The 126,154-nt window shown below is 37.3% G+C and overlaps 8 protein-coding genes, 1 long non-coding RNA gene and 2 pseudogenes across 10 annotated transcripts; 5 read left to right on the top strand and 6 right to left on the bottom strand.

Moving 5' to 3' along the window:
- Positions 1-5,983: 5,983 nt before the first annotated feature.
- On the bottom strand, positions 5,984-6,790 carry LOC142164873 (uncharacterized). Its single transcript, XM_075223601.1, has one exon. It carries the CDS (start codon positions 6,788-6,790, stop codon positions 5,984-5,986), a length of 807 nt encoding a protein of 268 aa, XP_075079702.1.
- A 2,231-nt stretch (positions 6,791-9,021) lies between these two features.
- On the top strand, positions 9,022-41,251 carry LOC107782847 (taxadiene 5-alpha hydroxylase-like; annotated as a pseudogene).
- A 567-nt stretch (positions 41,252-41,818) lies between these two features.
- On the top strand, positions 41,819-44,097 carry LOC107761988 (taxadiene 5-alpha hydroxylase-like; annotated as a pseudogene).
- A 3,498-nt stretch (positions 44,098-47,595) lies between these two features.
- On the top strand, positions 47,596-49,658 carry LOC107761990 (uncharacterized). The gene is made up of 3 exons (XM_016580291.2): positions 47,596-47,891; positions 48,366-49,062; positions 49,145-49,658. Exons 1-3 carry the CDS (start codon positions 47,735-47,737, stop codon positions 49,473-49,475), a joined length of 1,185 nt encoding a protein of 394 aa, XP_016435777.2. The 5' UTR covers positions 47,596-47,734; the 3' UTR covers positions 49,476-49,658.
- Positions 49,659-51,043: 1,385 nt separating this feature from the next.
- Positions 51,044-53,222, bottom strand: LOC107761992 (uncharacterized). The gene is made up of 2 exons (XM_016580292.2): positions 53,010-53,222; positions 51,044-52,404 (listed from the first exon to the last, which is right to left on the bottom strand). Exons 1-2 carry the CDS (start codon positions 53,017-53,019, stop codon positions 51,356-51,358), a joined length of 1,059 nt encoding a protein of 352 aa, XP_016435778.1. The 5' UTR covers positions 53,020-53,222; the 3' UTR covers positions 51,044-51,355.
- Positions 53,223-64,500: 11,278 nt separating this feature from the next.
- LOC107819818 (zinc finger BED domain-containing protein RICESLEEPER 1-like) lies at positions 64,501-69,086 on the bottom strand. Its single transcript, XM_075217638.1, has 3 exons — positions 68,938-69,086; positions 64,888-66,865; positions 64,501-64,805 (listed from the first exon to the last, which is right to left on the bottom strand). The coding sequence occupies exons 2-3, from the start codon at positions 66,842-66,844 to the stop codon at positions 64,750-64,752; spliced, it is 2,013 nt and encodes a 670-aa protein (XP_075073739.1). The 5' UTR covers positions 66,845-66,865; positions 68,938-69,086; the 3' UTR covers positions 64,501-64,749.
- A 4,921-nt stretch (positions 69,087-74,007) lies between these two features.
- LOC107799240 (HVA22-like protein f) lies at positions 74,008-76,997 on the top strand. Its single transcript, XM_016622330.2, has 5 exons — positions 74,008-74,142; positions 74,671-74,697; positions 74,793-74,915; positions 75,815-76,061; positions 76,744-76,997. Exons 1-5 carry the CDS (start codon positions 74,096-74,098, stop codon positions 76,768-76,770), a joined length of 471 nt encoding a protein of 156 aa, XP_016477816.1. The 5' UTR covers positions 74,008-74,095; the 3' UTR covers positions 76,771-76,997.
- A 1,253-nt stretch (positions 76,998-78,250) lies between these two features.
- On the top strand, positions 78,251-79,839 carry LOC107799241 (uncharacterized). The gene has a single exon (XM_016622331.2). The coding sequence runs from the start codon at positions 78,286-78,288 to the stop codon at positions 79,750-79,752; it is 1,467 nt and encodes a 488-aa protein (XP_016477817.2). The 5' UTR covers positions 78,251-78,285; the 3' UTR covers positions 79,753-79,839.
- A 7,893-nt stretch (positions 79,840-87,732) lies between these two features.
- On the bottom strand, positions 87,733-89,944 carry LOC107799242 (uncharacterized). The gene is made up of 3 exons (XR_001651090.2): positions 88,998-89,944; positions 88,767-88,909; positions 87,733-88,158 (listed from the first exon to the last, which is right to left on the bottom strand). It is a non-coding gene; the product is annotated as an uncharacterized LOC107799242 (long non-coding RNA).
- Positions 89,945-93,028: 3,084 nt separating this feature from the next.
- Positions 93,029-98,843, bottom strand: LOC107799243 (glutamyl-tRNA(Gln) amidotransferase subunit A, chloroplastic/mitochondrial). Its single transcript, XM_016622333.2, has 10 exons — positions 98,203-98,843; positions 96,853-97,164; positions 96,249-96,428; positions 96,055-96,149; positions 95,470-95,545; positions 95,254-95,331; positions 94,742-94,835; positions 94,540-94,589; positions 94,293-94,406; positions 93,029-93,586 (listed from the first exon to the last, which is right to left on the bottom strand). The coding sequence occupies exons 1-10, from the start codon at positions 98,734-98,736 to the stop codon at positions 93,494-93,496; spliced, it is 1,626 nt and encodes a 541-aa protein (XP_016477819.2). The 5' UTR covers positions 98,737-98,843; the 3' UTR covers positions 93,029-93,493.
- Positions 98,844-99,912: 1,069 nt separating this feature from the next.
- Positions 99,913-108,334, bottom strand: LOC107799245 (uncharacterized). 2 transcript variants are annotated; one of them, XM_016622334.2, is made up of 11 exons: positions 107,874-108,334; positions 106,688-106,729; positions 106,422-106,566; positions 105,517-105,746; positions 105,173-105,230; positions 104,153-104,230; positions 103,939-104,027; positions 102,594-102,675; positions 101,722-101,910; positions 101,463-101,611; positions 99,913-100,238 (listed from the first exon to the last, which is right to left on the bottom strand). In XM_016622334.2, exons 1-10 carry the CDS (start codon positions 107,996-107,998, stop codon positions 101,465-101,467), a joined length of 1,185 nt encoding a protein of 394 aa, XP_016477820.1. In that variant the 5' UTR covers positions 107,999-108,334; the 3' UTR covers positions 99,913-100,238; positions 101,463-101,464. The 2 variants fall into 2 exon arrangements, with proteins under 2 accessions (XP_016477820.1, XP_016477821.1); XM_016622335.2 differs by having other exon boundaries at positions 100,117-100,254; positions 107,874-108,297.
- Between the last annotated feature and the right edge of the window lie 17,820 nt (positions 108,335-126,154).

The raw sequence follows: 126,154 nt of genomic DNA, 5'->3' as shown, positions 1-126,154 counted from the left end.
CATGGGGCTGTCACACCTCCTTTTTCCCCGAGGCAGATAGGAAAGAAAGGAGTTTTTCCAATTTAAGTGACATTATGCGAAAAAGGATTAATTTATTTTGATTTAAAAAGTCGCCACTTGGAATAAATATTTACGGTGTCCCAAGTCACCATTTATTTAAAAATCCCAATTCAAGGAATTGACTCTGATTAAGTCTGCGAAACCCCGGAGAAGGTGTGAGGTACTCCCGAGTTTCATGGTTCTAGCACGGTCGCTTTACTAATTACACATGGCTTAACTAATTCTGGATATTTCATGTTCTAGAGATATTTATGCACTTTTCCCTTAAACCGCTTTTAGTTGCTTGATTATTTGTAACTATAGAATTATCTCGAAACGAATCACGCGTACGTATATTCGTTTTGTTTGGTATGTTAGGAATCATGTCACGTGTACGTGTACACAATTAATAACACTTTATTATTATTAAGATTGTTTCGCCCAAAGTTGCGCGAACGCATACGTTGGTTTTAATTTTGGAACTCGTAATTATGTCACGTGAACGTATACATAATTACGATGATTCAATTAATTAAGAGCGCCCCTAAACCATTTTAGTACATTCATGATTCATTTCTTTCCTAAGTTTGAGATTATTGTGAAGGTCATGGATTATGGCTAAGCACTTGTGAAACAGAACGTCAATTAGTTACGAAAAAAATGAACGAGCTTTTAGCCTCGTTGAAATGCTGGCAATGCAAAGAAGAAAGAAAATAAAGCTCAATCAAATGCTATTCTAAAACACGTTGATTCCAAATCTTTACTTAAGCTTAAATCAATTGCTAATTGTGATCATAATGGGGGTGCAAATGTAAGCAACTTACACAGTATCTGATTTTCATGAATATCTCAATCTTAATCCTCAAAGACAACTCTTAGAAAAGTGTTTTAAATCAATTCCATTTTTAACTTTAATGATTCAAAGCTCCACTTAATTAAAATGTACCAATCAAGTGAATTGATCCAAATATTCAAACCTAATACCAAATGGCTGTTAAAATTTATTAAATTACTGTACCTACACATTTAATTTATTGTAGACTAGTTGTCTAATTCATTATTTGACTACCATGAAAATTAAACTAAAAAAAACTACTATTAAAGTATTCACTAAGTTAAAACCAGAAACTTTTGTTAACAAGCAGTTTCGAAGAGAGTGAAATTGAATTTATTAATATATTATTGTGACTATATCTAAACCTCAAAAATGACTAGAGCCAAGAAAGATTTACAGATAAACATGTGTAAAGTTTAATATTAAATATTCCTTACACTTGAAAGGGAACTAACAATTAAAACAGGGATGTCAGCTAATGAATTGAGGGAAATTTCCAGACTTTAAGAAAATATAGATCTCATATATCATGTTTAAACTACATAGAGGAGATTGACTATTACCTTTTGTAAGATTTCACAATAAAGAGAATATTTACAATCTACTGATTTCCAAAGCTAGCAATGCTAACTTTTCCAGAAGCTTGAATTCAAAACCGCGAACGAAATCTCGATCTGCATCTTTACCCTCTCTTTTTTTTTTTTTTTTTTTTGTTTTTTCCCCAGTTGCCTTCCTTTTGATTTGTGAAGTGTATTATATAGCTGTGTATGTGTGTTTTGTGTAAGATCGTGTGTGTGTGTGTGATCGTGAGAAATGGGGGAGTGGGGAAATGGGAACATGAGGCTTATCAGGAAGTTAGGTTAGTTGTGATAAAGTACTCATTTTTTATTGTTTGGTTTTCGTTAGTTTTTAGCCTTTTTCTTCCTTCTTTTTTTTCTAATTTTTTTTAAATTTTTCCTAACCTTTTTACAAATAGATATATTTGATGATGATCAATTATATATATTAATTAGATTATTACTTCTTCACAAGTTTATATATATATATATATATATATATATATATATATATATATATATAAATTTTCTTCTATTTAAACATAGGAACAAATCTTATATTCTAACAATGTGAATATTTTTTGTAGTTTTTAATTTTTTTAAATAAAACCTATTAAGAGTAAGATAAAAATTTAAAATATAAAGATTTGACCTAAAATAAATATTTACACTAAATAGTATAGAATTCAGGTGTGGTCAAAAATTAGTTGTTCACACTGGTGCCCAAGGTACTTGTAACCTATCAATTTTCCCCTTTTTGATGACGACAAACTTAGAATTGATATTCCCCATGAGAACAAGATCTACATATTGTTCCCCCCTACGAATCAACCATATTCCCCATGAAACCGAACCGAAGGAGCCAATCACAGCTGGTTCCTCAAGACTGTTTGGCAAATCATCAAAACTCAAAGTTTCATAACTTATCAATATAGGTGTTGCTCCAACTACTAGTTAACGGCTAGTAATGGCTAGTTTGAATCTATTAATTGTAAAATAACTTACGAAATAATAAGTAGATGTAAATAATATTTCAAAGAGTAAAGTTTTCCCAAACCAAGATGGACATTACCTTTTGAGATATCACTAATTTTTCAACACAGTACATTTTTATATCTACAATATAACTAACTTCTACTGACTGTACTAACTAACTAACTCTAGTCAACACTCCCCCTCAAGCTAATGGTTTATACACATTCTTCACTCCTAACTGATTCAGTAGTTGATCATGTTGATAATTTCCCAAACTCTTTGTAAGCAGATCTGCTAGCTGGTCTTTAGTATGCACATACTGTGTCTTCAGCAATCCTTCACAAATTTTTTCTCTAACAAAATGACAATCAATGTCAATATGTTTAGTTATTTCATGGAAGATAGGGTTAGCTGCTATTTGTATAGCAGCCTTGCTTTCACATATCAAACTTATAGGCTGTTGAATCTTCACTCCAAGTTCCTTGAATAGCCCTATTAACCAAGTAACCTCTGCTGCACATGAAGCCATACTCCTGAACTCTACCTCAACTGAATTTCTGGACACATTCATTTACTTCTTTGACTTCCATGACACCAGTGCATTTCCAAACGTAACCAAGTATCCAGTTACTGATCTTCTCGACTCTATACAAGATCCTCAATCAGAATCATAATAGACAGTTAGCTTGTCTGCACTTTCTGCAGGCATAAGCAGCCCCAGGCCTGGTGCTTGTTTGATGTATATGACTGCTCTGAGGGTAGCTTCCATATGTAACACCTTGGGACAGTGCACATATTGACTCAGGTCCTGCACTGCAAAAGCAATGTCTGGTCTGGTCATGGTGAGATATAGCAGCCTTCCAACAAGTCTCTGATAACAGCTAGGATCTTTGAGCTTTTGATCACCTTCTTGATTTGTACTCTGAATGCACTTGTCATACTCTACAGATGTGAGTTTTTGATTCAACTCCAATGGTGTACCAGAGGGCTTTGCTCCACCTAAACCTGTTTTAGAAATCAATTCAAGTGCATACTTTCTTTGGCACATAAGAATTCCCTCCTTTAATCTGGCACACTCAATTCCAAGGAAAATTTTTAACTCCCCTAAGTCCTTCATCTTGAACTTCTTCTGCAGATCTGTTCTGGTGTCATACAATGACTTGTCATTGTTCCCTATGATCAACAAATCATCCACATACACAAGGATAATAACTGTGTCACCATTGGCCTCTCTGATAAATAATAAATAGTCATAATGACTCTGCTTGAACCCCATCTGCAACAGAACCTTTGTCAGCTTCATATTCCACTGTCTTGGTGCTTGTTTAAGCCCATATAATGACTTGTGAAGTTTGCAAACCTTCTTAGTCTCCCATGTCTTCAACCAGGTCATCATTTAGAAATGTATTATGAACATCCATCTGATAAATCATCTAGTGCTGAGATGCAGCAAAGGCCATAATTGATCTAACTGTGACCATTTTAGCCACAGGAAAGAAGGTTTCACTGTAGTCTAAACCTTCCTTTTGACTGTAACCCTTGGCAACTAGTTTGACCTTGTATCTTTCAACCTCTCCTGAGGCCTTATACTTGATTTTGAATATCCATATGCAACCAATAGGAGTTTTGCCAGGAGGTAAATCAACTATACTCTAGGTTTCATTCTCCTCTAATGTTGCTCTCCAACCTCATAGCCTCTACCCATTGAGGATCTGTAACTACCTCAACAAATGATTGAGGCTCAGAACCAGCTGAATAGGTAGCCAATACTCTACTATAGGAGGAAATGATATGGGAATAACTTACATAAGCAGAGATAGGATAGGGACACTGTGCAACATGTGATTGCACCACATAGTCTTGCATCCAAATGGGAGGTTTACTGGTCTTGGAGGATTTTCTAACTTGAGTAGGAGTAGCATTGGGTGGGGCAATCACTGTACTAGGTACTGCAGCATCAGGACCACCCTCAAGAGAAGTATCAGGTGAAAGAACCTCTGGTGCTACAATATCTGTGACACTATCTTAAGGATTAGGAGATGAGTCCCCCTCAAACGTAGTGTTGAACTCAGATGAAAGAGGAGTAGCTTCAAGTGAGAAATCTGCAGCTGGAAGCCTGGGATCTGAAATAGTTGAGGATAGTAGATCCAGTATAGGAAAAGTAGTACTACCTGAAGAGGACACATGCTTGAAAGGAAAAATAGTCTCCTGAAACACAACACTTCTGTTAACAAATAAGGACTTAACATTCAAGTCATACAAGACATAACCCTTTTGGGATGAGGATTAACCAAGGAATATTGCAGGGGCAGCTCTTGGTGAGAACTTTTCAACAATGCTGGGACATGCTGCATAATACAGACAACCAAACACTTTAAAGTGTTGCAGAGAGGGAGAATGTAAGTAGAGCATCTCAAATGGTGATTTGTACCCAAGGGTTCTAGAGGGCAGTCTGTTTATGAGGTAGACTGCTGTGGTAACACATTCACCCCAAAACCTGAGAGGTATAGTTGCTTGAAATCTAAGAGACCTGGCCATGTCTAAAATTGTTCTGTGTTTTCTCTCAACAATTCCATTTTGTTGAGGTGTGTAAACACATCAACTCTGATAAAATATACCAAGATTAGACAACAATAGTTTAAACTCATTACTAAAGAACTCACTACCATTATCAATTCTTAAGACTTTTATGGAAGTTGAAAACATATTCTTTATTTGAGTTAGAAAGTCTCTTAGTACAACTATGACTTCTGACTTGAAGTTGAGCAAGAAAATCCAAGTGTACCTGGTATAGTCATCAACTACTGTAACAAAGTACTTCTTACCATTATGTGAGAGAACTCTATATGGTCCCCATATATCACAATGCACTAAGTCAAATGCAGCCTTAGACACTGAGGTACTTGGAGGAAAAGGTAGTTTGGACTATTTAGCAACTGGACACACATGACAATATTGAGTTCCTTTCCTTAGGGTACTAAGAGCATCTAACTTCCTTATTACATCAATAGGAGCATGCCCTAGTTTCCTATACCATACTTCTATAGAATCAGTTAAGCTAGCTGAGTGAGCATACTTATTGATTGATGTTGTTGTAGAATCCTGTGAAAGTCCTACTTGAAGTATGTACAAGCCATGCTCCTCCTTACCAATCCCCTTCACCTGACCACTGTAGAGATCTTGGAAAATACAAAAGTCAGGGAAGAATACAACCATACATTGAAGTTCTTTGGTGAGTTGAGATACTGAGAGCAGGTTGTATTTAAATTTTGGAATGTAGAACACATTTGAAATATTGTTATTTCTAAGTACTGAGGAGGTTCCTTTATGTGATACATAGACTACATTTTCAGTAGATAATTGGACTTTACACTTTCTCTGAACTGGGGATGGACTGACAAGAAGTAAGAGCATCAAGTTGAGAAGTCATATGATTTGAGGCTCATGTGTCTATATTCCAATTTTGCTTGAGAAAATTGGACATTAGAGTGATTAGAGTATCTGCAGCAGCTAACTTGCTGGATGATTCTGGACCCTCTTCATTCCCTTTGGCTAGCATCTAAAGTATCTGTTGATACTACTCCTTGGTGAAGAAAGGAGTAGCAGGACTATTATTAGGAATAGGCTGGGAAAATTGAGGCATGTAAGCATTCTGAACCTGCTGTATTCCTGGCTGAGTTCCATAAGCACCTTGTTGGTTCCCAGTTTCAGTAGCACTTGGAAACATCAAACCACTCACATTATTTGCATACACTCCAGTGTTCTGTTCTTTCTTCTTTCTCTTGAAGTTTGAGGGATAGCCATGAAGTTTGTAGCAATTCTCCTTTGTGTGCCACTTATAATGACAGTAGTTACACTGCACTTGGTTCTTTCTGAACTTGAAATTTTCACCTGCACTTGTTGAGTTTTTATTACTATAGAACATTGCTCCTTCTATGCCTTCAGTAGGTTGACTGATCTGAGTGAAGTTAGCCAGACTCCTTTGTCTTTCTTGATCAATCAATAGTGAGTTAGCTTTTTTAATACTAGGGATTGAATACATCATCATAACTTGACTCCTTGACTGTGAGCAGGACTCATTTAATCCCATCAGAAATTGCAGTAGCCTGTGATACTCAAAATGTTGGGCATATTTCTTTGATTCAGGACAAGGACAACCAGGACAAGGCATTATTGCATCAAACTCATCCCAAAGGTCTCTCAGCTTGGAGAAGTAGTTAGCAACAAACATTGTGCCTTGAGTGAGGTTATGAATTTCTCTACTGAGATACAGAATCCTAGATCCATTCACTTTGTCAAATCTCTCCTTTAAGTCTTCCCAAACCTTATGAGCATTAGAGACATATACTACACTACTAAGTAACCCTGGCTTTACTGCATTCATCATCTATGAGAGAACTACATCATTCACTTTGTTCCACTGATCATGAAGTTCAGACTCAAACTTAGACTTAGGGAATCGGCCATCTACAAAGCCTAAATTACTCTTCCCTAATAAACCAATCCTCATAGATCTACTCCATATTGCGTAGTTATCTGAACCAGTAAGTTGAAGAGAGATCAGAATGCTACCTGGAGTGTCTGTTGGTTGAAGGAAGAGTAGATAATTGTGATCAATTGACGGAAATACAGTTGTGCCAACTGCACCTGCTGCATTGTTGACATTATGAGTAGTTGTTTCTTCTCCAATCGCCATTTTTCAGAAGCTTCTTCAAGGGTAAACCCTAGGTTTTCAGCTACACGCTACAATTGAACCATTTCCCACAGAATTGTGAAATTGAGGTAGCGAGAGTAAGAACCATCTTGAGAGACATCTTCGATTCACTCCAGTGGCTCTGATACCATGTTAGCTGCCATGGATCTAGAGATCAAGCTTGAAGAAGAAGACATGCAAATAAACCCACACTTGAGAGAAACATATCTCTTTTCTTAGAAGAAGAAAGACAAAATGATACTAGCGTATCTTTTACAGAGTGTACAATACATTTTTATATCTACAGTATAACTAACTTCTACTTACTGTACTAACTAACTAACTAACTAACTGTAGTTACATAATTAACTTATCAGCTTGGTTAACTAACTCTAGTCAACATATGTAGGGTAAGGCTGTATACTATAGACCTTGTGGTCCGACTCCTCCCCTGACCCCACATAGTGGGAGCTTAGTGCACTGGGCTACCCTTTATATGAATATAATAAAATCACACTCATTCTGAATCCACTAAATATTAACTCGACTAACATTTTCCACTTTTTTTTCCTCCAAATTAAATTTGGAAAAATATAATCATGAAGGATCATAGATCTACATGATAACGGTTTAGAGCGCGTTTGGACATTAAAAAAATTCATTTTTTTCGAATAAATTCACATTCTTTCGAAATCAGTGTTTGGCCATAAAATTTTCAATTTTCACTTGAAGATAAATTTTGAAATTTTTCAAAAATTTGAAAAACTCCAAAAAGTTGTTTTTCAAAATTTTCAATCAGATTACTCACAAAACTTCAAAAACAACCCAAAATTATATTAATGTCCAAACACAACTCTAATTTTCAAATACTATTTTCATTTGAATTTTTTTCACTTTTTTTTGAAATTTTATAATTCTTATGTCCAAAAGCTCATTTAAGGAATGAACGTTAGGTGATTTTTTCCATCTTTTTGGATTTCGGGGGCTAGATTAATGATCTCATATCTTTGTTGATGGAAGGTAGTAAATATCAAATAAATTAGTCGAGGTGTATGCAAGATGGTCTATAATCGTATTATTATGTATTAACAAAGGAATTCTATGAATGGATTTGACAAGCTAAATGTAGTTATATAATTGGTTGACTTTTTCTGGGGCGGCAAAGTGACTTTGACTTTAAGTGATTTTTGTTGTTCTAATTAAGCTATTCCCCCATGCAAAGCATATAAATAAGCTTTAGCTCTTCATCTAATTAACACACTGAAATCTGCAAAAATCATATATTTTTCCCTATAATCTCTATTTTTTCAATGGCTATTGAAATAAACTTTCCTCTTTCTTTGTCCATAGTCTTTTTCATACTAGCCTTTTTTCTTCTATTGAGACATTACAAAATTGGCCACCAAACAACAAACGACAACAACAATCACCCAGTATAATCTCACAAGTGGGGTCTGAGGAGGGTAGAATGTACGCATTCTTATCCCTACCCTAGGTAAAGAGACTATTTACGATAGAACCTTGGCTAAAGAAGATCAAAGAAGCCCAGATAGCAAGTAATAGTAAGACAAATAATTAGAAAACTAAATCGAAGATAGCAACAAAGAATATGAAGGAGGTACCGGTAACAAGTAGTAATAGCAAGACAACATATTTAGAAAACTAAATCCAAGGCAGCAAACGAGAATATGAACGAAGTACTGCTAGCAAACTACAGAATTATCGATGACAAGTAATAATGGTGGCCACAAGTTCAACAACAAGAAAAATAAGCTTCCACCAGGAGAAATGGGACTTCTCTGGATTGGAGAAACTCTACAATTCTACAAATCACAAAAAAAGAACGAAGTATATGAAGAATTTATTCAACCCTGAGTCAAAAATATGGAAAAATCTTCAAAACAAGAATGATGAGATCAAATATGGTTGTTGTCAATGGAGCTGAAGCTAATAAGTTCTTATTGTATAATGAATTCCAGTTGTTTATAAGTTCATGGCCTATCTTTACAGTGCAACTTGTGGGCAAAAATTCCATAATGGAAAAGCAAGGAAATACACATAAATTCTTTCGTGGGATTATACCCTCAAGTCTTGGGTTTTTAAGCCTAGAAACTAGTAAAACTAGCAGGGGCTAGCGAGTTTTTGGACTGGTCAGTGAAAAATAGCCAGCGTTTCCAAAGTTACTGAAAAATAGCCATTATTTTGCTGCAACACGGAAAGTTCCAACATAAAATACTGGAGATCGGCGCACCTGTGTATGAACTTCCAGCATAGTATGCTAGAACTCCATCACGCAAAAAGTCCCCCATAATATATACTGAAGATTGGAGCACCTGTGTATGAACTTTCAGGTATTTGGCATTCAATGTTGTGTTTGAGTGTTTGATTGGAATTGATGTCTAAAAAGGACTAATTGACACATTTGAGAGAGTCTTGGGAGGTGTTGTTTCACCACCATTTAAGTTTCCAGGGTCAAAATATTCAAGAGCAATAAGTGCAAGATTGGAAATACAGAAAATAATTCTTGAAATTGTGAGAAAAAAGAAAAGAGAAATAGAAGAACAAGGAAAAGAAGGAAAGTTAGAAGAGACATTACTTTCTAAATTAGTGACAGCAATTATTCATGGGTGAGATAAGTGAAGAAGAGGTTGTTGATAATGTTGTTTTGCTAGTATTTGCAGCACATGATACGACGTCGTTTGTCGTTGCCATCCCAGCTGCTACGCGCTTCTCCTTCAAGGTACGTAACGTTAGAGAAAGCATACTTTTAATTACTTAATTATATTAATAAATACGTGGAAATACTTTTGCTTCTTGGTTGAATCGTGTGACAATCTTATCTGATAAGTTATATCTGATAAGTACGTAACTAGATTCCCTTAGATTTTTGTTCTGATGTCATGTTGAATCGTGTGACAATCTTATTTGATAAGTTAAGTTGTTAGCGAGAGCATACTTTTAATTACTTAATTATGTTGTATGTTTTAGAACATGTCGAAATCACGAACAAGAAAAGACCAGGTGAAATCTTGTCATTGGAAGACACCAAGAAGATGAAATATACAAGGCAAGTTGTTTAGGAAAGCATGAGGTTGTTCCCTCCAATCTTTGGTTCATTCAGAAAAGCAATTGTTGACATTGAATATGAAGGATTTACAATTCCAAAAGGGTGGAAAGTAAGAATTAAGGATATTATTTAACTAACAATACACTAACATTATAAGATATTTTTATACTATAAGCGTTTAGAAGGAGAGTCTTAGAGCAACGGTAAAGTTGTCTTCATATGACCAATAGGTCAAGGTAGTGGTGGATCCACGATTTATAGGTCGTAGGTGGTTCAATTATTTTAGTGTAAATTCTAAATGGTAAAACATAATCATAGTGGGTGCTCATGGTTAATTATCAACTTTTTAGATATTATCTATGAATATATTGCATAATTTCGCCAAATCCTTCCAAAGGTAGATCCGCCACTGCATCACGAGTTCGAGTCGTGGAATCAGCCACTAACGCTCGCATCAAAGTAGTCTGCCTACATCACACCCCTTGGAGGTACCAGTGGCGTACGCAGAATTTTTATAAGCGGTGTCACTATTTAACAGAGTGAACAATTGAATAAATTATTGTAATATAATATATCATATTATAAAAAGACAACTTAAATTATATTAACGAAACACAATTCAAGCACGTAACTACAATTCTCCTCAACGAGTTTTCATGTTTTGAAATGTATTCATAATAGCCTCATTAGAAATATTACTAAATAATTCTTTTTCTATATAAGGCACCAAACAACCACTCAAAAGCTCATCATCCATTCGATTACGCAAGTCAGTCTTAATCAACTTCATTGCTGAGAAAGCTCTTTCAACCGTAGCCGTAGCAACTGGCAAAAGTAAAGCAAATTTTACTAGCCGAAACACAAGAGGATAAGTCTCATGCTTCTTTGTCTCTACTAGTTTCTTAGAAAGATCACCAAGCCCCTTAAGATCGAAAAACCTTTTGTCATGATCTCTGACATCAACAATGTAATTCTCAAGCTGAAAATGAAGGTCAACTATAGAATATTTATCAAAATCATCAGGATATAGCTTCACTAATCTCAATATCTTATCAATGTCAAAAACTTGAAAAACGTTAACTGGGTTCAAGTAAGCAACTCCAAGAAGCAATTCAGTTGTCACCTCATCAAAGCGGTTATTGAGTTCTTGAAATTGCCAATCAATAATTTTACATAATACTACAGCATGGTAGTGATGAAAAAAATTGCACTCTGCAACTCTACGACGTGATATTCCAAGGATAACATAAGGTTCATCAAAGTTAGGTATCAATATGTCGTATTTGATACAAAACTTAGATACCTCATCAATAAGTGAAGCCCAACCTTTCTCTCTTAGAAGTTGCAATCGATCTTTTGCCACTCTAACAAGTATCATAGCATTTGCAATATCTTGCTCCTTCTTTTGAAAGGCAACATTAAGCTCATTTGTGATTGCTAAAATAGTGCACATAAAATGCAACATGAAGATAATCTCAAATGTTAAATGTAAGCACGTGATTTTTGCTTCACGGACAATCACTCCAAAAAGAAATCAAAAATAATGGCAAATGGCCTCGCTGTACAATTTTTCGATTTTTACGTGACACGTGTTGGTAGTCATTTGTGGTTCTGCCCATTTTTCGTTTAATCTTATCAAACAAAATACAAAATATGTATGTCATTAAACCATAATTCGGTCATTAAAAGAAAATTCAAAAAATATATATATGCATCTTTTATTCTAGGTTGGGATTTAACCTACTTAAATATTTCCATATGTGTGTGATAATTATGTTAAAGTGTTACAATATTGGTTGTTTTAATTTCATTTTTTTTAGTTATTTATTTTTATTTTTATTTTAGTTCATTTAGTTTAAAACTAGAAAACAAAAGAAAGAGTGCTGAAAATCGTTTTGGGCCAAAAAAAATTAAACAAAAAATAGGCCAAGTCCAGGACACCGATCCAGCCCAAACACAGGCTGCCCGGACACGGTCCAAACGGCGTCGTTTCTGTCCCGTCTAAGTTGGGCCATTGATCTCAAACGAATCAACGGCCATGATCACATCCCCTAGACCCGTTAATCTGGTCCGACCCATTTCCTTACCCGGTCCAACCCACCACACGCCTAAACGACGTCGTCCTTCCTAAGAGAATAGATCCTGGCCATAGATCTCACTTGATCCAACGGCCAAGATCTATACCCTCAATGCATATATAAACTTAACCCTTTTACCCCGCCCCCTATCCAAACACCCACCCCCCGTTCCTTCGTCTCTCTCAGAAGGGACCAACCCTAACACCCAAACCCTAGCCGCCACCCCACCCCTTCGACTGAAAGCCGGCGGCAGCGATGCCGTTGGCCGTGAGTCTAACACCCCTGAACCACCATGACCCCCCCTCTCCAAATCCATACTCAGGTTACCTCGAATCTTCCCCGAACGTCTCGAATCTTCATTCGAAGATCCGATACCAAACCTAGATCTACACCAAACCACCCCATATTCACCCTGGTCACTCCTCTAACGTCCCTCAGGCCTTAACTAGCTTTGGTTCCGGTCAAATGCAAGCATAACTTGTCAAATCCCAAATCTGAGTCCCAGAACCCTAAAAAAACCAAAGCTGTTTTCGTTTGAGGTAAGTTTCCGTTGTAATCGTCCTTTCTTGCTTTTTGTTTAGGAGTTATGCACATGTTTATGGTTTTGTTTAGTTTGTTTTTGATTATTCTCTGTCCATCTTCAAAGCCTATTTGTTTGGTCGATTTCTTTTCTTGAATGTTAGTTGAGTGTTATAAGATGTTTAGTCGCTTCGATTGATATTGTCGGTTAGTTAAGTTTCATAAACTGCATAATTGAATGTCCCGAGTTTTGAAATAAATTGGTACCCTGTTTAGTCTATGTTGTTAGTTATTTAATTGTTACGTATGATAGTTCGTATAGTCGACCTGAGTAACGTCGTCAAGTAATTAAGTTTGTAAAGTTCCATTGTTGTCCGGAAAAGGCCTAAAACACTCAGTTTGTTTCTGTTTTAAGTTTAGTTGATTAGCGATTAATTAGTATATGTTATAACTCGCGAAGTCGACTCGTCACATGTTTAACGTTAGTTTCACAGTATTAAATAACAAACGACCTAACTGGCTGATTTAGGTTAGTTTCACATCCAGTTACTGGCTGATTTTTGTGAAGGTTTGTTTGGACTGATTATAGTTTGGTTTGTTAGCTGTGGGAGGGGGGATTCGAACTGGAAAATCTGACTGAGTGTTCAGGATTGAAAGAAGTTGTCAAGTGTCAATTAAAATACTATTAATGGGGAACAAAACACAAGGGCATGGGAATTAAATAAATACTTAACTAAGCTCATAACCCTTGATTAGAGTAATGAGACAGAGCATGGGGGGCTGATTAAGGATTCCAAGAAAATGCCTTTAGGCATGGGAAGCTAAGGGGTATGGTCAGACCGTAATTGGTAGAATCCAGGCAGCTTAGCTGCACTGGGTTGTTGGCTTATAAATAAGCTGTTTCAGAACTTAAAATGGGGGGGGGGGGACTTTTGGGTCTTCAGAAAAAAGAAGAAAACAGAAAGAAATTTTCATAACACTTTAACTAAACACTATCCAAAACTGCACAAGGAACTAAGTTGGTTAAGCTGTTCTGGCCAAGTCAGTTATTCTAACTGGGGTTGTTACTGTTCCATTAGGAGAAATCTGTTTGTCTTCGGCTGTGATTGTTACTATACTGAGCTTCTGTGTGTTGCGGATTGAGTTTTGGTCTCACTGATTGTCGAAGCTGTGTTGGTTATTTGCTGAGCTTTGGTGGTTATTGAATTTCTGTTGCTATTGCGTAGAACACTCTGGTTCCTTTCTCGGCTGTTTTTTTTTTCTACTATCTTGTTTCTGGGATTATTTGTTTGTTGCTCGACCACTTGTGAACTTCATCCTTGTGGCTGGTTGTTTGTTGCTGGGTTGTTGTTGTTTATCTGCTGCTGCTGTGTTTGCTGTGTACTACTCAACTGATCTTTTCCTTCTTCTTTTGTCTTCCCAACCAGGTACACAATTAATACTATCAATGTAACTTGAAAGTTGAGCATGAATACAAAAGAGAAGATCTGCAGATGTTTTTTTATATACATGGACTGTTATATTGAATATCATGTAATGTATAATAGTTTACATTTTCGTTTAGATACTGGAAGTAGCCTGCATGCCTAGTAAATATCAATGTAAGGTAATTGAATGTTAGTTTGTATATATGGGCTGGTAGTTAAAAGTATTCACAAGGCAGTAGGTTACATATTAAACTTTAGTCAATTTTGTTCAAGCATGTCATTGAATGCCTGTCATGCACAAAGCTATCCATTGTTAGCTAAGTTCATTTCCTTTTGATAAGCTGCTTTGTTATAATTGATAAACCACACTTTTAGAACAAAGAATGCAAGTTTACGGTCTCAACCTCATAAAGGTCGAGCCCAAGTTGAAACGGACCAAGCAGTGCCTGGTCGGAAACCCAGTGGCCCAAGCCTGGCCCATCCCGCACAAACTGGGTTTGGGCCCACGAGATTCGTTCGCTTGTCCGTGGGGCGCGGCCTTGTTTTTGATTTTTTTTAAGCATTCTGAATTCTGCTATAAACGACCTGCAAACATATAATTAACTAGGACTCTCTATGCTTTCAATTAGTAGAGACAAGCGCGACAAGAAACGTAGTTGCTATAGGATATCCTGTTAAAACAAAGACGAGATGAGCCTCGACAAATAAAAACGCACAAGCTGCGGGGCCCTCGTTAAGAGTATATTATCGAAGCATTCAGTTTCCAGGACGGGTCGTTTAGCAAATCTCACGGCCCTACCCAAAATAATAATGCGCTAGTTGCTTTAGGCGCGAATTTAATAATATTATCTCCTTAAGCTCGGGTGCACATTTATGTGACCCAAATCCAAGTCTCAACGAAATCGAAATGTGTCTCTAATCACGGGTACATTGATTGTGACGTGGTCTGAGATGCATTTCCATGACGTTGTAAATCCTTTTAATAATGAATGAGACGAGCCTCGACAAACAAAAAATGTAGAAGCTGCGGGGCCCTCTAAATGTATACATATATTAAAAACACTTAAAATTCGGGACATGCCGTTTAGCAAATTTTACGATTTTTCCCAAAATAACAATACGTTAGTTGCTTTAGGCACGCCTTTAATAATTTAATTTTCTTAAACTCGGGTGCACATTTATGTGACCCAAATCCAAATCTCAACATACTTGAAATACGCCAACAACCACGGGTGCATTGATGTGACGTGGTTCGAGATGTGTTTCCACGATGTTGCAATTCTTGATAAAAATGACAGTAAATGATAAAAGCGGTTAAAAGTTAAATTTTGCACATAAGTTCATATTTGTATAAAATCAGATAATCAAGCCGAATATAACAGTTGAGCGACCGTGCTAGAACCAGGGAACTCGGGAATGCCTAACACTTTCTCCCGGGTTAACAGAATTCCTTATCCGGATTTCTGGTATGCAGATTGTAATATGGAGTCATTCTTTTCCTCGATTCAGGATTAAAATTGGTGACTTGGGACACCCTAAATCTCCCAAGTGGTGACTCTGAAATAAATAAGCAAATCTCGTTTCGATTGTCCTTTAATTGGAAAAACTCCCTTGTACCCTCTCGGGTACGGAAAAAGGAGGTGTGACAGCTCTGGCGACTCCACTGGGGATTTGGACCCAGAACCACTGGTTCAGGGTTAAGAATTCGAGTTTAGAATAATTGTTATTATTTGGCTTTATTTATTATCTGATTTTATTACGTGTTTTAACTCAATGTGCTAAATGATGCTTTTACCGCTTTGATATTATTTGAACTGTATATAAACTGTGCCGAAACCCTTCTCTTCTTACCTCCGGGGAGAAGCTCGCTGGCTGAGACTCCCTATTCTGTTAGTGTCATTCCTTGAAATAAGAAAGAGGCCGGACAAGTTACAAAGCCGGACGACCCCGCGGGTCCCCGGTACGTAGCCCCCTCCTCGATTCGAGTTGTCCGCTCGGGTACACTGTCTAGAACACTGACCCAGGTTTTTGAACATAGAATAACGTGATTTCATGTCGGATCCCTAGTAGGAACGTTTATTTGCATCATGTTGCATTTGACTTAGGGGGCTCAACACAGGGGTTGGGCCCGTCTAGGAATAGCAACCTGGAACAAAAAAAAGACCATCATGTGGCATTTTATTTGTTATCGCATTAATTTGCTTCAAATTTGCATATTGACCGGCGGGTGGTAACGAGAATTTTGAAAAAATAAATAAGGAAAAAATAATAAGGAAAAAAAGAAAATGAAAAAAAAGAATTTCGAAATTTCTCGCTTAAAAGGCAGTGTCCAAATATTTTTGAAAACCCATGATAAATTTCTAACCCGAACTACGTCAGTTTGATTCCCACCGGATGTGGGATACGTAGGCAACCCTTATCGGGTCCAACTCCCCGATTTTGTTTACCAAAAATTATATATATATATACATGTATCTATATGTATATATGTATATATATATGCCCATGTATGTATATACATATGTTATTTCTTTCACCTTAATAAATCACCTTAATAAAATGTGCAGAATGAGCACAAGTAGGAGTTCATCTGAGGCCATTATAAACAAAGTTCCTCTGAGCTTACGCACATGGTGGAACGACTTGGGAGGATCACGGCAAGATACGGTCAAAGTATACTTGGGAAACTTGGTTGGATTACTGGACATCGAGCCGCGAGGAGACATTATTAGGGCTCTAATTTCATTTTGGGACCCGGCACACAATGTGTTTCACCTCTCACACTTCGAGCTCACCCCAACACTGGAGGAATTGGCAGGGTATATTGGACGACCTAATGTCCCTATGAAAGAACAGTACCTCATTGCACCAAGGACCGTAACTATACACAAGTTCCTGGATATCGTAAAGATCCGCAGAACGGTACATAATCCGGAGTTATCAAAAGGGTTTTGTAGTTTGGCATTTCTGTACGACAGATACGGTCACCTGGGAGGGTTCAACAATCCCGAGAGTAAGATCTGCAGTGGGGAGAGCCGGTTAGAATGGGAAAACATAGATGTATTGCTTTTATGATAGCTTTTTTGGGGTTTTTGGTGTTCCCTAGAAAAGATGGAAAAATTAACATACAAATCGCCGGGGTAGTCAATACTCTGATCAGACAAGAAAAAAGCACTTTGGCACCAATGATAAATGCAGAAATTTTCCGCGCACTCACTATCTGCAAGGCCGGAGGAAGTTTCTTTGAGGGATGCAATGTACTACTGCAAATGTGGGTGATATATCATCTATGCCGCTGCCCTCAAATTCTGAAATATGGGTCGTCGCAAAAAACTTGTATAGAGGAGTTCCCCGCCAGGATCAACGGGTTCAGATTGCCGGAAGGGGTCGCCGAATGGGTCACGCTACTGCGCTCTGTTTCAGCAAACCAGATAGAGTGGGCATTCGAGTGGCTACCCCTAGATGAGGTTATACACATGTCAGCCACCGAATCTTATTTGTTGTTGATGGGTCTCCAAAGTATCCAGCCCTACGCACCATGTAGGGTGTTGAGGCAGTTGGGACGATACCAAGTAATCCCGAAGGAAGAAGATCTCAGTAGCCAGGTGATTGAAATCGGACCTGGTGGGCAGTTCCCTGAAGCATTCGTTCGGAGGATCTGGAATGAATGTCAAACCTTGAAGGTAAATACCTGTGTACGAGATCGGGCTAAGGGCGAAGTGTCTCCGAAATACCTCCCGTGGTACAGAAGAGAGCTTGAACATCAGAGACCAACTAAGAGAGCTCACATCCAAGGCTTTGACAAATCCTCACAGGTAGAGTGGGGCTGGTTAAAACGAGAAGAAGGCTACCGAGCTGAAATCGAAAAGCTAAAGCAACAAGTCGAGAGGATTATATTTGAGAACGACGTGCAAGTCACCTCGGAGCAGGGCAAAAAGAACAAGCTAGCCCAAGAGAACCAGACACTAAAGGCCCGCCTACTCCAAGCCAGCAAAAGCAACATTGACCGACAGAAACGTCGCTCCGACGAAAGGTTAATAGCAAGTTTGAAAAATCAGGTCGTCCAAGCCAAGAAGAATTAGAACAATCAGAAGCTCGCATAGCAAGGATGAAGGTCAGATGGGCAAGATGCACAATGGCCCGAAGGCAGCGTCGGCAACAAGTCATGAGGAATTGTGAAATGAGCATCGGGATATTAAGGGAAACGAACTCCACTTTACATGATCGGATCATCAAACAAGCACGAGACGCCCAGGCCGACAGAAGACATTGCTACGATGCGATGGCCTGCATGGAAAGACAAATGGAGTTGTTCCAGGATCGACTTGCCGACAATGCTCAGGCATTGGGATTGAAGAACCGACAAATCAGGCAATTGTTCATTGAAAGGGACAACGTTCGAGGAAGGATTGACGAGATTGGGCATTACATCTACATGAAATGCCTAGCATGTGAGCGAATACCTCGAAAGACCCTCCTTGTTTCCATCATGGGCTGCGTCCACAGGATTATGAACGAGTTGAAGAGCTTGCAGAGGGACCTCATGCCAAGGGCTGCGGAAAGGCCGAATGATGCCTCGCGGGCCCCTAAATTGGAGAACTAATCTTTGGTCGAGTCCTGTTTATTTGGCTTTATTGCTTTCCCGTATGTTGTTTTCTTTTCTTTTAGTCAAATCAGGTTAAGAACTATGGAGTCTGTACTATTGTTGTTCCTTGTTTGAAGTAATTTGTAATAGCAAAATTTTGAGAATGAAATTAATTGATTCCAAAAGAATTTTTGTGCGTCTTTACTTTGTGGCAGAACTACGCCTGGTCTGATTCGCGCGGGGACGTGATACGTAGGCAATCCCCATAAGATTCGACCGCTTTTAATAAAGAAAGAAAAGAAAATACAGAAATAAAATAAAACACAGGGTTTCCCAAAGTACTTTAAAAATGGACGAATGAGCAAGCCGAGATGACGCATGTTGTTTGGAGCAAAGCATATAGAAACGGTTAACTGCCTAGGAGCATTGCATCCTCTATGTGTTATGATCAAATCTGTTAAGCTCTAACGCTAACAAAGTTTGTTATTGTCTGAACCAGACAAGTTAGTTGTTAAAGAACTCTGGCAACACATTCTTACCAAACCAGATCCAAAGGACCGGTAGCAACAAGCATGACTACTTCAGAGAATAGTAATGAGGAAGAAAGGCCGATGAGCCAGTTGTTAAAAGAAGCGATGGAAAAGATTGAAAGGATGGGACTAGAGATGAATGCAATGCAGCTAGTTCTAGCCAAAGCACAAAAGAGCCCTGAGCCACTGGGGCACATGCCGGAATACCCTCACTCTGGCCCTTCCACAAGCCTCCCAAATCCCCGTTATCATCAAGAAAGAAGCCCTCATGATTCCCAAGCTCCACCACCCTATCAACCTCTCCCAACGCCAAATATTCCCACTTTTGTGGGACCCACATCAGCCACCTTGCAAAGAACGACCAGTGAGCCATTGTTTCAGGCCCACGATACGCAGTACTACCCCCTGAGCCTACATTCCATGCCCCCGAACCACAGGCCTACAATCCGCCCTTAGAGGTACCGGTAGAGATTAAAAAGTCGGTTAAAGCCCCCGAACAGGATGAGGTATTGAGAAAGTTCAAAAGCCTGGAGCAGTCCTTCAGGAACCTGCATGGATTGGGCAATAAAGTCAGCGTGGCTTACAAAGATCTATGCCCTTTCCCGGACGTCCGACTCCCGGCTGGGTTCAAGATGCCTAAGTTTGATTTATATGAAGGGCACGGTGATCCCATGGCACATTTGCGGGGATTCTATAGCAAAATGAGAGGGGCAGGCGGCAAAGATGAGCTACTAATAGCTTATTTCGGCCAAAGTCTGAGCGGATCTGCACTAGAATGGTATACCAGGCAGGATTCCAGTAGGTGGTACACTTGGGATGATCTGGCGCAGGCTTTCGCATGTCATTTCCAGTACAATCTCGAGATAGTCCCTGACCGTCTCACATTATTGAGAACTGGGAAGAAACCCGGGGAAAGCTTTTGCGAGTTCGGGTTCCGCTGGAGAGAGAAAGCGGCCAGAGTCGATCCTCCCATGAGAGAGGGAGAGATGGTGGACTATTTCTTACAAACATTGGATCCAACCTACTTTGGTCACTTGGTGACAACGGTTGGAAAATCCTTCAACGAGGTGGTCAAGATAGGGGTCATGATAGAGGAGGGTCTGAGGTCTGACAAGATCCTGAACTACTCGGCACTCAAGGCAACGACCCAGGCTATTCAGAACGGCACGGGAGGTGCGCTGAGAAGAAAGAAAGAAGAAGTTGCCACGATCGAGGCAGGCAGTTGGTCCAGATCCGGCAGGCCACACTACAACTAACCCAGACCTCACAGGACAAACTACCCATACAACCCACCGCATCACTGCTATCCACCCCAAGAACCGCATTTCACCGTCCATTAAGCCCAGACATACACCCAACCTCCGGTTCGCCCACAATGGTGTGCGCCGGCTCCCCACAATACATACCCAGCTCCACATAATACCTACCCACCACCACAAAATACCTACCCTCCACCCAGAGCATACAGGAACCTCCCCAGGGACAGGTTTTCGAGGGAGTCAAGCTGCTAAAAATGATAGGCTACAGAAACATAGAGCCTTTATCGAGCTGGGAGAGTCCTATACCGCCGTATTCCACAAATTGAGACGGTTGGGTTTGGTAAGTCCTGTCGAACCCAGAGAGCAAAACCCCCCGCCTCAAAATGTGAACAGGACGATAAGCTGTGAATATTGCTCAGGGATGCTGGGACATGAAACTGAAAAATGTTGGAGACTGAAGCAGGCAATACAAGACCTCATTGATACTAACAAAATCGAGGTCCAGACACCGGAGGCACCTAACATCAATCAGAACCCACTGCCAGCGCACCACGAGACACACATGATCGAGTTGGTGTATGAGGAAGGAGAGTTGAGAAAGCCCTCGCAAACAGTGATGATGATCCAGGCCGCTCCGAGAGAAGGATCGACCAGTGGAGGAGTGGGGGTACAGTCGCAGAGAGAAGGCGTCAAGCCAGTAGTAATATTGGGAAAGAACCCGTCCGCCAAAACAAGCAAACCTGAGCCAAACAAGTTGGGGACTCCGCCCACACCCGCAATTGTGCTGAAGGGGGTATACAGAGAACTGGTCACCATAAAACCCGTAGTCCAGCTGCCAATGATTGATATCAAGGCTGTGCCTTGGAAATACGAGAAGGCAGTAGTGATGTACAAAGGAAAACAGGTGGAGGAAGTTATTTGCGAAGCGCAAGGGTTGACTCGATCAGGTCGGTGTTTTGCTCCGGTAGAGTTAAGGAGAACCAACCCAGCTGCAACCAAGAAACTTGTATCCGAAGAAGAGGCTGAGGAGTTCCTGAGAAAGATGAAAGTGCAGGACTACTCCGTGGTCGAACAACTGAGGAAAACACCGGCCCAGATCTCGCTGCTGTCATTACTGATCCATTCTGAGGAGCATCGTCGGGCCTTGATGAAGATGTTGAACAAAGCTCATGTGCCCAATGAGATTTCTGTAAATCACCTGGAAACCATTGCCAACAAGATTTTCGAGGTAAACAGGGTAACATTCTTAGATGATGACCTGCCGATGGAAGGTACGGAGCATAATAAAGCTCTCTACCTAACCGACAAATGTGAAAACTCGGTAGTTACTCGGGTATTGGTGGATAAAGGTTCAAGTGCCAATATATGCCCATTATCCACTCTGAACCAGTTAAAGATCGACCACGGAAAAATCCGCAAGAATAGCATCTGTGTCCGTGGATTTGACGGAAATGGAACAGCCACTGTAGGGGATGTTGTACTTGAATTGACCATCGGTCCAGTCCTGTTCACCATGGAGTTCCAGGTGCTAGATGCCACAGTATCTTATAACCTTTTATTAGGACGACCATGGATTTATGCAGCCAAAGCAGTGCCCTCCACCCTACATCAGATGGTGAAGTTCGAGTGGGAAAGACAAGAGGTCGTGCTACACGGCGAGGACACGACGTGCACCATGGGTGGCGCCATCGTACCTTTCATAGAGACCGATGATGACAAAGGTCCTTGGGTCTACCAAATTTTCGATACAGTGTCGGCAAACAAAATTTCTGAAGGAGAAATCATCCCGCACCCTAGGGTATCTGCCGCGACAGTCATGATGGTCTCGGAAATGCTGGATAATGGATTCGTGCCGGGAAAAGGCCTGGGAGTCGAGCTTCAGGGGATTGTCCAACCTGTCTCCCTGCCTAAAAATCTGGAAAATTTCGGATTGGGGTTCAAACCAACTGCAGCGGATGTAAAGCAAGCGCGGAAAATGAAGAAGAAAGTCTGGTATCTTCCCAAACCCGTGCCACGTCTCTCAAGATCTTTTGTCAGAGCAAGCGCCAAAGGTCCAGCGGTCCCAAAGATTCTAGGACCATTGATTGGTATGGATGGAGACCTGAATCAGAGTTTCGAGAGGCTATTCGCTAATGTCAGTATGGTAGAAGCTGGAGAAAGTTCCAGCCGTGTAGAGATACAATTTGTGGGGCCTGAGGCCAAAACCAACAATTGGACGGTTACTCTTCTCCCTGTCCGAGGGGAGTCTTGGTAGTAGGCTTTGATTTATGTTATGTTTGTTTCGTTTTGTTCGGATTATTCCAGGGTGTAATCCAAATTTGACTTTTGTTTTGTAAAAGTGTGAACCCTTTTATCCCGCAAGTTTAATAAAGTTCTCTTCTTTTGTCCCATTTTAATTTTTGCTTTGTTCTTTTCTTTCTGAACAGTTCTCTTTTTACTGGTTCTAATGACAGGCATGCACAACGGATCTTCGATCTAGTCTAATAAATCAATCTGAATCAGACTTAATGATACAAGAGGTCGTTTGTGACGATGACTCTGAATGTGACGAAGATGAAGCCTTCGAAGAGATAAACCGAGAAATGTGCCAATTTGAAGAAAAACCCAAGCCTAACCTAAATGACAATGAGGCTGTGAATCTAGGGGACACTGATAATGTCCGAGAAACCAAAATCAGCATCCATATTGAGCCGAATGTCAGGGAAGAATTGATCAAAACCCTCGTGGAATTCAAAGATGTTTTTGCATGGTCATATGATGATATGCCGGGATTAAGCACCAATTTAGTGGTTCACAAATTGCCCACTGACCCGGCATACCCTCCGGTCAAGCAAAAGCTAAGGAAATTTAAGACAGAAATGAGTGTAAAGATCAAAGAAGAGGTGATTAAGCAGTTGCAGGCGAAGGTCATTCGGGTCACTCGATATCCCGAGTGGTTGGCCAATGTGGTACCAGTTCCAAAGAAGGATGGGAAAATCAGGGTGTGCGTCGACTACCGCAACCTCAACAAAGCAAGTCCTAAGGACAATTTTCCATTGCCCAACATCCATATCTTGATCGATAATTGCGCCGGGCACGAGATTGGATCCTTCGTGGATTGCTATGCGGGTTATCATCAGATCCTAATGGACGAGGAAGATGCGGAAAAGACAGCTTTTATTACGCCATGGGGAACTTACTGCTATCGGGTAATGCCGTTCGGACTGAAGAATGCCGGGGCAACATACATGCGAGCAATGACTGCTGTGTTTCACGACATGATACACAAAGAAATTGAGGTGTACGTAGATGATGTGATCATAAAATCTTGGCGGCAGGAAGACCATGTAGCAGACCTAAGGAGATTCTTCCAAAGACTCCGAAGGTATGATATCAAGCTTAACCCGGCCAAATGCACATTTGGGGTTCCATCAGGAAAGCTGTTAGGATTCATCGTCAGTCGACGGGGGATTGAGTTAGACCCATCCAAAATCGAATCCATCCGAGATTTGCCACCGCCAAAGAACAAAACAGAGGAAATGAGTTTGCTGGGTAGACTCAATTACATCAGCAGGTTCATCGCTCAACTCACAGCAACTTGTGAGCCCATATTTCGGCTGCTGATAAAGGATGCTACGGTAAGTTGGACGGCAGAGTGTCAAGAGGCTTTCGACCAAATCAAAGGGTATCTGTCTAATCCACCCGTATTGGTCCCGCCTAAGCCAGGGAAGCCCTTAATTCTTTATCTGACGGTCCTGGAAAATTCGTTTGGTTGTGTACTGTGGCAACATGATGACACGGGAAGGAAGGAGCAGGCCATCTACTATCTTAGCAAGAAATTCACAGTATATGAAGTCAAGTACACTCAACTCGAGAAAACATGTTGCGCCCTAACTTGGGTAGCTCAGAAGTTGAAACACTACCTGTCCTCGTATACTACTTATCTCATATCCCGTTTGGACCCATTAAAGTATATCTTTCAGAAACCTATGCCCATAGGGAGGTTGGCAAAATGGAAAATTCTGCTCACAGAGTTCGATATCGTCTATGTGACAAGGACAGCCATGAAAGCCCAGGCGCTGGCTGACCATTTGGCAGATAATCCGGTCGATGAAAAATACGAGCCTTTAAGAACGTATTTTCCCGACGAAGAGGTAATGCATACAAACGAGCTGGAGTTACCCGAGGAACCAGGTTGGAAGCTTTTCTTCGATGGAGCTGCAAACGCCAAAAGGGGTTGGAATAGGAGCAGTACTCATTTCTGAAACAGGACGCCATTATCCTGTTATAGCTCAACTACGCTTCTATTGCACCAACAATGTGGCCGAGTATGAAGCTTGCATTTTGGGTCTCCGATTGGCTGCGGACATGGATGTCCAAGACGTCTTGGTCTTGGGAGACTCAGACCTCTTGGTACATCAAATTCAGGGTGAATGGGAAATGCGGGATCTAAAGCTCATACCATATCGACAATGCTTGCACGATCTGAGCAAGCGATTTCGGTCGGTGAAGTTCAAACATATCCCGAGAATTCATAACGAGGTTGCGGATGCATTGGCCACCTTAGCATCAATGCTGCACCACCCTGACAAAATGTATGTTGATCCTCTGCACATCCAGGTCCGTGATCAGCACGCTTATTGCAACGCCGTAGAAGAGGAAGCAGATGGCGAGCCCTGGTTTCATGATATCAAGGAATACCTCAGAATGGGAATATATCCGGAATAGGCCACTAGAGATCAAAAAAGAGCCCTTCGACGTTTGTCGAATGGTTTCTTCCTCAGCGGAGGAGTTTTGTACAAAAGAACCCCGGATTTAGGATTGTTGAGATATATAGATGCCGGTCAAGCCACGACGGTTATGGCAGAGGTACATGCTGGAGTTTGCGGGCCACATATGAGCGGATATGTATTGGCAAGGAAGATCCTTAGGGCAGGGTATTATTGGCTCACCATGGAACACGACTGTATCACTTTCGTGAGGAAATGCCATCAGTGCCAGATACATGGAGATCTGATTCATTCTCCGCCAACAGAGTTACATACGATGTCAGCACCCTGGCCGTTTACTGCATCGGGCATGGATGTCATTGGACCTATCGAGCCAGCAGCATCCAACGGTCATAGGTTCATTCTAGTAACCATTGACTACTTCACCAAATGGGTTGAGGCTAAAACCTTCAAGTCGGTAACTAAAAAGGCGGTGGTGGATTTTGTGCACTCCCATATCATCTGCAGATTTGGGATCCCAAAAGTAATCATCACGGATAACGGTGCGAATCTTAACAGCAGCCTGATGAGAGAGGTATGCCAACAATTCAAGATTACACACCGCAATTCCACCCCATATCGTCCCAAGGCGAATGGAGCGGTCGAAGCAGCCAATAAGAACATCAAGAAGATACTGCGAAAGATGGTGGAAGGATCTAGACAATGGCACGAGAGATTACCCTTTGCTTTGTTGGGTTACCGCACTACCGTCCGGACTTCCGTAGGTGCAACTCCTTATTTGTTGGTGTACGAAACTGAGGCTGTAATACCAGCAGAGGTCGAAATTCCCGTCCCTCCGGATTGTCGCTGAAGCCGAGATTGATGACGAGGAATGGGTCAAAGCTCGATTGGAACAATTGAGCTTGATAGACGAGAAAAGATTGGCAGCAGTGTGCCATGGTCAGCTGTATCAGAAGAGAATGGCGAGAACATATAATAAGAAGGTACGCCCCATGAAGTTTGAAATAGGGCAGCAGGTATTGAAGAAGATCCTCCCACACCAGGTCGAGGCAAAAGGCAAGTTCGCCCCAAATTGGCAAGGGCCTTATATCGTGACCAGAGTATTGTCCAATGGAGCTTTGTGTTTGACGAATATCGAGGGAAGATGTATTGACATGGCAATCAATTCAGATGCAGTCAAGAGATATTATGCGTAATTTCTTCGATTATGGCAATTGTTGGTTCGTTTGTTTGTACTTGGTACTTGTTGGATAATGAAATGACGGAGGCAATTCTTTCTTCTATCCAAACACTCTTTACCCTTGTTTCCCCCTTTTGAGCCTTAAGTCATTCTTTCATACCCCTCTTTTGGAATCACTAAACGGAAAAGATATGAAAAGAGAAAGAAGAAGAAGAGAAAATTTTTAAGAGAAAATGAAAAAAAAGGAGAAAAACAAAAAAAGGAGAGAAAGAAAGAAAAGAAAACAACTAAACAAAAAGAAAAATGATAACAAAAGAAAAAAAAGAAAAGTCAAATGAAAAAGAGGAAATTGGGAACTACGTTTGACCTGATTCCTCAAAGAGGATACGTAGGCGCCTCACGGCTCGGTCATAGTATGCATAATATCCATAGCATGCATAATAGGCACAGTGTGCATAACGCACATAGCCCAACATAGTGTAAAAAGTAAAATCCCCCAAACAAGAAAACTGGGGCAGAGGTTATGTTTTAAGGTTCCAACAAAGGTTTGATTCCAAAAGTTGTAGCGTATCACCCATCAAGTTATTTCATTTTTGTTAGCCTTTCTCTTAGCCCCACACCGAAACCAACATCGACGTCCAAAAGACCTCCCGATCAATATCCAAGAGGTGCCAAGTCAGGCAAATAAAGCCGAGAGTAATACATTGATCCCCGGCAAAAGAAGAGGAGCATAAAATGGGAAATGAATTGATCTCCAGAAGAGAGGGTCATATCGACGGCACTCCAATCCTCTGTTGAAAAATATATAATAAAATGAGAGAGTCTTGGCGGTGAAAACCTTCGCAGGCACCACAAGGCGACGAAAGATGAGGGATATAAAACGAGAGAGTCTTATTGGTGAAAACCATCACAGGCACCATAAGGCGCCGGGAGCTGAGAGAAAAGAGAGAGTCTCATTAGTGAAAACCCCTCGAAGGGCACTATGAGGCGACGAGACAGATCAACAAAAGGATCCACATTCACAAAGAAATGGACGCCCATTTATCCCCATCAAGTAAGGTCATCTGGCAAGTTGATTGATACAAATAGACTGGGTCGGGAATCTATGGGGCACGTCATGATCACAAGGACCGGTCATGTTATCCAGATAAGTTCTTCTCTTTTCCTTTTTCCACCAAGTATTGGTTCAGAAAGATTTTCCTCCTTTTCTATCTTTTTCATTTTTTTTCTAAGAATTCGTTTTGAAAAAGATTTTTCAAAGTTTACTACCAGAGGCCGAAGGGGTACGAAAGCAAAATACGAAAAGGGTAGGCCAAGAGCCGAGGCAATAAGACAAAAGGCACGGGTGAAGGACTTGTGGACCAAGTTCCGAAGAGGTTTCCCCACAGAATGTTGATAAAATCCCGGACCCGAATCCGAAGTGCTAGACGCCACAAGAAAGGGAAATCAACCGGTGCGAGATATCCTCGGGCAATGCAATTCTATGCCTTGCAGCTCCGGGAGGAAGTAAACCCCTGAAGGGAGTAGTTTCGGGATTAAAAGAAGACTCCCACAGCATGTCCTGAAAAGAGAAAGCAGAAAGGGGGATAAAGGGAAAACCACCCCCAGCAAGCAGCGTCGTCCACCAACCAGTTGTGGGAGCATAGAGCAAAGAAAAGAAAAGGATAAAATCATCCCCAGCGGGAAGGACATCGCTGCCCACCATGATTAAAACTAACTAAATCTTTTGTTTGCTGCAGGAAATAGAGGTTGATGATGGCAGCAGGACGCAATGCCAGAAAGGTCACCAAAACCGGAGAAGAAAATTTTCTGCCGTTGCCAAAATTTTCTCGGAGGAACGGGGAAACAAAATAATTTTTCATGTCTTAGTTTAAATAGGCGCCCACCTGTATAACGAGAGGAATAATTTTCAGTCTTAGTTTAAATAGGCGCCCACCTGTATAACGAGAGGAATAATTTTCAGTCTTAGTTTAAATAGGCGCCCACCTGTATAACGAGAGGAATAATTTTCAGTCTTAGTTTAAATAGGCGCCCACCTGTATAACGAGAGGAATAATTTTCAGTCTTAGTTTAAATAGGCGCCCACCTGTATAACGAGAGGAATAATTTTCAGTCTTAGTTTAAATAGGCGCCCACCTGTATAACGAGAGGAATAATTTTCATGTCTTAGTTTAAATAGGCGCCCACCTGTATAACGAGAGGAATAATTTTCAGTCTTAGTTTAAATAGGCGCCCACCTGTATAACGAGAGGAATACTTTTCATGTCTTAGTTTAAATAGGCACCCACCTGTATAACGAGAGGAATAATTTTCATGTCTTAGTTTAAATAGGCGCCCACCTGTATAACGAGAGGAATACTTTTCATGTTTTAGTTTAAATATTTCAGATTTTGAGAGCAGTAGCCCCACCAGAAGGCCGAAGGTTACAATAGGAATATCCAGCAGGAAACAACAAAAATCCCCCACACCAGGAAGCAGAAGGTTGCAAACTCAGGCGCACGAGTCAAAAGGATGCGTTTTGAAAGAAGCGGCTTGTGAACATTAGACCGTGCCCAGCACAACAAATCTGATGAAGAAAGTTGTACCACCGAAGGAATCATTGAAAAGCTTAATGAAGAAGGCCATGCCCCCTAGCGGACCAAGAAAATGATGAAAACTGGTACTCAGAAGAGCAAAAGGCCAGTACCATCCCTCAAGTTCACAAAATAAAAGCATCGGAGGAAAACGCAAGCCGACAAGAAAGCAAGGCGACAAGAACAAGTTGAAGATAGAGGAGATCTTATGGTCCACAGTCTAGCCTAGCTTTTTGTTTTTCCTTTTAGAACAATGTAACAAGGAGATCAGTTAGCGGTAACATCCTACAGCAGCATGTAAGTAGCACACAACAGCGGTAAACACTACAGTCACACGGTAGTCCCAGCTACCAAAATTTCCCGAACTACATTGACCTGATTCCTGTTCAGCCCAGGATATGTAGGAAACCTCGGAAGCAAAGGTTCGGTCAAATCTTTTTTCAAAAATGCTTCACACGGAGTACTCGGACGAGCAAAAATCGCTCGCTTTATCTTTGCGCGAAAACCCTTCGTGTCTTCGGGCAAAGAGGGGCAGTTGTAAGCACGTGATTTTTGCTTCACGGACAATCACTCCAAAAAGAAATAAAAAATAATGGCAAATGGCCTCGTTGTACAATTTTTCGATTTTTACGTGACACGTGTTGGTAGTCATTTGTGGTTCTGCCCATTTTTCGTTTAATCTTATCAAACAAAATACAAAATATGTATGTCATTAAACCATAATTCGGTCATTAAAAGAAAATTCAAAAAATATATATATGCATCTTTTATTCTAGGTTGGGATTTAACCTACTTAAATATTTCCATATGTGTGTGATAATTATGTTAAAGTGTTACAATATTGGTTGTTTTAATTTCATTTTTTTTAGTTATTTATTTTTATTTTTATTTTAGTTCATTTAGTTTAAAACTAGAAAACAAAAGAAAGAGTGCTGAAAATCGTTTTGGGCCAAAAAAAATGAAACAAAAAATAGGCCAAGTCCAGGACACCGATCTAGCCCAAACACAGGCTACCCGGACACGGTCCAAACGGCGTCGTTTCTGTCCCGTCTAAGTTGGGCCGTTGATCTCAAACGAATCAACGGCCAGGATCACATCCACTAGACCCGTTAATCTGGTCCGACCCATTTCCTTACCCGGTCCAACCCACCACACGCCTAAACGACGTCGTCCTTTATAAGAGAATAGATCCTGGCCATAGATCTCACTTGATCCAACGGCCAGAACCTATACCCTCAATGCATATATAAACTTAACCCTTTTACCCCGCCCCCTATCCAAACACCCACCCCTCATTCCTTCGTCTCTCTCAGAAGGGACCAACCCTAACACCCAAACCCTAGCCGCCACCCCACCCTTCGCCTGAAAGCCGGCGGCAGCGATGTCGTTGGCCGTGAGTCTAACACCCCTGAACCACCATGACCCCCCCTCTCCAAATCCATACTCAGGTTACCTCGAATCTTCCCCGAACGTCTCGAATCTTCATTCGAAGATCCGAGACCAAACCTAGATCTACACCAAACCACCCCATATTCACCTTGGTCACTCCCCTAACGTCCGTGAGGCCTTAACTAGCTTTGGTTCCGGTCAAATGCAAGCATAACTTGTCAAATCCCAAATCTGAGTCCCAGAACCCTAAAAAAACCAAACCTGTTTTCGTTTGAGGTAAGTTTCCGATGTAATCGTCCTTTCTTGCTTTTTGTTTAGGAGTTATGCATATGTTTATGGTTTTGTTTAGTTTGTTTTTGATTATTCTCTGTCCATCTTCAAAGACCCTTTTGTTTGGTTGATTTCTTTTCTTGAATGTTAGTTGAGTGTTATAAGATGTTTAGTCACTTCGATTGATATTGTCGGTTAGTTAAGTTTCAAAAACTGCATAATTGAATGTCCCGAGTTTTGAAATAAATTGGTACCCTGTTTAGTCTATGTTGTTAGTCGTTTAATTGTTACGTATGATAGTTCGTATAGTCGACCTGAGTAACGTCGTCAAGTAATTAAGTTTGTAAAGTTCCATCGTTGTCCGGAAAAGGCCTAAAACACTCAGTTTGTTTCTGTTTTAAGTTTAGTTGATTAGCGATTAATTAGTATATGTTATAACTCGCGAAGTCGACTCGTCACATGTTTAACGTTAGTTTCACAGTATTAAATAACAAACGACCTAACTGGCTGATTTAGGTTAGTTTCACATCCAGTTACTGGCTGATTTTTGTGAAGGTTTGTTTGGACTGATTATAGTTTGGTTTGTTAGCTGTGGGAGGGGGGATTCGAACTGGAAAATCTGACTGAGTGTTCAGGATTGAAAGAAGCTGTCAAGTGTCAATTAAAATACTATTAATGGGGAACAAAACACAAGGGCATGGGAATTAAATGAATACTTAACTAAGCCCATAACCCTTGATTAGAGTAATGAGACAGAGCATGGGGGGCTGATTAAGGATTCCAAGAAAATGTCTTTAGGCATGGGAAGCTAAGGGGTATGGGCAGACCATAATTGGCAGAATCCAGGCAGCTTAGCTGCACTGGGTTGTTGGCTTATAAATAAGCTGTTTCAGAACTTAAAATGGGGGAGGGGACTTTTGGGTCTTCAGAAAAAAGAAGAAAACAAAAAGAAATTTTCAGAACACTTTAACTAAACACTGTCCAAAACTGCACAAGGAACTAAGTTGGTTAAGCTGTTCTGGCCAAGTCAGTTATTCTAACTGGGGTTGTTACTGTTCCACTAGGAGAAATCTGTTTGTCTTCTGCTGTGATTGTTACTATACTGAGCTTCTGTGTGTTGCGGATTGAGTTTTGGTCTCACTGATTGTCGAAGTTGTGTTGGTTATTTGCTGAGCTTTGGTGGTTATTGAATTTCTGTTGCTATTGCGTAGAACACTCTGGTTCCTTTCTCGGCTGGTTTTTTTTTCTACTATCCTGTTTCTGGGATTATTTGTTTGTTGCTCGACCACTTGTTAACTTCATCCTTGTGGCTGGTTGTTTGTTGCTGGGTTGTTGCTGTTTATCTGCTGCTGCTGTGTTTGCTGTGTACTACTCAACTGATCTTTTCCTTCTTCTTTTGTCTTCCCAACCAGGTACACAATTAATACTATCAATGTAACTTGAAAGTTGAGCATGAATACAAAAGAGAAGATCTGCAGATGTTGTTTTTTATATACATGGACTGTTATATTGAATATCATGTAATGTATAATAGTTTACATTTTCGTTTGGATACTGGAAGTAGCCTGCATGCCTAGTAAATATCAATGTAGGGTAATTGAATGTTAGTTTGTATATATGGGCTGGTAGTTAAAAGTATTCACAAGGCAGTAGGTTACATATTGAACTTTAGTCAATTTTGTTCAAGCATGTCATTGAATGCCTGTCATGTACAAAGCTATCCATTGTTAGCTAAGTTCATTTCCTTTTGATAAGCTACTTTGTTATAATTGATAAACCACACTTTTAGAACAAAGAATGCAAGTTTACGGTCTCAACCTCATAAAGGTCGAGCCCAAGTTGAAACGAACCAAGCAGTGCCTGGTCGGAAACCCAGTGGCCCAAGCCTGGCCCATCCCGCACAAACTGGGTTTGGGCCCACGAGATTCGTTCGCTTGTCCGTGGGGCGCGGCCTTGTTTCTTATTTTTTTTAAGCATTCTGAATTCTGCTATAAACGACCTGCAAACATATAATTAACTAGGACTATCTATGCTTTCAATTAGTAGAGACAAGCGCGACAAGAAACGTAGTTGCTATAGGATATCCTGTTAAAACAAAGACGAGATGAGCCTCGACAAATAAAAATGCACAAGCTGCGGGGCCCTCGTTAAGAGTATATTATCGAAGCATTCTGTTTCCAGGACGGGTCGTTTAGCAAATCTCACGACCCTACCCAAAATAATAATGCGCTAGTTACTTTAGACGCGCCTTTAATAATATTATCTCCTTAAGCTCGGGTGCACATTTATGTGACCCAAATCCAAGTCTCAATGAAATCGAAATGTGTCTCTAATCACGGGTACATTGATTGTGACGTGGTCTGAGATGCATTTCCATGACGTTGTAAATCCTTTTAATAATGAATGAGACGAGCCTCGATAAACAAAAAATGTAGAAGCTGCGGGGCCCTCTAAATGTATACATATATTAAAAACACTTAAAATTCGGGACATGCCGTTTAGCAAATTTTACGATTTTCCCCAAAATACCAATACGTTAGTTGCTTTAGGCACGCCTTTAATAATTTAATTTTCTTAAACTCGGGTGCACATTTATGTGACCCAAATCCAAATCTCAACATACTTGAAATACGCCAACAACCACGGGTGCATTGATGTGACGTGGTTCGAGATGTGTTTCCACGATGTTGCAATTCTTGATAAAAATGACAGTAAATGATAAAAGCGGTTAAAAGTTAAATTTTGCACATAAGTTCATATTTGTATAAAATCAGATAATCAAGCCGAATATAAAAGTTGAGCGACCGTGCTAGAACCACGGAACTCGGGAATGCCTAACACCTTCTCCCGGGTTAACAGAATTCCTTATCCGGATTTCTGGTACGCAGACTGTAATATGGAGTCATTCTTTTCCTCGATTCGGGATTAAAATTGGTGACTTGGGACACCCTAAATCTCCCAAGTGGCGACTCTGAAATAAATAAGCAAATCCCGTTTCGATTGTCCTTTAATTGGAAAAACTCCTTTGTACCCTCTCGGGTACGGAAAAAGGAGGTGTGACATTAAACATGTTTAAGATATCCCTTTGCCTTACACTTTTCTTCAAAACGTGCATTAACAACAATTGCATCAAGTACATCAATGATAGGGTCAAACATAAGAATAAAATTGTTAAAGGATTTGAAATGAGAACCCCATCGAGTATCACCAGCTCTAGCAAGACCTAATTCTTGATTTAAGCCCCTACCAATTTCAAGCTCACCTTTACGTAATGCTTCTTCAATTTCTTCCGCTTGAGATTCGCGAAGTTCATCTCTACGCTTGAAAGAAGATCCCATCATATTTAAGATATCGGAAACAACCAACAAAAGTTCTTGCACTTCATCACATCTTTTAGACACTGCAACAAAAGTTAGTTGAAGCTGATGAACAAAACAATGAATAGAATGGGCACCTTTACTTTCTTTTTGCATCAAGATTTTAAGCCCATTTATATCACCTTGCATATTGCTTGTTCCATCATAACATTGTACCCGTATGGAAGATGGACTTAAAGAATGTTGAGCAAGTAAACCAATAATTCCATTCTTTAGAGACAAAGCAGTAGTTTCACGAACATGAACAATACCAATAAATCGCTCCATCACACTTCCCCTTCTATCAACATACCTCAAAACAATAGCCATTTGCTCCTTACATGACACATCACAAGATTCATCAACTAATATGGAAAGGTGATCATTATTTAAATCCTCAATGATACATTTAACTGCTTCCATCTTACATGCAGTAATAATATCCTTTTGAATGTATGGAGAAGTCAATTGATTATTCTTTGGAGCTTTTTTAAATGCATCGGCAACAATATGATCACATCTTTTAGTATACCATCTAAGAAGTTCAACATAGTTACCTATATTGAGAGATGATTCATCTTCACGATGTCCCCGAAATGATAATCCTTGGTGTAAAAGATATCTTATCACATCAACTGCAGCCTCTAAACGAATCTGATATTCTAGCTTTTGTTGATCAGATTATTTAGCAAGTACACTTTGAATGGATTGTTTTTGTCTCAACAAATCATCACTTTTCTTTCTTGACTGATTATGAATACTATTTGGTCCACTAATATGCATATCAAATCTATCCTTCTTGTTCCAACTTGTAAATCCTACACTTGAAAATACATCTCCTCCCCCTTGTTTGATGCATTCATCTTGAAATAAATAACAATAGAAGCAAAAAGCTGCATCTTTTGTTACGCTATACTCCAACCAATCATATTCAGAAAACCATTGAGGATTAAAGCGACACAATTTACCATAAAAATTTCTTTGAGGAAATTTGTGCTCTCGAAGTTGGAAAGCACCTCTTTGAAGATATGTTTTTCGTATTGCATCACAGTCATTTGGATGATATTTTAGAATTGTTAATCTTTCCCCAGGATCAACTTCTAAAGTGTCTAAATTAACTCTTTCACTTTGTCGATATTGTTCTTGTTCCGACTCATTAGTCCTTTCTTCCAAATTAGATAAATCTTGAGATGTTGAACTTGAATTTTGAATTTTGGAAGTTGCAGTATAGAATCTCTTTATTGTAATTCAATCTGAATCAAAAATTCAAGTATCCACTTTATTCAAAGATTACTACTACAATTTTGTAATACTCTTATTTGTTTTTCTAGATAACTTAAACTCTTATTTTTATTATCTAATAACTTGGTCTATTACAAAAAACGACAATCACTATTCATCGAGCTAAGTAAGTGATGAATAGTAGATTGATCAGCACGACAATAATTTATAATTAACAACTTCATTAACTCCCAAAATCATTAAATACACCAAAAAAATTAATTATAAATTCAAATTACAAAATAGATTCACACTTCTAGTCATAAAGAAATAAAAAAAGTAAAAGTACAAGTACTTAATAAAAAACTATCATCGAAAGAGACAAAGAATTAGTACTAACCTAATGCAATTTAGCTTCTTTGGAGTTTGAAAATTGAAAAGTGGGCAACATTACTTTTTATGCTAATTTAGGGCAAAAAATTGTTTTTAAAGTGGGCAGCAGTTCCTAATTCAGAAAGGTTTTTAATAAAGAGACTTTTTCCTTCATATATCATATATGAAACCTTATTACCAAAAATGTGCATAGTTTCTTATTTACCCGCCATGTTCACAGTTATTCTACAAATATTATACCATTCATTAAATACCAATTATTAGGAGTTGATTCCTTCCTAATTAGGCGCGCTACAAATCTAGAACTAAATATTCTTCCAGATATTCCTATTTAGGCGCGCTACAATTATGGAAGTAAATATTCTTCCAGATATTTCATTAAATAAGGAATCATTGTAGCATTAAAATTCCTTATTTAGATATCTCTAATTATTTTTTTTCTCTTTGAGAGATCAAAAAGAAAAAAAATTCTACAATCTTTTACAAAAAATGCAATTATGTCGAAAATTCCAATTAAACTACAATCGAATGGGAATTGAGATATTAAAATTCAATGTACTCTGTTTGTAGATATTTTGTAGATAAATTGTAGATTATTTGTTTTCTGATTGTAGATGCTTTGTTTTATGTTTTTACAAATCAAAAACGACCAAAACTTCTACAAATCTTCTGCAAAAAATGCAATTATGTTTAAAATGCCAATTATGCTACAATTGAAATGGGAATTGGGATACTAAAATTCAATGTAACCAGTTTGTAGATAATTTGTATTCTGATTATAGATGCATTGTTTTCTGTTTTCACAAATCCAAAACGACTAAAACTTCTACAAAATCTTTTGCAAAAAATGCAATTATATCAAAAATACCAATTAAGCTACAATTGAATGGAAATTGGGATATTAAAATTCAATGTACCCAGTTTGTAGATATTTTGTAGATAAATTGTAGATTATTTGTAATCTTGTGACGACCCGGTCAGTCGTCACATGAGTCACCGCTCCGTTTTCCCCTATTTTAGCTTCTTTATGCTTCGTTATCCGTGTTTTATGTGATTGGATTGATTAGTTCGAGTTCGGAGAGGATTTGGGAAGAAATGAGACACTTAGTCTCTTTTAAGAAGGCTTAAGTTGGAAAAGTCAACCGTAAGTTGACTTATGTGTTAGAACTCGAAAGTGAGTTCTGATGGTTCAGTTAGCTTTAGAAGGTGATTTGTGACTTAGGAGCGCGATCAGAATGGGTTTTAGAGTTGTGGAGAAGATTTAGGCTTGAATTGGCGAAGTTGATAGTTTGGCGATTTCCGGTTGATCGGCGAGATTTTGATATAGGGGTCGGAAAGGAATTCCAAGAGTTGCAGTATCTTCGTTGTATCATTTGAGATGTGTGTACAAAATTTCAGGTCATTCGGGTGAGATTTGATAGACTTTTGATCGAAAACATAATTTAAGAGTTCTTGGAGTTCTTAGGCTTGAATCCTATGTTAAATTAGTGATTGATAATGTTGTGAGCGTTCTGAAGTTTTGAACAAGTTTGAACGATGTCATGAGATGTGTTGGTACAATTGGTTTGAAGTTTCGGGAGTTCCGGGTAGGTTCCGAGATGTTTTAAGCTGAAAATCATAGCTGTAGCAGGTCCAGAAGGGTTGCAGGCCTCGGAACTCACCCGCGCAGTCCGCACAAAAAAGAGTGCGACCGCGGTATGTGATGTGCAGACCGCACAAAATGAAGTGTGGCCGCGGTGGTTTTGTGCGGGTCGTGGTAGTTTTGTGCGGACCGTGGTGCTTTTGCACGGACCGCGGTGCTTTTGCATGGACCGCGGTGGTTCTGTGCGGACCACGGAGGCTGAAATCTAAGGAGTACTCTATAAATACGAGGTTTTGGGTTTTATTTAATATTTTGACCTAGAGAGGTCGGATTTTGGTGATTTTTCGAAGGTTTTTCAAGAAATTCATCGGGGTAAGTGATTCTAACTCAGATTTGGCTAGAGTACATGAATCTATCATTGAATTCATCATTTAATTCATGATTTGGGATGGAATTTGGGAAGAAAATTGTGAAACCTTTCAAAAATATAAAATGATGATTTGAAGGACCAAATGGTATCGGAACTGGATAATTTTGGTATGGTTAGACTCGTGAGGATATGAGGATTCTGAAAATATAAATTTTACCCGATTTCGATACGTGGGCCCGAGGCTCGGGTTTTGCTAATTTCGGGATTTTTGATATTTTTCGAATGTTTTCGCTTGGGCTTTGTTCCCTTAGCATATTGTGACGTATTCGTTCTGATTTTGGATAGATTCGATGCACGTAGAGGTCAATTCGAGGGGCAAAGGCGTCACGAGCTAGAGAATTAGCCGGTTCGAGGTGAGTAATGATTGAAAATGATGCTCTGAGGGTTTGAAACCCCGAATTGCACATCGTAGTGCTATATTGAGGTGAGACACGCGCTCGATGATGAGCGTGGGGTCTTTTACTACTGGGGATTGAGACTTGGTCTGTCCCGACTGGTGATTTTACCGCGTATTTGACTGAAACTTATTTGTTATCATCATGATTTGGGACTAATTGCCTTATTTGGGCTTCGTGCCAACTATTTGAACCCTTTGGGGATTTTTACTGATTTTCCTCACTATACTTGTTAAAAATCGTATCCTCGGTCATGTTTCTCTCTGTTTTGAACGATTCAAGTTGGTTTTGTCATACTATTCCTAAATGAGAGGAATTTGTGGGCTGAGATCCCTATCTTCTATTATTGTGCCCGAGAGGCTGTGAGGTTAATGACTCAGAGGGGTTGAGAACTTAATAGTGAGGATACTATATATATTATGGATCAGGCTGCACGCCGCAGCAATACTTATATGGATCGGGCTGCACGCCGCAGCAATATAGCGATTGGGCTGTAGGAGCCCCTCTAGAGTCTGCACACCCCCAGTGAGCGCAGTCGACTATTTTTATGGATCGAGTTGCACGCCACAGCGATGTACGGATCGGGTTGAACGCAGCAGCGGTTATTCTGATTTCTGTTGTTATGAGAGATATATGGGTCAAGAGCTGAGAATGAGCAGCACCAAATGATGAGAGTGAGCCCGATGAGCTGATACTATTTTGAGTGACTGACACCGTGCTCATGAGGTGGATTTCTGCTTGTTATTTACCTGCTAAATTACCGTTTTACCTGATTTAAAGAGATTTCACTTGTCGTCTTCACTGATTTACTGCTTTAAGTTATTTTTACTGCTTGATATAGAATTACTTTGTGCCTTTACGTGTTTTCTTGCTTTCAGCCATTATTTATGATTATTACTCTCTAAGTCGGAGTACTCACATTACTCCCTGTACCGTGTGTGCAGATTCAGGCATCGCAGAGTCCGCTCCTGAGTGTTGATCCTCCCAGTCCAGACAGTGTTTTCGGAGACTACGAGGTAGTTGTTGGCGTCCGCAGCCCCGTGCCTCCCTTATCTTACTATTTTCATGTCCTTGAACTTCTGTATCGGATTTTGTATCTAGTAGACCGGTATCCGGATTTATTAGTTGCTCATGACTTGTGACACCCCGGTTTGGGTTGTGTCGGGATGGTTTCTACTATTGTTATCATTATTTCCGCAAATTATGGTTATTATATCATGTTTTAGAACTATTTATGATATTTAACTGTTTAAATGAGGTGTTCTGCTTGGTCTGGCTGACCTTGTCTTCACGAGAGGCGTCATCACGACCGGGTTCGGAGTTAGGGTCGTGACAATTCTGATTGTAGATGCTTTGTTTTTTGTTTACACAAATAAAAAATGACTAAAACTTCTACAAATCTTCTGCAAAAAATAGTCTACAATTTATCTATAATTTATCTACAATTGCTGCAATACAATATATGTCATGTCTTCTTCTTCTTCTTCGAGTTTCAATCTGAAATTCAGCCAAAATCAAGTCTATATCTTCACCAAAAACCCTCAAAATTGAGATATAAACTCCAAAACATATTCTCAATTATTTACAACAACACCCAATCAAAACAAATAATGATTTTTGAAAACCCAAATTTGAATTCAAAACTTCAAAGTTTTTTAATGGCTGTCAATGATGGAATTGCTGCTCTCTTGTCTCTTTGATGGTTTATTCTTCATCATTGAGAAAATTTGAAGCTGAAGGTAAATGCGTGTATGAACTTTGAAGATTTGACTTCAATTTTGATTGGTTTTAGAAGAAAAAAGCTTGAAATTGGACGTTAATGGAAGGGTGTTACATATGTTTCTCTAGTTTTAGCAGAGGGAATAATGGGTTTGAAACGTGGGTGTGGGGAGATACGTGGGTGAGGGTGTGAGTTTGGGAGAGAGAAACGTGGAGGGTGGGGATTTGGAGGAATATACGGTAGCGTTAATTAAGGAGTATTATACGGTAGATTAATTGTACAGTTAAAACACATTATGGTATAGAATTGGTAATTAGGTATACTAAATGTAATTAAATCATACCTTAAACATTGAGGGTAATATAGTTTCCTATATAGAATAGGAATGTAAAAATTCCTTTAATAAATTAGGGTCAAGTAGTTTTTATGCTAATTGAGGGCAAATAATTGTTTTTAAAGTGGGCAACAATTCCTATTTCTAAAAGGTTTTTAACAAATTAGTGTCAAGTAGTTTTTAAATACAGCCCATAATTTTAGTAATAGGCCCCCGTAACTAGCAGCCAAGGGAGTCAAGGTAAAACACGTAAAAAACTATTTGAGCCAAGGGAGTTCGATCCCTTGACGTCTCAGAGCAAATGGAAGCTATCAACAGCTGGACTAATCAGTTGTTTCATACAAGTGGTGTCATTTTTAATAATTTTATCTTATATTACAGTTTTACTTAATATATATATATATATATGTAATAAAAAGTTTCGACGAAGCGGTGTCCCGTGATACCGCTTGGGCCCATGTAAATCCGCCCATGGGAGGTGCGACCTTTCCTGGACTCTGTGTGAACGCTGGAAGCTTCGTACACCAGTTGCCCTTTTCTATAAGCGTTTAACTTGTTATAGCAAGTTACCTACCCGTGATTACTTTTTCAATGATGTGTAAATATTTTTTAAACTTTCAGTGCACAAAACATCAAACAAAAGCATTCTTCATCCATTGATGTGATCTAAAATGGTCTTAATTTTTTCTGTTTCTATGTAGGTGCTGTGGACAACATATGGAACACATTATAGTCCGGAATATTTTGAAGATCCTCAAAAATTTGATCCAAGTAGATTTTACAAGCCAATTCAACCATATGCATTTGTGCCATTTGGTGGAGGGCCAAGATTGTGTGCTGGCTATCAAAATTTCTCTCAAGTCTTTATAAAAGCATAACTTTGTTACCTAATTGTACATCGGGATTCTAGTTCATTTATGTTAGTGGGTTCTAAGTTAATAATGTATATATATTTATAAAATTCTTTAAGATAAATACAGAGTTTGGACTAAAATTACTGGGTTCAGCTGAATATGCAAATCCCATGCTAGCTTCGCCCCAGGTTGAACATACAGTGAAAAGGGAACTTATTAGTTCACACAGTGATCTGCCACGGAGACACTTTTTTGCAAGTGCTGGAGTAGCTGGTGCTTGAAAATTTATATGTTTACATAGGTGAAACTCGATTTCAAGACCTATTTGCTCTGATACTAAATTAAATTTTGTATGGAACCTCATCTGAAATATTAGAAGGTCTTGTAATAATTATTTACTTTAATCTCATTTGAATAAGGAAAAAGATTTTGTCAAGAAAATTTATTATGAAAATGTCGAGAATCATTATTCATTCCTTTTATATTCTTTGACTCAGTTACTTACTTACAATATTTTTTTATCTAAAAGTACACTTACATCTTATTTTTCTTAGATAGAATAAACGAAAAAAGGGATGCTTGTATTGTGGTTTTTATAGGTGCAAGATATTTTTTTTCGAGAAAAGATTTTCTCTTCCAACATCATGAGTGGGTCAACCAAACCGACACACCTTCTCTTTCGGATTTAAAATGGGTCCACCCCTTCCATCGCAAGGCCTATAACGCCCTTGCAATATCATTTTTGAATATAATTCCTCGAATTAATTTAACTCATATGGTTTTACCAAATATGTGACAATACATTAATACATGGCAAAATCTGAATTTAATATTTATGACTGTTTTTTCAACCCCGAGTCGAAAAATATGGAAAAATCTTCAAAACAAGAAAGATGGGATCAAATATGGTTGTTGTCAGTGGAGCCGAAGCATATAAGTTCTTATTGTCTAATGAATTCAAATTGTTTATAAGTTCATGGCCTATTTCTACAGTACAACTTATGGGCAAAAATTCCATAATGGAAAAGCAAGGGGATATACACAAATCCCTTCGTGGGATTATATCCTCAAGTCTTCTTTTTTTAAGCCTAGAGACTAGTAAAAATAGCAGGGCTAGCCATTTTCGGATTGGTCAGTGAAAAATAGCCAGCGTTTGCAAAGTCACTGAAAAATAACCACTATTTTGCTGCAACATGGAAAGTTCCAGCATAATATACTGGAGATCGGTGCACCTGTGTATGAACTTCCAGCATAGTATGCTGGAACTCCAACACACGAAAAGTCCCCCATAATATATACTGGAGATTGGAGCATCTGTGTATGCACTTTCAGGTCTTTGGCAGTCAATGTTGTGTTTGAGTGTTTGATTGGAATTGATGTCAAAAAAGGACTAATTGACACATTTGAGAGAGTCTTGGGAGGTGTTGTTTCACCACCATTTACGTTTTCAGGGTCAAAATATTCAAGAGCAATAAGTGCAAGATTGGAAATACAGAAAATGATTCTTGAAATTGTGAGAAAAGAGAAATAGAAGAACAAGGAAAAGAAGGAAAGTTAGAAGAGACATTACTTTCTAAATTAGTGACAGCAATTATTCACGGGTGAGATAAGTGAAGAAGAGGTTGTTGATAATGTTGTTTTGCTAGTATTTGCAGCACATGATACGACGTCGTTTGTCGTTGCCATCCCAGCTGCTACGCGCTTCTCCTTCAAGGTACGTAACGTTAGAGAAAGCATACTTTTAATTACTTAATTATATTAGTAAACACGTGGAAATACTTTTGCTTCTTGGTTAACCGTGACATTTGAACCCTAGATTCCCTTAGATTTTTGTTCTGATGTCATGTTAAATCGTGTGACGATCTTATCTGATAATTACTTAATTATATTGTATGTTTCAGAATATGTCGATATCACGAACAAGAAAAGACCAGGTGAAATCCTGTCATTGGAAGACACCAAGAAGATGAAATATACATGGCAAGTTGTTCAGGAAAGCATGAGGTTGTTCCCTCCAATCTTTGGTTCATTCAGAAAAGCAACTGTTGACATTGAATATGAAGGATTTACAATTCCATAAGGGTGGAAGGTAAGAATTAAGGATCTTATTTAACTAACAATACACTAATATTATAAGATATTTTTATACTATAAGCATTTAGAAGGGGAGCCTTAGAGCAACGGTAAAGTTGTCTTCGTATGACCTATAGGTCAAGGCAGTGGCGGATCCACGATTTATAGGTCGTAGGTGGCTCAATTATTTTAGTGTAAATACTAAATGGTCAAACATAATCATAGTAGGTGCTCATAGTCAATTATCAAATTTTTAGATATTATCTATGAATATATTGCACAATTTCGCCAAATCCTTCCAAAGGTAGATTCGCCACTGGATCACGAGTTCGAGCCATGGAATCAGCCACCGACGCTCGCATCAGGGTAGTCTGCCTACATCACACCCCTTGAAGGTGCGACCCTTCCCTGGACTCTATGTGAACGTTGGAAGCTTCGTATACCTGTTGCCCTTTTCTATAAGTGTTTAACTTGTTATAGCAAGTTACCTACCCGTGATTACTTTTTCAATAATGTATAAATATTTTTTAAACCGTCAGTGCACAAAACATTAAACAAAAGCATTCTTCATCCATTGATGTGATCTAAAATGGTCTTAATTTTTTCTATTTCTGTGTAGGTGCTGTGGACAACATATGGAATACATTATAGTCCAGAGTATTTTGAAGATCCTAAAAAATTTGATCCAAGTAGATTTGACAAGCCAATTCAACCATATGCATTTGTGCCATTTGGTGGAGGGCCAAGATTGTGTGCTGACTATCAAAATTTCTCCCAAGTCTTTATAAAAGCATAACTTTGTTACCTAATTGTACATCGGGATTCTAGTTCGTTTATGTTACTGGGTTATAAGTAAATAATGTATATATATTTATAAAATTCTTTAAGATAAATAGAGGGTTTGGACTAAAGTTACTGGGTTCAGCCGAATATGCAAAATCCTATGCTAGCTCCGCCCCTGGTTGAACCTACAGTGAAAAGGGAACTTATTAGTGCACACAGTGATCTGCCACGAAGACACTTTTTCGCAAGAGCTGAAGTAGCTGGTGCTTGAAAATTTATATATTTATATAGGTGAAATTCAATTTCAAGACCTATCTGCTCTGATACTAAATTAAATTTTGTATAGAACCTCATCTGGAATATTAGAAGGTCTTGTAATAATTATTTACTTTAATCTCATTTGAATAAGGAAAAAAACTTTGTCAAGAAAATTCATCATGAAAATGTCGAGAATCACTATTCATTCCTTTTATATTTTTTGACTCAATTACTTACTTACATTATTTTTTTTATCTAAAAGTACACTTATATCTTATTTTTCTTAGATAGAATAAACGAAAAAAGGAATGTTTGTATTGTGGTTTTTATAGGTGCAAGATTTTTTTTTTCGAGAAAAGATTTCCTCTTCCAATATCATGATTGAGTTAACCAAACCGACACACCTCCTTCTCTTTCGGATTTAAAGTGGGTCCGCCCCTTCCATCGGAAGCAAGGCCTATAACGCCCTTGCAATATCATTTTTGAATATAATTCCTCGAATTAATTTAACTCATATGTTTTTACCAAATATGTGACAATACATTAATACATGGCAAAATCTGAATTTAATCTAAGATAGCGAGACATTTACAGAATTTCAATTTTTATCCATAGGTTGTAGTATGTAGATACGAGGGCAATAGATTTGGGGCTACATGTCCAAATCTATGTGAGTTTTGAGGGTTCTTGCTATACTTGTAAATATTTCCCCTGGTAATAAGAAATTTAATTACCAAAAAATATTAATGACTTCTTTGATACTATATTAAATTAATGTTGGATTTGCCCCTATACAATTTTTCCTGTTGTTTCTCAATGTTTCATTTTTATTTATTAACTTTAAGCATTCGCATAGTGATCATCTTCAACAACTCAAAATATGCATGCTGCAGGTAAATAAATATAACGATCTGACGAAGTCATTTTCTTGCTTTATTTCTTTTAATTTGCTTTTATCATTTGTTAAATGTAATTTTTACATTTATTTATTTTTTCTATTCTTTTACAAATCATAAATTGATTTTCCATAACTCTTTTCATATCCTCATCTAATAACATCAGACAAGAAACTTGAAATTCATATAATGTCTTAAGTAGAAATAAAAGGAAGTTAAATTAACAATTTGATACAAGCATATTATAGGAAAAAGACAAGAACAAAAGTCCGCTAGATTGTTCATTATTTTAAAAAGAAATGGAAAAATGACACTGTAAAAATAATAGCCGAAAAAATATATAAACTTTATATATTTTTTTTTTGTATATATGCCTTATGTATGTTATATACAAAAATTATACCAATTTTATATACTTTTTCAACTACCAAATGTAAATAATTTATGGCGCGGGCTAAAAGTGATAATGTCCAAAGAAATCCTAACTTCTTCCAGGCTGTCAATTAACACCGGAACCCATAACCAGGTAAATACTTACCCACACCGGGTGTTTACACCAAACTATATTAACTCACTATGGTTAATTAATTTAGTTAGATGAGAATGCATATAATTTACCATGGTTAAATGATTGAAGTCCATATGCAAGACACATGTCATGTATCTATTGGTTTGATGTAAACACCCGATGCGGGCAAGTTTTTACCCTCCTTTTTTCTAGCTGCATTTAGAGGCGGACCTAAAACTAGTTTTGTATTTATAGTTTGAACTCGTTATTTTTTACTTGAATCTTGTATATATACGTAAACAGTTTAAATTTTATGAATATAACAATAATAACAACAATCCAGTAAAATCCCACTATTGAGGTCTGGGGAGGGTAGTGTGTACGCAAACCTTACCCCTACCCCGAAGGAGTAGAGAAGCTGTTTCCGAAAGACCCTCGGCTCAAGAGAATAAAAAGACAAAAGAAGACAACATTAGTTTCACTACAGAAATCATAGGAAAAATAGGAACATAAAATGCAGAAGAAAAATGCAAAGCAGAAACGATCGCTAGTAAATAGGTCATGCACCGAAAAAAGAAAATAGTAAGACATGACATTGTCACTAGCTATCTTAGATAAAAACCTTACCAAACTAGGCTCACAAAGGTACAAAGTAAGGCAAGACTCAATTACCTCCTAACCTACAACCGTAATAAAATCACACTCATTCTGAACTCATCAACATGAAATCTTGGACTCAGTTCTTGCCTCGCATACTCATCAGTTTACAATTATTGAATGGTAGATAAAAAAAAGTCAAAAGATGAGAAAGGTTGATTTACCAAAACAAGCTCTTGTTCATCCACAACAGTCACAGGTGGCTTTGACACAAAAAGAGAAAGAATTTAAAAGCTCAAAGTCCCAGGGGGACAGACAACAATTTTGCAGTCTCATTTACTACAGCAATTCAATGCAGTATTCCTTCACCTACCTGTCTGAGAAGGCATCAAGTCTCATAGGAGTATTAATTATGTCAGCCAAAACTGGTCTTACTCATACCATTCTTTTCCAAGTGTTTCCTTTGTGGAAATTCTCATATTTACTACTTAAACTCAAAATAAGAGTGTGTGTTAGTGGAGAAAACACATAAAATAGGAGTGCTATCAGCTCAGTTGAGCTTAAACAAGCAGATTCCAAGAAAAAGGACCTGGATTCAACTGTATCAGTGCAGTTTCTCTCTGTGTGTGTATATATATATATATATATATATATATAACCTTCACTATCACAAGAATATAGCGATCAAAGAGCTATGACTCAGCTGCTTCATATATTACACCGTATTGCCTTATCGGAGCTGGCTCTTCCGGAAGAGTGTAGGTTAATGATTATTATAAAGGCGTATGTGAAGGACAATGATAGTAGTGGGGTTCCAGATGTCGTCGCTAGATTGAGATCTGTAGGGTGATAGGTACTTCAACTACATTGTAGAGAAGGGTATGGTAGGCTTAGTAGGGCTCGGACTTTCAATATCACCGTTATATTTGTAAGTGATACAATTTCAACTTTCTACCAATTAAACTTAAAGCCGGTATGATACTCTACCTGCAATCCTCTCACTATATTCACATATACAGTGAGATTTACATCAAGTAACAGCAGAGCATATGACTTGGACATATTTCAGTATTCCCACATAATAATACAGGCAATTGTAGAAAGAGATTCTCCTAACCAGAAAGTGTTTATATGGTCATATATTTTATAACTGGGACTATGGAAAGTATTTTGAATTTGTGACAATGACATACTTGGATATAAAGCACAGCCCGATGCACTAAGCTCCCGCTATGCGTGGGGTCCGTAAAAGGGCTAGACCTCAAGGGTCTATTGTATACGCAACTTTAGCCTTCATTTCTCAAAGAGGCTGTTTTCAGGCTTGAACCTGTGACCTCATGATCATATGACAAATGACATACTTGGATATGTTTAGAGTAATTAAGGACCTTTGTCCATATTCTGCAATATGAGATTTAAATGACACCTTAAATGCAACCTGCAACATATACAGCTAACCTCAAACTCTTTCACCTGCTTATATTAACTTCTGTACATCATTACTCTTTATATATACAACTCTTCTCTTGTATCACTAGACATAAGTTAAACTCTTTAACAAACCACCACCACCACCACCCCAATCCCACAACAACTCCCTCTTATTCATTCTCTTTTCTCTCCTTTAGTTTCCTTGAGAGCAAACCAAGATGGTGAAGGAGAAAAACATGCAAACTTCTCTAATCCTGTGGGCTGCAGTTGCCGCTTTGCTCTCACAGAATTTGCTCATTCCTGTCATGTCTACTGCAACGTTTGAAGAACAAAAAACCGATCACTCTCCGGACCCAAATATCAGAAGTCCAAGATGTCTCTCCTTACCTCTCTATGTCATGCTGTTTTTTGCTTCAGTCTTTTGTCACTGGCAATTTTCAAGATATTGCCATAAGCTGCTTTCTTTTAACTACTTTATAAGCTTAGTATTTGCATAGATATTGAACTAAAAGGGAAGCCCGGTGCATTAAGCTCCCGCTATGATGTGGGTCTGGGGAAGGGCCGGACCACAAGGTCTGTTGTACGCAACCTTACCCTGCATTTGTGCAAGAGACTGTTTCCACAGCTCGAACCCGTGACCTCCTTGGTCACATGGCAACAACTTTACCAGTTACGTAAAGGCTCCCCTTTGAAGGACAAATAAGAAATGTTTTCATTACTTCTAAATGTTTGCTGAGTCAAGATATCCAGGATAATAGGATGTTTTTCCAAATTTGGACTGGATTTTTGCTTGTAGACATGTTCATGCAAATCTCCTTCAATCTCACAATTTTATATATTTTATGACAGCTTCGCCAACATCTCCATCACATGGCTCAGGAGGCGGCTCAAGAACACCATCCTCTCAAGGAGGCAGTGGTCGAACACCGCCTGCTAATTGTGGTAATCCTCCAAGTAGAGGGGGGCGTCGTAGTCCCACTCCGCCTCCTCCTTCTGGAGGTCGTGGAGGTGGTTACTATCCATCCCCTCCAACTTCTGCTGGAACTCCTCCAAGTACTCCCTCCACACCTACCCCACCAACTACTCCTATCATTGGCCCAGGCACGCCAAGCACTCCTGGCGTCTCCGTACCACCACCTCCATTTGACCCAAATTCACCACCTTCTAGGGGTGGTTACTATCCCTCCCCTCCAACTTATGGTGGAAATCCTCCAAGTATTCCTACACCTAGCACCCCGTCCACACCAACCATTGTAACCCCACCAACTACTCCTATCATTGGCCCTGGCACTCCGAGCATTCCTGGGATATCCACACCTTCAGCTCCATTTGACCCCTATTCACCACCTTCGGGCGGCTACATCTATCCCTCCCCTCCAACTTTTGGGGGAAGCCCTCCAAGTTTTCCCACACCTAGTACCCCCGGTTTTCCCACAATTCTAACCCCACCAACTACTCCAATCATCGACCCAGGCATTCCAAGCACCCCTGGTATTTACATACCTCCACCTCTATTTGATCCCAACTCACCACCTTTCCCACTTGAGTAAGTGAATTGTGTCATCAGCTTTACATGCAGCCAATTGCAATATGCAGCATAGTCTAACATGAAATGTTATGAATTGCAGTTACTGGAGGACAAACCCGGCTCTAATATGGGGTTTGTTTGGCTGGTGGGCAACTGTTGGTAGTGCATTTGGTGTGGCTGGTGCTCCAGGGTTCGGGGGAAACTTGAACCTGCTGCAAGCACTTTCAAACCCTCGTGCCGATGGCGTTGGGGAACTCTACAGGGAAGGAACAGCTTCTTTGCTGAACTCCATGGGGAGCAAGAATTTCGCTTACAGTACCAAACAAGTTAGGGATAGTTTTGTTGCAGCACTCAGTTCAGACAAGGCTGCAGCAGCTCAGGCGCGGATATTCAAGTTAGCCAACGAGGGTCGACTCAAGCCCAAAACTTGAAACACTAATATATCCATAGTCACTGTGTATCTTGCTATGTCCAGTTTCATTGTGATTTCCTGTGAGTTTGCTTTAGGGTTGAATCTTAATGTCTCAAGAGGATGCCAACTTATAATCAGGTATATGTAAATTATTACTCTGATGTGCTATGCGTTAGATTGCCTTATGCAGATTTCACAAATATTTGAATGTCTTCTCGGTAAAGAAATCATATGTCCAAATAAACAATAACATAGTATTGTATTAGGTCAACATGCTGCTTCTCAGAATCTCCACAAGAACTCTGTGGTTTTGTCAAAATTAATAAACCGTAATTGACCAAAGTTGAAAAGAGAGACAGGCACACGTCGTACAACCTATATAAATTGAAAAGAACTTATCGAGGTTAGATGATCTTTCTTCAACAAAGTTTATCAACAACAACAACAACATATCCAGTATAATCCCACATAGTCGGATCTGAGGAGAGTAGTGTGTACGCAGATCTTACCCCTACCTTGTGGAGGTAGAAAGGTTGTTTCCAATAGACTCAACAAAGTTTACCAATAGGAGAAAAATAATTAAGCAGTAGAATTGACCATATTGTGTCTATTGTATGCGGCTTCCGCTATGTAGGGAGTCCGGGGAAAGAATTGACCATATTTTATCTATCATATGCAGTTTTACCTTGTATTTCTGTAAGAGGCTGTTTCTGTAGCTTGAACCTGTAACCTCCGAAACTCTCCCTGGCACAAAAAAGGAGCAGACGAAAACAAATGTAATGTTTTCTCCCATTGTAGTGTTAGTTCATAAACCAAGCTCCAAAACAATTATCCATAATTGCCTGTGCATTATTTGTGTTCGGATGATAATCCAAGACTTTTACCTTTGCAAATAAGCTGTTAAAATTTAAAACTTGCAGTGGAACCACAAGTCAATGTAAGAAAACTCTGTGCGAAAAGGGTAACATAAGATACATTTCTCATTTCAGAGACATTTTCATTAAGATAATTACCCAAGCTCTGGGCAAGTCATTGGTTTGCATAACCTAATCAGTCACTTTTCCCAAAAATTTCATTCATGTTTAACTTGCACAAGTAGATGACAACAGTTTGATCCAAAAAAGTTCAAAAAATTACTTACTATATTCACAAGGTTATTCTGTCTGCTAAAACATCAAAAACTGAAACCACTAAACAACAACCTGTGGTTGGTGAGTTCATATCATATTTCAGTTCTAAACTTCATCATACCAGTTTGATTCTGGTTTTTAAGGCACACCGATGGCTTAAAGGTTAAAACAAACAAATAAATCAAGATCTAAATGTAATAAAGCAAACAAAAGATTCAGTAGTTTTCATGAGATGTTGAAAAGATTGCTCAAAGGAAAATTGTAATGAATAGTTTTGATCTATGTTGGTCGGACTCTCCAAAAATTTCTCCGCGTGCGTGTCGGATCCTCCAAAAGTAGTACATTTTTTAAGGATCCGACAAGGGTGCGGTATCATTTTGGAGAGTCCGTGCAACATAGGTTTTGATTATGAGTAGCAGGATTGGCAAAAAGCAACCCCGCAGTATTAAAGAAGCAATGGTACAACATTAGACCTTTTGTTCACCACATTATAAGCTTTTAAAAAGTGTAGAACTATTCATATAACATATCTACAATTGAAAAATCAACCAACAATACAACTCCAGAACAATACATTCAGTAGCCAAACAGTATGATAGTCCAGAAAGTATTTTCCATCACAATGCAAGCACAGTAAGTGGAACGGAACCTGGTCAAAATATTATTAGCACCAAACGACATTATTCAGGTCCGCTGTCAGTAGTCCAAAGCAGAGTGAGTGAAATTCTCCCCGCGCTGTTAGAAGAAATTACGCAGGAAGAAGACCTGATTAGCTCAAATGAGTCTCAAACCAGTTGAAGATTTGCTCAGATTGCATGCTGGTCATTTCATGAAAAGCAAATGCAAGGTTCATTTCCTCTTCAATGTGCTTTGCTAAGGACTTATCCGGGAGAACAATCCCTCTCTCTTGGAGAGTCTTGTTCCAATGTATATCACGCCCATCATTTGTCATGAAACCATTCTTATCAACGAAACCTTTTTCCTGGAATAGATTAAACAACTTCGCCGAGGTAGCAACATCAATACCAGGGATTCTATCAGCAAACAGATTAGGCGACAAAGGAAACTCCAAGCATTTAACTTCTGCAACATCAATGCCTTTTCCCTTCAGGAGTATCGCGAATCGTTCTAGTTTCTGCATCCTACTCTTATCTTTTGGCATGTGCACAAAAAGGGTGGGCGGATAACTCTCTGGAATCTCCATTTGATCATACAATCCTTCGATAATCATGACCGTGATGCTACTAAATCTTAAATCAGTCGCGAGAATTGAAACAAAGTATCCTCCAGAGGAAGCACCCAAAGCTACAAGAGGCAAATGTTGAAGCTTTTGTTTAGCAATCCACCACTCAATAATATCTTTGACGACAAATCTTTCCTCTTTGAACGACCAGCACGCCTCAGCACTTGATACCGCGATAACTGCAAATTTCCTAGCTAAAGCATTAAGTGTAAGAAGCCTCTCTTCAGGTAGACCGACACAATTCGGGCACTTAGATGATCTATCCCAAAAGTTAGCTGCTTTACCATCACAACCATGTGCAAGAAAAAGAATTGCTTTAGGTGAGTCAGGGATTTGCCATATCATATCTGTGCCATTCCTGAACTCTACTATGGGGTCTAACTTAACCACAGAGCTAAAGTTATCCCAATTCTGGTTTAATATCTCAGATGATGAACCGGGTTTTTCTCCATTTTCTCGATACAAAACCAAGTATAAAACAGAAATGAAGAGAAAAAATGCAATCACAATAGGCAGTCGTTTATTTTGGACAATATTCGGTAGTTTCAATACCATCTTTCCTCGTTCGAGCATGCCTGGAAAACAATAGGATCATTATTCTCTCGCAATTACATTTGGAGATAACATAAAAATAGGCAAAAATCACAGTTCAGGTTAACATGATAAATATCTTGGAAATACAAACAATGTGGAGCATCCAAAAGCTTGCTCAAGAGGCGAGAATTGCCCAAAACCACCAATTTTCTTTCCCGCAATCGATGTGGGACTTCAACACATTCTCTGTGATGAAATTGAATAACTCCATTTTCCACATTTGTATTAAAACAAATAATTTAGCTCCAAAAACTCCATTGTTTAGAAAGATTTGGAAGAAAAACCCTCAAAGTTTCTTCTTCAAAAATTGAAAACCTTCAATAAAAAAGTAACTTTATCTTTTTTTTATTTTTTTAGATTCAGCTCAATTGCTCGAACAAACACTTCTGCTAAAAATAAAAATAAAAATTGAGAGTGCAAATTCAAAAGTCAAACGCTCCAAAAACATAATACAAGCAGTGTTAAGCCTCCATTTCTGCAGAAAATAACTAAGCAAAGTAACAAGAGATGAATAGACTTATGGACAGACTTTAGCATAAATATATTTATAAAAGAAAAAGAGAATCACAATATGAAGCTTAATTACCTGAAAACATTTTTATCTTCCGATGTCTGTAAAAAGGCTCTAGTTGATAGAGATCGAAGTCGTTGACTGGTTATAGCACAAGTTGCCTGAAAATATTGAGGTGGTGAAAGAGTGAAGATGGGGAACCATGTGCCATGGATTCAAACTAAAGTACCTGAATCTTACTCAAAATAGTAAGTACGGTCCAGGTCCAGTTTTCGCATTGATAATTGAAAAATAATCACCATTTGCAAAGTTACATCATAATATATTGGTAATTGGAGCACGTGTATATATGTATGAACTTACGGCATATTATGATGTAACTTCACTATATTATGTTGGAAGTTCACATTTAAAAATTCGAACTCCAATATATTATATTAGAATATTTTTGAATTTTGAGCAATATTTTCATTCAAATTTATTTTTATATAAAAAATAATTAAATTTTAATTATTTTTTATATTGTGACTATTTTTCAATTACTATTTATAAATCTGAATATACTTTAGCCTCAGCTCCACATTGGTGTTTGGACTTCTAGATTAAACCAACGTCCTTGTAATGACTTAATATGAATGAATATTTTCCTGCCTTTACCAACAAAAAAAAAGTACTACTGTACGATTTATTTAAAAAATTAAAAATTGGATCTTTTTATTCAGAAATTAGCTTATTCCGTGACTTGTATGGGTAATTGTTACCAGTCGTATTTCATTCGTATTGTTAGTGAAGGATTGAAAATATCCGCTTAACAATTTAGGCACAAGCAAAAAATTCAACAAAAGTTATATAATATTAATTCATTAAACTACCGAGAGAACTTGGTAGGAGACTTTTTCACCACTCATAAACTCTTAGAATCTATCTACATTATAACTACCTCTCCACCATAGAAAATATGTAGTAGCATCCCTATTTATAATACTACAAAATCAAAAATTTATTCCAATATAAAATTGGTAAACAAAACCTAACTAGACATGAATTAAATAAACTACCAAATATCAAATCCTAGACAACTTAGGAATACTAATTAATCTTGGTTTAATTTCCAAAAGCCTCCCTTAAACCAAGATCTTCATACTTGATATGGCTGTCCAACGGGACGGGACAAAATTAATGGAACGGAACGACATTTAAACGGGACGGTGGCGGGACGAGACGAAATGGGACGGGACAAACGGGACGAAACGGTCGTCCCATCCCGTCCCACTAACAAATGAGACGGGACGGGATGGGACGGGTTCGTAGGCCTTAAGTGTAGTTTTTTTTTTAAAACATCTAGTTTTTTTGAAAATGACTAAGTTTTTAAAGTTTGCAATGGCTAGTTTTTTGACTTATTTAACAAACTTAAATGTTAAAACGGAAATTAGGAAACTAAGTAAAGAATTATAAAATATTAAAACAAAAGACTTGTAATGAAATATTATAGTAATTATAAATTTATAATATAGTTATAATTTATTTAATATAATTTCAAAGTATTAAGTAATTAAGACAATTCATAAAAAAAACCAACGCTTAGAGCCTTTTATTTTATTAGTAGAACTTTCAAATCTCAAAACATGTTATATCATCCATATCTTCCTATAAAACTTCTGCCGTAGACTTAGAAGTAGAAGGAGCAGTTTCACAACCTGTTGTTTCCATAGATTTATATTTATCAAACATTGACCTAGCATAAGTGTTACGACCCAATCCCCGAACCCGGTCGTGATGGCGCCTCTCGTGAAGACAAGGCCAACCAGACCAAAATGAAACACCTTTTTTAAACAGTTAATCATCATAAACAGTAATAACATATAATATAATACTCATAAATTGCGAAATTTAACGGCAATAACCGCAAGAACCATCCCGACACAGCCCAAACCGGGGTGTCACAAGTCATGAGCTACTACAGAATCTGCTATAGGTCTACAAAGTACGAAATCCGATACAACAGTCTGAAGAAAACATAAATGATAGAGGATAAGAGAGACAAGGGGTTGCGGACGTCAACAGCTACCTCGTAACTCCAAATCACTGCCTAGCCTGAAAGGAATCAGCGCTCAGGTGCGGACTCTGCTATGCCTGAATCAGCACACACGGTGTAGGGATTAATATGAGTACTCCGACTCAGTGAGTAATAATTATAAATAATGGCTGAAAGTATGAAAACACGTAAAAGCACAAAGCAATTCCATATCTAGCAGTAAAAATCACTTAAAGCAGTAAATCAGTGAAGAGATCAAATGATATTCCTTTTAAAACAAGTAAAACCGGTAATTTAACAGGTAAATAACAAGTAGAAATCCACCCCTCGGGCATAGTATCAATCGCTCAGCATAGTATCAGCCCCTCGGGCTCACTCTCAGAATAGTATCAGCCCCTCGGGCATAGCATCAATCACTCACAACAATGGGTACCCGCGCTCACTGTGGGTGTGCAGACTCCGGAGGGGCCCCTTACGACCCAAGCGCTATATCAAGCCACCTCGTGGCATCATCACTCAACATATCCTCACATCACTCAAGCCACCGCGTGGCATATAAAGTATCTCAGGCCCTCGGCCTCACATCACTCAAGCCATTGCGTTGCATAAATGGTAACTCAGTCCCTCGGCCTCATATCACTCGGCATATCCTCACATATGGCCATCGGCCTCACTCAGTCCGGAAATCATCATAAACCCCTTGGGCATTAGTAAAATAGTAGTTCTCGGCCCAAAACATGATGTAGAAATATCATTTAAGTTTCAAATCTGAGTAAAAGTGGCTGAGCTTGTAAAACAGTAGATATCAACAGGACTGAGTTCAAATAATAAGTCAAGCAGTGAGGAGACAGTGATACAAATCCCCGAAGGGTTCAAATAGTTGACACGAAACCCAAATATGGCAACCAGCCCAAATCATGATGATATCAAATGAATTCCAGTCAAATATTTGATAAAATCATCAATCGGGATGGACCAAGTCACAATCCCCAATAGTGAAAGACCCCACGCTAATCATCTAGCGCGTATCTTGCCTCAATATAGCACTACGATGTGCAATCCGGGGTTTCAAACCCTCAGGACATCATTTACAATCATTACTCACCTCGAACTGGCTAATTTTCTAGCTCGCGACGCCTTTGCCCCTCGAATTGGCCCCCATGCGCGTCGAATCTATCCAAAATCAGAACGAATACGTCACAATATGCTAAGGGAACAAAGCCCAAGCGAAAACATTCGAAAAATATCAAAAATTCCGAAATTAGCAAAACCCGAGCCCCGGGCCCATGTCTCGGAATCGGGTAAAATTTACATTTTCAGAATTCTCATACCCTCACGAGTCTAACCATACCAAAATTATCCAATTCCGATACTATTTGGTCCTTCAAATCATCATTTTACATTTTTGAAAGGTTTCACAATTTTCTTCCCAAATTCCATCCCAAATCACGAATTAAATGATGAATTCAGTGATAGATTCATGTATTCTAGCCAAATCTGAGTTAAAATCACTTGCCCCGATGAATTTCTTGAAAAATCTTCGAAAATTGCCAAAATCCGAGCTCTCTAGGTCAAACTATTAAATAAAACCCAAAACTTCGTATTTATAGGGTATCCCTCAGGTTTCAGCCTCCGTGGGCTGCACCAAATCGACCGTCGTCCGCGCAAACCAGTGCGGTCCACGCAAACACAACCGCGGCCGCACGGGCCTTCCTCTGGAGTGATAGGCTTTACTATTTTGGCCATAACTTTTGCTACAGATGTCCAAATTTCGATATCTTTACCGTTCTGGAAACTAGACACGAAGGGCTACAACTTTCGTTTTTGAATCATCTCAAACTTCCTTATGGATCAAAGGATATGAGCTTCCGAAGTTGGACCGATGATCTACAGATCTTCATGACCGCGGTCGTGGTAACTTTTACGCGCCCAGCACTAAGCCAGCACGCCCAGTGCTAATTCTACCACGGCCAGCGCTAAAAATTCTGCCCCCATCCATTTTCTAAGTTCCGAAATGTCCTTACTCGCTCAAAACTCACCCGAAACACACCCGGAGTCATCAGACCTCAACCCAAACATGCCAACACCTCCCATAACATCATTAACACCTAGTCGAGTTTTTGAATCACTTCGAACAACATCAAAACACAAAATCAACTTCGGATTCAAGCCTAAGAACTCCAAGAACTCTTAAATTATGCTTTCGATCAAAAAGTCTATCAAATCTCGTCCGAATGACCTGAAATTTTGCACGCACATCCCAAGTGACACAACGAAACTACTGGAACTCTCGGAATTCCATTCCGACCCCTATATCAAAATCTCACCTATCGACCGGAAAGCGCCGAAATCTCAATTTCGCCAATCCAAGCCTAAACCTTCCACGGACTTCCAAAATGCATTCCGATCACGCTCCTAAGTCCCAGATCATCTAACGGAGCTAACCAAATCATAAAAATTCCCATCCGAGATCAAATACACATAAGTCAAATTTTGGTCAAATCTTTCAAATTTTAAGCTTTCAACTGAGACTGTTCTTCCAAATTCATTCTAATTAACCTGAAACCCAACACCAACGATTTATATAAGTTATAATACACCACACGGGGCAAGTCATGCCCGAGAACTGGCGGGCGAAATGCAAAAGCTCAAAGCGACCGGTCGGGTCGTTACAATAAGAATATATGCTAGCTTGGCAGTCTTCAAGAGATGGTTGTTCATTTTCTTGAATTGCTAAATTCTCATAAATTTTACGAACAAGTCCCTTTGCACCTCTTAGTTTCAAAGATGGGTTAAGTAGAGTAGAAATTAAATAAACTTCGGGAATAGGAAAAAAAAAATTAATTTTGAAATCATTTCATTAATGGCCGATGCATAAGTTGGATTTGTTTTATACTTGCCAAATACAATAGAAATTCCACAAATATACCATAAAAACTCGCGGGACAGACGGGACGGAACGGGACGGGACAGAACGGGATAGCCGGGACGGGACGGGACAGGACAAAATGGGACGAGACAAATGGGATGAAATGGTCATCCCGTCCCATCCCGTGTCCCGTTTAACATTGGCCCATCCCGTTGAAAATGAAGTAGGACGGGACGGGACGGCCCGCCCCATGGACAACCATAATAATTGATCATGCCATGAGTAACATCAAGTCGTGTATAAGTCAAGTACCTTAGAGTATTCACCAATTTCCTAAAATATGTAGCATCAATAAAATCACGAGTGCCACCTCTAGTCTAACTTCAATTTCTCTTCAATATTGGTTATATATGATTTGGATATAACCTTGGTAAATTCCTTCAAAACATCGTCAACATATTTTTCCTTTACTTTGAAATCATCTACTTCTCTAATTGCCTTGTGGTCGGTCTCGCACACAGATTCAACTCTAATTGGCCATTCTACAGGTTGTAGAGTAATGCCATTAATAGTATTTCGTCTTGCTCCTTGAAACACGTAATCTCGAACAATGGCACAAAATTTATTCCACCTTTAATATCTATTGTCATGTGTTGTTGTGGTTCTAGATCCCTAGATGTTTTTGCCTTAAACTTGGATGAATCATTAGAAACTTTCTCTTGCTTTTATTTGCAACAATAATTATTTATTTAGTACAAGTTTTGTATCTGACCGCATTTGTGTACAATATAATTATTGTAGGTATCTTTAGTTAAACTTTTGTATATAATTCAGTTATGTTATGTCTCTTTTTTTGACAAAGAATCAATTAAATTTTTATTTTTGTAGCTTACACATTCCTTTTGAGTTTCAATTATAATTCTTTATTTGGAAAATAAATAGTAGTACAAACTTTGATGTATCTAACCTGATTTGTTTATAATATAATTACTATAGGTATCTTTTTTGACGAGGAATATCTAACTAATAATTGAAAAAAAATATATGTTGGGAAATTGTATAGCTGTTCTTGATTTATATTACCATATTTGGAGTAATATTATATGACAGCGTATTTAAATTTCAAATGCACAACAATACACTTGTATAAATAATGCTACAGAAAGGAATGAAAGACATGTATTTTTTTCTTCTCTTTGTTTTAATTTGCTTTGCTTCTTTCATTACTCGGTTCATCTTTAATACCATTAAACAATTTTTTTGTGAAATACCAACCTCTTTTGGACGGACATCCTTTGCAACTAAATCATCCTTTTTATCAATCGCATGAATTTTTGAAAGATCGATTTGAATATTATTTGACTTTCCTTTGCATTCAATATAATCTCTATCACAACAAAAATTACATGTACCTTCTCTTTTTTCTCGTATGTTTCTGAATTTTAGCCATATTGATTTATCTCCGCCGGATTTGATGTCTTCTTTTTCTTTTGGTTGATCAACCTTTTCTTGCGATACATCCTCCAATGTCGCATCATTCTCTTGATTCAATGATCTCTTATATGTCACCAATTCACCTTCTAAATCATCAAGTTCGAGAGTACTAAGATTTTTTGTAGCCTCAATAATAATTTTCTTGTTGCTAAACTTTAAACGTAGAGACTGCAATATTTTTTCAATAAGTTTAACTTCTTCTAATATTTCTCCATTGGTCCTTAGACTATTGGCTATTTCTTCAATTCTTGTAAAAGATTCTTTGATAGATTCTGTTGGTCTCATACGAGCCAACTCAAATTGACTCTTAAACTTTTGTAGTTTCTCCTTCTTTATGTTAGTAACTTTTCGATATGACTTCACCAAGATTGTCCAAGCCTCCTTTGATGACTTTGCATGCAAATATTTTTTAGATACATGCAATTCGACTTTGATGGCGAGATAGTAGCGTGCCTCATAATCTAAATGTCTATTCTTCTCCAATTGAGTAACTGCATCACCCGTCAATGTTGTGCATTCTGGGGGTTCATCAAATCCTTTATCAATGGTGGACCATAATACAATAGCCTTAAAAAAATTCTTCACCTATTGATACCAAATTTCAAAATTGCTTTTGCCATCAAACACAAAAACGGGACAATTAGGTAATAGAGTATCCATATTTTTTTTGGATCTCCTACCGGCTCTGACAGAATCTCACCTAGGCTTTGATACCAATTTGAAGGATTGAAAATGTCGAAGAAAAATTTAGGCACAAGCAAAAAATTCAGCAAAAGCTATGTAGAAGTAATTTATTAAACTAGGGAGAGAGCTTGTTAGGAGGCTTTTTCACAACTCATAAACTCTTGAATCTCTCTACATTATAGCTACCTCTCTACCATAGAAAATATGTAGTAGCAGCCTTATTTATAATACTACAAAATCAAAACTAATTAATCTTGGTTTAATTTCCAACAGTTAGTTTAAAAGGATAATACATAACATGCTCCCTAAACTTGTCCCCAAAATTCAGTTTCTCGTTCAACCTTTACGGGTATTCCTTTTCCATTTTATACTTGTCCGAAATGAATTTAATACCACCCTAAAAGCTGATGTAGCAAAAAATTTTAAAAAAAAAAATTAAAGTGGAGGCGCATATTTGATAAAGAACCCCACCCCCTTTTCTCTTCATCTTTACCCCTCCCCCCACCCCCCGAACCCCCTTTTTCTTCTCCATCTCAACGCCATTTCTTTCTTCTCCACTACATTTTAAGGGCAGATTTTCTTGCTCTTTTCCATTTCCTTTTCTTTCTCCAACTTTTCTTCTCTCCTCATTTTATTTTTCATCAGTAAAACCTCCATTCCCGCATATCCTCCTTCCTCCTCCCGACAGAAAATTAAGATGCAAAATTAATTAGAGATTGTAAAAACCATCAGTTGTATTCTCACCTTTGACTATTAAAAACCCATGAAGACGCATTAACATGAAAAAAGTCAATTAAACTATAAAATCCCATCAGATGTTGGCCGAAAAAATTCTTCCGATGCCACCAGATTTTGGTATTACAATGCGAAATTTTTTAATTAACTTGAAAACTAATTTATCTGAATCTAAATTTTGTGATTGGGGTGAAGGATTGCACCGTAGGAAGGAGTATGAGAAAAGAAATTTTCTTTAAGGAAGGAGATGCAAAATTAAAAAAGAGAAATAAGAATAAGGAGTAAAAATTAAAAAACAAAGTAAAAAAGAAAAGGTAAAATCAACTTGAATCTGTTGGGATAATACGTGGTCAAGACATAAGGAGAGCGTGCAACACCTTCCACCATGAAACTGGTTCATTATGTCTCACGGAGGTATTAAATTCATTTCAGACAAGTATATGATGGAAAAGGAACACCCGTAAAGGTTGAACGAAAAACTGAGTTTTGGGGACAAGTTCAGGGAGCAATCTTATGTATTATCCCTAGTATAAATATAATTTTAATTTTATTATTATACTTTATTGCATTATATCATTATATAAGGATGAAAAGTGTCATTATATGTAAATATCGATTTAGTGTGATCGCGTCGTTATCTTTTTTTTTTTCTCATCTTTCCCTTCTTTATTATTAAATAATTCTATTTTATCCTTTATCCTACTTTTTTATATAGTAATAATTTTATCATGTATCCTACTTTTTCTTTGTAGCTCATTCTTCACATTGCTGATACTTGATATCATAAAATGACGGTAAACAATATAATCTATCCAAATATGTATTCATTAAAATAATACAATTCAATACGATACATTATAAAACGATATATAATAACCATCCAAACAAGGGCTAATAGTGAATGTTTTGTGGTGATTAATAATGAGGAGATTGTTATACGTAAATTAATTATTTCAAAAAGGCATTTTGTCATATTTTAATCTCCTATTGTTAATGCACATGTTTTTATTTCATATTCAGTCGCTGCATAGAATAATATACTATAAATTTTTGTATAACTTAACGAGGTATTATTTAATATCATTAACCAAATGTAGCATTAGTTTTGCGTCTGTCTTTCTCTTATGCGGCAAACAAAATATTGTATTATATTATGCGAAGTATTTTCTTATTTATATTTATACTCCACTACCACCCCAATCAATCAGATAACCCCTTACTAGTAACTATTCTTATTTACATTTGTACTTCTTTCACTCCATTTTATTTTATACTCTTTTATTCTTAGTTTATTTAAAATTAATAATATTTTTTTATATTTAAAAATAATCTTAACATTTCAATTACACTGAATGTCATGGTCTTATAAATATGTTGTTTAATATTACAAGTTATATACATCTTTATTTCTCTTAAATTTTGTGTTCAATCAAATAGGTTCAAAAATAATGATAAATAAATAGTTAATTTCAAGTAACCTGATAATATAAAAATTCGCTACACTTAACATGTTAAAATTCAACCCATGAAGAATAGTCTGAATTAGTTTAATCATGTTTCATAGTGTTTGGTCTATGTGACCAAATTATGAGCGTCAAAAGTATTTCTTTTAGAACCAATTGAACCGATCGTAGGTTTTTGTTATAAAGGATAGATTTTGACATAAGCTTATGCAGTTGTAACAATAATCAATAATGGTCTAAAGTTTAGTCATAATTTTTAATATATATATATATATTTTTATAATTTTACACCCTTGATTCTAAAGTTCCCAATGAACTTGTGAAACTTCTGCTTATTAAGCGGGAGGTTATAATTTGGAAATGTTTTAAAAAAGGGACAAAATATAAATGTTGGCCTAAAAAATAGATACCGATTAAACTGTAAAAATAGCACGGGCTGACCAGTTTTCGGACTGGTCATTCAAAAATAGCCAGCGTTTGCCAAGTCATTGAAAAATAACCACTATTTTGCTGCAACAGAGACCGGTGCATAATATACTGGAGCTCGGTGCACCTGTGTATGAACTTCCAGCATATTATGCTGCAACTCCAACACATGGAAAGTTCCAGCATAATATACTGGAGATTCGAACACTTGTGTATGAACTTTCATCATATTATATTGGACCGGTATACTTTGCTGGAACTCCAGTATATTACGCTGGAGTTCTAGTGTACTTATGCTGGAACTCCATCATATTATGCTGGAGTTCTAGTATACTTATCCTGAAACTCCAGTATAATATGCTGGAGTTCAAGTATACTTATGTTGGAACTCCAGCATAATATACTGGCTTATTTTCCGGGTTTTGAACAGTATTTTCGCTTAGATTTATCTTTACATGAAATGTGGCTAAATTTCGATTACTTTTGAAAGCGTGACTATTTTTGAATGACCACTTGTAAATCTGGCTATTTTTGAATTTCTCCCGGTTAAACTTTGTGTAATAGAGATGCTTGATCGCTGACCTGACCAATATGCATGGGCCAAATTTTGGGATCTTTACACAAGTAGTCGGTCATATTCATAGTTTATCTATACATAGATTATACATGATTATACACATATTAAACATAAATTATGTATATATTATACCTCTGCCGACTATTTTTAGTTTAAGCGAATGAGTGAACGACAAATCAGATTAATTCTTTATAAATTTTAGGAACTAGTCTTTATACGTGAAAACTTTACATGCTAGCAACTTTTTGGATCAAAATTTTAAAAAATAGCCACTATGACACTCATGGATTTTAAACTTTAAAAAGTAAAACTCCATGGATTTCGTCCAAGATACTGTCATGGACTTTCACCATTTACTGGATTTCGGGTGTCCAATGCTAGGTTTGAAATCAAAACTTGGACATCCTAGGATTGATCCCAACACTTGGAGCGATTGCGAACCCATATGATTCAACCTTGGTGGATAGAATTATCTTGGCAATATGTGTTCACTGCAGGACATGCTGCGCCGTGCATTAGTCAAAGTATGCAAAAGCTAACCCAAACACCAACATTATTAGAAAGAAAGAAAATAACAAAATTTGGTTTTAAGAAACTCTAAGTAAACCTATGTGGCAGAGTCAACACAAAAAAAATTAGCAAAGGATTGTTTCTGCAAAGAGAAGGCCGCCTTTGAAATGCATGTCTTTAATGTTTCTTATTTGCACATAGTTCAACAGAGAAGATAGCAGTCTTCCATTTTTTGCACTTGAAAGAATGCAAGATGAGGAACATTTTGTGCAGATTCTATAAGTTGGCAAGTCATTATGTTGTAAAAATTGTTCCTAAAGTCACACAACAAATTCTTTCTTGTTTGTCAGAATATACCAAATATTCAAAAATCTGAAATTAGAGTTATGCTACATATGGTTCTTGTAAGGTCCCATAGTAAGCAAAAACCCTATAAAATTCTTTGGATATTTTCTCCAACTAGTTTGAATAACTCACTATTCACTTCTCCCTTTATTCGGCTGTGACACACCTTAGGAGGTTGAAATACAAAACAGCAGACTCTATTGTCTCCTAGTAGGCTGGAGCATGGGAATGAAAGCTGCAAAAATCCAAGAATACCTCGCAATTTTCCACTCAGCTGGTTCAGATGAACAAATCACTGACCATAATGAGCATGAGTTACACAAGTTCTGAACGATCCACCCCCACGGAAAAGGCTTCCAGTTTGGCTTGTTCAAATACCATAATGGGAAGAAAAAACAAAACTACATACAGATAAATAAGTAAACTGATGGGGCCTAACACGGCAAAAACTGTTAGATTCTTGAACAAAAGATCCCATCTGATGTTTGGCATAAAGTGAGAGCAAATGATTTCTATCACCAACTTATGGAAGCTCTGGAAAAGCAAAATCTTCAAATGAACTAATTTCTACAAAATCTTAACATAACAAGGAGAGAAACTGTTTAGAAGATGCTAATATACACAGAAAGCAAAAGAATGGCAACCTGGAATGACAAAAGCATACCAAAAGCTTGCTATTATTTTGCATCATAGCATAGGGCCAGAGTAACGGTGCTCGATGAAGCCCTTGAATCTGTTGAACAAAAACTCAGAATTATTCTTCACAGATAATATAGAATATATCATAATTGTAAACTACAAAATTAAATATCAACCTTCAAACTCATCACGCATCCAGTCCTGGGCACACATCAAAGCTTGCAAGGTATCTGATCTTAGCGAACTGCGATACTGTTCAAGAGCTTTATTCCCAGTGTTGAATACAAACTCTAATGAAGCTTTTGACATAGGCATTCCAAGAATATTCCGTGCCATCATGGACAGAATAGGATACCTTGGAGTGTGAACCTTCCACCAGTTTAATATGCTAAAATCGGCTTTTCTAGGGAAAAGCGGCTCTTCCAAGTATTTATCCAAATCTGATTTTATGTTGTTGCTCTGTGAGGTCTCATAGATGAATTTGTCGTACCCTGTCAGCCGATCATTATTAGCACCAGCACCACCAACTTGAGATGCTTCAGCTTGACCATTCGGAGCTAATGGTGAGTAAATAGCATGGCCATTATACAGAGCCTTCATACAATCTGAAACAATATTAATACAGTCTGGAGCACTATCACCATATATTTGAGGATAATAGTATTCAACCAATTTCATCTTGTATCGTGGGTCTAAGATGGCTGCAATTGCCAAAGCCAAGCTACATTTTTTCCAGTACTCATCAAATCTGCTTTTCAACTTTAGAGCCAAAGAATTAACAAAATCATCTGAGTTTTGACACCACTCAATCAACTGCAAATGAATATCACAGATCTCTGGAAAGTATGTATTTGCAGTAGGATACTTGCTTCCTGCAAAAACACTGGAAACTTCAACAAAGAGCTTTAGGAAGCTAGCAATGGCACTTATTCTATCCCACTCTGTGGCAGATGGACACACTCCATACCCAGAATCATGTTCTTGCAAAAGGGGAAATGCATCTTTGTACTCCAAAGCAGTTTCAATCATGATATATGTTGTGTTCCAATAAAATGAATTATCAAGATTCAAGCGCTTCTTGCAATCGACCCCAACAATTTGAGCCATCTCAGTGAACTTTTCCTGGTTTGCCTGTGAACTTCGAACATACCGAATACTTTCCCGGACCTTGTGGATTAGCGGGCTTGCTGTTTCTAAGGTATCTTGGACCATCAACTTGACAACATTAGCTGCACAGCGTGTATCAAATAATTGGCCGTCACAGTAAAGAAACCTGTGCTGGCAAAGCTGCTCTCTGATTCTACTTACAATTTTGTCATATGTCGAGTAGTTATCAAATGTCACAGAAAACAATTTCCTGTCAATATCCCAATTTCTCAGACTAGTCATGATAACTTCTGAAAGCATGTCTTCTGTTTGGGAAGGATCAGTTGTTAAAAAATTCAGAATCTTCTTTTTCAGCTGCCAAGAGTCATCTATGTAATGCGCTGTCAAACACAAGTATTCAGCATCGCCATTAGCAGTCCATGTATCAGCACTAAGGCTGATTTTCCCAGGCAATTTGTCCAATTCTTCATATACTTTCTGTCTCTCCATCAGATAAATTTCCCTGCAGTCAGCCTCAACTCCATCAAATGTTGCAATGTCAAATAAAGGTTGAAGATTTCTGACAAATATACGGAAACCAATATGTTCAACCATAGACAAAGGATAGCCATGTAATATGATCATGCGAGCAAGATCAAGCCGGCTTCGCCTATTATCAAAGTTAATCCCATTGTTGAGTAACCCATCTCTTGTGTGTCCTTGTTCAAACTTAGTCCTCACAATGCTGACTGCTTCAGCCTTCCTCTGCTCTTGATCAAAACTAAAATTCGAGATGGCAAGGGTTCCCTCCTTTTTCTTTCCCCGTGTAAGCAACTGACTTATGTCATGGTTTGATCTCCTACGACATCTGATCAAATGATTTCTCAAATGTGAAGTCCCACTGGTGCTAGACCCGCTAAGTTTCCTTTTACAGTGCCTACAGATAGCCACAAAAGTATCACCTTTTTTTACTCTATCAAAATCATTCCACACAACAGATTTTAGTCTACTAGAATTCACTATAACTGCTTCCTCAGCTATCTCCATTGCTTCCGACTGTAGCAATACCTGAGATTTTTTTTAGGGAGCATGGGGAAAGTGCAAAGACACTTATTAGTTCTAAACCAGAATAAATGAAGAGACAATAAAGCTTCAATAACACAAAGGCTAATCGTAATCAAGCAGTTCTTTTAATTACCAGTTGAATATAGCTGTTCCAATCACAACAAGCACAAAGATATATATCTTGCCAGAAATTGACAAACCTTCGAAATGATAATAAATATTTCAACACTAATTGGAAGGTCTCAATGCACATAAAGGTTGTACAACTATTTCTATCAACTATTAGGAACCTCTGCCTCCTAAAAAAGCTTATTACAGAAATAATAAGTAATACTTGGGAGAAAAAGGAAGTACAAAGTAATCATCAGGGACAGAGCAATATTGCATGAAGGGCCTTCAATTGAATCCCCATAGTTTAAAATTATACAGCACAAATAAGGTAAAAACTAATTTTTTGGGCATAAGGGAATTTCTAGTGTAGCAGCAAAGGTGGCTCAAAAATTGCTTCAAGCAGCAGGGTTGAGAGCTAGGTGGACATTCTAACATTTTTTAATCTCCTTGTTAGAATTCTTGACTGTGCTACTACTAACCATATACTTCAATAGCACCAGCAACTTGTAAGATGGCTTCTAGCTTACACAAGATCCGACGAGCTAAACTTTTTTAAAAAACTTGAAGGATATCATCAACTACAACATGCTCAAAAATGAACTTTTAACAAATAAAAATGGAAGCAAACTCGTGAAGAGTTCCGAAGAAAACATGACAAACAAAGTGGTCAATATAGATCATTCACTGTCAACCAAAATAACAAGATACCTTGTTTTAATGAGCAAACAAAATAGCACAGCTTTCTGCATTTCAAGTTTTCTTTTCTACCATTAAATGATAGAAAGAATGTAGGTATACACAGTTGCCTTATTCGTTGGCCGAGCATCAGTATGTATATATAATATACTAAATAGTAGACCTATGCCAGACTTTTCTACCAGTTAAATTAAGAAAAAACTATCAAATTCACCCACATATTTGGGCGAGGATCAGTATATATAATATACAAATAAACCTATACAGGACATTTCTACCATTTAAATTACAAAAAAACACTATCACATCCACACACATTACATAAAAGCCAGACCTTTCTACCATTTACATGACAGAAAACACTATCAAATCTGCACACTTTAGACTTTACATAAATTTTTTACAGCTTTATCAAATGTTTTTGTTTTTTATTTATTTATTGTTACAGCTTTTTCAACTGTCTTCTAATTATTGTTACAGCTTTATCAAATGTTTTTCTAAAGGTAAATTAAGCTAGAAACCTTTAAATTTCAAACTACCCATCTAAGGCAGCACAAGACAACTATAACTTCAATCCCAAACTAGTTGGGATCGACAATATGAATATCCATTCTGCCCCATATCGATACTTAAACCCACCTAAGATAATAAGAAGAAATTCACAACTAAACTAGGCACTAGTGAAATTCTAGCCAACACAACACCGGAATTCCTCATTAATTTAAAAAAACACAAGGTGATTTTTTCCATCTGTTCAAATCTTGCTGGGCAAAATTACCTGGTACCTATGCGAGTGGGAGGTAGCAGGCACCGGTAGTCATAAAAAAAATTCCTCTTTAATTTACAAAGCACTACATTGTTTGGAAATAAAAGATGCAAATTTCATTGTTCAAAAAACAAAAGATGCAAACTTTAAGCACAAATTAGAGATTAAAAGGAAAAATTTAAAGAGCAATAGCGTAAACGACTCAACAAAATAGTGAATTTCGTCCAACCAAACCGGGTCTCCATGACCCAGTACCCGACCCATAATCCGATTCATTAGGGTAGACGAAAAATAAAAAAAATCGGGTCGGAGAAGCACATATTATTAAAACCTTATGAATATCGGATCCGAAACCTAAATTAACACAAAATCCTTTCAGACTTCGGGTCTAAATATATCCAAAACAACAGCTTCAATTATAATACTACCATACATGACATGAAGAGAGAGAAAGACAGAGAGAAACTCTGTGTGTGTGTGTGTGAGAGAGAGAGAGACTTACGAGAATTGAAGAACGTTGGCGTTGTTACAGAGGGAAGTTAGGGTTTGTTTGTAAGCGGTTAAGGTTTTTTGTGTGAAGAAAATCACATAGTGAAGGTGTAATTGTGTGTGATAAACGAAGAGATGAGAGTGAAAGTGAGCGTCTCGTTAGCGAGAATTGGTGAAGTTGGGTTGCCAAGAGAAGGCGCGAACCCGAAGAGACAAGTTGTTGGGCCTACGGTTTGGGTTTATCTTCGATCTGTTTGGCCCATTTTGTCTGTTCCCGTTTTGAAGAATTAACCTAAATAGAAGTTCATCCAACTGCTTAATTTAAAAGTAGAAATTTTTACCTCCGGTAGCAATAGCAAAGGTTAACACCTTATTTATTTTAAATAAATATCATTTAAAAAAATTATATTTTATAGATACCTTTTAAGGTTTATAACAAAATATTTAATTTTGGTTACCTCCTAGCCCTAAGTCACTAAATACGTTATTCAGTTATACTATTTTTTTTCTCTCTCTACTTTGATACATCCCATTCTCTTCCCCATTCTCTGAAAACACGAAGCTCAATCTCAAAATTCCTCTTACCCACACTATTTTCTTTTCATTCCGATCAATTCTTGCACCGAAAAATTTGAATTACGATTTCTCTGTCATCAATTCTCTCCACGAGTTTCGTCCACATATTGCCCGATGCATTCGAGAGCTTGTCTAGCCCTTACCTTCCTGAAAAACCGTGGGGTGATTTTCCTTTTGCAGGGTTTATAGCAATGGTTGCGGCAATTGGGACAATGATGGTGGATTTGATAGCTATGAGTTATTTTAGGAGATCAAGAAAGGAGATTTCTCTGTTAAGGTCACTAAAAGCAAATCAAATCCCTAACCAAATCACTAAAAGCAGGTAATGAAAATAAGAAGACGCGTGTTGTATCTTCAAATCTCAAAGGTGTCGCGTGTTGTATCTTCAAACATTGCTACGGCGGATTCGCCGGAAATTAGGGTTTGTTCTTGAACAAAGACGACGGAGTTTGGGGCTGAACAACATATTTTCTGTTAATGTATTTTAATGTATTTCATTGTATTCATTGTCTTTTTTTCATTGTAATTCAATGTATCTTGTTGTATTCCATGTATTTCATTGTATTCACTATCTTTTTTTTCATTGTATTCAATGTATCCCGTTGTATTCTATGTATTTCATTGTGTTCATTATCTCGCTATATGCCATGAATGTATTCATATGTTTTTTTAATTAACATAATTTATGTATCCAGATGTATTATATAATTTCTCTGAAGATTGCTATATTTTTTTGGGGTATTTTTCGATTGAGAATCTTTTTTATAACTGAAAATACAAAATTTGTATGTTATAATTGAGTTTGTTGAGTTATATTAGGAGTCTGTTATGTTAATTGATTCACTTTTCGCTTTAAAAACAGTGTAATCCCCTATTTCACGTCGTGAATACAGTCGAATACAATAAGAATACAATAATCCGTTAAGTTGTAATGCCACGTTTTACTCCATGAATATAGTCGAATACACTCGAATACAACAACCGATTAGCTGGACTTCCCTGATTCATGCCTATTTTTGCTACTGTATTCATGAATACAATAGCTTAAATCCATCAAATACATCTTATAACCACAGAAAAGGTATTTATAATCCGTAATATAGCAAATGGTATCTATAGATGGCTAATTACTACTAAAAGATAGTGCTTTATGAAAATTTCTCTTAAAAGTAACCGCTAAATGTATAATTTATATATAATCTCTATATATATATATATTAAAGCAAGAAAGTTACTATATATAATTGACATTATGGTTAAGCCAAGTAGCAAGCTAATAAATGTCAATAGTATATGGTAAATTTATTCTATATTTGACTATTTTAGTTAAATACAAATATATATATATATATAATATGAATTAAAAGATAATTTTGAATTTATAGATAAAGTTCTACAATTTGAATTTAAATTAAAAATAAAATTTATCTTTTTTTATCATGTTATCATACTTAATTCGGTTAATGATCATCTGCAATCATGTTAGGAACTTTTGTTATTTTTTATAATTATTTAAATACTACTTCGCCTCTAGCAACAACAAAAAAACTCCATATAACTATAAAACTCTTTCACATTTAAAATCCAATAAGTATAGTTCTTTGAAACACTATCGCTAGATTTGAATAAAACAAAATTCTTTTAAAATAAATATAATATATAGGGTATACGTCTATGTTTATCTAAATAACAAAAAAGAGTTTACAAAACCAAATAAAAGTTTGCTTACATATATAATAAAGTAAACATACATGCTGGAGAAAGAAATATCACAAAATCTGTCAATATTAAAAAACAGTTGTTTCTTTTTTCTTCTTGAAGAAAATTTGTTTGAAGAGTCAATTTGTATAAATGGATATCAAACAAATAACAAAACTTTGGCTATACAATTGCTATCATTAATTTCAATTTAGCACATTCAAGGAATTGAAGGGTATAAGCTGAAACCTCTTCATTTAGCTGTAGTCAAGCTAATATTGTAAGGGTATAATATTTTTTTCTTTGAAGAATATTAGTTTTGAATCATTAGATTATGTGATTTTTTTTTTCAAACTCAACAAGAGATAAATTGGTTTCTAATTGATAGTTTTTATAGCGACTTTTAAGTGTAAAAAGAATATATATAAAGAAAAAATTGGTATGACGTGAAATATTTTTTAAAAAAATGCAAACAAATTATTTCGAAAATCTCTTTGCTTTTTTTAATTCAAAGATAATAAAAAGATAAGATATTTTTGAACATTACTAGAGAGCTTTAAAATTATTATAATAGAAGTTATATCATGGATAAACTCAAAAAACTGAAATCTAATGAAATATTTACATAATATCTTTACTTTTTATAGCTAATATAAATAGAAGATATACTGACAACACATGATTATACACATATTATATTTGGATTATATATAAATTACACATCATTCAATTTTTTAATTTAAGTGATGGAGTGAGCACTTATTTAGGCTAATTAGATGAAGCCAAAAGAAAATATGAAATAATTTCAACCAAAGACTAAAAATATAATTAAAATTCATATGTAGACAATTTTTATTTAAACTCATCCTTTTATAGTGAGATAAATTAATTTTTTGTAACAACAGAAATAATGACATAAAAAACAAGATAAAAGAAAATAAATATTGAAAAAATGTTAGAAAGATCTAAAAACGAGAAATAGAAGATGACAACAAATTTCTTCTTATGTTTTCATCTTTGTTGAGTATAAAAAATTTGAAATTTAATCTCATCGATTTCAAATATATTTTTCTCAACTCAAATACATAGATAATAAGATAAGGATATCTTCGAATATTTTTTAAATTTACATTATGTGTCGTTTTTAAAAAATCATTATTACTAACAAACTGATATGATATTCGAATTTGAATTGGAATGCAATTTGAGTAGTTTGCATTGAGGTTAAGCCAAGTATGATGTCGAAAAATAAACTACTTGACAATTTTAAGACAATATATGCAATGTTTTATAATAATAATCAACTAATTTAACATTTAATGATTCAAAGAACAAAATTTTTGTATATATAGGGTATTAAAAATTCAAATTTTAAGATTATTTACATACAATCCAAATAACTTAAATATTTGACATGATTAGTGTCCGCGCATCCGCGCGGGTACTAATACTAGTATATGTATAATTATATAGAATTAATATATAATTTATGTATATCGGTTAGAAAAAATAAACAAAAATGCAATCGGCATTTTATAAAGATCCCCCCTCCCCCCCCCCCTCCTTTTTTTAATTCCCTAATTATCATTTAAAAAATTCCCCAGTTCTCTGTTTTTTCCTTCTTCTGAAGGTCTAATAAATTTATTGCCTTCTTTTCTTCTTCTTTTATTTATTTTTTATTTATTAAATTAATCATTTCTCATTTTCTATTTTTCCTTGCTGACCCAATTTATTTATTTTTCAACCTAATAGAGAATAGATTTAACTTATATATTGTCAATATATTTTTCACATAATCAGTATATTTTAACTACAGTTAGATAATAGAAGATGAATGTATTATTGTATTTTAGTCGGGAAAAAAGATCAAATTTTCTCTTAACCCTTTTCATTAAAAAATAAAATATATTTGCTCTTATTGACTAACGCTGGAGCTTAGTTTTTAATGACAGTTTAGCAATTGTTAATAGTGGCGGAGGCAGGATCTCCACGGAGGGGGTTCAAAAAATATTTTTTTAGCTAGTGAGAATTGAACTCATGACCTTATGTAGATTTTGAACCCCCTTAACCATTAAACTATACTTTTGGATTGTGTTAAGGGTGTTCAAAACTTAATATATAGAGATAAAAAACAGATTTTGCCTTATATATACAATGTAATTTTTCGGCGAAGGGTGTTCGGGTGAACACCCTTGCGCCCCCTAAATCCGCCCCTGATTGTTAATGCCGCATATCTAATGTGTGGGTCTTTTTTTTACAAGAAAAAGGGTTAAATTTGCCCTTGAGCTATACCATTTCACGTAGTTCAAGAGCAATAAGTAGAGGTCAAGTTGAGGCAAATTAGAGCTCCGTAATTAATAAAGGTTATGGTAGAGTGGTAAGTACTCCTTTATTCTTATTCAAAGGTCTTAGATTCGAACCCGGGATACAAAATCACGTTTGTTAAGAAGCGTTTTACCCCAATATAGGGTTTTCCAGCGCGACTCCAGATTTATCGGACCCTAATACAAATACCAAATATCGGATAAAAACCGGAAAAAAATCTAGATTATAGTTGACGTATAGGTAGAGGCAAGGTTGTGTGTAATTATAGGAACGAAGAATATAATCAACCACTTTCTCATGTGTTAATTTCCACTTTAATTTCTTGACCATATTCTCATTCCTTCATGAAGGAGAAAAGAAGACTTTCTCTCTTTTGAAAAGATATCCTTTACTTGCTTCTCTCATCTACCAAATACCTAATAATTAGTACGTATATAAAATCATGCAACTATTTGAATATTTTTTATATTCCCTACTTCTCTCCATAATTTCCTTTCTCATTGGATAAAAAGAAATTAAAGAGATCAAATTTTCAAGAGGCAAGAGAGCAAAGTAAGAAAAACATTTCTTCAATGGGTGCTCTTGGAACTATTGCTAAGAGTTTGAATGGGCTAATCGGGTATTTTTTTTCGTAAATTTATTTTTAGTTTTATATGCTTTTTACAAATTTTATTCATTTATATTAAATTTTTTACATCTATTATATAAAAACCTTCTTAAGTATATAAAAGGGGTATTATCACTTTTAGCCCGCATTAAAAATTATTTATATTTGATAGTCGAAAAAGTGTATAAAAATTGTATAATTTTTGTATATAATATACAAAATATATATATAATAAAAAAAATATACAAATTGTATACATTTATTCCGCTTTTATTTTTACAGTGACTATACAGAGTTAATCTTTTCTATATAAAAACCGTCTTTTTTTTATATCTCTCCCTATATATATATACATATACACACACTATATGACCATTTTGTTATATTGTAAAAACCATATATGTTCAACATGCATGCTAATTTTCTGCAAAATATGGTTGAAGACTATTGTATATTTTCTTCATTTTTATTGGTTATTTTTTGTAATTTTGGAAAATTAAGACCTAACTTTTTAATTTTCCATCTCCTTTTTCTTAACAGCCCTGGAGTGGAGCTTCTTTATCCTTTGTAAGTTGCCATATAATTTAGTTGCTAGTAAAAATCCACAATATATAGAATACACGACATTATGTGTCACTAATTAATTTATTTTCAATGAATAGGTATTCTTCTATGCGAGCAATTGAGAGCCCTTCACCACTAGATGATCAACAATGGCTAACCTATTGGGTTCTCTACTCATTTATAACTCTTTTTGAGTTATCTTGCTGGAAAATCCTCCAATGGTAACAAAATATTATGTACAACCATCTAGCTAGAGAATTAATTTTGTGAATTCTAACTTATATAAATGGATAAAAAGGACAGTCCGATGCACAAAGTATCCCGTGTTTACGCAAGGTCCGGAAAAGGATCACACCCAAGAGGGTGTAATGTAACAGTCTACCCTGATGCAAGTATCATTGGCTGATTTTACGGCTTAAAACCCATGTGACCTAGGTTATATGTTAGCGAGTTTATTGTTGCTCCAAGACTCCCCTTCGTCTTATATTATGTTGCTTGCCTTATTTTTCAGATTACTAGTCACCTTTTTCAATGAACGATTACATGTAGTCATCTTTAGATGACCTAAAAACATTCAAGTAAATGATCATTGTATAGTTTTGTATATCCTGAATTCAGTGGCGAACTCGAGCTTCGGCTATGGATTCCGTCGAATTCAGTAGCTTTGTTCCAAATCCTCTATTTGACTTAAAATATTCATTTAGAACTCAATAACTTAAAAAGACTAGAATCACGAACTCACTAACTTTAAATCCTGACTCTACCTCTGCATGAATTTCTTCATCTTATATATGTTATGTTACTTGCCTTATTTTTCATATTACTAGTCACCTTCTACAATGAACGATTCCATAGAGTCATCTTTAATTAGATAACCTATAAACATTCTATTACACTGTCAGTGTATATTTTGTATATTATGGATTCAGTGGTGGAGCTAGAGCTTCAATAATGGGTTCGGTCGAATGGAGTAGCATTGATTCAAACCCTGTATTTATCTTAAAATATTCATTTAAAACTCAGTAACTTAAAAAACTAGAATCACGAACTCGCTAACTTTAAATCCTGACTCCGCCTCTAGCTGAATTTGATCATATTACATTTGTAATGTCATTGGCAGGCTTCCATTTTGGCCATACATCAAGCTTGTATGTTGTATGTGGTTGGTGCTACCAATTTTCAATGGAGCAGCTTATATACATGAGAATTTTATAAGAAGACATGTTAAAGTTGGGAGTCAAATTAGCTCAACATATCCTGAAAATCAAAGAAAGGCTCTTCAAATGATGAGCTTAGATGCAAGAAAAGCAGTTGAGAGATACATAGAAAAATATGGACCTGATGCCTTTGATAAGGTCGTCAAAGCGGTACGAACCAGTTTAATTTCTATACATTGACAGTATATTACTAAAGAATGAATTTTTTTTATATATATGCGTGTTTTGGTCTAATGAATCCATTGGAAAAAAATTTACTTTTTTTCAAAATTAGTGTTTGACCATGAAATTTTCAATTTTCACTTGAAGATGAATTTTGAAATTTTTCGGAAATTTTAAAAACTCCAAAAAGTTATTTTTCAAAATTTTCGCTCAGATCACTCGCAAAAATTCAAAAACAACCCCAAGCTATATTCATGTCCAAATATAACTTTAATTTTTAAATATTATTTTCACTTGAATTTTTTTTTTAATTTTTTCGGGGTTTTACAATTTTTATGTCTAAACGCCCACTAAGAATTCTTAGTGGGCGTTTGGACATAAGAATTGTAAAATTCCAAAATAGGGGGGAAAATTTTTTCAAGTGAAAATGATATTTGAAATTTAGAGTTGTGTTTGGACATGCATATAATTTTGGATTATTTTGAAGTTTTGTGAGTAAAAATTTTGAAAAATAACTTTTTGGAGTTTTTTAAATTTTTAAAAATTTTCAAAATGCATCTTCAAGTGAAAATTGTAAATTTTATAAACAAACACTGAATTTTTTTGAAAAAAATGAAAAAAATTTCTTATGTCCAAACTAGCTCATATTGTGAATTTGAAATGTTTTCAGGCGGAAAGAGAAGCAAAGAAACACTGAAGAAACGACTGATTTCAGAAATTTCTCTCCCCGTACCAACAACAACAGATTGTATATCAATTTATATTTAGAATTTCATAACTCTTCCATATAAGTGAAATTACGAATATATAAGCCTTTTTTTTTATTATATATATTAATAATTTGGAGAATCTTTGGGATGTTTCATATTGTATTCAGGGAAATGAGCAAAAACTATCAAGGATTAATACATAATATATATCATAGAGATTTACGTGTAAATCTAGCATTGATATTCCTCTAAAATTAATTAAACTTAAATTATATACACGGACCGCATAAAGAATTTTTACACTACCAATATATTTTAAAGTTAGCCATCAATTTTACTAGATTAAAAATTGATGTTTATTATATAGATTTACGTGTAATTACTTTATAAGTAATATGAATATGTAAATATTTTTACACTATTAGGGATTATTTGGTTAGGCAAGTTATCACAGACTTATAATGACGTGATTATAATACGGAAGATCAAATAGTAACGAGATTATTTAATGATATATTTTTATTGATAGATGTTTGATTCATATGACTAAATAAGCATGCATTTGGTGTTTGCTAAATAAGCTGAGATAAACTTTTATTTCTAATTAAAGGACTTGAGGAAAGAGTCTTGAAAAAGACTTTGTCGTTAAAGTATTTTATCCTGAGATTATTAATCCGGAAATTACTATATAGAATAATATCACAATTGTGGTATAAATTAATCCCGAAATTATTAATCCTAAATTCGAAAATTCAACCAAATGTGAGGGATAAAATAATCTTACGTCTAATCCCAAAATTATTATCCGTTATCTCACCAACCAAACAGACCCTTTACTATATAGAATTTGAACTCCAATGAAATACATATGCATTGATATTTTCCAATATCTCCTCTTTCTGTCTCCCCCCATGGATTCAAATGTCCTATGACCCTACCTTAGGTTTAAATTTCTCACTCAATATGATCATGTCCCCACTTCCCACCTGTCATTTCAGTCACTTCTCCTCAGTTCAAACTCACCCCAAACACCCCCACCTCCCCCCCCACACCCAAGAAAACCAAAATTCAATAGCCTCCTAACAACAGTTAAAAAAAAAAGTAGCTCGGTACATAAGGTATTCCGTATTCACACAGGGTTCGGAGAAAGGCTGCAACCTAAGGAAAGTGATGTAGACAACTTGCTCTAATACAAGTATTAGTGATTGCTTTCACGGTCGGGGGCGAAGCTACATAGCCCCTAAGGGTGGTCAACTGACCACCCTTCGTCAAAAAAATATATTGTATATATAGGTAAAATATTGGATTTTAGAGGTATATAATATATATTGAATATCCTTCAACGGTTTTTTTTTTTACTTTTTCAAGTTTGAAACCCTAAATAACATTCCTGACTTTGCCACTGTCCACGGCTCAAACATGTGACCGATATATCACTCAAAAATAACTTTACTGTAGCTCCAAAACTCTGTTTCAATACCCTCCTAACAGTTCTTGCAAAAATGATTCTATACCTAATACCAAATATAGCTACAACAATTGATCAGAACTTCAGAGACTTTAACACAATGTATCCATTTGCACTCTCTTTGTTTCCTTTGCTTCTACTCCTCATGTTCATCTTCTCATTTCTTTCTATCCCTTCTATCTCAACCAATCAACATGCAAATAACAAGAATCTCCCACAGCCAATTACTAACATGGAATCCCAAGAACTTGAAATCCTTTTCAAGATTATGGAATCCATGTCTTCTGATCAAAATTGGAGAATTTCCCATCCAAATCCATGTAAACAAAGTTCATCTTGGCTTGGAATAGAGTGCAAAAAAAGTAATATTGATAACATGTTTCATGTTACTAGGCTTGATTTTGGTACAAATCCAAACCCCACATGCAAAAATACATCAACTTTCCCTTCACAAATTTTTCAACTCCCAAATCTTGAATCTATTTTCTTTATTCAATGTTTCACATATATCAAAACAAGAATGACTTTTCCAAAAACAAGAATTCTAAGCCTTTCACTCCAACAACTTAGTCTAAGATCAAATCCTTCACTTTTTGGTTCAATCCCACCTCAAATATCACTACTAAAATCACTTCAAATTCTTACTTTGTCACAAAACAATCTTGTTGGTCAAATTCCTTTAGAAATCTTTACCTTGAGTTCACTTGTACATCTTGATTTAAGCTACAACAAGTTTACAAGCAAAATCCATGACCAAATTGGTAATTTCAAGAATCTTGTTGGCTTAGATTTAAGCTACAACAATTTCATTGGTCCAATTCCTAACACAATTGGCCAACTTGGTACACTTCAAAAGCTTGACTTAAGTTCTAATTCATTCACTGGAAAAATTCCAGAGAGTATAGAAAATCTACATTCTTTGATTTTCTTGGCTTTAAGTAACAATAAATTAAGTGGGAATTTTCCTAAAGGTTTAATTAAGTTGCAGAGTTTACAATATTTTCTTATGGATGATAATCCAATGTTTATTTCATTACCAGTTGAGTTCAGTCAGCTGAAAAAACTTCAAGAATTGAGACTTTCAACTTCTGGTTATTCAGGAAAAATACCATCAAGTTATTCAAAACTCTTGAATTTAAGCACATTGTCATTACAAAATAATCGATTAACGGGCGAAATTCCAGTTGAATTTTCTAGTTTTTCACATATGTATCACTTGAATTTGAGCAGAAATTTTTTGGATGGTGTTGTTCCATTTAATTCAAGTTTCTTGAAAAGACTTGGTAGGAATTTGGACTTAAGTGGAAATCCAGGGCTTTGTTTTAATCCACCTGAGGCAAATGGAGTTTATGTTGGAGTTAATATTTGTGGGAGAAACAAAAATAGTTCTATAATTATGCCATTGAAGAAATCTGAAGCTTCATATGGAGTAATGAAGTCATTTTTTCTTATGTTTGTTTTGTGTACTATGGCTTTGTATTATTTGTTGTTCTTTGTTTAGGAATTAGGTTTGGTTGTATTATTGATTCTTTCTAGTAAATTGTACTTCATCTGCCTCGTATTATATTATGTGTCGAGTTTCTCTTTTTATGCGCTCTTTAAGAAATATTAATTAGGAATGAGATTTGACTATTCTATTATTATTTATGTCTTAAAATATAATCTCTCTTCGTTGAATATTTATTTCATTTATATGTTATCTTCATCTTCAAGAACAATTATTACTAATGGTAAAAAAGAAAAAAAAATCAATTTTGTCTAGAACTTTTAAAATGACAAATAATTTGAAACAACTATTTTTTGTAACCGCGACGTTTAATATGAGACGGAGGGAGTACATCCCAACATATACTTCTGAGTCTATTAAGTAACATAATTATTTCTTACTATTCTCTCCATCTCAAATTATTTATTGTGCTTTCTAAAAATAGTTGTATCAAATTATTTATTATTTTAGAAGTTTACGACAAAATAAATTATATTTTTCCCATTTTACCCTAAAAATAGTTGTTCTTGAAGATGGAGATAGCACATAAATAAAGAGATCATATCTTAAGATATACATAAGGGTAAAATTATTTAATCATCCTCCTAATTAATGTTTCTTAAGGGGCGTGTGTAAAACAGAAACACGATAGATAATTTCAAACGGAGGGGGTACTATTTACTTTGCAATTATTACTTTTTCCTGTTCATAATAAGTGACTTTGACACATCTCTTAATAAAATATAAACTTCTAAGACGAAAAAGAAATATTCACTAAATTATCCTTAACTAATGATTACCTTGACACATTGGTATATGTAAATGAGAGGGAATTTTGAAAAAAAATAAAATTAATTACTTCTTATGTAAATGAACACTTATTATGTATCGACTTGAGCCGGTCCCCGGTGGCTAATACCTTCTCGAGACTATCTAACCTGAAATCTACTTTCCATCGCTCGTTTTAGGTTGACATAATATATATATCTCATTTTTTTTAAAAACAACAACATGATTTTCGATCTCTTAATAAAAGGAAAAGGAATTATACTCACAAATTATTACTTATATAATTACATTTTCCAAAAATCCAATGTTTTGGCATTCTAATATTAGAGGAGATAATACTTTAGGTCAGAGCAGTTCGAGTTCGAGTCCTGGGTATGGAAAAATCCTTGATAAGGAGCGCTCTCCCCCGAATGAGTCCCTATGCGGCGCGAATCCGAATATAGTCTGACTCCAATGCGGGTACCGAATATCGGATGGTAAAAAATCCTGCTTCCGCCACTGGTGGGGCAGAGTGATAAGGGGTTGTTTGTGTAGGGACATGAGTGCTGTGTATGAAGAAACAAGACCTTCAGAGGACTGAACACAAGGACACTTAAAAGAAGAAGCTGCTGGATCCCACCCTTCAGTTCAGTCTATTCATATCAGTACTAAATTTCAACTTCCTCTTATATATGAACTAACTTGCACCATTATAATACAAAGTTTTTTCAAATATTGATAGCTGCATTTCTTGTCCTATGTACTTTAACTGATCATAAATTTTACCTTATTTACCTTTCACTACTATTCTATTAACCAACAATTGTGAATAATGGTAGCAGACATATCAGTGGCGAACTAAAAATTACGCTAAGCGTGTTCAAGATTTAATATATATCTCTAAAAAATATTTTTTGATTATATACGCAATATAATTTTTTATATACATAGATCATGTTGAATTTAGTATAATTACAACCACATGTTCATATTATTTATCTTTTAAGATTTTCACACGACTCTTAGCTTGCGTTTGGCCAGAAATTTTTAAATTTATTTTGAAAAATCTGATTTGGGTGAAATTTGGTTTGAAGATGAAAATGAGTTTGGACATCAGTTTTCTAAACATATTTCACCATTTTTTTTTAAAAACATGAAACATGACTCATACCCACAAGTTTTAAAAACTATCACAAATACCCAACAATACATTTATTATCATTATCGTAAACCATAGTCCTGAACATAAATAAATTTGGTACAAAATTATTATTTTTAATACATAATACACTATCAAATGACCAAAAAGACGAAATACCATTGTTACAAAATAATAAATGGTGGGCTCTTTTATAAAATACAAAAATAAGGGAAAATTTTATTAAAAATATAATAGTAATATTTTGGACGCTGGCTTTGGGATTTGAGAATTTGTCAAAATATGAATAAAATTTATGAACAAACATATATTTGCCAAAAAATATTTTGCAAATACTTGGAACGGTCCTTAAGAAGATGCTTAATACTTTGAAGGAGTATTTGTCTAAAAGACCTCTTATCTCTTCTTAAATTTCTTACGTAACTAACATTCCAGTAATTAGTTAGAATAGTAAGGGTAAATTTGAAAAAAAAACGATAAATATGATGTAAGTGATTTCTTGTTTTTCTAATATCTCAAAAAATTTGAAATATAATCATTTTGCCATAAGGTCAAATATGTGTGATCGAAGAATTTCGAGTTCGAGACATGAGAATAGAAAAAAATTCAGGTAGGGAGCACTTCCTCCTATAATAAACCACACAACATGAAATCAAATTAGTCGGGCTCCAATACAGATTACGATTAATGCTAATTCCCTACATCTTTTAACTATTTGAATGACTATAAGAGAAAGGAATAAATATTCGACCTTACGCTTTTTGTAGAAAAGGGACAAAAGCAAAAGTCTATGCTTTTTTCACTCAATCACTTGTCACTAGCTACTCTATAAAGTACCATCAATTTACTATTTTCATGTTTTGTATAGTGAATGAGCCTTCGTTCTTGTTTTGTCCACATTGTGTCTTTGAAAATGGTTTCCTTTTTATATTTTTTTAGATTTTAATCTAGTATCGGTATCTGTGTTAAAGCCCGATTAAATCTAAACCGACCCCAAATGTCTCATATTTGGGAGTGGAGGAGAGGCCCCTGGAGGGGGCGGGGAAGCATTGTCTAATAAAGACGATTCCATATCTAGAGTTCAAATAAGAAACCTCTAATTAAGATGAATTAGTACTAACCATCCAATTTATTTTGGAAATGCTTTTCTTCGGCTGAAAGTCTATCGGAAACAGTCTCCCTATCTTGTGTAGAAGTACAATCTATGTACACCGCATCTTCTCTAGATGCCACTTGTAGAATCATACTAGATATATTGTTATTATTGTTGTTAAGTACTTCATCCGTTCACTTTTAGCGGTCCTCTTTGGACTTTTCATACCCCTTAAGAAACAATAAATGAAATATATATTTTACAATTTTACTCATAATAATGATAATATTTTTAAAAGTCTTGAGAAATGATTTGGGAAATAAATAGTTAATGATAAGGATAAAACAGGAAAAAAAAAAGATTGTTTTTTTCTTTTAGTATAGGGGCCAAATAAAAGTAAAAAAATATTTTTAGTATAATAGACAAATAAAAGTGAACGAATGAAATACTTATTGTCCACTACAACCTTTATCGTTTCGTTACCATCAATTTACTATTTTCATATTTGTATAATTAATGAGCCAAAGTTATAGTTTTGTCCACATTGTGTCTTTGGAAATGATTTCCTTTATTTATATAACTTTCAAAAAACACCAAACATTGAGGAAACAGTGTACAGACTACAATGTGAAAATATAATAAATTCTCATTGCTAAAAATGGGGCAAAACAGTACTTACACCAAAAAATAAAATAAAATAAAATTGGGTAGACACCATAAATTCAAATATGTAACCAATGAAGCATCTCATTCAGTCATTTATCATAATGGAGCATGGACGAAGCAAAAACACAGTAATGTCAAACTCCTCACGTGGCCAAACCAGTACTACTAATTGCAGGTATTGTTATGTCTTACCTCTTGTATTTTCAAATCGGTATTGAAAACGCCACTTCCAACCAAGAGGTTGTGAGTTCGAATCTCCCCAAGAGCAAGGTGGGAAGTTCTTAGAGGGAAGGATGCCGGGGGTCTATTTTGGAAACAGCCTCTCTACCCCAGGGTAGGGGTAAGGTCTGCGTACACACTACCCTCCCCAGACCCCACTAAGTGGGATTATACTGGGTTGTTGTTGTTGGTATTGAAAACGCCTTTTTTTAAGCAGAGAATCTATTGAAAACAACCTTTTTATTTTATTGGTAAAGTCTGCGTACACACTATTCTTTCCCAACCTCGCATCTCACTGGATATATTTTTGTAATAATTGCAGGTATTGTTGTTATGGTGGCAAAATTTTATTATTTATACTAAATCAATAAATGTAATTCATACATATATTTCTTAAATGTATGATTAAGTAGGGGATGCACAAGCTATCCAAAAGGGATCGACATTATCAGCAGAATTATATGCTTTGATTATAAGACTTAAATTAGTCTTACAATATAATTTGCGCCCCACAGAAGTTGAGTTAGATGCTAAACAAATTATTACAATGTTGCAACCAGATAATCTTCCATTTGCCAATATGTTAAATGACTTCAGGTACCTCCTAAACCAGCTTAATAATCCGCCTGTTCACCATGCGTACAGAGAACAAAATGCTGTAACGGATCTGCTAGTGATGGACATCGGCATTATGATGAAGAGGAAGAAGAGGTATGCTCGTGGCCGACCGAGGATTAGATGGGAGCTTTAACCAAGGATAAAGCCCAGGAATTGGAGGGGAGGTTATCCGCTATGTGAGCTTGGAGGAGTAGTGGAGACGCGAGCACTATGTGGTCGACGACGGCGAACTATGTGAGGGAGGCGGCGAGAGAGGTGCTAGGTGTATCGAAGTGCTTTTCTGGCAAGCACCAAGGAGACTGGTGGTGGAATGACATAGTCTAAGGTAAAGTGGAGACGAAGAAGGTAGCATACGCGAAGTTAGCAGAGAGCACAAGCGCGGAGGAGAGGAGTGCGAATAGAGAGAGGTACAAAGTGGCTAGGAAGGAGGCAAAGCTGGCGGTTATGGAGGCGAAGAATGCAGCGTTTAGCCGCCTATACGAGTAATTAGGGGAGAAAGGCGGGGAAAGGAAATTGATTCGGCTGGCTAAAGCGAGGGAGAGGAAGGCTCGGGATCTGGACCAAGTAAGGTGCATCAAAGACGAGGGTGGTAGAGTATTGATGGGAGAGTCCCAGATTAAACAGAGATGGCAGACGTACTTTTATGGTCTCCTGAATGAGGAGGGGGACCAGGAAATAGCGCTAGGGGACTTGGGGCATTCGGAAAGTCTCCGAGAGTTTAGATATTGCAGGCGCATTAAGGTGGAGGAGGTCGTGGGGGGGGGGGTTGCGTAAGATGAGTAGGGGTAGAGCGACCGGGCCAGATGAAATTTCGGTTGAGTTTTGGAAGTGTGTGAGTAGAGTAGGATTAGAATGGCTGACTCGGTTGTTCAATGTAATTTTTAGGACGAAGAGGATGCCGGAGGAATGGAGTACAAGTTCAGTGGTACCGTTGTACAAGAACAAAGGAGATATCCAGTGCTGTAACAATTATAGGGGTATCAAGTTACTTAGTCATACCATGAAAGTCTGGGAGAGGGTGGTGGAGGTGAGGGTGAAGAAGACGACGTCTATATCCGACAATCAGTTTGGGTTCATGCCGGGCCGCTCCACTACGGAAGCTATCCACCTTATTAGGAGGTTGGTGGAACGGTACAGGGATAAGAAGAAGGATCTGCACATGGTGTTTATTGACTTGGAGAAAGCGTATGATAAGGTTCCGAGAGAGGTGCTCTGTAGATGTCTTGAGGCGAAGGGTGTGCCGGTAGCCTACATACGAGCGATCAAGGACATGTACGATAGAGCAAGGACTAAGGTCAGGACGGTGGGAGGCGACTCGGAGCATTTCCCGGTTGTTATGGGATTACACCAAGGCTCAGCGCTTAGCCCGTTCTTATTTGCCTTGGTAATGGATGCTTTGACACACCATATTCAAGGGGAGGTGCCATGGTGCATGTTATTTGCCGATGACATAGCTCTAATTGACCAGACGAGGGGATGTTAACGAGAGATTGGAGGTTTGGAGACAGACTCTCGAGTCTAAGGGTTTCAAATTGAGCAGGTCTAAAACAGAGTACCTGGAATGCAAGTTTAGCGCTGAGTCGAGGGATATAGGCGGGGACGTGAGGCTTGGGTCACAGGTCATCCCCAAGAGAGATAGCTTCAAGTACCTTGGGTCGATGATTCAGGGGGACAGAGAAATCGACGAGGACGTCACTCACCGCATAGGGGCGGGCTGGATGAAATGGAGGATTGCATCTGGAGTCTTGTATGACAAGAAAGTGCCACCGATACTCAAAAGTAAGTTTTATAGAGCTGTAGTTAGACCGGCCATGTTGTATGGGGCAGAGTGTTGGCCGGTTAAGAACTCCCATATCCAGAGGATAAGAGTAGCAGAGATGCGGATGCTAAGGTGGATGTGCAGGCACACTAGGATAGACAAGATTAGGAATGAAGATATTCGGAAGAAGGTGGGCGTCGCTCCTGTGGATGACAAGATGCGGGAAGCGAGGCTCAGTTGGTTCGGGCACGTGCAGAGGAGAAGCCTCGAGGCACCGGTAAAGAGGTGTGAGCGGTTGGCCGTGGCGGGTTCGAGAAGAGGTAGAGGGAGACCTAAGAAGTATTGGGGAGAGGTGATCAGGCAAGACATGACACGATTGCACATTTCCGAGGACATGGCCCTTGATAGGAAGGTCTGGAGGTCAAGCATTAGGGTTGTAGGATAGTGGTAGTAAAGCTTTCCTTACTTCATTCCGGAGGTGAGACAGGGTTGGATTAGGGTTGGTCTTAGATGGCTTGCAGTTTATATTGGTCCCACACTATTCTTGTTGTTTGTCTTAGACCCGGGCCGTAGATTATGGTTACTGTTATTGCATGTCATTCATCTTTTGGTTTTTATGTTTCTGTTACTATTTCGATTTCTACTGGATTTACTAATGAATTCTCTCCTTATCGAGCCGAAGGTCTATCGAAAACAGCCTCTCTGTCCCGATCGGGGCAGGGGTAAGGTCTGCGTACACATTACCCTCCCCAGACCCCTCTATATGGGATTTTACTGGGTAGTTGTTGTTGTTGTTGTTGTTGTTGGATCAGCTAGCAAAGGCAGCCAAATATTTTGTTAAATCGACTGATCCGTATGTCTATGCTACTGCAACACTTTTTGTGAATCAAGCTTTGGAAGATGATAAGAAGCACCTTTTGGAAGTAGATATAAGCCAACAACAAAATGGCTTTATTAGTGGTTATGTGTAAACAATATGTTGTATGTTAACAGTAGTAGTAATGTACCTTCGTCTAGTAGTAGTTTATTAAAGTATGGCACTAATACCACTTGTAATGGAAGGCTACCACAACCACTCTTTGTACGCACTAGTTAAATATATATAAATATTATCGTTTGCACCCAAAAAAAAATATGTATTTTTATTTTTAACTAATAAGGTTAAATTCCTTAATTTGATATAAACACTTGTGAAAATTATATACCGTCCATCTAGCCTGCCTTTTCTTTTCATTTTTCACGCATAATTTTAGGTGATTAGAAAGAAAGAGAAATGTATAAATTTAGATGCTCACAAAAATAGTCGATAAAATGTAAATTTTTTTTTTGTATATGTATATATAATATACACATTTTACATATTTTTTTACTAGCGGAAGTAATTAGTTTCGGCCGACTGGCCATATTGGTAGATTCCTTCCTTCATAATATACCTTCACTATAGATAGATAAAAAAATGAAAAATCGTCGTGTCAGAGCGGACCGGGTTGAAATAGTTGCGGGTTAAGGTTCAAGCCGCACCCCTATACCATTGCCATCTCTACTTGTGGAAATCATGGACAAACTCGAAGCTCAAAGACAGTTGATTTCAGTTCTCTTTTCTTGATTTTCAGACTTGACCTTTACATATTTGATTAAGCATGAGACCACTAGTCAAGAATCTTGAAAAGAGGTAACCAAAGTATACAGGTTAGAACAAAATATGTGTAAAGTTTTAAAATGTTACTAATACTCTTGCACCACAATTTTACAGTCCAATAGTTATTTGAATAAAACTTTCTTCAACCACTAGTCAGGGCAGAGCTATAATATTAGGTACGGGTTCGAACGAATTTAGACTCTATATTTGTATTATGAAATTCATCAAATATATAAAAATATTTAACTGCAAACCTAGTAACTAAAATGAGCAATGGGTTCGGTGGCAGACCTATAAACTTCAAAACTTGACTCCGTTTTTGCCACTAGTTTTGTCTTGCCATTGCTCTCTCCATCTCCTCTTCCCAATATCTACACCACCTATTCTTAGTTGCTGCAGCTATGAGGAAGTGCTTAGTTACCATCTTCCTTTAGGTATAAGTACTGCCCAATTCTTTTGAATAACTTGTGTTGAGTTTCTTCCAGTTCCTCTACCTTTGCCTGCATTATGAAGTTACCATATATTAAGGAAAACAAGAAAACCATAACTGATTTTTCGTGCTGGCTGAAACATTTCACATAATTCATAACATAATCACTTGAAGTTCATAATGAAGAAGTACGGAACATAAAATATACTTCCTCCATCCCACTTTATGTGAAGAAGTTCGGAGTACGAGCATCAAACCACCAACTTTCGGTATAAATTCAGACATAAAATTTTCAAGTTTTTGAAATAAAATTGACATATGCAGGAACTATGGGAAAAGGACCATAAGCAGCATAGTTAATAATTCGAACTGTTAGAAAAAGTTTGAAACAATCATACTAGAAGAAAAACTGTTTGATCCTTAGAAAGTACAACAAAAAAGGGCAGCCTGGTGCACAAGGCATCCTGCATTCACGTATGGGGAAGAGCCGCACGCCAAGGGGTGTGTGATGTAGACAGCCTACCCTAATGCAAACATTAGTGACTGCTTCCACAGCTCAAACCCGTGACCTATAGGCCACATGGAGACAACTTTACCTTTGCTCCAAGGTTACCTTCTTTAAAAAGAATAATAGTATCACATAAAATGGGAGAAAGAAAGTAAAAAAAGGTAAACCACCTCGTACAATTGTTTCCATTTGAATGTTCCATTCCTTAGCTTCATGTCTTGGACAACCTGATTTGTGCTTTTTTCACCAAACTGAATCTTGTAAAATCTCTTCCAGAGTTTAGTTTATTAGTTACTGGACAAAGATCTCTTCCCTGAATTTAGCCGAAAGTCGAGCACTGAATCAAACATGATGTGATATGTTGAAAAAGAAGAAGAAGCTAAAGCAGTTTAATTTCTTACTTGTGTTGAATTCTCTACATGTATCAACTGCTCAAGAGAACAGTGAGGCAAAATTCGCTGAAGAAGATGAAACTCTGTTTCACCAACATCTCCAAGAAATCCAACATTATCTATTGCTTTTTGAACACATAAATCTACTAAAGAAGGAGCCATATGCATCATTGTCATACGTCTTTGGTGTCTGATTACGTGTGTGACCCAATCGATTCGACTGTCTTAGACCTTGGTAAATTAAGCTGATCAGCTAAAGAAAAGAAATGTAGAATCTAAATCGTAAAAATGGTACAAAAGATAACAATACATCCCCAGTGTAAATATACTATGACACTTCCCTTAGGAACTTAAACAGCGGAAAGATACAACTGTAGCATAACCCTATAACAGTACATGTTATAAACCCTTTTTAAAAACCATAACTATCATAAATCATATCATGTATAGAGTATTTAAATGACAGTACAGTAATTGATGAACATCATCATAGCCCCTTCATGAAAACAATAACTATAAGAACTGTAAAATACTATGCTGCAAACAAATACATACACTTGGTAGGTTTCTAAGAATGAATAATGTAATCAGTAGGGCTCCCTACATGAGGAATAGCCAAAATAAACTCGGGAACTCCTTCTCAATGGAGTCAAACCACAATGATGGTCCCTACTTATTGAGAGACAGTATGCTAGTTCTACTTTCCCATCGGTAAGAGATCTAACTGTGATGTAGAGTTACAAAGTGCACTAGGTCTAGCGAACTCGCTGTTGAATATAGAATCCGTCAAAGTCCCCAACAAAACTACATTTTAGCAAAACTACATAATATCCATATCAAACAGTAGTAAGAGGATACCAGGGAGTCCAGTTCCATATCTATTCATATCATGAAACAAACTTTAGCAAAATGCTTGCAACGTAGATACATTTCAAGTAACGATACGTGAAAAATCCATATCTAGTAACAGTAAATATCTCAAGAAATGGTTTGGTAAATAAAATCAATATAGTTCAAAAATATTTCTAAATCATATAAATCAATAAAATCCTAAGGTTTTTTTTATAACCGTATTGTCTCGGGGTACTTGCTAGTGATACCTTCCACCAACACAGGTATTAAGTAATTCCGTTCACCAAGGTTTAGACTGAGATATCACGGTTCTAAACCCGCTTCATTGACCACTATGATACAAACCCTTGGGTGTGCAATCCCTAAGTTTTTTCCTAATGACCAACAACGCCCCTCTACCCTTTTCCACGTAAATACCGGGCTTAGTTGGCATTGAGCATGGCTCAAACATGTGATCTAATTCATAAGACCCTCAAACTTTGCTACATTCTAAACCCTAACTTTCTCAATTCAGTCTATATCTTGGTTGAATTTTCACTATGTCCAAATCCCAATTAACACAATTTAATTCAAACTACCAATGAGAGGCGGATCCAGGATTTGAGGCTTATGGGTTCCTACCGTAATTTTAGATTAATATGCAATAATAACTGGGTTCACAGTTAGATATTTACAAATATTTAATAAATTTCTTAATATAAATACATGATCTACGCAAACGTTACTGGATTCCCGAGAACCCGTATTGTAAGCTCTAGGTCCGCCCCTGCTACCAATAATACTAACTTTAAATTGAAATAAGAAGGCATTAATACCTTAAATTTTTCCTCCTCTCTCTTTCTCTCAATATAAATTCTTATTTTGATAGCTTCGCAAAAACTTCGGGCTTTTATTTTTCTTCTTCAGAAGCTTCGTTCATCACCCTTTAGAAATCTCTTATATAAATTCTTATTATGTTATTCTATTCGCGACAGATGCCCTTCACTAGCTAAAGATATTACATCAATGTCCATTCTATCAATTCTAATGGTGGATAAGTGTTAGGGCTGGACATATATCGGGTAAAACCGATAACCTGAACCATTAATTCTTTATTGGGTTATCGGTATCGGGTTATTGGGTTAACGGTTCGACAATAGTTTAGAATTTTTTTACTATTGGGTTATCGGTTCGGGCCTTAATTTGCCAATTGTGTTAATGGGTTAACCGATAACCCAATAAGAATTAATAAAATTACGACTTAAACCCTTAAGTATATGCATATGCTAGGGCGTCACTTCATTCTCTCCTGTTCTTTTTCAGCCGTATTCTTTAATTGCTTACTCCTAACGTAAGTCTGTAGTCTTATACATTAGGCTTTTAATTTCTATAACAAAATTCATCTTCATATTGGTATTTTTGATTATTAATGATTCTTTTTTTTTAATTTTCGTTTCTTAATTTTGTGAGCTCATGTTGTGCAGCCTATACCTACTACAAATTTCTCTTCGCACTTATCAATTCTCAATCGACAATCTTCGTCAGTTTCAGGTATATTTTTGAACATTATTCTTCTATACAATATGCTAAGCTTTGACAACAAGATAACATTTTCTTGCCTTCTAGGTATTTTTCATTTCTGTATCAGTATTGCCCATGCATAGATCAAGATTTTGCTCCATAGTTTCTTTTTTCAAGTTAGGCATTTGACAAACAACATCCAGTTTATCTTGAACTGTTAGTACTATATGTTTGGACTTGTTAATTTTAAGGTAAAATTGCTACTACTTTGTATTATTATTAATGTATTTGGACAACTGTTATTGAAGAATTAGTACTATTCCAGTTGTGGCCACTGGACATAATGCAGAAATGGATAGTATACTATATGTGAATTCTTTTTTTTTTTTGCTCGACTCCAGTAAATTATTTTTTCTTTTTTGCTTAACTCTATATTGAGTTATCTTATCAGGTAAACCGATAACCGAACCGATAATGATCGATAACCGATTAACCGATATCTTATCGGTTCGGTTATCGGTTTATCAAATTTGTAAACCGATAACCGATATGCTAAACCCATAATATTCATAACCGAACAGAACCGACCGATGCCCACCCCTAATAAGTGTGTCTATTCGTGGGCTTCATCACACTCTGCTTTTTGGGAAAGTGCACAATTAGCCACTAATTAGAACTGTATTTACTTTTAAGCCACTGTTTAAAATATATTTACTCTTTAGCTAGCTCTTTAATAAATTTTTATCCATCCGGACGAAAATACCCCTGAACTAGACATGGTGTCCTTAACTTCATAAGTGTTGTGTAAATATTAAGGACAAAGTGTCATGTATTTACACCTTCTGTTATTAAACTTTAGGACATCATGTCCTTAATTTCATGAGTGATGTGTACATAATATTTTAATAGAGTAATGACTATTTTTGCTCAGCATTAAAATACTAGATAAAACTGAATGCCACATTAAAAAATGGCTATCTAACGCCATTTCTACCCATTTTTAATGGGAAAGTTACACATTTCGATTTAGCTGTGGCCAAAAATATTTATATTTGTTAATTAATATATATAAATTGTATACTATATTATGTAATGACTAACATGTCCTTTATTACTTAGAGATTACAATCAGAGGCTGTTTGGTTTCCTTTTTACTATCTTTGTTCTATTTTATGTGGCTATCTATATTTTTTTATTAGTTCGCTCAAAAGAATAGACAACTTTCTATATTTAAAAACAATTTAATTTTAAATTTTTTATTTATCTTCGAAGTATTTTACACTGTCAAAAAAGTCATGACAGACTTAAGACGATAAATTTTAAAATTCTTTCTTTCTTGAATTTTATGCAAAGTCAAACTCACCACATAAATTGGAAGGAAGGGAATATAAGTTTTTTTATACCAGACTACCAGTAATTTTCATAAGATTATACTATGTCAATCATGTAAAAAAGTAATGTCTTTAAAATTGTCTTAAGTACTCATAACAGATCAAAGACCTTGAAAAAAGAATTTGCACTATAGTTTGATTGCCTGCTAAAGTCTTGATTCACAATATATGCAAAGATTTATAAAAAGAAGATGAATTTCATGAAAGTGAAGATGATGATAAAGATAAAGATAAGAAGCTTTACAAAGATAAAAATTAAAGATATTCAAGGGCCAACTCTGAAAGAGCACTTGAACATAAGAACAAGTTATATATGTATAACTTTCCAGAATATAAACAGAATGAAGGGAATTTATGAAATACAACTTTCCAGAAAATAAAAAATATGAAATAAATGTGTACATGATGAAGGTGTTCAAAATTTATGCAAGCTAATTTACACCTAAGAAAAATGCTTTCAATAAGTAACAGTGTCCCAATTTTTTGAGAGTTCTTATGAATTCGCAATTGGCGCATATTTTTTACGCCAATCCTCCTTACAAAAATTCAGCACTAGAAACTTCTGAACATATCAGTTTTGTGTCAAATGTGGCACGAGCAGAGAAAGCTTGGCGGAACATTTGATATGGAATGGATGCATCTGTCTTCCTATTAGCACAGAGTTTTCCACCATAAGCTATTTCGCCAGTGTCTGAAATCGCTAGGTTGATTAACTGCTGCAAGTGGAAGAACACTCTCCCACAAATGTGCAAGAATTCGCGACTAGCATGCCAATTCATCGGCTACTATAGGAGGAATAAAAGAGCAGCCTTGCAGTGTCTGCTCAAAGATATGGCCTACTTTAAGCAATTTCTCCTGCAGTCATTTTAGTAAGTAAAATATCAAGAACTTTAGCATGTCTTAGCGGGAAACAAACACACACATATGTGAGCATGAGCAAATAACAGCATGAAGAGAAGGAAAAGAAAAGGACATATACGACTAGAAATCATGTGAGGCAAGGTTCAAATGATTTGAAAATCTCTTCAGAACATAGACAAGGATATCCTTCAGTGAACTCTAAAACTACTTGGTGTTTGCATTAATTTCTAAATTCTAATCATTTTCTACTAATTAAGTTTTGCTTGTGTTAAATTCGAACATTCGTGCTACATAGTTTCCATTTCATCTTTCCTTGAGCTGAGGGCCTATCGGAAACAGGCTCTCTACCTTCTCAAGGTAGGAGTAAGGTCCGCGTACACACTACCCTCCCCAGACTCAACTTGTGGGATTACAAGAGTTTTTTTTTTTTTTTTTTTTTTTTTTGTACTCCATGGTTACCAATTATTCTTTCCTATAGTCCCGTAAAGAACTGAATGTATTCAGCACTTCTTTTTTAGATGCTCATGTTTAACTCGATTACAATTTCAAGCTAAGTAGCTATATCATCCCTCTTTCCCCCTTTCTCTAACTTTTCTCAAAAGAGAGGTCTAAGTAAGTCAAAGTACCCCCACGCTCAAATATCCTGTTTTATCCTAAATACTGGAATACCAACTGGAAAAATCGGAGTACTGAGACCCACCTCTTCAAATGCAGCACCAATCATCTGAACACCAACGGGAAGGGCCGCAGAGCTGCTATCAACAAATCCACAGGGGAGAACTAATGCTGGAAGACCAGCCAAGTTGACATTGACCTGCCGATGATAAAAAGAATCATCAACTGAAGAGAATAGAGAATAAACGAACAAGTTACATCATCAACCGACTAGAGGGGAAAAAAGTTCGAAAATTACCAAGAGAAATATAAGAAGCAACAAAACTACTTACAGTCATGATATCACCAGCATACATTGACAATGGATCGTTCTTCTTTTCACCTGTAAATGTCACATGTCCTAGTCAAAGTTAGTGTGGCCTTTCAATAGAAGGGTCTTACGGAATAAAAAGAAAGAATAGAAAAAGATATTTAAGCAAGACTGCAAAGTAGATACATCAGTAGAAGTAAAAGCAAAAGCTAAAAGAAGTATACCAATTCTGTAAGCCGCTGATGGTGCAGCAGGTGAAATCAAAATATCATTCTCCTCTAATGCTGCCCTGAAGTTTTCCCTTACCAAAGTCCTAACCTGGAATAGAATCACTCTTTAACTTCTCAAAGAATTAAATGAACATGAAAATACCAAAGCACTTGTAAATTGGGGTTACATAACTCATTAAAATATGAATTATCGAGTCTAATAGATGCATCGACCAAACATGATTGGTTCTAAATGCCACGTACACACTTGATCAAAACTCAACTTGATAAATTTTTGGAGTTAGAACTTCACAGTCAGAAACTGACGTGTAGATTGTCTTGTATAAGCATTATTGCCAGAGACACAAAAAAGGTAATTTAAGAGGCTGAAATATTTACTTAGTTCTAATTGGCTTATATTAGCATTAATTATCTTGAGATGCATGAGAATATAAGAAAGTGTTTGCACTTTCAACTTATATATAACTATGAGGACTTGGAATATTCTGAGTGCATGGATGTACAACCTGCTGAGCTCGCTTGTAGTATGCATCATAATAACCAGCAGATAGAGCATATGTCCCCATTAGGATTCTCATTTTCACCTGTAAAGACATTTAATACACTCAGTCCAATAGTGTTGTCAAAAGTCATCACATTCATGGAGAAGGGGAAGCAGGAGATCCTTTGTGATGTAACCACTAGAAAGCTACTTTACACAGAAAACTTTTGTTCCTTGGTACCTCAGAACCAAAGCCTCCAGCACGAGATTCCCCATAAAGGGAGTTTAACTCATCGGCAACAACTTGTTTGCCATACCTGCATTTTGACATCACATGAAGTTACGCTAGCTCCGATGTAATACTTCTAATCGTACATTAACTACTTTCTGCAGAATTTCTCCGAAGCTTATGTTTGGGTCTTCACCCATGAATTTTTGGGTTTTAACATTTTGAAAGCTTATCATTACTAATGTCAGGCAGTCTCCGAGATTATAACTTCTCTTTCTAAATTATGGTTGGTATCCACTTATTCTCTTAGCAAAATGGCAGTAAATTCTTAGTTCTTGAGACTGGTATGCAGTAATTAAAAAGAATATATCTGTTCGGCACTCCCTCTACTTTCTGCTCTCTTTAAATGGTAAGACTAACGAGGTACTTAGTTACTCTCCTTCAATTTGGCTTCCAAAACAGAGGATTAGAGCTGAGGAATCCTAAAAGATATCTAAAAATTGAGGATTGAAGATAGTACTGCCGTTATGTATTTCTATTTGCTCCGAGGAATGGAAAGGAAAGTTCAGATGGAAAAAAAATTCTTTAATGCATCACCTGATACCATCGTAACGGGACAAATTTGAAGAAGATTCAGAAGAAGCAAGGATATAGTAAGCTGGCAATCCTAGAGAGAAGGATGGCAATGAGACCTGCAAAAGTAAAAATTAACAACTAATTTCAAATAAGGAACGCCACAGAATATGGTAACTCAACATGAGGTTCATAACTACCGAAAAAATGAAGAATACCTCGGTGACGGTGCATCCTAGTTCTTCAAGATGACTAGCAGCACCACGGATTGAAGTAATTACTTCCGGGTCAACTCCATCTTCAATGGTTTCTCGGATCAGACCAACTCTCAATCCTTTCAGAGGTTTGGAGTCCAAATGATCTCTAGCAATAAATTGGGAAGCAAAGTCGGGAACTTCCTGAAGAGTAATATTGCCAAATAATTAAAGCAAACCTCTAAACATATACCACTAGCAGACTGTATAGCCATGTGGCTGTTTATATCAGAAGGAAATACCAACAAGCTCTTATTAGACTTGAATCAGATTACATTACTCTCTTCCCCCAACCACTCATTAATAACATAGAACTCACTCTTTGAGACTTTGTATGCCAAAATCTTCATATTCATAACAAGCACAAGTGTATTCAATGAATAAAACTTAATAGAGGAGATTCTTTTTCTACCCTCCCTAGACCCCACGATGTGGGATAATACTGGGTATGTTGCTGTTGTAGAGGAGATTCTTTTTCCCTTTCTAAAATAGAAAAACATAGCATACCTGAGGCAAATACAAGGAGTCATGAACTACAGAAAGCAAAGAACATGTACAGAAAGCTTACTCGCTTGCTACTTGTTGCGTCAAACTTGTCATGACCAGATATTGCATGAAGGAGAATGCCTGCATCAGCAACTGATGAGCCAAAACAACCGATAACATCCAGAGATGAAGCATATGCCACAAGTCCGTATCTAGAGACACGCCCATATGTTGGCTTCAAACCAACAACACCACAGAAAGAAGCTGGTTGTCTAACACTTCCACCAGTGTCACTTCCCAATGATACCATACATTGTCTAGCAGAAACAGCTGCAGCTGAGCCCCCTGATGAACCACCTGGTACTCGGGACAAATCCCAAGGATTTGCTGTCACCTAATAATACCAAGATGCATCACCTGAGTAAACCATGTTAAGTTACAAATCGGACTCGTTAGAGCAAATTCTTTTAGCTACTCTTATGTCATTACTACCTGATGATATTAAATAGAACCTACTCGCATATTTAACATGGTAGAGAATCCACTCTAACCCTTCTAAGTTCCAACGCATACACCTTGATGTATTCAACTCAGAACCCCAAAATAAATGAGGCTGGAGACATAAAGATGGAAACTTTATTTAGATTAACAGCAAAACATAGAAACTTGAAATTGTTTGTTTTTGTTGACAAATTAGAATTAAGCTATTCTCCTAACTTCAATTGTACAAGCAGACATTAGGCAGCCAAACAAGAAAATATGCAAGTACAACTCAACTTATTACAAACTGTAATACAGTCCCAACGGCAAATTGCAAACTCACCCAATTTCAAAGTTTAACTCATGGGCACTTAAACATGGGGCTCGATAGGTTTTTTATTTTATAAGGGGAAAAAAATACCGGTAAAATTTTTCTTAGTGAATACAACCTTTAGTTTTCGGCATTGCGTTGCTAACTCAAATTCCATATAACTAATACGTCATATAATTTTCCGTGTAAAACTCTTTGTTACTAATACTGGCATAACTTAGGCGAAGATCTATGTATTAGTTTGTTTAAGATCGAATGTGATACTAAACATACACATTTAAGCTAATACAAAACATAAGAGCATGAGCATCTAAAAATGCCAAAAAAGAATAACCTTTAAGCTAATTCTTGACTTATACATAAAATAAGAATCTGTACGTTACTCCCTCCCTCCGGATTTATGTGATAGTATTTCGTTTTTGGTTGTCCTAAGAAAATGATACATTTCTATATTTAGAAATAATTTTAAATTTTAAACTTCCCATCATACCTTAATGAGATGATTTATGACCACACAACTATCTATGACTTGTTTAGACCACAAATTTCAAAAATTTCTTTCCTTTATTAAACTATATGTCAAGTCAAACAACATCACATAAATTGAAACGGACGGAGTACCTGATAAGCGGAGCCTTCAGTTGTACTCCCCATACCAAACTCATCCATATTAGTTTTCCCAAAAACAATGGCACCACACTTTTTCATTTTGCCAACAGCAGTAGCATCAAATGGGGGTTTATAATTCTCCAAAATCTTGGACCCTGCAGTTGAAGGCATATCAGCCGTACAAATATTATCCTTAACCCCAACCAAAACCCCAGCAAGTGGGCCCAACTCCTCATTGTTAGCAATTTTCCTATCAATCTCTTCAGCTTCCTTCAAAACGACGTCGGATACATATAAAAAGCTCTTGAGCTGCGGTTCTGTGTGACGTAAGCGTTGAAGAAAAGTAGTGGCGAGATCAACGGCTGTGATTTCACGGGACAACAGGGATTTACGGATTGTGAGGATTTGGGAAGGTGGTGGTGGTGGGGTGGTGGGGGTGGGTAGGGGGGTGGTGAGTTGAGATTGAGATGTGTGGAGGCATTTGAGAGAGAGGGATTGAAAATTAGGGAAACGGAGAAGGCGAGGAGTTTGTACTGAAGATAGCATTTGGAGTTTGTACAGTGTGATAATGGTGAGACGGAGAAGCCCAAGGTTTTATCCACTTAAGGGGTCGTTTGGTTGGCTTTATATAATGAAACATAGCATGCCCTACCAAATGAGAAGGAAGTCGCAGGAGCAAGTTAAGAATTAGAATTCCCGACTCGTTTGACCATAGATTCCCAAATTTATTTTGAAAAATCTGATTTGGGTGAAGTTTGGTTTGAAGATGAAAATGTGTTTAGACATACGTTTTCAAAATATTTATTTTGAAAAAATCTGTACTATAATTCTCAAATTTTGGGATTTTGGTCCAAAATCAGCAATTGGGGTGATTTTGGGATTTGTAATTTTGCTAAAATGTGGGCAAAATTTATAGCCAAATATGAGTTTGCTAAATAAATCTCAAAATTGGCAAAACTTATGGCTAAACGGGTCCATAATCTCCGGGAAAATTACCAAAGGTTGTGGTAGAAATGTAGAATAGCTATAAAGTATCCCTTATTTTTAACTAACGGCTTGTTTGGATGGTTGTCATGTATCGGTTTCATAATATATTATAATATTATATTGTATTGTATTGTACTGTATCGTTTTGATGTATATAATTATTGAATATATTGTACTATTTGTCATCGTTTGCAATATTATAAAGAAAAAGTAAAATACGAGGTAGAATTATTATTAAAAAAAGTAAGGTAAAAGATAAAATATGATTATTTAATAGTAAAGCAGGGCAAGATTAGAGGAAAAAAAATAAGGTAACGACGCAAACACACCAAATCATGTTACGTAACAATAGATTTAAAGATACGATACAATAAAATTTTTGTAACAAATATTGTATACAATATAATAGATAAGAACCATTCAAACAAGCTGTAAATATTTCGACTTTGAGCCTTAGAAATAAAATTATTTTTTATAAGGAGTTCCGCCGGACACCAAAGTTGCTACCCAAGATCAAAATTAAATGTTCAGCAAGGGCCCGCACTCTCTCTTTTGTAGATACGCTATCCCTCAGGCTATGGTATGGGGAAGGGGAAGGGGGATCTACTCATTGATTTTATATTAGATGAGTGCCCGTACTATGATCATTCGGGAGATAGAGTGTTCAGTTGAGGAGATAGAGTTTTCCATTTTTACTTCCTTTAGCTTATGTTTCCAACATTTGAGGATAGAGTGTTCAGTTGAGGAGATCTTGAAGCATAATATCCTTCAAAGAGATCCCCATAAAGCTTAAATTAACTGTAATAGCATCAGCTATATGACATTTACCATTCAACTTAAGAATTCGCAAACCTAATGGTTAATAATTTTTACATTGCTCTACTTGCCAAAGGTACAATAATCTCTATTTTGCAGTACAATGGTGAGCCTCAATTAGCCGCTTGTGCACTTTTCCTGAGATGAACAGCTTGCATCGAACCAACATTTTCAACAAACTTGGAAGCCAAATAACGCAGGACCAATAGCGCTCCTTTGGGGTATCAATCGATATGCCTCCATTTCTGAGATCGGCAAAAACTGGCTCAAATGTTAAAAACCAAAAGAGAAAATGTAACAAACTACATCAGAGTGGAAGAATAGCAGAAGACAAATGCAGAATCAGATATCAGCCTAAATCAGTAGTTAAACAGTTTATCCTAGCACAACTGTAGAGACTAACAGTTATGACGGTGTTTGATAGGATAATTTTACCTTTCGTAGTGGGATAGGTATAGAAGTTGAAGTTTCGCATGAAAGGAAACACGATTACATGATTAAAGGGCAGAAGGCATTATAAAGAGGTGTAGAATTGATCTGAAAGGCCAGTTTATAATGTAAACTTGAAAGGTATTTACCAGTCTAAGAAGCAAGAAACTTAAGAGTTATCAACTTAAAACAACAGGTTGTCTGGGTTTGCCCATATAAATATGGTGGAGATTTCCTAATGTGAACAAAATGAAACTTGACAAAGCAAGACATACGAGGAATGGTTAGATACACCACATGAAAAGCCGTTAGAAGGACATTTGCATGGAAGATGAAGGAGAATATGGGTTAGGGCTGCTAGAAGAATTACCCCAATCAATATAGATTAAAGTCGGATCTCGATTATATAACATAGCAAGTGGAAGTAGACCTATCTTCAGTTATGTTGCAATGTCATCAGAGTTGATGGGGCTATGGTGCACAGGGAAGAAAGGAGGAAGAAGAAGGGGAGTGAATGGGCCAAAAATGCATGATGCAGGTAATTATATAGGAAGTGGGGCCCAACTGGCGTTCAGAAACACATCAAAGGGACGAAATTTAAATTAGAGATGAAGAAGAGGAGGTAGTCATGATATGGGAGTGGGAGGGGGGCGGGCTGAGCAATTAAGAGTAAGAAACAGAATGGCAAGGAGAAGCTAGCAATTACTGAGCTTCAGTCTCTGTTAGCCCACGGGAGGGGAGTGTCCTACAGTATTAATTCGCTTGAAGTACGAAAAAGTCTCAAATAAAGATGTTCGGAACATGATACATCATAAATTTTCCACTTCAAGTTGGAAAACAGTTCCAAACATTATAAATACCAAAATTTCGCTAGAATCAAGATACTAATGATATATTTTTTTTTGAACATGGAGAAGAAGAAAAAGTAAACGTCATGACAATTAGTTTACACCTTGTATAGGAGAATTTGTCCACTTTTTGCTACCAATTATATTAATTATTGGAAAAATAACAGTGAGCAGAAAGGCGGATTCTTTTACCTTCAAAATGAGAGCCAAGAGGAAAATGCCACCAACGGAAACATCAACAACAAGCCAGAGCTCACCCAGGTATCTAGACCCTTAACCTTTCTCATTTTCTCATCCACCGAATTCCAAAAATGTGTGAAAGGACAAGAATCTTGTGGATCCTGTAGCATTCATTCCTAATCAAACTTTGTTTTCTTCTAAATGGGATTAGCAATAACCCGATAAGTTTTCAACAGAAGAGCTTAGAAAGAGTGTGGCAATGAACACTTACCTCAATATTTGAGTCAGTAGTTGGACACTGAACATCTGAACTTGCAAGTGTTCGTCGTATGCCTTGGCTGGATTTCCCAAGAGGCATCTTTAATGTGGACTTTGTGGAATCTTTACCAGTGAATGCTTTATAAGCAGAATCAGTGTGTACCGTCTCCATGACTGAACCGAAAAAGTTTGTCACTGGTACCTATCAAAGTCAGAGATTGCCCGTTTCACTTTCACATAATAACACCAGCAGTCTAATTAGTTTGTTGGATGACAAGAACAAATTAGGTAATCGTTTTCAGAGTAACATTTCAGTTAGTCATCTAATTTAGGACAGCTTAACGGATACTTGACTGTCTCATGCTGTTGTTTCAATTTGAACATAAAAGGGGAAAAACATTCATAAAATTCTGTGCTATTTTGGACCTCTTTTAGCACTTCTTTTATTATTTTTACTTCACTTCTGCATACTAAAGCAAGTTATTGACACTAGTTTGTGCTCGTGGTAAGCAGTTTTAAGCCCTCTTGGTAGGTAACTAAAAGAAATGAAGTGCACTGTATTTAGATGAAGATGGGGTCCTATTAAATTAGCTCTTTTACAATTATTTTGTTAATTTCTTCTACTACTACTAATTTGTCATGCAAGTCAAATTAAGATCTTCAGCTTCTTAACCGATCAACTGTACATAAAGTGGGACCTAAGAACTGCAACTTTTCCTTTTATTTTATCCTACCTATCTCCACTAAGATCCTTTACTTTTCTCTTTTTTTGTCTTTTTGGGTTTTCATGGAGTTCTTCTTTCCACGTATTTCCTTTTTCTTCGGGAGAGTTGGGGTTGGGGGAGGGCAGGGTTGCATGGTAAAGGAACAAACATAAAGTCGTACCTCTTCTAGTTGACGAGGGTATAGATCTGTTCGATAATATGCAGTTGACATCAGCATATTTGGATTATATGAACTGAAAAGACTGCAACGGGAAAAAGATTAAAGAAAGTCTAAAAAAATTAAAGAAATTCTATGTCCAAAACAAATATCATCTTCTGATTAAGACAGGAAAAAGGAGATTGGAAAAAACAACAGGAAGAGAGGCACACATAATTTCTAGGATCCATGAGAGCATAGTCAATGTAACAGCAGGAACTACCAGCAGTCAAGCCCCCAGTGCAGTTAACCTTTGCAAACTACACCAAGTATTCTGGATCTACTTTTGGTCCACTTTGCTGCTCGAGTCCATATGACATGTACAACTTGAGCAGGTAGGTTATCTAAGATGCGAACCCAGGCAAGGCAATTATCACCAAAGTTACCAAGTACGCACTCCCGTTTACCCTCTATAACAGTCCCCTTTCTAGAGTTCCAAGCATTGCTTAAAAGACTTCAATAACCCAAGCAGCATTTCTAAATATATGTAAAGTTCAAACCTGCTTAAATGTACTCGATATGGTTATCTAAAATCCTTGAATAAGACTCTTTCCATTTTATTAAAGAAAATCCTTGTGGGCCAGGCCACAGTCAGACCCTTGAACAGCCAATAATTATCCTTCAAAATTTCTGAATTATCCCCAATTATCAATTAAAGGAATATACTTCAGCATTTTTATTATCAAGTAAAACCCATAACTGATGGCCATTGCAGCTTCAAAGAAGATATCTCCTTTCTCTCTTACCTTACTCAGCTAGTGGATGACTCTCCTTTTGATAATGATGCAAGCCTAATCTCCATCAAGGAATAATTTATACCCATTTTAAATTGTTGCGCCCCACACCGGAGGGATGAGGGTTTCGTGGTCTCTTTATATAATCTTGTGCAATCCTCACCTCATGAGCTAGCTTACGAGGTTGAGTTAGGCCCAAGGTCTGTTTATCATGGTACTAGAGCTAGGCCCATCCCAATTTATTGTTACCTATGTTGGACCCCCATTTATGTTATCCACGCTTCAGTTTGCAGGCCTGGGCGTAGGGGGGGGTGTTGAGTCCCACATCTGTGGGATGGGGATTTCGTGGCTTCTTTATATGGTCTTGGGCAATCCTATATATCATAAACGTATATACAGACTATTGCACTTGTGTAGCTTAAAATACAGTAAAAATATGTAAAACAAACTAGCAATGGATAGTTAAGTTGATGTCAATAGTTGATACAATCCATAGATTTCAAGAAAAGCAGCTTAAAATCTATAGATATCAAGAAAAGCGACCAGTATTGCGTCCAGTTGTGAAATGTAATTACCTGCCCAATGAGGCATTAGCATACATGTTCACCCTCTCAAAAAAAGCAAGGGTATAAAATGTGAATCGATCTATAACTGAAACACCAACCTGTACCAGAGAAGAAAAGGAGGATGAAAACTCACACAATTTTGTGAGTACAAGGAGAACATATTCTTTTGCCTCGTCGACATAGTAGGCATAGTAAACAAGTCTTTCATTAAGTTAACACTTACATCAGCATCCAAGTGATGCGAGTACGAATTTTCCCCTTTCATGCTACTCCCAATTGCCAAAACGCCGGGTGATTGAAGCTACAAAAATATAAATATCAGTTCTACCAACCTAGTTAGAGAGCCTGTTACTGAATGTGTGAGACGGACCAACCAAGAATGTTTTATGCATTGACTGAACCTGATTTGAAAGTAATCTAACCCATTATTTTTCCTTCTGTGGGGGGGTAGGGGGTGGTGATAAAGGCATCCTTACCATAAAGAGAATGTAAATCAAAGTGAAAATGAGATTTAAGATAGTTATTAAGGTACAGATGTCTGCCAATAGCCCGACCATGGGACTCTAATCTCAAAAGCATTGGAATATGGGCTTTCCTCAGAAATTTCCACACATGTCGGATACCTATTGAATTCGGATTTAGAAATTCAGTTCGCTCAGAGTATGCTTTTCATCAACTTATAAGCAAGGACCTATATCGGCACATTCTGGAGCAAGAATAAGTTTCAACCCCAATCATGACCATCGATCCTATTTGACTAGAATCATTACAGTTAACTCCTGAGTAGAGTATTAACTTGCAAAAAATGATGAATGAAAACGAATCACGTCTTCAACAGAGGTTTATTGCATCAAGGCCAGTCTTCACAAAGTCTAGCTTTTTCATTTAAGTCATGTCATGCAAATATCTTGCAGGTGAAGATTAGCATCCCAAATCACTAAACTTGGGAAGGTCAAATAACTTGGCATGCTGAAAGGTTAGGACGTGGCGAGTCATTCAAAATATACTTAGAGATAATTACAAATAAATTAATTAACAGAAAACAAAAATCCATTAAAAGACCAACCACATAAAGCCAAAATTAGTTCCTTTAGATGCTTCAAGTACAACAGTAGGAGTATGGACGAACATTGGTAGTTATGGACCAACTATTATTAGATGATGCAAGAATACAGGGTAGCAATGTGACATTCAACATTTTCCAAGAACAGCGGTGCATTAATGACAAAAAGGCAAAAGTCACCTGAGAGAAAAGAGTAGCAGCTTGGCAAGTGTCAACCATTATTAGCAGCTCCTTGAATCTGAAATTCAACAATGGAGTCATGACAAAGCATCACTTCATAGGACCAGCAAAGAAACTATCTGATCAATTCATCATCAAGAAGCTACAACCGACAAGGAGTCATGTGCATAAATGCCATAGCATCAAACAGAGTAGATTCAGAGCAGACATCCAACAAGCCCTTATCAGTTTAAAATGGGAGACAACAAAGTCCATATGATCCCTAAGCAAATTTTGCATAACAATCAATTTTATTTTTTAACGAAAATTAACAAACAACAGAAAGTCGAGGCTGATTTCTATACCTACGCTTTTCTTTCATTTGTTTCACTGCATCAGCTAAATCATGACTTTGAAGCTCCTCTGAATCCTGAAATTTTAAAAACTCGTCTCCACCATGCCCTGTCATGTACAGAAGTATGTGGCTTCCTTCATCACTAAGAAGACGTTTTGATCTTGGGACAGCTGTTTCGTGACGACCAGTCAACACCCTCAAAAAATTTTCAACCGTTACTTCATAACCTCGATAATCTACCTGATGTTTAGAAGCTTGTTTAATTAGACAACTAAATTAAATACATAACAAAAACAACCTGAATTCTGTGAAATTCATATACTCATAAGCCAGTCCGAAGATATATATAGAAGTGAATTGAAGAGAATTTCTAGTGCAACATTTAATTTAGAACGGTGTGAGGAGAAAAATATCAACCCCACCCAGCTAAAATTGTTTAAAATGCTTGAACTTTTTCTTTGATAAGTCAAAAGATTTCATAATAAACACCAAGTTGTTGTCAACAAATTTGTGGAAGACGTGTATCTAGCTCTTTTTGTGTCACTCATTGTCTTCCACCAGTATGCATATATCATAGCATTTCCTCCTTACATCAAAAATACAATTGAAACAAAAAAAAATCTCGTGGTGTTTTTACATCTTGCTCATCATTATGAAACAATCGCCTGTTCTAATTATTACATATACTCCAAAAAAGCATGACAGTGTGGTCTTCCATGCCGTCTTCTTTCATTGTCTATCCTCAAATTTAAGTGTTGACCATCAGCATCCAATACTACGTATCTCGAACATGTTAAGAATAGCTAAGTTGATAATGCTAAGGAAATGTCAACCACACAGAATATCTTACAGAATTAACATTAAATTCGGGAGCAATATTGAAAGGCACAAGACAAAGGAAGAAACTTTATACACCTCAACGTTATCTCCATATAAGTTTAGCCTGTGGTTTTCATTGTTAAAGACCTGTGCAGGGTATTTATTCCGAGAATTGCAAGCCATATCATCAGCCAACATCAGAATAATTCTTTCATCAGGTATGCCTAATCGTTTTACAGTTCTGATTTCAAAGAACAAATAGAAAAGAAATTAGAGCACAGCTAATGAAGCTCAGAAATGGAAAGGAAGACAAAGATAATCAATGATGATCACAATGGGTACTAAAACAGCAAGATTCTCACCTGTACAAAGACAAAGTATTAGCCATGTGTCTGTAATTAAACCTGAAGAGGAAAAACAAATAAGCCAAGCCTCTTGCAAATATAGAGCTTTCTAAGTAAAGATAAAAGGTTTCAGGAACTCTTTGATTATCCTGTATCAAGGCTAAATCCAGTGTCTATAGTTAAACTTGAAGTGCACCAGCTAAAAAGTAAGAGTATTGCAATGCACACAGAGAGCCTTTAATTAACAACAACAGGTTTTACAAACTCGTAATTTCTCGAATCAAGGCTAAACCCAGTTAAAAACTTATCATTCTACCACCATTACTTCTTCAATAAACACCTCTTTTAGTCCCCCATTCATGGTGAAAATTATCACACCTAATAAGAGCTGATAGGACTCCATCATAGACAAATTCTCTTTCGATGACGATGGTGTGCGGGCCAGCTTGAATGCATTTCAACTATTCGATCGGGTACTTGTGATGTCGCACCAGCACAGGTATCATGTAACTCTACCCACCAAAGCTTAGCCATATATGAAGAAGTTACCTAGCATTTTTTTCCCTCCACTTAGGGATTTGAACCTGAGACCACATGGATTTGCTCCTATTTTATTGACCACTAAGCCTCACTCTTGGGTGTCATAGACACATCATTTTTATGGCCATGATACAACACAGGGAGAACCACACTCCAAAAGCTAGCTATTGAGGTAGGAGAGCTCAAGACTAGATAAACCCCACATCAGCATATTGCAATACCGATGTAGGGCTCAAGTCCCATACCTTACAATGGATCATAACATGGTATACAATAACAACAACATACCATGTGCGGTCCCACAAGTGGGGCCTGGGGAGAGTAGTGTGTACGCAAACTACCTACCTTGTGAAGATAGAGAGATTGTTTCCGATAAACCCTCGGCTCAAGAAGGATCATAACATGGTATACATCCACATTTAATGTAAGATCATATACACACAAAGTTGACTTAAAAGCTCATTACAATGAATTATTCTAATAAAACAACCAATTAACTATGCCTCAATTCAATTTTCTACTAGTAGTGTACTACGTTAGAGTGATCATAAGCTATTTAACGATGGTTCTTCAAGTTCACGTACCCTAATTTCCCTCCCAGCCTAACCCCAGCACAAAATCTGTCAATAAATCGCTAAAAATCAGCTCTAAAAGCAAAAATTACCAGAAACGAGAAGTGCAGACCAAAACAGCCCAATTGTTCGTATGCATCGCAGATGAAGTTGATGCGATCCCATTGCAAAGGTAAGTAGAAAACAGAAGAAAACACAACAGAAATGTGGATTTCATTTTCAACTACAGCTCATACTTCCATCTCTTTCTACTGCTAATTTCTCTTTGTTCACCTTTTGGCGGAATTGTTGATTCGGAAAGAGGAGAGATTGGCTATTTGTGAAATAAGTTTTGAGATTGCAAGCTTTTGTGTTACTTTGATATGACTGAAGTTAGCGCTGTTCGTTCGGATCGGATATCCAAAATCCAATCCGAACCGATCCATTCAATTTTGAATTTCGGATTGGATTGGATTTCGGATTATGTTTATTAAAATTTCGGATTTCGGATTGGTATATTTTAATCCAATCCAATCCGAAATCCGAAATTATCAGGACAGGTATAAATACTACACTTTAATTTACATCAACCTCCAAGTTATTACCTTTACAATTGCTAGATTTAGCTATATTGGCACCATAGTACTCTCATAATTGCATAAACATGAATTTTTCTTAATGTATTAACTATTTTACAAAGAAAATATACATATTAATTTAACTTTGAGGCATAATAATACGATCCAATATCTGATCCGATCCAAACTTTAAAATCCGATCCGATCCGATATAATTCGGATCGGATTCGGATTGCATTTTCTAGAATCCGAAATCCGAAATATGCTAAATCCGATCCGATCCGATCCGTGCACAGCCCTAACTGAAGTAAATGTTTTCTTGGAAAATAATTTTTTAGAAAAAAGTATATAAAAAATTAATGAATTATATTAATAAATTGAAGAGTATTTTGATGAAATATTTAAATATTAAAGATTAATAATACTATCGGGGGAGTTAGTTAAAATAATTATATAAAATTAAAAGTTAATAAAGAGATGTAAGGAAAATGACTTCCGTCCGTCCATACTTGAGTGAAACCATTCTTTTGACGAAAAATATTTTTAATCGAAAATAAATTTTGTCATCATAAACACTAAAAATTTACTTTTTCACGAAAAATATTTTCTTAAAAAACATTTTATCTTCCTATTAAAAACACCCCAACTCTTTTATTTTTATCTTCAACTTTTTTTTTTTTGGGAGAAATTCAAAAATAGCCAGATTAATATACTGGAGTTTGGAGCACCGGTGCTCCAGTCTCCAGTATATTATACTGGAGCCAGCAAAGTATACCGGTCCAGCATAATATGCTGCAGTTTATATACATGTGCACCGAACTCCAGTATATTATTCTGGACCGATCTCTGTTGCAGCAAAATAGTGACTATTTTTCATTGACTTGGTAAACGCTGGCTATTTTTGAATGACCAGTCCGAAAACTGGTTATACCTTGCTATTTTTACCCTTTTTTTCTCATGTAATATTAGTTTCTAATGGTTTTTAAATAGCTAGAATAGCCTGATAGAGCACATTTATTATCCTGGTCCCTATATTCAATGAAATTTCATCCAGACACTTATAATCGTTCAAAGTCAACATTTTAAACCCATGTGACGTTGTGTCTCTCTCAATAGCATGATGCTAGAATCCACGTCACATAAAATTATGCTACATCACCTTTTCTTTTAATTTTACATGAAAAAATATTAATAATCCTTTTGTCTTTCTTCCTTCTTTTCTTTCAATTTTTTATTTTCAAAAATATTTAGAAAAAGAAAAGAAAAGAAATTGGGCAGGGGCTGGGGGAAGAACGAGAAGGGGAGAGGGATAAAGAGAGAGAAAAAAATACGGGTACGGGGGGGGGGGGGGGGGAACGAGAAAAAAACATAATATGTTTTTTGTTTTTAATTTTTTTGTCTTTTTCTTATTTTAATTATTTTAAATATTATATTCACGCTCGTTGTACGCATGAAATATACGCATCTTATACAACTCACCATTAAGTTGTCACATATGCTCGGTCAATGGTCAAAGAGGTTTAAAATATCGACTTTGAAAAATTATAAGTGCCTGAATGAAACTTCTTTAAATATAGGGATTAGGATGACAGATGCGTACAAGTACAAGTGTTTATTAGGCTATTCTGCCTTATAAATAAGTGTAGTCTAAATTAAACTTTTGTATTTGAACGGTTGAGAAAATAACAAAAATAGTCCCTTATGTTTAGGAGTTGATCTAAATGGTTCTTTAAATATACACATGAGTAATTTTAATCTTTTATATTTAGTATAATTAAGTGATATTAGTCTATCTTATTATTAATACACATGACAATGTTATCTTTGACGGAATTGACTTGAGAAGCACGCGAGACATTTTAAACTGGAAGTGCCGAATTTTGGGAAAATAAAGAACTAAAATTAATTAAATGCATATTTTAAAGGATTATCTTTAGACCAATCCCTCAACCATGAAGGACTAATTTTATCATTTTCCTTTGGACCGTTCAACTAAGTTCCTAATAAATCTTCTTTCTTCTTTTTAATTTTTCGTTGTTACATGTGTTTTGCTTTCTCAGTCTCTCTCTTTAAATGTTCTAAACTTTCTAAATCCCTGTAATGACGAGTGCAAAATACACACTTAAAATATGCTCGCCAGTCGAATATAGTATAATATAATTACATATCTACAAGGATTGGAGTAAAACAGTATTATCGTAGTTGTAGCTAGATTGTTATCCAAGATGATCAACAATTGAGGTTTATATAATGAATACTAAAATTAACTAAGAATCTAGAGCTAATTGACTAATGACAATCTAAGCAATGAATAAGCAAGGAAAAATATCAATGGGAGAACATAGGGTTTTGATAGGATAGGTGCAAGACAATTATTTGGGATCTAACTCTAGATAATTCACGTCTAATGTTCAAGTGAGTCTCTCGAATTCACTTAATTATTAGTTTAACTGTTTAGTACAAACTCCTCTTTCGGTTAAGTCTCAACCTCACGAGATGAACCAATTTAAACTCTATGAAGATATGCAAGAATGCGTAGTGGATTGGTCTTTAGGAGAACCTCTCTCGATTATCCTCCTAACTAGGTTTAATCAATGATTCAACTAGCATCTTTCGATTACATAGAAGAATTAATGAACTCAATCAACAATATAATGCAAAGATATCACAAGTTATGCCTCTCTCGATTACATGAACAAGTGAATGTAGATGTAATAGTTAAATCATCCAAAAATGCTTCAATACATAAAAACTAGAGTTATAATCCACAAATATCAATACACCAAATCCATCAAAACCTAAAGAGAACTACTCCATAGACATGGAGTAATTCATCAGAGATATAATTAAAAGATAGGAAAATATAGATTTGATCCAAACTCGGGTCTTGAGTGAGGAAAGAATGATGAAATCCTCGTGCTTTTGCTCCTCTAACTCTTCCTTAGCCTCCTTCGGTTGATTATGTGTCAGAAGTCCAGAAAATAATATTTTTTTATGTATTTATACCAAGTAGAGTCGGGCCAGACGAAACCACCTTTTCTTAGCCGAAATAGGAATTTCACTATGTAAAATTTGTTCAATCGCACCGTATGGGGCGACGCGCTACGCGGGGAAGCAGTGGGGATCTTCAGAGAGCTTGACTTTTCAATAGGCAGCAAAATTGTACAGATGCGGCGCACCACGCGCCGCATGTGTTTTGTCTTCTCAGAGTCCGGCTTTTTCCTTGCTTTTTGATATCCAGATGTGGTTCTCGACCCCGAATGCGATCCCGGCTTAATCCTTTGGGTTTTACTCAAACTTCAAAGTTCTAAATAGCTCGAATTAGCTCTGTAACATCTACATCACTCAGAATCACTCCTACAAAGCATAAAACACACGATAAGTACAAAATACTAGCGATTAAAACTCAAACACAATTAAAGTACAGTGAATTAGAGTGTGATAAGCGACTAAAACATGAGATTATAGCCTATCATTAGGTAACCCCTAGTAGCTACACCCCTGCATCTGTCGCTTCGCCGTCGCAGGTGCCATCATAGGTAAGTTTTACTGCTCTCTTTCCGTCCCCCTTTCTCTCTCTCCTTCTCTTTCTCTTTCCCTCCCCCCTCTCTCTTTTTATTCTTTCTTTCATCTTTTTCGGTATCTTCTGGCCCGTCTCGCTACCGGCGTCATTTTCTTCACCCCGTCTTTCTCCGTTCGGGTGGGTGAGAGCGTGTTTCAGGCGATTGCTACAAGTCCGACAACCCTTATAGCATATTTCTGGTGACCCATATCATCTTGCTCCATCTTATCCGTCCTATCTCTCTCTTTCCCTTTCTCTCTCTTCCCTTCTGTGTGTATATGTGTGGGTGCATTATGTTTCTTTAGATAGGTGCAACATTTTCCATGCGAGGACAGGTTATTTCCCGATGTGTGTACTGATTCCCACCGAGTTTCATTAATTCCGATGAATTCCAAACAGCTTTCCGGTAGGACGCAGCATGACTGTCAGTGGTCTTAGCAGATCCGACATACTTAAGGAAAACTCACTCCAGGTTCTTTCATTCCGTCTTTGCTATTTGCGGTATCAGTATTTTTTTTTGCTTGCCTGTCTTTTTGACATCTACAGTATGTCTTTGGTATTTGTGGTATCAATATTTTTTTACTTGCCTATCTCTTTGACATCTACAATATCTTGTTTTAAATTGTATTTAGTTAGACTTGCCTGCTTATATCTGCTCCTGTCACTAAATTGAGTTTTATAGTTAGATACATAATTTGTGCCTGCTTACCTGTAGCCATAATAAGCATCTTTGGACCTTTAGGGTTACTTTTTTAGTCTATTCTTTTTGTAGCTTTTTGCTGGTCTAGTGGCCGCGCCAAGCTATGATAGAGTGAAGTCATGTCCTTAGGGGGAGCGAGTGGGGAGGGGGAAGGGGGTAGAGAGTAAGGTGGTATGGATGGTATAGGTTAAGAGTAGGGTCATGGAACATAGGGACTTTAATGGAAAATTCTATAGAGTTAGCAAAGATTCTTCATAAGAGGAAGATTAACATAGTCTGTGTCCATGAGACTGAATGGGTGGAGAACATGGCTCGGGAGGCTGATGGGTTTAATTCGTGGTATTCAGGGAGGGTGAGAGGGAAGAACGCGGTAGGCATCTTAGTTTATAGGGATCTAATGGAGCTAGTGGTTGAGGTTAAGAGGTGAATAACAGGTTGATGGCCATTAAGGTAGTCGTAGGAGGATATATTCTAAACGTAATTAGTGATTAGGTGCCTCAGGTGGGTTTGGACTAGGAGGTTAAAAGGTATTTCTAGGAGGATTTGGATGGGTTGGTACAAGGTATTCCATCCACAGAGAATATTATTATAGGGGGTGATTTTAACGGCCACATTGGGAGGTTGCTTAGGGGATATGACAGTGTGCATGGTGGCTTCGGTTTTGGAGATATAAACGGAGGAGGTACCTTGCTGCTAGAGTACGCTAAAGCTTTTGAGCTGGTGATTGCTAACTCATGTTACCCGAAGAAGGTGGAGCACTTGATAATCTTTCGGAGTATGGTGGACAAGACCCAAATTGATTATCTACTTCTCAGAAATATGATAGAGGTTTATGCACAGATTGCAATGTCATCCCGAGTGAAAATCTTATGACCCAACATATGTTTTTGGTTATGGAGTTAAAGATCAGGTGGACGAGGAGGAAGAGGGCTATGTTTGGTATATCTAGGGTCAGGTGAGGTGTATTGACTAAGGACAAAGACAAGGGCAAGGACAAGGACCAGGAGTTGGGGGAGAAGTTGCTGGCTATAGGGGCCTAGAGGAGTAGCCGAGACATAAGTTGTATGTGGTCTATGACTGCGAATTGTATTAGAGAGACATCAAGAAAGGTGTTAGGGGTCTCGAGGGGTTTTTCTGGTGGCCACAAAGGGGACTGGTGGCGGAACGAAGAGGTTCAAAGGAAAGTGGAAGCTAAGAAAATGGCATATTTGAAGCTAGTAGAGAGCATAAACGAGGGGCAAAAGAGGGCTAATAGGGAGGGGTATATGTCACAACCCGGAATTCCCACCGTTTGGACCGTGATGGCGCCTAATATTTACTTGCTAGGCAAGCCAACATTAGAGATCAGTAAATCAATTCTTAAACCTTTTAGTAATTAACAATAATTAAACCATAATAAGTTGAAAAGAGTGCGGAAATCCATAACAATCTTAATATATAAAGCTAGCCAAAATCTGGAGTCACAATCCACGAACTTCTAAGATTTAACTGCAAGTAACTGTCTGAAAGAAGTACAATTATTTTCGATACAAATGAAACAATAAAGAAAATGTATAGAAGGGGACGCCAGGGCCTGCGGATGCCAACAAGACTACCTTGAGTCTCCGATCAGATGAAGCCAACAGCTAAGTACATTATCAAAATATGCATAGAAGTACAGTGTAGTATCAATATAACTGACCTTATGTACTGGTAAGTGCCGAGCCTAACCTCGGCGAAGTAGTGACGAGGTTAGTACAAGACACCACAAAACAAACATGTACTATATAACAATATATATATGCTAATAATATCAGTAAAAAGAACAAGACAGGTAATATTGGGAGGGGAACATGCTGGGGAGATCACAAGATAAGGAATCAAAGGAGTGATAAAAATCTAATCAACCAATATGCCTTAAACAGATAGGAACAAGTTATACAGTAAAGGAAAAATATACGGTATCGCCCTTCGTGCTTTTACTCTCAACTTCACCATACGAAATAATAGAAATGGCACGACAACACCTTTCGTGCGTTAACTCTCTCATAACATGATACATCATTACCCTTCGTGCATTAACAATCACAACATGGCATGACATCACCCTTCGTTCATTAACACTCACAAAAATATGGCACGACATTACCCTTCGTGCATTAACACTCCACCTCACCAAAACAAGTGACAATAACAACATGGAGATAGAAATATCAAGAACAAGTCTTATTTCAACCTTTGGTTCACAATACCAACCTCAACTTTGAATCAATACTCAGCAATACCAAAATCCGTAAATAAGATAAGAACGATCAACATAATGATAAACTAGTCTAAGCATAAGTAATATGATCAATGAAAGCTACAAATTTCACGAATAAGGCTCACTCGCATGTTATGACTCGACAACAATGCATAGGTACTCGTCACCTCACCTATACGTTGTACTCAACATTCAAACACGTAGCAAATAGGAAATAAAGACCTAATCCCTCAAGCCAAGGTTAACCACGGCACTTACCTTGCTCCAACGGCCAAACTCAAAGCTCAACCACAACTTTTCCCTTCAAACCAGCCTCCGAACCAATAGAATCTAGCAAATTTCCAACCAAACGATTCAATTTAAGCCTTAGGAACTACCCACGATTGCAAAATATTTAATTTAGGCCATTTTGAAAAAGTCAACAAAAGGCAACACCCGGGCCCGGTTGGTTCAAACATGAAATTCGGACCAAAACCCAATTACCCATTCACCCATGAGCCCAGTTATACAATTGGTTTTGGAATCTGAACTCAATTTGAGGTCTAAATCTCCAATTTTCGAAATCCCTAGTTTTTACCCAAAATCCCCAATTCCACCATGAAAACCTTAGATTTTAAGTTAAAATCTTGTAAAATGTAGTGAAAGATTGAAAGAAACTAGTTTAGAATCACTTACCTATGATTTGGGGAAGAAAAGTTTTTTGGAAAATCGCATCTTGTGTTTTAGGTTTTGAAAATTTGAAGAATGGGAGAAAAATCCCGTCTAAGTCACTTTTACACAACTGTATATGTCGCATTTGCGACTTGAGCTTCGCAAATGCGAGGGGACTATCGCAAATAGGAAGTCCTGCTCACCTCTGCTGCCTTCGCAAATGCGAAGGTTTGTTCGCAATTGCGACAGAAATGATCGCATTTGCGATCATGCCCTCCCCAGACAAAAGAGACATAAATGTATAACGTGGTTGGATCAACTGACCTACGTCCACCGCGAATTTGAGCAATCCACTATATAAAAGAGAGTACAAAATATCGAGAGAACAACCTCACGAAGAGGCAAACACAAGTGACACACTAACACTAGTCCCGTAAAGTTCTCCCCCTACACAAGACTCTCAAACCCCCTATGGCTACATTGTGGATGCTGCTGAATGAGAAGGACGGATCTTCAATTTATAGAACTCCAACCATTTTCCTATCAGAAAAGGGACTAGCCAAATATAAGAAATTTGTAATTTCCTTCTACAAGAAGGAAAACCCAATTATGATAAATATGTTGTCCTTTCCTTCATAAGATAGGAAAATCAATAACACATGCGCGAGGCATATCCTTCAATATCTGAATAATGCATTTGAACTGCCCATCCATCCGAGGATGTAATGTTGTGCTCAACTCAACGTGCGTGCCCAACTCACAGTGCATTGCCCTCTAGAAATGCGAGCTGAACTGCATATCTCGATCAGAAATGATAGACACGGGCACACCGTGAAGACGAACGATCTCGCAGATATAAATCTCTGCCAACCGCTCTAAAGAATAGGTAACTGCCACAGGAATGAAATGCATTGACTTGATCAGTCTATCCACAATAACCCAAACTATATCGAACTTCCTCTGAGTCCGTGGGAGTCGAACAACGAAATCCATAGTGATACGCTCCCACTTCCACTCAGGAATCTCTATCTTCTGAAGCAAACCACCAGGTCTCTGATGCTCGTACTTTACTTGATGACAATTTAGACACCGAGCCACATATGCCACCGTATCTTTCTTCATTCTCTTCCACCAATAATGCTGCCGTAAGTCCTGATACATCTTGGCGGCACCCGGATGAATATAATACCGGGAACTGTGGGCTTTCTCTAGAAACAACTCACGAATTCCATCCACATTAGGCACACAAACACGACCCTGCATCCTCAAAACTCCATCGTCTCTAATCGTAACCTTCTTGGCATCATCGTGTCGTACTGTATCTCTAAGGACAAGCAAATAAGGGTCATCATACTGCCGTTTCCTGATGCACTCAAACAATGAAGATCGAGCGACCGTACAAGCTAGAACACGACTGGGCTCAGAAACATCCAACCTCACGAACTGATTGTCCGAGGCCTGAACATCTAATGCAAGCGGTCTCTCATCGGCTGGAATGTACACAAGGCTACCTATACTCACTGACTTTCTACTCAAAGCATCGGCCACCACATTGGCCTTTCCATGATGTTATAAGATGGTGACATCATAGTCTTTCAATAGATCTAACCACCTCCTATACCTCAAATAGAGTTCCTTTTGCTTGAACAAATACTGCAAACTTCGATGATTCGTGAATACCTCACACGACATGCCATAAAGATAGTGCCTCCAAATCTTCAGCGTTTGAACAATGGCTGCCAGCTCTAAGTCATGAACATGGTAATTCTTCTCGTGAACCTTCAAATGCTGTGACATATATGCAATCACCCTGCCATCCTGCATCAATACTGCACCAAGTCCAATACGAGATGCGTCACAATATACTGTATAAGGCCCTGAACTTGTAGGCAATACCAACACCAGTGCCATAGTGAAAGTAGTCTTGAGCTTCTGAATGCTCACCTCACACTCATTTGACCATCTGAACGGGGCACCCTTCTAGGTCAACCTGGTCAACGGGGCTGTTATATATGAAAATCCCTCCACAAACCGATGGCAATAACCCTCCAACCCCAAGAAACTCCGGATCTCTGTAGCTGAAGTGGGTCTAGGCCAGTTCTTAACTGCCTCAATCTTCTTAGGATCTACCTGAATACCCTCTACTGATACAACCTGCCCCAAGAAGGCGACTGAGCTTAACTAAAATTCATATTTTGAAAACTTAGCATATAACTGGTTGTCTTTTAGAGTCTGAAGAACGATCTGAAGATGTTGCTTATGCTTCTCTCGACTGCAGGAGTAGATCAAGATATCACAATAAACACAATCACAAATGAATCAAAATTGGGCTTGAACACCCGGTTCATCAAATCCATAAATGTTGTTGGGGTGTTGGTCAACCCAAATGACATCACTAGGAACTCGTAATGCCCATACCTAGTCCGAAAAACTGTCTTTGGGACAGCGGATGCCCTAATCCTCAACTGATGGTAGCCAAACCTCAAATTAATCTTTGAAAATACTTTAGCACCCTGAAGCTGATCAAATAGGTTGTTAATCCTTGGCAATGGATAGATAGCCAAATCTGTTAGCTCCCTGGCAATGGTGCCAAAAAGTGATCGAGGCCAACCCTGCACTACTACAAAGTAGCGAGAGTGATCGAAGCATCTTTTACCCGAGAAGGTCGAGATCGATTTCCACAAGGAGCTAGAAATGGGAATTAAGTTTCTATCTAAATTGGGGATGCGTAATTGCTCTTAATTGCACTTCTAATCATAGTTGGTTTTGATATTACTTCTAAATTTATACTAATAAGATGCTAAATTAAGCTAAGTTAAGCTAAGTTAAGCTAAGAGTAAACTACTTAAAGGATGTCTAAATAGTTAAGAAGGCACTAAGGAAGTGGCTTTCTCCTAGGTGGACACTTGACGGGTTCTCGAGTCTAAGGCTAGGTTGTCATGTTAGGGATTAAGATATAACTATTGCACGATACTACTCACTCTATACCTCTCGGTAGTTTGAGTAATTTTGCCCTAATTAACTTTCTCAAGATCAATTGGGTATGATAATTTGTGCAAACAATTAAGGTTCAAGTCGGGTATTACTATATCTAAGTTTAACCCTTTAATTGGGGCTATCAATCTCTTGAATACGCCTCAATTCCTTGTTGGACTAATTTTTCTAGACTCAAGTTCTCTTTCTCAAGAAGAACCCAGGTCAAATAGGCACAAATTAGTGTTTGCAACCACTAATTCAACATTAAAACCATAAATTAGTCCAAATATCAAACACCCATAAACATTCAAGCCTTAAAACACAAGACCCATCAAATTCTCACATTAGGGTTGAGCCACAACCCTATCTAATGGGTCTAGCTACTCATGATAATAGAAGAAAACAAAGAAATAGATGAAGAAAAAACCATAATATTTAATTACAAGCTAAAACTTAAAGATTCAATGATAAAACTATTGTAAAATTACTCAAAATGGTAAAGAACTACTGTTCGCGAGCGCAGCCCAACATTAAAATACAACTGATGACCTAAAAATGGAAAAAGAAAATATTTATACTAAGCCAAATTTTCTGGAAAAAAATACCCATGCGGGGGTAGTGCGGTGTGCACAAAATCGAGTGCGGCCGCACTGAGGCTTCTTGGCTTTGACCTCTGCTCTCTGAACTTGGCCACCGCGGGCCGCACAAAATGCACCACGGCCGCGGTGGCTTCTATTGCGGTCTGCACAAAAAGGACTGCGGACTGCACTGACAATGATTCCCCAAATTGGCAACTCTCTGAACTTTAGCTTTGCGGACCGCACAATATCAAGTGCGGCCATGATGAAGCCAATGCAGTCCGCACAAACTGCTTTGCGGCCGCATTGCTTAAGTGTTTGAAATGAGCATCTCTCTGAACTTCCTCACTGCGGACAGCACAGAATGGAGTGCGGCCGCATTGGACCTGTTGCACTATGCTTGGACTTGTTCTGGGTACTTGTGCATATTTCACTCCTTTTTGAGGTGATTTTGATGAATTGTCACTTTGTTGACCAAACCTTGCAAACAAGTACATCATGTAAGCCTTTGGGATTATTTTGTACACATTTTTAATCAAATCTCAAGTAAGAAGGAGTGTAAAATGCATCATAATCCCTAGTTATCAACTCCCCTAAACTTAAGCTTTTTCTTGTCCTCAAGCAAACAAAATAAGACCCACCCATTAAGAGTAAATCCAAGAAAATTCAGCTAACCTAAAGTGACCTCATCTAGCCTCAATTGGGACTAACAATTTCCCTCAATGCAAATGAATCATTAACAACATTCGACCTTTTAAGCACCATGGATTTAGTGCAACACAAGAGCATCAAGAGTTGACTCAAAGAAACTCTTTCTACTACCTTGGCCATTGTGGAACCTAAACTCACACATCCTCAACTCTCCCTAAGCAAACCTCACCTTTAGGATTGTAGCACTCAGAACGAGGTTAATGGAAATACACTCATCTCTCTCAAAGAAAAGTCACAAGTCTACCATATGCTTGCCCCTTATGTAAGTCACCACTAATGTAAGCTTCATTCAACTCAAGATCATATAGGGCTTTTGTGGAGATATATGAAGGCTTTTGGTTCAGGGTAGAAAATGTTTGGTCTAAGTAGGTTCCATCTTCCCTTTAGCACTTCTTTTGCTTCATTTTGGCACACATTCTCTTGACTTTTTAAGTCATTTAACTTCTTTCTAAGGGGTTAGAGAGACACATTGTCACTCATTCTTGTTCATTTCAAATCTTTTTTTCCTTTCTCAACTTTCCATACCTTTCATCTCTTTATTCTTATTGAATCCCTTCATTCTTTTCTACATTGATCATTCTTTTTATCCTTTTGATTTTCTTTCTTTTTCATTGCCTTTCCTTTTCTTCATTTTGTACCTTTTACCACTTTGTTGTATTCCTCGTCTCTCCCCTTAAACTTATGCTTTTGCCTTGTGCTAAGGAAAGATCGGGTGCCAAAAGAGGGTATTTTTAGAACGGGTAAAGACTTGTATCATGGTTTTTTGACAGAAAAAGGTCTAAGGCTCAAAAGGGTTGACTAGGGATATTATCATTGGTAGGCTACGGAAGTGTTCAAGATATCATTCAGATCAAAGAGAGCCTATAATCACATCTCAAGTCAAATTACACTTAGATTTCTCCTAGACAAACATCCAGGGCAAATTCTAGAATAATGGCTCGGGACTTGGACTTGCAATTCAAATTCTCACCACACAAGCTATGGGATTGCTAAAGTAACAGAGTCGGGGGCCCACAACAACCTTAGTTGAGATTTGAGCAACACAATGGTCCCGAAAAACCACTTGATGATTATCGGTCAACACAAGAGTCTCAAGGTCACCACTTTCACCATCCTATACACAATATTTTGTTTTTGACCATAGGATCAAAGACAAATGTGTTAGGCCCAAGTGAAGCTTTGCTTGAGGCACCCTTACCAACTAGCTACTAAAAAGCAAAAAGAAAACAGACTCAAACCCTTAAGAAGGTTGACATACCATCCATCATCGGGAAGAGCCACCCGGTTCACACAAAATCCACCTTTGGAAAGAACCATGGCATTAAGAAAACCAAAAGCTTATTGTACGCAAAAACTCAAAACAGGAAGCTACTAAAATAAAATAAGAAGCTATGAAAGGAAAAATGTGGAAAGTAAAAATGAATATATACAAGAGGGGAATTAGTAGAATATACAATAGGGAGAATGAATATATACATAAGAACGTAACTTTATATACAGACCCAAAAGTAAAAAGTACAAAAAGTGCAATAAAATGATAAAGTTATATACATACCAAAGGTAAAAAGAAAGCATAAAGAAAAAATACTGTCATATATACAGTCATCCGAATAGGGCTACCCCTTCAAATGAAAGCTAGCATTGTCCTTAATGCTAACTAGCCAAAATAAGTACAAAATAAGAAAGAGGGGAAAAAGAAACTCCCTATTGGCCCTCCGTCTGCATAGGGTCCTGAGTCTAGGTCCCTAGGTCCTCAGTATGCTCGGGAACCTTTGACTAACTCTCTGTAATCTGTGCCTCCACTGGAACCTGGGCCTGTACTGAATCCTGGGCTTGTACTAGAATCTGGGGCTGGCTAGAGGAACCTCCCTACGGGTCCTCCAACTCTATGACAACATCGTCAGTATGAGAAATCACTCTCTTCCTCTTGGGTGGCCTCTCTGACTCCTGCTCTGGCTGGGGCTGGGCTGCTGGAGCCAGGTCATGCAATAATAGATCCAGAGGTAGGTGATCCGCCTTCAACCTCTCGTCCTCCACCCTTAGCTCTTTCACCGACTCTTTTGAAGGCCGAGTCTTTCTCATTTTCTTAGCCTCCCTAGCAAGCTCCTTCAATGCCTTTCCATGAGAATCCATAGCCTCTATGAGCTTCTTCTGGTTGTCCAGAATCTCCTTCAGAGTGTCCTCCACTGACTGTGGGACCTATGGCGGAGGAGGTACTGACTGGACTGTCACCGTAGTAGATAGTACAAATAGCTTAGAAGTGGCTGTCTGCATCCAGTTATTGAAGCTGGCGAAGGTCTGGATCAGGCAGTGGGCAGTCAAGGGATATACAGTGGATGTGGGGATCTTTGGAGCTGTAGAAGTGGATATTCCTAGGGCCATGTCTGTTGTGGTGGAAGGAGGCTGAGTAGGAGCCACTACAACTATTGGCTCTTCAGACTGGCCAGTTGAAGTAGCGGCTTTGCCCTTGGGGTCTTTGGGGTTGTCGGGACCTTTGGTGCTGTACCAGGAGAGCGGTGCCTTTGCTTTCACTTTCATATCAAATCTCCACTTCTCCATATCGAGGTCCTCAAAGTATGTGGTCAGGATGTTGGGGAAGGGATAGGACCTGTCACCTTCGTTCACCACTCGTATAATTACCCAGGACATCACATTCTCGATATTAATCGGGTACCCCGCCATGATTGATGCCAACAATATAGCCCGGTGGATAGGACGTGAGTTGTCATGAGTGGTGGGGTCTATCCTGCTACACACAAATGTTTCCCACCCTTTAGCTTCAAAGTTCAGTGCCCTCCTTAGAATCCTCACTCCCACAATCAACTAATCTGGGGTGGTACCTGGGATTGCCAAATACTCTGACAACCAAGGACGAGTAGACTCACCTAATGCCACCTTTTCTAAGTACAGTGCCTCATCCTCCTCCAGGACGCCCAGGTAGTCATTTATAGTTTAGCCATCAAATTTCACCTTCAAGTTGTGCACTTTGGTTACTGTGGTGCCCTTTTTGATGTGGGCAACATTCGTGTAAAACTCCTTTACCAAGTGCTCATTGGCATCCTCCACATGACCTATGAAATAATCCCAGCCTTCTCTTGCTCTGAACTACCTCAACACATTGGGGTTGTGAGGCAAAAGGTCTCGGGTGATGAATTTACGCTCAAGTATCAATTTCCTCTCGGGCCACTATTCTCTGAACTTGTGGTAGGCCACTTCACTTACGAACCTGTCCTGCCATATCTCCGGATTTCTAGTTCTCTCTAACCCTCCTACTTGGGGCTCACCCCTCCTACTTCTTCCCCTTCTTCTTCTATGGAACCCTCCCCAGATAGTGAAGCTGTAAGAGAGGTGGAATAATCATTGCCACTGCCTGCAGCTGAGCCCTAAGGCGACTCAGAAGAAATGCGCACTGATGCTTGGGCAGTGGAAGAAACCGGAGGTGTATCCCTCAACCTATTCCTCTCCAGCCAGTCAGGAACATACTATGGCACAGAGTCTGACGATGCCTCCCGGGAAGGGCCATATTCACTCCCAGATTTGTCAATGGCTCATCAGCAGCCTTTATGAGCCTCCGGGTGTTTTTGATGTTTTGCCGGGCTTGCGGGGTCAATTTGATCATGCCCTTTCCTCTACCCCGGGAGGACTATTCTCTCCCTGATTGTTCATCACCTTTGCCTCGTGATTTCACCATGATCTGCAAAGAAATATAGTTGAACTTTGTTAGTATCAGCAGAGTCAGTGAAAAATTTCAGAAAAATTACAGACATTCAGAAGTTGCAGACCGCGGACTGCACAAAATGAAGTGCGATCATAAAACGCTACCGCGGACCGCACAAAATGCACTGCAGTCAGCACTGAGGTGGGGTTCAGACTATCCACTCTCTGAATTTGTGTATCGCGAACCGCATAAAATGTATTGCGGTCCACATTGAGGCACCGCGGACCACACACAATCAATTGCGGCCGCGGTCCTCACTTGTCAATATTCAGAACATTTACCATCGCGGTCCGCACAAAATAGCATGCGGACAGCACAGAAGCACCGCAGATCGCACAAAATCCACCACAGTCTGCATTGAGTATCCAACAGCAATACCAACCTAGGGTTCAAGTTTTCATGTTTTTAGTCCAATTTTTCACCTATTATTGATTCCCTAGGTGTTGAATCGATGTTTTAAAAAACAAGATTAAATGAACCTATGCTACAGAATTAAAAGAAAAATGGGAAGAAAAGAAGAATAACTAAGAAAAAATGAAAGTCAAAAGAAAATAGCAAAATGAAACAACTAAGAAGGAATTAAAGTTACCAGAAGTGAGATGCACTGATGATTAATCGAGACTTAGCAATTGAATTCGTGCAATTAGAGTGATGAACAGTACTTTTTTAAGCTCTAAGTGTAAAAAGGTCAAAAAAGTTTGAAATGAGGGCCTTAGGTCCTATTTATAGAAAAAGGACATGGGGCCCATCTCACCTACCCACCGCGGACCTCACAAAATGGCACCGCGGTCCGCGGTGCTCCGCAACAAATGGCACTGGGGAAAAATCCACTACGGACCGCAAGAAATGCAATGCGGTCGCAGTGGTCCACCACGGACCACACAAAATGCATTGCGGCTACGGTTGCAAACTTCAGAGACTCCCCATTTTTGACCAAATACTCTGTGATCCGTATTGAATTGTTGCCCCCGCAAAGAGGCCTTTGCGGCCGCACAAAATGGAGTGCGGTCCGCATTGCAAACTTCAGAGAGTGATCATTTTTCCAAAACCTGGTCCTGCACTGCATCAACACAATCCTACAATATCTCATAACTAGTCAGTCAAAAAATAAACCCTACAATACAAAGAAAATCAAAGAAAAACAAAAAGAAAGACACATGGGTTGCCTCCCAAGAAGCGCCTGATTTAACGTCGCAACACGACGTAGGTTACTATTAAATCACTTTAGATGAATAAGTTCCACCATGTGACTATCATCAATCTTGCCCAGGTAGTGCTTGACCCTGTGCCCATTAACTTTGAAAACCTCCCCATTTTTGTTCTTCAAGTCAAGTGCACCAAACAGAGTCACAAACACCACTTCAAAAGGTCTACTTCATTTCGACTTAAGCTTTCCCGGAAATAGTCGTAACCGAGAGTTGAACAAGAGAACTAAATCACCCACTTTGAACTCCTTTCCATGAGCATATTTATCATGAAGGTACTTCATCTTGTCCTTGTACAAGGACGAACTGGAGTAGGCATGGAATCAGAATTCATCAAGTTCATTAAGCTGCTCCATACGAAGATTTGCTGCCACATCCCATTCAAGATTCAGCTTCCTCAAAGCCCACATGGCCTTGTGCTCTAACTTAACCGGTAGATGGAAAGCTTTCCCAAATACCAACCGATACGGAGACATACCAATCGGAGTCTTGTAAGCAGTCCTATAAGTCCAAAGAGCATCATCCAACTTCTTTGACCAATCAGTTCTATTTGCATTGATCGTCTTTGACAATATACCCTTGATTTTCCTGTTTGAGACTTCAACTTGGCCACTCGTTTGAGGATGATAAGGAGTAGAAACTTTGTGATTGATACCATACTGGCATACTTTGCAAGCAAAGTGTCAAAAGCTCTACTGTAAAATGAGACCCCCCCATCAATTTTGATTGCACGAGGAGTGCCAAACCTTATAAAAATGCTCTTCTAGGGAAACACAACAACACTCCGAGCCTCATTGTTGGGTATAGCCACGACTTCAACCCACTTTGAAACATAGTCAACCGCCACAAGAATGTATGTGTTCCCACACGAGCTAACAAACGGGCCCATAAAATCAATGCCCATACATCAAAATATCAACTTCAAGGATGGTATTAAGAGGCATCTCATCTTTCTTCGAAATTCCACCCGCTCTTTGACATTCGGCATACCTCTTCACAAGTTCACTTGCATATTTGTACAAAGTTGGCTAATAAAACCCGTAACTAAGAACTTTTGAAGCCGTCCTCATCCTGCCATGATGGCCACCATAGGGAGAGGAATGATAAACCTCTAAGATACTCAATTGCTCCTCCTCCGGGACATACCTTCGGATCACACCATCCGTGCAAATCTTGAACAAGTATGGCTCATCCCAATAAAAATCCAAACTATCCCATTTTAGATTTTTCCTTTTGTTAGAAAAGAGCTCACACGGGATTATACGTCATAAAGAAATTAGCAACGTCCGCAAACCATGGCATACCATTCACCGACACCGAAAGGAGTTGTTCGTCGGGAAATGAATCATTGATCTCTAGGCTATCACGAGGCCTCCCCTCCACCTCCAAGTGGTACAAGTGGTCCACCACTTGGTTTTCACTACCCTTACGGTCTACAATCTCCAAATCAAATTCTTGAAGTAACATGACCCA

Source organism: Nicotiana tabacum, chromosome 1 (assembly GCF_000715075.1).
Source record: "Nicotiana tabacum cultivar K326 chromosome 1, ASM71507v2, whole genome shotgun sequence".
Taxonomy (NCBI): Eukaryota; Viridiplantae; Streptophyta; class Magnoliopsida; order Solanales; family Solanaceae; genus Nicotiana; species Nicotiana tabacum.
The sequence above is the reverse complement of the archived record's forward strand: the minus strand, read 5'-3'. Positions and strand labels throughout refer to the sequence as shown.

What these genes read in the sequence shown, in the direction of transcription:
- LOC142164873 (XM_075223601.1), bottom strand. Translation starts at nt 6,790, where the DNA reads ATGAATGCAGTAAAGCCAGGGTTACTTAGTAGTGTAGTATATGTCTCT.
- LOC107761990 (XM_016580291.2), top strand. Translation starts at nt 47,735, where the DNA reads ATGGTGAAGGAGAAAAACATGCAAACTTCTCTAATCCTGTGGGCTGCA. An exon ending in AAATATCAGAAGTCCAAGAT is followed by an intron (nt 47,892 to 48,365) that starts GTCTCTCCTTAC and finishes ATTTTATGACAG; the next exon opens with CTTCGCCAACATCTCCATCA. An exon ending in TCACCACCTTTCCCACTTGA is followed by an intron (nt 49,063 to 49,144) that starts GTAAGTGAATTG and finishes TATGAATTGCAG; the next exon opens with TTACTGGAGGACAAACCCGG.
- LOC107819818 (XM_075217638.1), bottom strand. Translation starts at nt 66,844, where the DNA reads ATGGAGATAGCTGAGGAAGCAGTTATAGTGAATTCTAGTAGACTAAAA. An exon ending in GATGCGTGATGAGTTTGAAG is followed by an intron (nt 64,806 to 64,887) that starts GTTGATATTTAA and finishes TTTGTTCAACAG; the next exon opens with ATTCAAGGGCTTCATCGAGC.
- LOC107799240 (XM_016622330.2), top strand. Translation starts at nt 74,096, where the DNA reads ATGGGTGCTCTTGGAACTATTGCTAAGAGTTTGAATGGGCTAATCGG. An exon ending in TGCTGGAAAATCCTCCAATG is followed by an intron (nt 74,916 to 75,814) that starts GTAACAAAATAT and finishes TGTCATTGGCAG; the next exon opens with GCTTCCATTTTGGCCATACA. An exon ending in TTGATAAGGTCGTCAAAGCG is followed by an intron (nt 76,062 to 76,743) that starts GTACGAACCAGT and finishes AAATGTTTTCAG; the next exon opens with GCGGAAAGAGAAGCAAAGAA.
- LOC107799241 (XM_016622331.2), top strand. Translation starts at nt 78,286, where the DNA reads ATGATTCTATACCTAATACCAAATATAGCTACAACAATTGATCAGAAC.
- LOC107799243 (XM_016622333.2), bottom strand. Translation starts at nt 98,736, where the DNA reads ATGCTATCTTCAGTACAAACTCCTCGCCTTCTCCGTTTCCCTAATTTT. An exon ending in CTGGAGGCTTTGGTTCTGAG is followed by an intron (nt 95,332 to 95,469) that starts GTACCAAGGAAC and finishes ATGTCTTTACAG; the next exon opens with GTGAAAATGAGAATCCTAAT. An exon ending in TTGGTGCTGCATTTGAAGAG is followed by an intron (nt 93,587 to 94,292) that starts GTGGGTCTCAGT and finishes AAATGACTGCAG; the next exon opens with GAGAAATTGCTTAAAGTAGG.
- LOC107799245 (XM_016622334.2), bottom strand. Translation starts at nt 107,998, where the DNA reads ATGAAATCCACATTTCTGTTGTGTTTTCTTCTGTTTTCTACTTACCTT. An exon ending in GCTAATGCCTCATTGGGCAG is followed by an intron (nt 102,676 to 103,938) that starts GTAATTACATTT and finishes TTCCCGTTGCAG; the next exon opens with TCTTTTCAGTTCATATAATC. An exon ending in ACCCTCGTCAACTAGAAGAG is followed by an intron (nt 101,911 to 102,593) that starts GTACGACTTTAT and finishes TGACTTTGATAG; the next exon opens with GTACCAGTGACAAACTTTTT.